The sequence below is a fragment of the Brienomyrus brachyistius genome, chromosome 10 (assembly GCF_023856365.1).
Source record: "Brienomyrus brachyistius isolate T26 chromosome 10, BBRACH_0.4, whole genome shotgun sequence".
Classification (NCBI taxonomy): domain Eukaryota; kingdom Metazoa; phylum Chordata; class Actinopteri; order Osteoglossiformes; family Mormyridae; genus Brienomyrus; species Brienomyrus brachyistius.
This window is the reverse complement of record NC_064542.1, coordinates 24,043,107-24,177,298: the sequence shown is the minus strand read 5'-3', so window position 1 is coordinate 24,177,298 and position 134,192 is coordinate 24,043,107. Positions and strand designations below refer to the sequence as shown.

At 43.3% G+C, this 134,192-nt stretch overlaps 1 protein-coding gene and 1 long non-coding RNA gene across 9 annotated transcripts; one reads left to right on the top strand and one right to left on the bottom strand.

Moving 5' to 3' along the window:
• Positions 1-16,324: 16,324 nt before the first annotated feature.
• Positions 16,325-114,134, bottom strand: gria3b (glutamate receptor, ionotropic, AMPA 3b). Of its 8 annotated transcripts, none has more exons than XM_049029056.1 (18): positions 113,686-114,134; positions 112,875-113,033; positions 80,138-80,377; positions 58,499-58,686; positions 46,882-46,935; positions 46,349-46,510; positions 43,905-44,072; positions 43,449-43,553; positions 42,139-42,243; positions 40,241-40,447; positions 37,249-37,622; positions 35,132-35,330; positions 25,861-26,108; positions 25,008-25,122; positions 20,856-20,923; positions 20,593-20,707; positions 18,723-18,971; positions 16,325-18,157 (listed from the first exon to the last, which is right to left on the bottom strand). In XM_049029056.1, exons 1-17 carry the CDS (start codon positions 113,762-113,764, stop codon positions 18,726-18,728), a joined length of 2,832 nt encoding a protein of 943 aa, XP_048885013.1. In that variant the 5' UTR covers positions 113,765-114,134; the 3' UTR covers positions 16,325-18,157; positions 18,723-18,725. The 8 variants fall into 8 exon arrangements, 5 of the variants coding, with proteins under 5 accessions (XP_048885013.1, XP_048885015.1, XP_048885016.1 ...); XM_049029058.1 differs by having other exon boundaries at positions 16,325-18,152; XM_049029059.1 differs by lacking the exons at positions 20,593-20,707; positions 20,856-20,923 and having other exon boundaries at positions 113,686-114,133.
• LOC125750801 (uncharacterized) lies at positions 52,460-54,692 on the top strand. Its single transcript, XR_007400427.1, has 3 exons — positions 52,460-52,549; positions 52,774-52,998; positions 53,457-54,692. It is a non-coding gene; the product is annotated as an uncharacterized LOC125750801 (long non-coding RNA).
• Positions 114,135-134,192: the final 20,058 nt, after the last annotated feature.

Here is a 134,192-nt window from a genome sequence, read left to right as displayed (position 1 = left end):
CTGGCAGGCCCAAGCATATAGTGAGGGTCTGCTGGGAACGTCTGGTGGAATCCCCTGTCAGGAGGAGTTTCAACTCCTACCTCCGGCAGAACTTCTCCCATATCCCGGGAGAGGCGGGGGACATTGAGTCTGAATGGGTCATGTTCCGCGCCTCCATTGTGGAGGCGGCTGACCGGAGCTGCGGCCATAAGGTGGTCGGTGACTGCCGCGGTGGCAATCCCCGAACCCGCTGGTGGACACCAGTGGTGAGGGATGCCATCAAGCTGAAGAAGGAGTCCTATAGGGCCTTTTTGGCCTGTGGGACTCCAGACGCAGCTGACGGCTACCGGCAGGCCAAGCGGGATGCGGCTTTGGCGGTTGCTGAGGCAAAAACTCGGGTGTGGGAGGAGTTTGGCGAGGCCATGGAAAATGACTTCCGGACGGCTTCGAGGAGGTTCTGGTCCACCATCCGGCGTCTCAGGGTGGGAAAGTGGTGCAGCATCAACACTGCTTATGGTGAGGATGGTGCGCTGCTGACCTCAACTCGGGACATTCTGGGTCAGTGGAGGGAATACTTCGAAGACCTCCTCAATCTCACCGACTGATATGGAAGCAGAGTGTGGGGACTTGGGGGTGGACTCACCTATCTCTGGGGCAGAGGTTGCTGAGGTGGTTAAAAAGCTCCTCGGTGGCCGGGCCCCAGGGGTGGATGAGATTTGCCCGGAGTTCCTCAAGGCTCTGGATGTTGCGGGGCTGTCCTGGTTGACACGCATCTACGGCATCGTGTGGACATCGGGCGCAGTGCCTCTGGACTGGCAGACCGGGGTGGTGGTCCCCCTCTTTAAGAAGGGGGACCAGAGGGTGTGCTCCAACTACAGGGGGATCACACTCCTCAGCCTCCCTGGTAAGGTCTTTTCGGGGGTCCTGGAGAGGAGGGTCCGCCGGATTGTCGAACCTCGGATTCAGGAGGAGCAGTGTGGTTTTCGCCCTGGCCGTGGAATAGTGCACCAGCTCTATACTCACAGCAGGGTTTTGGAGGGCTCATGGGAGTTTGCCCGACCGGAGAAGGCATTCGACCGTGTCCCTCGGGGAGTCCTGTGGGGGGTGCTCCGTGAGTATGGGGTACCGGGCTTCCCTTTAAGGGTGGTTCGGTCCCTGTATGACCGTTACCAGACCCTGGTCCGCATGGGAGGCAATAAGTCCGGTGAGGGTTGGACTCCGCCAGGGCTGCCCTTTGTCACCGATTCTGTTCATAGTTTTTATGGACAGAATTTCTAGGCGCAGCCAGGGCGTTGAGGGTGTCCGGTTCGGTGACCTCAGGATTGGGTCCCTGCTTTTTGCAGATGGTTCTGTTGGCTTCATTGGATCGTGACCTTTGACTCTCACTGGGACAGTTCGCAGCCGAGTGTGAAGCGGCTGGGATGAGGATCAGCACCTCCAAATCTGAGACCATGGTTCTCAGCCGGAAAAGGGTAGAATGCTCTATCCGGGTTGGGGATGAGGTCCTCCCCCAAGTGGAGGAGTTTAAGTATCTCGGGGTCTTGTTCACGAGTGGGGGAACAATGGAGCGGGAGGTCGACAGGCGGATCGGTGCGGCATCAGTAGTGATGTGGGCGCTGCATCAGTCTGTCATGGTGAAGAGAGAGCTGAGCTAAAAGGCAAAGCTCTCAATTTACCAGTCGATCTACGTTCCTACCCTCACCTATGGTCATGAGCTATGGGTAGTGACCGAAAGAACGAGATCGCGGGTGCAAGCGGCTGAAATGAGTTTCCTCCGCAGGGTGGCTGGGCTCCCCCTTAGAGATATAGTGAGGAGCTCAGTCATTCGGGAGGGACTCAGAGTAAAGCCGCTGCTCCTCTGCATCGAGATGGCTCGGGCATCTGATTAGGATGCCTCCTGGATGCCTCCCTGGTGAGGTATTCCGGGCATGTCCCACTGGGAGGAGACCCTGGGGAAGACCCAGGACACGCTGGAGAGACTTTGTCTCTCGGCTGGCCTGGGAACGCCTCGGGATCCCCCCAGAGGAGCTGGATGAAGTGGCCGGGGAGAGGGAAGACAGGGCCTCCCTGCTGAGACTGCTGCCCCTGCGACCCGACCCCGGATTAAGTGGAAGATGATGGATGGATGGATGGATGGATGGACCTGTCCTATTCAGGGTCTTGGGGGGTCTGAAACCTATCCCAGAGGCTACAGGCACAAGACAGGGAACAACCGAGGATGGGGCATCAACTCATCGCAGGGCAAAATGTTTAGATTATTTTCATTAAATGAAATTTAATTTTTAAATTTATTTATTTATTTGAAAATAAAGGATTTTTCTTCCTCTTCTTGCAAACCAATGCCTTGTCATTATTTCTTCCAAAGACTGCACGGAAATTGACATGCACATTTCTGTCAGACGCCTACTAAAACTCCACTAAGATAGGAACTAAAGTGAAGCTTGAAAAAAAGTTTATCAGTTGACTCATAGCATGATGTCACAATCGACGGTAGAAAGTTGCACTGAAAATGAGTGAGATCTCTGTTCAAGAGGTCAGACGATACCCAACAGCCATATCGCAAAACGTGAAAGATAAGTGATTTGAAATATTTCTCTTTATTGGGTATGAAAATAAAACATTCTAACCTGTACCAATTTTCAAATTTTACCGTTCTCTACCTATTTATGGTCTGGGTTACAGGGGTTTAGAGTTTATACCAGCCAGCATAAGGTACGGGGCTGGGTACACCCTGGATGGGATGCCAGTCCATCACAGGGTACGGGGCTGGGTACACCCTGGATGCGATGCCAGTCCATCACAGGGTACGGGACTGGGTACACCCTGGATGGGATGCCGGTCCATCACAGGGCACGGGGCTGGGTACACCCTAGATGGGATGCCGGTCCATCACAGGGTACGGGGCTGGGGTACACCCTGGATGGGATGCCGGTCCATCACAGGGCATGGGGCTGGGTACACCCTGGATGGGATGCCGGTCCATCACAGGGCACGGGGCTGGGGTACACCCTGGATGGGATGCCGGTCCATCACAGGGCACGGGGCTGGGTGTACCCCATCATAGGGCACGGGGCTGGGGTATATCCGGGATGGGATTCCGGTCCATCACAGGGTACGGGGCTGGGGTACACCCTGGATGGGATGCCGGTCCATCACAGGGCACGGGGATGGGTACACCCTGGATGGGATGCCGGTCCATCACAGGGCACGGGGCTGGGGTACACCCTGGATGGGATGCCGGTCCATCACATGGCACGGGGCTGGGGTACACCCTGGATGGGATGCCGGTCCATCACAGGGCACGGGGCTGGGTACAACCTGGATGGGATTCCGGTCCATCACAGGGTACGGGGCTGGGGTACACCCTGGATGGGATGCCGGTCCATCACAGGGTACGGGGCTGGTGTACACCCTGAATGAGATGCCGGTCCATCACAGGGCACGGGGCTGGGGTACACCCTGGATGGGATGCCGGTCCATCACAGGGCACGGGGCTGGGGTACACCCTGGATGGGATGCCGGTCCATCACAGGGCACGGGGCTGGGGTACACCCTGGATGGGATGCCGGTCCATCACAGGGCACGGGGCTGGGGTACACCCTGGATGGGATGCCGGTCCATCACAGGGCACGGGGCTGGGGTACACCCTGGATGGGATGCCGGTTCATCACAGGGCACGGGGCTGGGGTACACCCTGGATGGGATGCCGGTCCATCACAGGGCACGGGGCTGGGGTACACCCTGGATGGGATGCCGGTCCATCACAGGGCATGGGGCTGGGGTATACCCTGGATGGGATTCCGGTCCATCACAGGGCACGGGGCTGGGGTACATCTGGGATGGGATTCCGGTCCATCACAGGGTACGGGGCTGGGGTACACCCTGGATGGGATGCCGGTCCATCACAGGGCACGGGGCTGGGGTACACCCTGGATGGGATGCCGGTCCATCACAGGGCACGGGGCTGGGGTACACCCTGGATGGGATGCCGGTCCATCACAGGGCACGGGGCTGGGGTACACCCTGGATGGGATGCCGGTCCATCACAGGGCACGGGGCTGGGGTACACCCTGGATGGGATGCCGGTCCATCACAGGGCACGGGGCTGGGGTACACCCTGGATGGGATGCCGGTCCATCACAGGGCACGGGGCTGGGGTACACCCTGGATGGGATGCCGGTCCATCACAGGGCACGGGGCTGGGGTACACCCTGGATGGGATGCCGGTCCATCACAGGGCACGGGGCTGGGGTATACCCTGGATGGGATTCCGGTCCATCACAGGGCACGGGGCTGGGGTACATCTGGGATGGGATTCCGGTCCATCACAGGGTACGGGGCTGGGGTACACCCTGGATGGGATGCCGGTCCATCACAGGGCACGGGGCTGGGGTACACCCTGGATGGGATGCCGGTCCATCACAGGGCACGGGGCTGGGGTACACCCTGGATGGGATGCCGGTCCATCACAGGGTACGGGGCTGGGGTACACCCGGGATGGGATTCCGGTCCATCACAGGGCACGGGGCTGGAGTACATCCGGGATGGGATTCCGGTCCATCACAGGGTACGGGGCTGGGGTACACCCTGGATGGGATGCCGGTCCATCACAGGGTACGGGGCTGGGGTACACCCTGGATGGGATGCCGGTCCATCACAGGGTACGGGGCTGGGGTACACCCGGGATGGGATTCCGGTCCATCACAGGGCACGGGGCTGGAGTACATCCGGGATGGGATTCCGGTCCATCACAGGGTACGGGGCTGGGGTACACCCTGGATGGGATGCCGGTCCATCACAGGGTACGGGGCTGGGGTACACCCTGGATGGGATGCCGGTCCATCACAGGGCATGGGGCTGGGGTACACCCTGGATGGGATGCCGGTCCATCACAGGGCACGGGGCTGGGGTACACCCTGGATGGGATGCCGGTCCATCACAGGGTACGGGGCTGGGGTACACCCTGGATGGGATTCCGGTCCATCACAGGGCACGGGGCTGGGGTACACCCTGGATAGGATACACTATGGGCATATGAAATTCCCATTTGCCTGACTGCATGTCTTTGGAATGCAGGAAGAAACATGGATGACGCAGATAGAACATGCTACTCCACACACACAAAGGGCAGAGATGGGATTTGAACCTCCAACTGTGGTAGCTAATTTGTGAGGGGGATATGAAATGCGATTTACTTTAGGTAATTGGTTTGTGATGCCAGCCCTGAACTGATTTCTGCTGTCTGATTAAGATAATCACTTCGTATTAATGCGAATACAGATGGAAAGGAGTTTAAGAAGTGGTTAATGAAAGGAACCTTACGGCCGTTTCTGGCTTTGTCTGGGTACCGGAATTCTACCTGTGAGGTCCTACAATCTGGCAGGCGAAGTGACTGAGATACTGACAACCTTCTAAATTTCACATTGCAAAGCAAATAGCTACATCATACTGTTAGCAAGTTTGAACCGGTACATGAAACCAATGGCGGTGTTGGCGCGATGACATTTCATGTTCAATATTCAACCCAGGGTTAACTGCTGAGCTGAACAACGTGACCTTTGAGGACACAAGCTTTCGCTTGGCTGACAAAGATACACAGGCTGTGGAAACTGAATGCTCTCTGCATGCAAAACAGCCTTTCTTCAGAAAAATATCAGAATATGAACCATTATAACCAATTTTTCCCTGTTTTGAATTAATGAAGTAAAACAAATGTACATAAAATGATTTCAGACAAGTGAATAATGCTTTAAGGTATTACATACAGGCAGTTATAGACTGAGGTAAGTTATCCATTCCACAAACCCTTAAGGTAAGTCTAGATTTTACATTTGTTGGATCTACTTTACCATACCACTTAGGTCACCTTATAGCAAAAGAACACCTAAGTCAAAATATAGTACTGATACATACTAATGGACACATATTATATATATATATATATATATATATATATAATGATGAATATAAATGAAAGGATAAAGTGTGAATTTACTTTCAGGCATATATTGCTTTTCTGTATCTATGTATATCTGATATTTTATGAGTAAGACTGGATTTACTTAAGTCAGTTTTACAGAAATGAAGAGTTTCTCTCTTCTCTCTATATAAATGTACACTTACATACAGTTAAATGCCTGCGTGACATGTGCCTGTAGTCAACACTTCTACAAGAAGCAGAAAGTGATGACATTTACATCACAGCATCAACAACCCCAGAATGCTTCATGAAATGTATTTAAAACACCATTGAAAATGCCTGTGTTCCTAGCTCAGGTTATATGGTTAGAAGATGGATGGATGGAGGGCTGGATGCTTGGATAGATAACTGTGTTCCTTCGGACAAATATAATCCACAAGCATGTTCCTGTTCAGGGCCCAGCTGCCCTTTTCCGTATATGTTCCCAGTGCTACCTAGTTTTTTTTAATTTTCAGTGAGGAAGCCAAAATAAAAAATTCTAAATAATAAACTTGATGCATCTGCATATTACATTTCAGCCCACATAGTATATCTGCTTATAGAAAAGAGTAATCTATTCCTGCATTTTCTAACCACTCATCATGGTCAGGACCACGGGGAACCTGACGCCTGTGACAGGCAGCACAGGCTACAAGGCTGAGGAACACCCTGGATGGGTGAAAGGATGAAAGAATTAAAATTAATTATGCTATACAATTACAACAAGCTTTATATATAGAAGGAACCTTACGTTAGCTGCCATTACTTAACTGTCGGTTGATTCACAGCAGCTAATTAACATCGGAAATTACTGAAGGGAATGTAACCAGGGTTACCACGTCTGCTTTTTGAGGAGCAATCGTGAGGCATTGAACGACCACAATGGATCACGTTTTAGCTGCCGGAAAAGGTAAGAAAACAACCTTTTAACACAACACTAAAGCACAGAGCTTCCTGTTGGTCAGGGGGGTCAACCAGTGTCGTTCCAGCTGAGGCTTTCATTTTACCCCCCCCCCATTAATCAGACTCCCTACACATTGTGTCTTGCAGAATGTTCTCTCTAATATCTTGGAGGAACACACTAGAAGGAAGATAATTAGGTATGGCTTTCAAATGAAACAAATAGCATTGATACGGAACAAACAGCACAGCACAATAAACAAAACATATTATTAAGACCAAAGCACTACAAGGCAATATAAAATAAAATAATGGACGACTTCCTTACAAGTAAAACGATATTTCAAATCAAACTGTAATTTGTCAAATTAAATAAAAAATAAAGACGTGATGGACAACCTTAGATTATTTTGCTGAACAGTAAACAGGAATTAGCATAAATTAAACATATTATTATTTTCTGTTAATAAAAATATATTTTATGCTAATTTGCATGAAGCTATTAATACAAAAAAAAAATCAGTTTTCCAATTCCAGCTGTATGATTTTTTTTCCTTAGGAAAAATGAAGCATATTTGAAAAACACATTTCCCCATATAGGGGTGGCATGGTGGTTGCCCATAGGTGTGAGTGTGTGCATGTGTGAGTGTGTGCATGTGGGTAAATTGCCCATAGGTGTGCATGTGTGAGTGTGTGCATGTGTGAGTGTGTGCATGTGGGTAAATTGCCCATAGGTGTGCATGTGTGAGTGTGTGCATGTGTGAGTGTGTGCATGTGTGAGTGTGTGCATGTGGGTAAATTGCCCATAGGTGTGCATGTGTGAGTGAATGGTGTGTGAGTGTGCCCTGTGATGGGCTGGCCCCCATCCTGGGTTGTTCCCTGCCTCATGCCCATTGCTTCCGGGATAGGCTCCGGACCCCCCGCAACCCAGTAGGGTAAGCGGTTTGGAAAATGGATGGATGGATGGATTTCCCCATATCCTTTGCAGTAGTAGAAAATAATTATGAAATTTTATTTCATGTGACTAAGATTATCTATTAAAGACGTGTTGCATCGGTCCCCACTAGGAACAATTAGAACTGGTGACGGGTTGATTGACTGATGTAACTGTGTCCATCTTTTAGCATTGTGGGTGTAACAGTCTGCAGTCTGAAGTGTCAGATATGGATACCGTCTAATTCACACATCATATGCTGACATAAGCAGTGCTGATTCTGTATAAGAATTTTCAGTTTTCACCTTCAACAGTTAATCCTTCTGTTCTTCCTTTGAAAAATACACAGCACTGAAGGAATATACATTCAGTGGCAGGTTTAATATGTGCATCTGCTTGTTACAGGTTACAAACAGGCTGTTTCTCCAAACAACAAATCATGCGGCTGCAGCTCAACACATGCTGCACACAGACAGGGCGAAGAGGCACAGGCGCTGTTTAGCCAGGCATCGGAATGGCTAGGATATGAGATCTCGGCAATTTTGTACGTGGTGTGATTGTTGATTGTTGATGTCATACATTGTGACTTAGGTACTACAGTGTCTAAATTTTACAGAGAATGGTGTGATGAACAAAAAAAACACGTAGTTTTCTGAGACTGAATTAAGTTAATGTGAGAGGTCAGAGGAAAATGGAACTAACTAGAAAAACACAAGTGCAAGAAATAACAGCCCAATACAACAGTGGCATGCAGAATAGCTTCTCTTTTCAACACTTGAAGCAGCTCAGGCCAAAGGACATCCTACAATGTACCTAATAATAGTTGTACCTAATAATATGGCCACTTAGAGTAACACGCGTAATATATCAACTATTGCATTTACATTACAAATAACGCAATGTTTTCAATGTCTTCAAGGGAATATTCAAGGAAAATACAAGGCAAGATAGTATGTTACAGTAAAGAAAACACTTGTACTGTATAATTCCTTTCAAAGGATAAAGCTAATCAAAATTCTGCTGCCTATTGCTGGCTGAGTAAGAACCGCAAACCCAACGGCAAATGCTGAGCGTATGGATAGGTATAGTCACCACATGGACAGTCACCACATGGACAATACCTACCCTTTGCAATTATGACTTAGCTAATTTACATTTGCTAATTGGCCTAAAATTGGCATATTTCCCTAAATACTACTTGTATTACTCTTACTGTATGGTACTCAAATTTTTTATGTCTAAATTCAATTAAGTATGGGCAGTATGGTTATTATTTATTTATTATGTATTTATTTGTCGCGATCGAGCGGGTAGGAAACAGGCAAACAGCCGATAGTCGGGGAAAACGGGGATTTAATAATAATACTTGGAGCAGGAAACATCGGACGATAACTAACATAAATGACGGACAAGGAACCAGGCCAAGACGCGGACTGAAATACACAAGACGGAGCAAAATAACTAGACACAGCTGGGTACGATCAGGGAAGCACACGTGGATATTCAGGGGGGCGTGGCACACATGAGGATCGTACGAGCTGGGCGTGACATCTATTTATCACGTATTCTATTTATTACGTATTCTATTTGTTACGTATTCTATTTATTACGTATTCTATTTATCACGTATTTATTTATTATGTATTCTCAGAAAGTTCACACTGTTTGTGGTCCGTTTCTTTTCTTCAAAACTGCAAGTGTCTAATGAGAATGTTACTGAGAATGATAGCGATTGGTTGTTCTTATCCATCTTAATTTGTGAACTCCGCCACCCCCCCCCCCTGCCCATTTTCCACCCCCCAGTAACCGTTATCTGTCAACACCATATATCCGTCACAGAGGTCATCTCCAAGCTGCATTCAGGTTTCTTCCGTGCTCCTAGGCTTGTGCCTAAGCCATACCACTCGTCTCCTTTTCATTCCTCCGCGGCAGGCTCATCGATTAGTATCAGGTGGAAACATAACACATAGTGCTATGGAGATGGGGGCTCTGATGGGGGTAGGCAAGGCTCAGATTGCCAGTGAGGATGTCAATGGGATCATCCATCACCAGGCACCAGACTGGGATACATACGGTGATGGCAATTGATCTGATGCTTGGACCATTAAACACATGAATAAACAGTCTATTTATCTGTCATTCTTTATGGATGGATCCCAACTGAAGAGCAATAGAAAGAAAGTAGTAGTTAGAAAGGACTTCAACCGTATAAAAACCATATTTATCCTGTTGTATTAGCTAACATGCAATGTAAAACATTTTTAATTTCAAGCTTGGCAATTCTGTAGGTCCTCAGGCACAGTGTACATCATATCCCATAATAAACAGAAAGGGATTGTCCCTATGCAGCAAGATCAATGCAGCTCTCCCCAGTGTTCTACTTCCCACCAATTAAAATCAAAGCTAAATCTGAAATAAAGGTGTGGGAAATGATACAGCAAACATGACTCATGTTGAATGTGCTTTTCAGTGCATCCCAGTGCCACGCGGTCAGTACAGCAGCTACACAGCATTAGCAAACGCAGCTAGTCCTGCTGTTTTTTTAATATGTAACAGCACTTCCCAGGTGAACCATTTTCGTTATTTTCACAGTAAACTTCATTCTAAACGGTTCCATTTCGAATATTAAACTGAATGAATACATAAAATGGAACTGCCAGTTTAACACAAAGTTCTTGGGTGTCGTGCATTTTATTTACCAAACTGTATCACGCTACTGAGCTATTGCAGTTACCTACTAATTGCAGCTGGCAGGTTACATTTGTTAAAGAAGATCAAAAGTGCATCTTTTTCTGTTGGTATCAAACTTTTTGACTGTGAGGAAATGCAGAATTTCAGGAATGCACAGTCTGCATATACGTACGTGTGATTCTGAAATATGAAGGTTTAAAACAAGGCAAACGTAATAACCCACGAAGGCCACCGCTTTGCCAGGTGTCCAAAGGTGTCAAAGCACAACAAACAAAAGTGAAAAGAGGCGTTTTTTAAAAATGGCCAGGAGTCCCGTGCTTTGATATTCATCATTATGATTTGTAGGCATATTTTGCCAATTTTCAAAGGTCTCTTTCTGGCTGTCATGACAGATGATCTTTACAGTCATATAATAGCCGAGGCATCCAGTTAGTAAACCGGGGGCCTCATTATTTTTGCTGCTCTTGTGTACATCTGAGCTCGACTTGCACATAATGTGTGCAACACGATTACTATTACAAGCTTTTCTCAGCATACAGCACCATCAGTGAAACTTTTCCTGAACTTCCAACCCAAACCATATGTGTTAGTGCTATGCATAGCCACCTGAAGATTTAAATATAAAACGACTGCTATAAATGAATACAGAATTTACACTTTACGGCCCTTTCTCCATGAAGGTATATTTAATAATGTCATACATTCATCCTTTTCTGGTAAAGGGCAGATAAATAAGTCATGGAGGCATCAGGCAGGACCTGGGGGCTGACAACTTGTCAGATTTGAGGTAATCTAGTCTAAATGGCAGTGAATGAAGACAAGGTCCATTTGAACTGGGGGAATCTGACAAGTTATCCAGCTAAGCAGGAAATCCAGCTTCATTATGCAGGCCCCAGGTAAGCTGGATCAGTTTTGAGCTGGGAATAGTCTGTGATAAAATATACCCTAGATCCCTTAAAATTCTGCGGATTGCATCACTCCTCTACAGTATTATCTGTGTGGCAGGAACTTAAGCTGTCAAATCACACCACGTGTCAGTGACTATCAGCATCTGTGTAGGTGTAAGCAAATTGCGGATTTATTTTTTATTTAGTCAAACATGCACTTCAGATGCATCTATCTTTTCACTAGTTTCACTGCGACTCCTGCTGTTGTGGTGGGGGGTTAGGGGGAATAAATGTATGTATGTAATAGGCAGACCGAAATAAAAAAAAAAAAAAACGTACTTTTCATTTTTAGGTTTCGGGTTTGAATCATATTCATAAGATTGCCAGCCTGCTGCATTCAGAGTTCTGGCCAGTATGGAGACTCGTTCAGTAGACTGGCCAGTATGGAGACTCGTTCAGTAGACTGGCCAGTATGGAGACTCGTTCAGCAGACTGGCCAGTATGGAGACTCGTTCAGCAGACTGGCCAGTATGGAGACTCGTTCAGTAGACTGGCCAGTATGATTTGACCATGTTCCCTAACACTATATGATTTATATCATCTGTCAATGCATTTGTAAAGACACTGTATTTAAATTAAAGTATTTTAAACAAGAGAAGTGGATTCTCTGGTCTGACCTTTGGGAATTGGTGCAGTGGCCTGTATGAAGATCAATACTGAAATATTGATTCTTTTGATCTGAATGTTTTCAATTTGAGAATCGATTCTAATGTTAAAATATTGAATTGTTGTTTTACTTGGTAATTTAAATTGTATTATTAACGGGAGCAGAACGTGAACTAATGCTGGACAGAGCCTCCGATTGGCAGATTTCAGCGTCACCATCCTGCTCAGCGAATTTTACCTTCTGGGTTGGGCACTGAATATCGGTACGGGGACTGATATCGGCAATATCAGCAATCGGTGTATTTCAGAAAATGTGAGTACTGTTATGGGATAGACATTTTTTTCTGTTATCTTTAGGAATCTGATGAATATTTTTGCTTTTCACATTTAGAGTATAAATTCACAGTGGTGTAGATACAAACAAAAATATGGTTGAAAAGGAGCAGAAAACAAGTAAATATCTAGTTAAATATCTGAATGTTTCTAACACCATTAATCTCAACTTCTTGACTGGCTTTGCATATGAAAACAGCTTAATTCAATTGCTCTTGATAATGATTTCTAATTTGTTCTCATGCTTAGTTATTAATTCCCAGATATTTCTTGTGGACACATTTGATTTACATTCAATGTCCAGATATCTATCAAGCCTTTCGCTCACACCACACATCACAGTTAGATTTATCTTCATGATTGTCGATAAACTGTCCCCTGACTTGTAGATGATACATTGCAATTGAAGATACATACCCCATCTCTGATTTAACATTGGCCATTTGGACCTCCATTCATCCATCTGTAACCATTTGTCCTAGTCAGAATCATGGGGGGGTCAAGAGCCATCTCAAAGACTGCAGGCAGAAGGCAGGGAATAACCCTGGATGGGGTGCCGACCCATCACAGGGCAGACTCACACACCATTCACACCTATAGATAATTTAACCTCAAATAGTCAAAATTATTCACTGCACAATTATTCGCTCATCAGTGTATACTTCTTCCTATAAAATGGATTCTCTTTACTTTCTTACTACATGTTTATTTTCATTAAAAAGGGTATACTAGGGTATACTAGGGGTGTACAGATGCATTGAAATGAATGGATTATTAAGGTGGTGATTCAATATATTGATCTTTTTACATCAGAGATGATTTTTGGCAGAAAAATAAAGATACTGCTGCTTCTGGTTTGTACGCTTCTATCTTCACGTGTTTCTGAAATGTTAGATGGCAAAGGAAAATTCATTAATATTCATGAAGGAAGTGCTATGGTGATTAGTTCCCTGCACTGGCTTCCTGTTAGGTTCAGGACTGACTTCAAAGTTCTCCTACTTACATACAGTATTAAACGTCTAGCTCCTGCCTACCTGACAGAATTACTTCAAGTTCACAAGCCGCATTGCCCACTCAGCCTATGATCGGGATGCCGATTCGTTCTCAGTCTTTAAATCATAACTGAAGACCTATTACTTCAGTTTAGCTTACACCCAACCTAGCACATAATGCACCGTAACTATGGCTGCTGGTGCTGCTGTACATGCCATTTTTTATTTACTATGCTTGTCTATTAATATGTCAATGCATGTTCTAACCACTGATGTTCTCTGCCTTCCCACATCTGATCTGGAGTCCTGGTTCGGTCCCTAGCATCACAAATAGGACCTATGAACTGCACCATCGTGGGTGCAGCCTTCAATGCCACCCTACACCCTATAGCATGGAAAGCAGACTGATTGATGGACTTTGGCCACCCTACACAGGCCGACATGGATAACAGACGATGGACAGCCAGTTGACCTTGGACCTCCAGAGCTTATTCGCCCTACTTGTGAGTTTTTGCTTCCTCTCTTTTTAATTTAATTGCTTTCCTTCCTTTTCCCCTCTATTATCACTCTCTCTATTGATTTTGCAATGTATCACAGCACATCCATGTAAAGTACCTTGGGACGACTCTGTCATGAAAGGTGCTATATAAAAATAAATTGAATTATCTTTGCATTGTGATACTTTTGGGAAACTTGCCTGTTTTATAGTGGAAAATGCTCTCTTATAGTGGTTGTAAATTTCTTATGTTCTAAGATATTTGAGCTACAATGCTTTTGGTAAATGCTTGCCTTTTGTAATGCAAAAAGATATTCTTTTTGCTAGCTATAGAAGGAATAGTCAAGACTCTAAGTAATTTTAGACTTAGAGATGCAAAACATATCGGTTAACATATCGATATTGCCCTTTAAAACAAAGTCCATCCCTCCATTTTCCAAACTGCTTATCCTACTGGGTTGCGGGGGGTCCGGAGCCTATCCCGGAAGCAATGGGCACGAGGCAGGGAACAACCCAGGATGGGGGGCCAGCCCATCGCAGGGCACACTCACACACCATTCACTCACACATGCACACCTACGGGCAATTTAGCAACTCCAATCAGCCTCAGCATGTTTTTGGACTGTGGGGGGAAACCGGAGTACCCGGAGGAAACCCCACGACGACATGGGGAGAACATGCAAACTCTGCACCACCATGCCGCCCCTTACAGTGCTAACCACTGCACCACCATGCCGCCCCTTACAGTGCTAACCACTGCACCACCATGCCGCCCCTTACAGTGCTAACCACTGCACCACCATGCCGCCCCCCAAAACAAAGTCTTGTTGTATATTTACAATGACAATTAAGTCTTATTTGTTAAAAAATAAGATACCACATGAGTCTTGGCCAATATTGTTGATCGAGATTAAAACTTTAACAATGTTCTAAGTTAATTGCACCTGAGCTAAAGACAGAACTACTAAAATAACAGAAATGATGGCACTGGACGATCAGCCATTTTCTGCAGTGGAGGATTTTCCCAGGTCATTCATCACATATAAAAAGTCGTAAAGTACTGGCCCACAACGTATTTATAATCCATTATTAAATGTCGACTATATCTCTATCTTTCATTTTCCACAGAATAACAGTGTAATTTCACTCTGCTAATCAGGAAACTTGGCAAGTCTTTTACTATCAATAACTACCCTCATTCAGGTAATTCTTCCTTTAATGTTTGTTTTTTTTTCTGTAGTTCAGTAATTGCCCTTCTGACTAGCTTGTTCAAAACTTTTCGAGATTCTTATTCTTTTCTTTCTATTCCATTGATAGTATTTAAGTTCCCATGGTAATATTTCGTCACTGTCCAGTGGAAAACATCCACTTTTCGACAATTCAATTATTTTTTTTTTTTACTATACATAGAACACTCTCCGGCATGGTGGTGCAGTGGTTAGCACTGTCGCCTCACACCTCTGGGACCCGGGTTCGAGTCTCCGCCTGGGTCACGTGTGCGGAGTTTGCATGTTCTCCCCATGTCGTCGTGGGGTTTCCTCCGGGTACTCCGGTTTCCCCCCCAAAGTCCAAAAACATGCTGAGGCTAATTGGAGTTGCTAAATTGCCCATAGGTGTGAGTGAATGGTGTGTGAGTGTGCCCAGCGATGGACTGGCCCCCCATCCTGGGTTGTTCCCTGCCTCGTGCCCATTGCTTCCGGGATAGGCTCCGGACCCCCCGCGACCCAGTAGGATAAGCGGTTTGGAAAATGGATGGATGGATGGATAGAACACTCTCTACTGTATCGACTGAGTACATCTAAATGACCAATGAAAAGATTATGAAGATTATGAACTCATCTATTTAAGTAGACTTTATGTTTGTACTATTTAATATTTGTATTTATGATGGTTGTTTGTATGGATTACTTTATTTCACTCATTTTAACAAACATCGCTGATAATTGTGAATATAACGTGAGATTAGTCTAGCGGACAGCTACATATTGGCCTCACTGACAATCCGCAGAAATACATTAAAGACAGTCACCGATGGCCACAGTATGTAAAGACAGGTCTCTGTTTGTGGTACTAAGGGTGTCGCATTATGTTGTTTTATTTTACAAAATAGTTTCTAGAAAATTTGTTGTTTTTTTGCCACTCCAGAAATAATGGATTTTTGGAGAAACACGTTTTTTATTCAACAGTGACGATTCATGAATTTCTTTCAGTGGAGTTCAAAAGGTTTGAATTTAGGTTCCAAATAATCAACAAAGGCACACATAATAATTTAAAAAGTGTGGCGCTTGGCAACAGTATTTATAAGGTGGGTTAAAAGAAGCAATTTTTGTCTTTCTGTTTTTCCCCTTCAGTGCTGCTTCTAATCCCTATATTACCGGCTTCATTCTGAATTGGCCCTGAACAGAAAATGGCTCCAAAAGCACAACAGATTCCTCAGAAACAACTTGTTACACTTTGTCGTGAAATTAATCATAACACATGAGACAATAATTTCTATACAGTTTTATTTACAAAATGTATTAAAATTCTTTGTACAGCGCCTCACTATTGAGGTTCGGTAAATTACACCCACACATGCAGTTCTTATCCTTGTAATTGGTAGGTCGCTTGGCAATTTTTGAAGGGGGGGTCAAATAATAGAAAGAGAAGTTACGCTTCTACCACTGACCTCCTACCGTCTGAGCAAAGTCTCAGGCCTTGTTAGGCAGTTACCAATTTTACATGCAGTCTGAAAAATTGAAAAACCAAAATTTTTGTGAAGCCTCTTTGCATTCATAAATTGACTTTAAATAAATGTACAGGTTTCTTTACAGTTTTTTTTTACAGTTTTATTTTATATAAAACTATTGTAATCTTTTGCTTTTTCAATGAAATCCTTCTTGGCATGTCTCAAATACTACATAATCACATTTCTTAGAGAAAGTAAAAGAATTGTAACAGCATTAAATGGACGTTTGCTAAGCTTTAGTTTAAAAATTGCCCCTATACCGACCATAGGGTAACATATACAGTACTTTCCATTTTAATTTACTATTTTTTTTTCATTTCTTAAGTTATCCACAAAACAGAATGCCTACAAAGTAAAACAAAACCAAAATTAAACCACAGCTTGATTGAAAATGTGCTATCATTTCACAAAATATTGAAGGTAATCCAAAATACCATTTTCAAAGCTGTTACCCTAAGTCTTTTTAAATAATTGCAGTGTATCTACAATTGAGTGATTTTGTTTTCGCTCTTCAGGCCATATACTTGGACAAATCATTTTAAAAAAGCCACCAATGTGTCAGATGTTACCCTAAAATCCAGGTTGTAATGGTGTATTAAGCAGAAGTGTATACATATACAGTATATCTGTGTATCTCTTCCAGGTATCTAGAAATATCTTGTACCATATGCTTGTGACTTGTGTTAGTGTATGTTCAATTCACAGTTAATATAAGCTTCAACCTGACTCCATATATGATTTGCAAATTGCTCGTATCTGAGAGAGAGAGAGAGAGAGAGATCGGCTGGCAGTAAATTTTGTCACATGCGGCCTTTCATCTTACTGTATGCTGAATGGTGCTTTTATCATTGACCTTGGATGGTTCACAGGCCGTCAATCTATGATAAAGTACCGAGTCCCCAACAGCACCAGGATTCAGAAGATGCCAACACAGCCACCCAATGGAGGACTCGTGATGAGAAAAATGTCCATTAATTCGCTTCAATGGGGAACAAAACTTCTCTGCCCTTATAATCAAACCAAAATGAGTCAACAATCCATTTCTTGTAAATGCTAGCATCAGGGCTACTTTAAATGAATTGATAATGAATTGATTACATGGATTTGTAAGACATTTAAATTATACCCAACCATTACAATCTGGCTGTAAATCAATCACAACATTTAAAATAATATTTCTTTATATATGACTATAGTACCATCCATTGCCTGGTGAATTCTGCTATGTCAGGGTCTTCCGTATGTGCTAGGGTTGTGACTGATGGCTGTTTCTTTAGTGAGAGTATCTACCGAAGACTCATTTGTTAGATTATACCATTGCTCCATTTTTTTTTCTTTTGTATTTCAAGCAAAGCAATATTACTATGACGAGTTGCATTGTTGTGACGTTCTGAATGTTCTATAAGGCACTGAAGGAAACAAATTCAGTTCTTTAAATGACAGGTCCTTTTCACTCATTATGCCCTCCGCTATGGAGCTAGCGCTTGCTGAGCCCAGCGGGATTTCCAGGCCTGTGACTTATTCATCGCGTCAAACTTTCCGGTCATCAGTGTCAGGTTCACTCCGAGCTCTTCTGACTCCTTCCAGCTGTGCTAGATGAAAAGAGCAAAATCTGTCAATAATCAAGATATCAGCGTAGCGGTTCTGGGCAGAAACGTCTAGGGCAGGGTACAGCTGGTCTCTGCCTCAGGGGCAGACCTGCAAAGCTAAATTATCTGTAGATAATCTAAAATTCATGTTCACACTAGATAGAGTGTATAATATATACTGACTGAAGCAGCATTTGTAATCCCCAGTGGCTCAGGCAACAGCATGCACTTTGTCTTGAGGACTGGGATTAATAACCTCTCATTTAATAAAATGAAAATATCATGTCAAAATGTTACATTTGTCACAATTTCTCCAAAATAAATCCCTTGTTGTACTGAATACTGGGAATACATTATACTATGTATAATGTGCCTCACATGTTTTTGCAATCAGTCTTAAAACATTCAAAATCTTAGTGTTAAATTTCATTTTATGCATGACCATACTGGAGTGACAGGGCGAGATCAAATTACAAAACGAAGACAGACAAGATTTAAATCAATAAGAATTTTGTACATCTGAAAATGCTGGATAATTCACAGAGTTGGTCATGTCTCCGAGTCCTACCCTTTAGATTTTAACACTCTCGGTTCCATACACATTGTAGCCTTCTCGATATGTGGCAAAATTCTGCGTGTTTGCCGGGGGAGCTGGCTTAAAATTTTGGGCGTTCTTGGCTAGTTTCAGTCTTTTGGTTTCTGCACGAGACTTGTAGCAGAATTCTATCAAAGCCACCATCATGGCCAGCCCCAGACCTCCGACCAGAATATAGAAGACTCCTGCTACATTACTCAGACTCAGAGCACTTGTCTTGTCCTAAGAAGAGTGAAAGACACAGTTAGAGGTTTTGCAGTGAAACTTGCTTTTTGAGGACAATGAACTTATCACAACTGCGCTAATGTCTAACAAGCTCAACTTCCTAGCTGCTCTCCAAAGGCTTCTGATTCAAATCCCAGCCAAGACTGGCACTCAAATGCAGACACCTCATCTTGCTGTTGGTTCCTGCTTTATCAAATAGTCTCAAACCCTCCCTGAACCAGTGTTTCTGGTGCTACCAGTGGTATATTCCATGTTACAGTGGCACCAAAGGGTTAAGCAACAGAACATGTGCAGGAATTAGTTTTAAAAAGGGTTTGGAAGTACAAATTACACAAGTGGCTTTGTAAATACTGCCACTATGTGCCTTTCCTACACGTGTCAAAAGTTTGGAGAAACTTAAGACCAATGTAGTCGGGCCACTCTTCAGATAGATTGGTGAATGTAGAGGATGCATTAAATCTCTTCTGTTTTGTGGCTCAGTTAAATATGCCACTTTGAGGAAGATGGTCAGTAACTTACAGGTCAAAACTCTGACAAGCTCTGACTTAACAACTATTGCAATTTAGCACTTGCAGAACTATCTGGGTTATGCAAAAATCTAATTAAGCTTTAATTCAGGAAAAAGCAAGCTTAAAATTGTTTTTGTAAAAAAAAACCATTTTGCTGCTGCTACCTCCCAAACTTCTTTATTAAAAATTTGTTTATAAGAATTTTACCATTTGCACTTTAACCCTATGAGTGCTGAGGTCTTATATGTGTTACTCCAGGGCTTGGTGATGATGGCAGAAAGCCCTTAATTTATACCTGTGTGATCCATTGGATATCTATGAATCTCAGAGGGTTAAGTTATAGGTTTATTACATTGCTTGGCTTCATATAGTGTGCAAACAACGTTTCATTTTGACAGTGCTTGTTCAAGTCCGACTTCTCAGCATCACCGATTGCTCCGGCTGTGTTGGGAAGTGAGCTTGAAATAGCTTGTCAGAAGAAGAAACTTTGTTTGCTATCCACACTGCATGATGCTAAATAATCTAATATACCCAGTTTTCCCATGCAAACAAGTAAAACGCCCGTAAATGAAATTTTAATAAAAAGTTTGGTAAATAGAAACAGCAGCATAATGGTTAGATTAGAATAAGCTTAAAATAAGCAAAAAATAGTATATAATCTACTAATATAACTATAAAAAGTAAAAATGCATCTTGTGCTTAATATAAATTCCCCACTCATGCTTATGTTAGCATAACATTCTATGTGTGATCTATTTCACATTTACTGTGGGGGATAATAAGATAATGTTATTTATAGTAATTAAACAATCAAAAATATGTCTAGTGCAATTTGTATTCTATATAAAAATTCTGCACATTTGTCGCAAAAAAAAACAATCATTAAGCAACTATAGGTTTAGCTTTTCTAGAAAAAAACAATCATTAAGCAACTATAGGTTTAGCTTTTCTTAAAAAAAAACAATCATTAAGCAACTATAGGTTTAGCTTTTCTTAGAAAAAAAACAATCAAATAACAGGTAAGAAAAACTGAATAGTTTTTCCTTTGCATATGAACAATAGGTCAAAATGCAATTTGGAATCAGTACAAAAGACCTGCAGCGACTGACCTTACTTCCCGAGTCCTTGGTTCCACATTCACCCTTATCGTACCACCATTTGTTTTTCAGCTTGTCTAAGATGCCTTGTTCACTGAGTTTCAATACTGCAAGGTTTACAGGAGTTCTTCACGTGGGAAATAACATAAATAACATTATATTATGTTATTTTATGTTATTCAAGCTTTTACTACTACTTCATACTTAACAAAGCGATAAAGCAGGGCTCCTGGCCAATGTAAACATCATAGAGTGCAGACATACTACGTTTTTACCTCTGTTCCACCATGGCTAGGCTATAGTGCCAGGGCCTACCCATATCGCTTTGAGTAATCGGCATACACTGTAAAAACATTATAAAAAAAGGTTGGCTGTTGGAATAGAAGCTGTGAAACTATAAACAAAACAAAGGGAATGCAGTTGTTTACGGTACAGTTAACTTCTCAAATCAGAACTTAGCAAGTTCGATCTAACTGGAACCCTTTCTTGACTAATAGAAAAGCAAAAGTCACCAGTTGGATTTTATACTAGCTGAGGAGAACGGCAGCCACTGTCTCGAGAAGGAAACCCTGCAGAAGATGTGCGACTCCTGTTTTCCGTGTAACATCCTGGGCTCAGATTATCTGGTTACCTTGACTTGCATCAGATAACTTTTTCATCCAAGATATGAAAGCAAGGAAATTGTACCGCAAGTATGTCACAGTGCAGACAACTTGGGGGACTGATCTTCGCTGTCCTGTGGGGAAGCAGGGGATTTTACCATTCAGGGAGTGATTACTGTCTTTTGATTCTCTCCTCGGCTCTGCTTTTTTTTTGTTTTTTCGTAATGTGCTGAATGCAGACGGGGCACATGAGTGCCCTTCAGCAGAGGCAAGGCTTGGAACTCCCTGTCTGGCCGGCTGTATGCAGGCAGGCTCACTTGCATTGCAGGAAAAGACCCAGCTCAACTCCAGGTTGCCCTGGAAGTCTTTTGACCTGTAAAATATTATGCTACCATTGAGACTGCTAAATTTCTCTTCATTTTTCATAGAATGGAAAACATCTGCAGTTCTGCTTTGGTGAGACATGCTCAGTTGCACCAGAATGAATGGCTAAAGAGATTAGTGATCTCACAAGTGTCACCGGTGAGCTGCATTATGTTTTTTTTTTTTGCTACCCGGTGATGCGGTCCAGGGAAATAACTGTCACCGTGTCACTGGGTGACAGCTGATAGGCCCAGCTTGTTCACATCTGACAGCTGATAGGCCCAGCTTGTTCACATCTGACAGCTGCCCGGTGTTGTGTTCTGCTGATGAATGGAGGACGTCTGGCAGCTTTTTAAAAATAGGGTGGGACCAGAGCGGGGGGTGTTCCTGAAGTGTGCCGACGGTGATGGACGCAGGTCCATTCCGCGTTTGGCCGGTACATGTTAAGGACGTGACCCATCTGACCAATAAGAGTCATTGTAGAAAGCACAGTGTTACTGGCACTGTGACCAGGGTCAATGAATTCCAGTTTACTGTGGGAAATTTCAAGCTAAGGTCAGAATCTGCGGAAACTTTTACTTTTAATATAATTTTACAATAATATAACTATTTTATTGTTTTTCATGCATTGGTATTTTATGAATACATAAATGACAGCTTATTAAATGATTAATTCAGAATGTTGGACTGTAAAGGATTTTATAGATTGATTTTAATGTATTCTGTCAGCGTGTTAAAAGACAATTGCTATGTATTGCGATTGCCAGTGGCTTTAAAAGGTTGTCCCCATTTATAATACATGACTATCCTTAAAAAGCACTAGCTAGCATTCCAGCTTAAATTAAGAAACCCTGGTCTCACATTGTGTGATTGACTAACCTGTAAAAATGTCAGGAACAACTGATTAAAATGCTCCAGTGAAAAATCTATTATGTACCTTATTGAAGAGGTTGTGTTTAGGAAACTCTATAATTTTGTACTTCTGCATTTAAATTAAAAAATTTCAACCATTAATTTCCATAGAAATTTTACCAATTAACATACCAACAAACACTCCCTTGGCAATCCTAAGCACACTACATCAATGCCTTGGATAAAGGGAGCAGCTAGAATGACATTTGAAATAATAAAATTATGGTGAGCTGATAGTAATGGTGGTAGACAGTGGGCTGAAAGATAGCGTCAGACGCCGTAATCTCTTGTTTTGAAACGTTGAAGCAGGATATCTCCACAGCTAGTTCGTCCACAACAGTGCTGTGAATGAAAACAGCTCTGGAAAACAAACTTGTTAAAGCAGAAGGACTCCTGGAATACCGCTGAAAACAGACCTGGAAAAAAAATGTTTTTTTCCATCTATTTTTGTTTTTACAAAATGGAAATACTGGGGTCATGGGGGTTAATAATTAACTAGTATCCTTCTGGGTACACCCATTGTAGCTAATTTTAAGTTATAATCCATACATAATTCTACTTAGATTGCAACTCTAATTGGTCTTATTAATATTCTCTTTCATGTTATATTTTTCATGACTTTTTTTACCTCACGGTTGCATCTATCGAACATGCTAAATTTGTGAATTTTCATTTGTTTCAGACACCAAAAATTGGCCTTTGGAATTTGATGGATATTAAGCCTTGACTTTTAGAAACGGCGTATAAATGACTTGAATCTATTCCTCAGAAACAGATATAAACTTTGGGCTTTACTGTTTTTACAGAAGTGGTATAATTTTCACATTTTCTTGCATTTTCTTTTTGGTATTCAATTTCAATGCTACTTTAACATTATTATGCTTAACTGACCACATTAATGATCATGATAATAATAATAATAATTCCTGCATATCAAATATTTACTCAAGGAAAAAATAATTTTCGAGAAAGCAATTTCCCAAGGAAAAAATCTGCAGTTGGTTGAAAATTTTTGATTAGATAATTTTTGGCTAAATGGGGTATATTCGTGATACTCATAATTTTTTTCTATTGATAAAGTAGATCGCATGCTAATGTAAAAATGTTAAGTCTTTTCGTTGATAGTAATTGCCTTCATTGTGATAATCTTCTAATTTGAATGGAACAAAGAATCTGCCTCAAGAGAAGGAACACCATTTTTTTTTTCAATTTCCACGTAAGATTTTCACTAGCTGTCGACTAATAGAATGTTCTTCCTCTTAAGATTTGCATACGTTAAAAAAAAAAAGAAATTTAGCAGTCAAGGCATGATACCATAATATCGCAAGCTTGTCCCTTCGTTCTGCTCAAAAATCCTTGGCAGATTATTGAGAAACAAGGTAACTGTTCTGTATTCCTTTCCTACCAGCATTCATCTCCTGCTTACTGTCAGGATTGAATGACTTTAGACAGGAATGGCAAAACCAGTTGCCTTGTCTTTTGTCGAATGTTAAGTGCAGTTTGTGAGTCAAAAAGGAAAGATGCCGGACGTTATAGCTGCAGCTGAAAGCTGGCCTTGGGAACGACGTTGTCTCTGAAATAAAAAAATCAAGTGAGGTTTTTCACCAAAGACCAACCAGGAGGCCTGGATCAGTGGTGGGTGTAGTTTTTTTTGGTAGATTAGAATTCTCACGTATTCCTGCAATGTTTCGTCCCCTCAAGACTCCGCTGCTTGCCTCGCTTTCCTACACCTAAACTTCTCCGGTGGCACTTTAGCGTCTTCTCCGCAAAGACCAATCACGTTTCCAAACATCAAATCTCTCCTCTGTATAAGATAACAAAGTAATCTGCAACTCATCTACATTTTATTTTTTTTCATTTTTTTTTGGGGGGGGGGGGTTATCTATAATACAACATTCAGAATTATTTCTAGGTCTTTCTGTAGTGCCTTTCGGCTATTTTTCACTTGTAATTGAATGTCTATGATCTATCACATAACGTTTTCCCTCCTAGGCAATCTGCTAGGCGAGACTTTGAGAAGGACGGCAGAACATGGCACTCTGCTACCTTTTGCAAGATAAACAGAGAGTGAAAATTACGAAAATACGACTGGGCCCTAAATGATCGTTGCCCTGCAGATGATAAAGGTTCAACCAAACTCAGCTGCTGCCTTCCACACCTGCAGGACAGCTTTATTTGCCACAGGCGTCCTGCAGCACTAGCCGATAAAAGTAACATTTCTATCCGCTTGAAAGACATGATGACTTGCTGGATCAATAACGGCAATATGTACTCTAGCCTTAATCAGCCCCTGCCATGCTTTAGTTACCGTGGATAATGGTGGCAAACTTTTCTCGTCAGTAAGTCTAAAATGTTACTGGTTCTGAATTTCTCCTCCCTTAACCAAGTAAGGGTTCCTGGTTTGATCTCTTTGCTCAATTCCCCGGGAAGGCCACTAGAAAATACTGTGCTGGATTGTAGAGGGTGGACTTTTCCATTGGGTTCAGGTAATGACAGCCTTGCCGATTACTCTGCTCTAAAGTACCCGATTTTGGTGACATTGAGGCTGACCTTGGAGTCACCTCCCCCGCTGCCGCATTCTCCCTTGTCGTACCACCATTTGTTTTTCAATTTGTCCAAGAGGCCCTGCTCGTTCAGTTTTAACACTGCCAGGTTAACAGCATTTCTTGAAACGATAAAACATAACTTGTAAGAAAAAATGCACAGGTCCGTGAGAAATCTAATATAGTATGTAGTAATAATGAATAATCATAGTGATAAAATATTAATAATATCAGAATGATCATTAAAAAGAGCACGAAAGGACAAATTGGTAAAGATTGTACGGATATGAGAGATAGGAGACGCTCGTACAGCAAAGAAAGCGTTAAATATTGGAAAGGTGGCATGGAGGGATACACTGTTTATAAGTGAATTGTGCGGGATGGGGACACTCGTCATTGAGAAGAAAGTAACAACAAACACCATGCAATTAACATTCGTCACAACTGACAGCGCAGCTTTTACAAGTTAAATTGAAAAACCGTTGAGCTGTTAAATTAAAAGTGACAACAGAGAATCAGGAAGGACGGCACACAGGACGGGGGAGGGGGAGACACAGGGAAGTGGAGGACAAGGAGGAGAGACGCACATGGAATGGCCGTAAATCTACCTCTAGTTTACGAGATCTGAGCTTCTAAATTTAGAAATGTATCAAAATTAAATAATGAGAGAAATCGGCCTGGGTTTCCAGGCACAGTCAGAGACACACATATATATATATATTACCTCTTGGAATCCACTCCACAAAAAAACAAAAATAAAAACCATAAAAAAGTGGAAGAAGAGAAATGACAACACAGGACATCAGGGTAGGTGGAATACTATAACAACATAGAGAATATTGTTATTTTATTCCACCCACCTTAATGCCGAGCCTTTGGGAGTCGCCACACCATAGCCCTTAGAGTCGAGATTGCCGCCCACTTTCATCGTATCACATGGCTTCCGCTGCTCAATGTACTCGTTCATGGTCGATTCGAGGAGGAAGGCGAACTTGCCCTTCGACTTTCGTACCCGGGCAACCCCATCGGGCGTTGTCTTGGCAAAGACAGAGGGTTCTGCTGATTTCATATATGACCACATTTTTTCATAAACGGCTATTTTTGAGCGCTGCGTTGGGGGAGGAAGAGAGAGAGAGAGAGAGAGAGAGAGCACAGGTTACCGGATGCGATATTATAGTACCTGTAGACCAGATATTTTTTGTTAACTTGCACTACACAATATATTTATTAGGAAACTTAAAATTTACTGTTCTCAAACATATCTTGAAATATTTATAGATATCTTCAATGCAACAGATACCTTCAAATAGTTCAAGAAATACGCACTTTTTCTGGGCCTTCAGAGGTTTGTGTAGTGCTGTGGTACAAAAAATCCTGGTGCTAATATGCATGTAGAAAGTTAGTTGTCCTATATTGTTTTAAAACAGTAAAAAAAAATGCAGCCTTATCACTGTCATTTGAAACAGTTATGTAAGTAAATTAGCTTGCAAGAGGAGGTGTGTCCAAGCAACTGGAAGAAGTCTGATTGGTTGGTACCATCTATTCTAGGTGCTTGGACCCACCTCCTCTACAATCTGATTGGTTCTCTCTCTAAACCGGTCATGTTTCCTTCTGCCCTCAGAACAGGTTTGTGTAAGTAACTCCCATGAGCACATATTCATGCAGCCAGTGGAAACCCGCATGCAAAATCCATGCACACACAGGGGAAAGATTAAGACCTTGACCCTGCAGGTGTGAAGCTGAAATACCGTCACCTCTCACATACTGCCTGGCAGATCATTCAATGCCTAAGCAAGTCAAGAAAAAAAGTAAGACGAACCGGACAGAGTTTACTGCAAAAGAACTGGCTTACAGTTAAAAGGAAATTAAAAGCAATTGTACAAGAAGGGCATGACAGAATTGCTGCAAGGGCATGATGTGTCACTCAAGTAGCTGAGCAGGTTAATGAATGAGCATTAGGCAGCGAAACAATTCAAGGGCAGTTCTGAGGTCAGTGTTTCCGTTAAAAACTGACATCAAGTCAATATTTATTGACTTAAAAAAAAATGAATTAATAACCAGCTTTGTGATGGATTAATCAGACGCATTACATTGAGCTGTGACGTTCCAATAAGGTACTGAATGGTCCCAGTTGTGGTCCCACCCATGAGCATCTTTTCCTCGAAGAGCGAAATAAACATGTACACAACCGTGCATAGAAATTACATCTCGTAAGCAAGAGTGATGCGGCCAGGGGCAATTGCTCTTTGCATGAGTGGCCTGATTTTGAAATACCCAACAGGAGGTACTTGTGAATGTTGAGTACAAAGTGCAGTTATGGTTTCTGAAGGGGTCAGAGCTTAGCATCCCCTGGGAGGTTAACAGAAACAAATAATGGATTTACTTTTTCTTATTGTAGAAGGATATGCCTCAGACGCTAAGCTGTATAAACCACAACTGCCACAATACAACCCCATCAGACCACTTGCGGTCGGATTATCAGTTCAGGTACTGCATGGTAAATGATCAATAGGAAATGAACATCTGTGATGTATCTTTTTAAACACACTTTTTTGAAAGTTTATGCTAATGTGTTTCCAATGTAATTATTCATGTTCAGCAAAAACCATCACAAAATGCTCTTATTCTATTAAGAAACAAAAAATTTTTTTTTTTTAAGTTTCAATGAGTTGACTAGTTATCCCAGTTTTCTATAAAATACTCAGGCAAAGTATCTAGAAATATATGGGCAGAATATACTCTATTCCACACTGTGGCTCTTCCAGTTTCCCAAACTTCTGTAAATTCACACAGTTAAATATGACCTGTTCAGTATCACCTCAGTGTTTTCAATATATACTCAATTGCCACTTTATTAGGTACCCCTCAGTGGTACCAGGTAGAACCTCCTCTTGTCTCCCAAGCAGACCAACGGTAGATGAGTCGTGTGCTCAGAGAAGCGATTCTGCACACAGCTATTGCACTGAGCTGTTAGCTTTAATGAGTCTAGCCTGTTTCTCCCCTGATCTCCCTCATTAACAAGGTGTTTTCAGGAACAGAAGCTACACTGATTGGATGTTTCTGCTTATTGCTTTATTCTCTGTAAACGCTAGAGATGAGTACTTGAAAATCCCAGGAGGGTGGCTATTTCTGCCATGTAGAAATTACATGGCATTTGGTACCAAATCAAACCACACGATTTGGCTGTTTTTGTTAACAGGGGTGTACCTGAAAAAGTACTCACCGAGTATACAATGAAATTATTACTCACACTTTTTAGATAGCTTAGTCTGCGTACAAAAGGGCATACAGAGTATTTGTAACAGTTCACCCAACTTATTAGCTGAGATTCAAACTACCTGGGATGAGTGAGTAGTCAAATTCAATTAAATTATTTTAGGAATAAATTGGCATGTTCATGAATCATTACATATACAGAGACTTTATAATCTGTATATTCTGTTAGACATCTACAAACACAGTGAAACTGCTGAAATGCTAAATCTCAGCTAAGTCCTTGAAATGTATAACAAATACTTTGTTCCCCCTCCATAGGCAGAACATGCAGATAAAGTGTTACCCTGTTTTCACAGAAATTTCTAAAATGAACACTGGTCATGGGAAGAATGCAGTATTAAGACTCTGACATGCCTCAAAATTCTCCATCAATAAATCCATTCACAATGTATTGATATATGTACCACAATACCTCCACATACAATAGTCATACTGGATATTACTGGGAGTTTGCATATAATCTATTGTAGAGTAAGATTTCAGCTTTATTTACTTCAATAGCCCGAAAGTCTATTAATAACCGCCTGTCTTAATCCTCTAGGACCTTCAGAAATACATCAAAAAATGCTGACAAAAATCTCAGTGCATTACCAAGTGTAGTAATTCTTAAATTTATACTGATTTTCTTTAATGCTACTTGCGTCAAAAAATATAGCTCATGCTTAAGAATGAAAAAAGCTCTTATGTTCACTACTTAGTGCTTTGCTTTCTGCTGGATTAAAGAAACATTACATTCAATTTCTTGTCTTTGACCGATTCGAATCAGTAGAAACAAAGTGGATTTGTGTGCGCCGGCGGTAAAAGCGACTAGCACGCAGGTAAGGCTTTTCATTTGCGTGCATCAAAGTTTTCTGAAAGGACACGTGTTTAAATTGCAATCCTTTGGAGGTGCAGGATTCATGGGGGCCCTGAACGGTGAGCGCCTTAAGATGCCATTGCTAAATGAGCACAAATGGATGGACTTTGGAATCGATTACTGCAGACGCTGCAGTGCTTTATGTAGTCAATCAGTCAATACTGGAGTTGGGCGGGAACGGTACCATAAAGCAAACAGGCTGATTCTGCGGCCGTCCTGGACAACGAACATCGAGGGAAACAGGTGGCAATAAATGCATTACCAGAATCCTTCAGCATGCTTTGGAATTACCCCGGCTGTCCATCACGCACCTTCTCTTCAGCTCCTGGTCCTACAGTATTTCAATTAAACATAACGAATAAAAACACCTACAACTAGCATATCACTAGTGTCAGCCTGTGTGTAAGTAGCTTAATAGAACAAGCCTGTTTTTGACTGTCACTGATGATTTTACCCACTTGAACAGACTCCATATTGTGGGTCTCGCTCTGTTCACTGTACAGCTCACAATGCAGTGAATCCTGTACTGATGTATTCTGAAGGGAGGAAGAGGGGCTTTATTACACGCAGCGAGTCGACGTTGCTGTCAGGGCATGTCGACGTGTCACATTCTGCTCTCGAAGAGGAGGATAGTAAGGAGACCTTGTGGGAGCGACGATGAGCAGATACAGCGCCTCCTTCAGACCTCATGGTAACAGCAGAAGCTCTGGAGACAGAGTCCTGCCATCCTGCTGCTCCTTCTGTCAGGCAGGAGTGGGGGTGGTAGTAAGGTTTTTTGGGAAGGGTGGGGGATTTCTCCTTTTGTTCAAAAACATGCTGTTCTATAACTTTAAGGTTTCACCTTTCGGGAAAGAAAAAAAAAAAAGAAAGATTCTACAGAAATTCCACGGCACTAAATACGACGCAGGGTGTAAAAGCGGAGGTAATTAGCAGCGGACGGTTTTCGTGAAGCTCACATATACAGGATTCGTATCACATTTCTAATGTGGAGCAGCTCCAGGAGAAATGGCTGAATGTCTGCGGAGTGAAACTTTCGGCTGCCCACACTCCTCACGGAGAGTTTCATTCCTCGTTTATTTGTATGTTGAAACCCAGGGCGCCATCCTACTCTCCCATAGCTGTGAGCCAGCCACACAGCACGAGTGGGTTAAGGTGCTCTTCACACATTGACACGCTGGAACAGACTTCTCTGCCTCTCAGTGGTTGCAGCCCTACCAATGCCTTAGCAATCCTGAACATGCAGAGATCACAGGGGCTTGTATGGCTGGAGGGCTGACGGCCTGCTTTTCAGCTATGTTGATCTCAATCGCTCAAAAACAGGCTAAGAGACCCAAACAGAATGTTTTTCCTCTGCATATAACTAAAAATCTGCTACATATTTGTATCAATGATCCAAATAAGAGCTTTTCAGATTTCTTTTTGAGTATTGTTACTTCTTTAAAAATACTTGCCTATTGTTGTGTAATTCTGCCTGGGCATTGTGCTATAATGAAATCTCCAAGCAAATGTTTTTTTTTAACCAAAACTTGAAATTGCGACAGATATAGATCCAGCTCTTCATATAAGACCAGTAATACAGTAACTTTAGGCTGCCCTAATACTGCTTGCGATATACCGGCTGTTTTCCCACTGTACACACTGTAAGCCGGAAGACTTTGAGAAGGGCTGTTAATTAAATCAGATCAAGGGCGGCATGACATGCTCTCTTCTGTCACATGGTCTACGTTAGACTTCCTTTGGAGTTCTACTGGAACAAAAGACACGGAACACAAGGTTCTTTACCGCTCCACAGACGCTCCGCATTTGTGTTTTATAGTGCTGTCCTGCATAGGTAGTAATAGATTTATGTTTGGTCTCAAAGGTCACCTCGGTTCATTCTTTTTATCCTGCCTGAATGTGCTTTGGTGATATACACGTCTAGGGACTTATATGGTACAGGCCAGCTTCAATACCCTCTATCTGGAGCTTCTCACTGTAAGGGAGTGGGACCTCTGCAACAGCCTGGGGCTTGCTATGCTGCCATGCCCGTGATCCGAATACCACACCAACCCACATTTCTGAATTTGCTGCCCCATTTTGTCTCTGTCCTCCTGTCATTTTGCTTCAGTCGAAGGTTGAATGAAACAGTTGGAGGAGAAGAATATCCCTCGTTGGGGCATCTCTTTTTTGAATGGGCCTGTCATTGGTTTGGTCACACGCTGTTCTCATTTCCAAAATCTGTTTATCAAAGAACTACGCTTCGCTTTTTATGATGATGCCAGAACTGACCACCGCAGCTTTAACGGGAGGCCTGGAAGTCCATATTTTGGTTTGCAAGGAACTTCCCTCTATCATTATTCCTCATGAAGGACACAATCAAGTCACAGCAAAACCATTAATTTCACATAATGTAAGTGTCCAGGCTGCAATTGTTCAATTATGAGATTCTTAGGTTTTGCAAAGAGTGATTGAAGCTGCTTCAGAGGTAATTAATGATGGTGTTGTTTCCACAAAATAATGGTGAGGTTCTTTTGATTTGGTAAGATGTACTTCCTTGAAGCAATTACAACGTTGCCAAGACAATTAAATCTTTAATACAATTGGATTACCATGTATGGGGAAAAGTAAAAAAAACAAAAAAACCCCAAAAAAACGAAGTCACTTCGGCTGAATGACTCTCCAATGGATTTACCTTCCCGTTAGTTTAATAGAAACTGTAATTGAAAATTAAAATGCGCGAATGGAGGCGAGATGTAAACACCCGTTATCCCTTTGAAGGAGGGTTGCTGAACATTAGAATTAAAGCTTCGGAAAGTCTAAGGGAAAAGTGTAGCCAATCAGAAAGACTCCGCTTGGGTTCTGTGACGTGTCTCTAACGTCTTTAGGTCACTTGTCAATCATGACAGGCACTTAGTGGGCAGCCGAACCTGAATGCCCCATACACAGTGCCCGGGGGGGCCTCTGCGATGTCTGGTTAGGGGTGCATGGCTACATGTACCAGCCGCATGAGCTGCAGAGTGATGTGGTACAGGGGGGTCCGGGGGGGGCTTCTGACAGCCTGTCGCCATGCCATCAATAATGCACAGTTTTGTAACAATGGCAAATTGCCCTGGGTATCGGCTCAGTTGGCCATTACCTCCTAGGTACTGAGACATGGTAGCAGCATCGCACTGCGCATAGAGTGAACGGCAGCTGGCCCACATGGAGACTCCCAGCCTGGGCAAAAGGATAGTGGCCTGGTTGACGAGGGCGAGTCATTAGCACAACAGAAATGGCCTTTGTGGACGGGGACTCGTCGGGGTTCCGTGTGAAATGCCACGGCAGGTGCTTTAAATGTCACGGGTTTGGCCCATCCAGCAAACACGTGTCGGAGATTATAAAGCAGGCGTCAATCGGGACATTGTAACCGGGCCCTGCAGTCAATCAAGTCAACGAAACAGAATCTAAGAGAGAGAATCAGCGCATCATGTCTGTCCGCTGTTTCACCTTCAGCATAGCGTTTCCACTGCTTCAAAATTACTTTAATACAATATGACAGCTACCTGCTCTGTGTAAATTGAATTTATACACTGGGTCATATTAGATTTGCTCGTTTTTATAATATTATTTTGAACTGTGGCAGACATTTCGAGTTTCCCTGCTAGGCGTTTTTAAATGCCTCCAATTCTCTGTCTCATATCCATCCTTTATACTGTGGCCATAAGCCTCAGTCAAATTAAGTGTTCCACTGTCACTAATGTATTAATTTGACGGTGTTGCACGGTAGATTAAATAATGAGATCAAAGCAGTCAGGAAATAAGGATATTCTGGGTTGTACCTTTCAACCTCTGAGAAATTTCTGGGCTTGCAGAGATTCAGATGCAATTGAGGCGCTGGAGTAGCAGAGGTGGGAATGTCTGCTCATTCTCCTGCGCTGCTTTTACGCCAGAGAGACCAGAGGTGCTTACAGCCGTCCGCCTTACTTCTGAAGTTCAACACTTTGAACATCATATTCCGGAGCCCTTCACACCTTGAGAAGTACTGTCTAATGGGTAAACTAAATGTGTAGTTACAACCACCGCAGTGTTGTAAAATTTAACAAATACACAATCAACATAGTGTCAAAGCCACTCACACAATACAGTGTAAAACACAAAATACGTGACTGATCAGTTTGATAGTCTCGAGACCCAATGAAGGGACCCATCGACCCTGAACCCTACTGCCATGACTTAGCCAGATATGCCCGGAACGCTAGCCGGTTCTGTCTTAGAACGTGTGTTCTGTTCGGCTTACGACAACTGTCCGTGTTTACACCTGACTTCAGTTAATGGCAAACAAAACTGAACGCACTATCGCAGTGATTTAGACTTCAGGCTGACTGCCCTTTCGAGCACAACACATTAGTCATCGGCAGCGTAATTTCGTTTATGCTGTCGGAAGAGCTCAGGCTTACTGGAAATAATGTCCTGGGCGCAATCAGTAATTGCATAAATGGGAGAGCAGAAAGTACCAACGGGTTTTTCTCTGAACAGCATAAGAACCATACAGAAAGTCATATTTGTGTGTCTATCTATAAACTGCAGTTTTTATTTTTCTGAGAAGTCTGACAGTTTTAGACACAGGACAACTAAAATAAGAATGTTTATTCTGATATATTTTTTTTTTATTGCAATTAACTTGAAGATCAACCGACACCTGTGAGGATATTTAAAAGTGAGATGAATATGTAAAAGATGAAGACAAATTTCATATCAGAGGCAAGGGCTGTGTTTGATTTTAAAATTTCCAGCTGCTTTGTGCTGTATGGGTCTAATTAAGCCAGAATGTCTTTCCTGAAGAACAGATTTAAAATAGAACTTGAACCCCTATTAATCAGTATTTCTTTTCCTCGTCAGCCATCTACAGCGTTAATTAAAACTCCCCTGGAATAGCAACTTGCACATGTCATTCCCAATTTGAAGGCTGAGAGTATAACTAGGACACTCATTATGTAGTATATGTGAAATGTGTGAGTCTCTAACCATCTTTCAATTACCTCTGCTGCAAACCTTTGGCTACACGATGAAACAGCACATGTCAATCAGGGAAACATTAACTGACTTTGCGAAAGTAAAGAGTCTTTCTGCAGAGCACATAATACACAGCACTTCCCCACCACGCTGCAGTTTACTACAAGTTCCTGCTGTCCATCATCTGTCCATTCTAATAGGAAAGATGATGCAGGCAATAAATCTTTAATAAGTTGCAGTGTCATCTCCCACGTACCAAGCAGCATCATCCTTAATTCATCCGGCATGCTTTTCAGATTTAGTATTTCGCCGTCAGGGGTCCTGTTTATTAGACCTCGTTTTAATTATATTTTGAATCAGTTGGGGTGTTAAGAAGCATGAGCCTTTTGATCACCACTTATCTTCTTTAACGTGCACTTCAAATTTTTTAAATAAACACTAAAAAAATAAATAATGATATACAAAGGCTAAATAAATAGCTTGGCTTTTATATTGCCTACATCACGGGAGTACATAATACTTATGTGCCATACATTAGACTTCCAGTAGGACTGGAAACGTAATAAATACGTTTTTCTCTAATCTTTGTAGATTTCGTTCACTTCTGTTAGGGCATTTTTTGACAACAGTTGAATATTTCATGACAGACATAGATGTTTCTTTGGTATGATTATATATTAGCACCTAAGTCATTGTTCTTCTTTCTCTTTAGAAGCCTCTCATCATTTTTTCTCATGTTGCTTTCCTAGTATGTGGGTAGTTCAAGTCCAGAAAGTAAAAATCCAGACCAAGATTTTGTTTCAACCAGCCAGTTGACTACAATGTGACTCTTTATGCTAGTTGGTTGAAACAAAATCTTGGTCTGGGTTTTTACTTTCTGGACCTGAACTCTCCACTTCTGAGTTTGCTCTGCCTTTATCTAGCATGTTATTTCCATTCAAGCGAATGGCAGCATAACTGTGACTCTTAATAAGTAAGATATTCTACTGATTTTGTCAACACTTAAAGTGATGGTGTTTGAAACTCACTCTAAAGAACTCTTTGGTGGAGCCTGAGTCCAGGGTTCCGTATGCAATCTCCGTTTGTTTGGCAAGATCCTCTGCGCTTTCGATGGGGGAGACCATCCTCTCCACCGTGAGGAAGGCGGCCAGGTTGGCCGTATAGGACGAAATGATGATGAGGGTGAAGAACCACCAGACTCCACCCACTATCCTCCCCGATAAAGACCTGAGACAGATGGACAGAGAGAAGAAAAGGACGGATCATTAGTGGGGATGTCTTCCAGCACTGCACAAAAAAACCCAGTTAGATCCAGCCTTCCACACTGATTTGACTTCAGTGTGTTTAATAATTGTGGGATACTTCCATCATTCTGTACATGTTGTTCAAGTTCTGTCTATAATCCTCATTAACCCTCTGGAGTATAAGTGCTGGGGCTGTAGCTTAATGTCATTAACTTGCTAAATTTGCAAGACGAACTTGTTTGTGCTTTTCATTCCAAAAAACCGCAAGTCCAGCCTGTCACCTCAAAACACTTCCAAATTGAAGGTCTCAGGGTCAAACTCGTTGCTTTGAGGCAGCAATGACGGAGAAAAACATTACTTACCTTTTGGGTAAATAGTTTACATACAGTGTACTAGTAACATTTTATGTGTCTTAAGGTATGTTTTTGGCATATATGCTTTATTGGCGAAAATATTGCGTTGTAAAAAAAACACCATATTTGTTGGACTACGAAATATTAGCTCAATATATCCTATTGATAGAACATATTCAAATGTATTGATTAAATTTTGTTCATTGCTGAGACTAAACATACTTATTTACATAAAGTCTAACCACCAGAGACCAATTTATGCTTTAGAATCCAATTACTTGCTCACTTAGTTTATTTTTATATAGCGCCCCTCCCCAGACAGAACCCCCAGAGGGCTTAGCAAAGAATTAGCAACAACATTAGAAGTTGATTTTGAAACGAATTAAGAACAGCATTGTGTGCTTGTGTACACACTCGACTGCTAATAGAACTTCGAACAGGGGAAAAGTTGATGGAAATGGCAACTAACCGCAGTGTTTACTTCTGTATTACGTTGCAAAAAAACGCAACTAAAACAGCATGATGTAAATAAGGTAATTACACTCTAACAGATATTATTAGAGGACTCTGGAAAATGACACTGATCGCACATGTTTAAATTTGTTGTTCCTTGTGTTCTTGGAAGATCTTTGTGAGACAAGCATGAACTTATTATGACAATGATTGCGATAGCGAGCTTCCCTCTTAGAGACTGCAGTTGTTTGGCATGTCTCGTGTGATGTTTGCTAACCTGCGAGCTGTGGAAAGCCCATCCCATAATCTCTAACCTATCAGAATGGAACACAGGCTCCCCCCACTTTTGGACAAAATCGAACGGAAAAGTTATGTAAGAACGTACTTCTTCTCAGTGACTTTAATCCAGATGAGCAATTTACTTAGTGAGCCTGTATAATGTGTGAAGTCGGTCAGTTCCAGTTTTCCACTGGACAGAATAAATAGTCTGAACATCTTACTTTAATTAAAAGAATGGTTCTGTTGTCCATTGTCACCCCTTAAGTCAAACATGGCAAATGACATTATCGAGCCATTATTCACTTTCACCGTCGTGCTCATCAGCATATTCATCAACCTTTCATCCGCACTGAGACGTCCCATGGACTGGCTGTGATCACTTCCACACAGGAACATAGGATACTTGCAGTAAGTAATCTATGACGACCAGGGCTATGGAGGGACCCAAATTGTTTGGCATCCTGCCTCAATGTGGCCCCGATAACCTAAACAATAAGCCGTCTTTTCCCGTACTGACTGATTAATGAATAGATGGACCAAGGGATGAAACAGGCATAATATCAAAGACAGAAGGTTGAAGATAATCAGCGCCATAAACACAGTGTAGACGTCTCACAGTCACAAGGGCTTCATCCGTTAGGCCAATTTCCAGGAAAAAGAAGGAGCGATGAAGTAAACAATTGTGCCATCTTCAGCACTGAGGATGGAGGTTCCTTCATAGACAGTAGTTCACAGCACCGGACATTAAGCACATTGGATAATGATGGCATTAGTGTGACCACACAGTGCCCGACGCGCACCGGCGACATAACTCACCTTGGTGAAATATCACATCCTTGCTGCATAAAGGCTCCCAGGGAGAACCAGAGACTATTAAATATCCCAAAGTCATTTGGTGGGTCCGGAGGGGTCTGTGGGTCTTTGGCCTCGTCGTTTTCATCCAGATGCCACTCATAAGGGCTGAAGCGGCTGACCAGGAAAAGGACCACACTGACGCCGATATAGGCAAACACTATACACATCCAAATTTCGTAGGCCAAGGGGTCGAGGAAGGAAAATACTCCAGGTTTGGACTTTTGGGGCTTCTTAATCATAATGGAGATCCCCAAGCTCATAAAAGGCTTAGAAAAGTCAATGACTTCTTCTCGAACCAGCGTTATAGTTAGTGGTGCAACAGCTATATCTGCTCTCTGGAAATGGGAACATGGCACATGTTAGTTATCAAATTCAGCAGATTTCATCAATCCCTCTGAATTCTTTTCCCCTCTTGCCTCCTGAACTGTCTTAATTTTACACTGGACATGAGACATTAGATCTTGAATTAATATGGTTAAAATCTCAGTTCAAGGGAAAAAAATCTCTTTTTTATGAACAAAGCACACTGATTATTCCAGAGAGTCTGGTTCCCACTAATCATTCACATGAAAATGAAAGTTCAAGACAAGGTTTTCAAAACATAATCAATAACAATAAGATCGAGACAGCTAGACATGGTTTCCCGAGACATAACCTTTTTTTTTTTTACCTCATTCAAAGTCATTTTTAGACAGGCAGACCAACAAGATCAACGGCGCAGTTTCAAGGCAACAATGTTGTACTTTTTCTAAGTCAGTTGACCACATCTTTGGTGGTAAAAACCCTAAGCAACATCTGTCATATTACGCTTGTGATACTAGATTTCTGTGTAATTTCACCTAAAAAATATTATTGTTAAATATAAATTTAACCTCATCTTTTAAAATGTTGTCCACATACGGACGTGTCAGGCACACTGAAATGGGCACTGGGTCATCCTTGTATGAAAAGAAAATCAGCCTAACAGAACCCTGAGGCATTTCATTAAGATGGGAGTCAAATTTATGTTCTTTGTAACGTGCAGAAGACATATAACCTCATTGTCAAAATCCATTGCGTATGTTTAATATCAGATTACTAAAAACATCACTTCAGTGGTGATGTTTATTTGAGGAAAAAGATCTCCGTGAATGCTACTACAGAGAGAGTAGATGCCAGTGAAATGGGAACTGGACGAATCATCAACCACCCACTGTGATCCACACAAAAGGACAGAAATGCTACTTTGTTCTGATTTTCACAAAGGGGAAACTGCAAATGCAAAACCATCCTTTGGTGGTGGCCCCTATCTATTGGATCTTGTAACGATCACATTATTATCCGATCATTCAGTGAGAAATACTGCGGAAAGAGAACGCTATGATGGAAAAGGAGAAACAGCTTAGGGCTTATTTTTTCTTGTTTTTGATGCGACTCTCACTGGCGTCATGTCAATATATCACTGAATCATTTGCATATAAATAGCTAATTAGTGATCTAAGTGATTTATTGGTAAAGCAGAAATGTCTCTTGCAGCTCATAGCGGGATTATGAATAGTATTGTATGATCATCTTTCTTTATTTGTTGTGTCGCTGTAACAGCAGCCCACTTGAAACGCCTACATCACCATTCTCTCCGCTTTTTATCAGTCAAGACATTTTTGCCAAAATGGAACTTGTGGGAGACGAAAGATTTTTCTTGTCCTCCGCATTTTGAGCTTTTCGTGAGCCTCACTGGACAGGAAAATGCAGGAAAATGCACAAAACGTGCCTACAGCTAGCAGGTAAAGCTGGAATTTATCAAAATGCTTCCTACAGACACATGCACACGAGCACAGGAACATGATAACGGGTACAGAAGCGAAGGCCACCAATAAGTATTTTTCTCTTATAACGGAACTGACAACAAGATTGTTGTGTTGTTACGGCCATTTAAATGTAATGAGGGGCTTGGAAAATGATTAATCAATACAGGCATAAATAGTGCACTAAAGGGCATTTTTTGGACACTTAAATTAAATATCAGACCTTTAAGAGATTACTAAAATCCAATTAATGCACTGGTCAAAAGGTCAGAATCCCGGAGAATAATTTGGGCTTTCTGTCTATTGTGCAAAAAATATGGATGGATGTCGTCATTTCAGACACTGTCTGGATGGTTGATGAGGAGATTTTTTCCTCTTTATCTGCGTGGAGTGGAGTTTTCCAATTTATAGGATAATTTTCTAAGGTTAGCAAATCAAACTGGCCAATCTTTGTGGGTGATGGTTAGGAAATTGAACAGATGAGGAGGCCCAGTGCTCATACATTTTGTATATGTTCCTGCTCCGCTATTCGGAGCACGAAAAAGAGGAAATAAATCCCAGAATTCATACTTAGTGTTTCTGAAAATCTGCTCTTCCTGCAGTCGGATGCTGTTTTTCTAACCTGCCTTAAAACACAGAGCCCCTTCATTAATAGCATACGCTGTGACATCATCAAATCATGCAAACTGTCTAAGTCTGCATCTGACCCTACTGGCTTGTGCAGATTGCACTTCAGAGGAAAACACACCCTTCCAAGGGCCAGAAACAGATGGGATTCAGCAGGCATTCTCTGAGGAACGTAGTATATTTCAGTGTAGTGCTGTGTACTGCATGCGCAAATTGGCAATTTGTTGTTTGAGTTTTACATACATTTGTAGCCTGATCTCCTTCCATGACCAATTTCCCGTAAACTAGTGTTTCTCAAACCGGTCCTCCCCCCCCCCCCCCCAATAGTCCCACCCAGCTCCCAGCCAGACAGTCCCAGCCCCAGTAGAGAGCTGGGAGGGAGCAAAAACGTGGACTGTCTGGGGGTCGCCGGGGACCAGGTTGGGAACCAGCGTACTAATCTTTTACATAAACCATCATTTCACATTCTTAGCTAAGCTTGTTCCTTTGTGGCTGAGGGATCAGAGGTGTTACAGGTTAGCAGATTCCTGCTCATTACTTACCCCATACACAAGTTCACCCACCATCCCGTTCCATGTTTTGGTCTCAGGATCCCTTGCACCATACTTTCCATCCATTACAATGGACAGTTTGTACTTTATCCCCACGTGTTTTGCAATTTCGGAAGCTAAATCGACACAGTAGCCTTCATACTTGTCATTCCCTTCCAGATGCATGTGGTTTTTCTTGAACATCACGTACGGCGCTTCCTGTTAATTAAACACATTCCAAGTCACGGTCACACATGCTCAGGCACACACGCATACAGCACAGTCAAAGCATCAGAGCCCTCCGGCCTTGGGCTGCATGCTCGCATGCTCTGACCACTGCAGACAACAACAGAGCCCACAGGGGGTGTCACAGGAGAGACGGTATAGCTCACAAACGGAGAACCCTGCCATGGGGACTTGGGGGTGGGAGGTTAGAGGTGGTGGTGGTGGTTGGGGGAGGGGTCCGATTCACAAGCAAATGCATGGACTTTCCCCATTTCAGCCGCACAGCCAGATGAGTAATCACGTGGCCTCCCATAATCCCTCAAGCCAGCCCTTCGAAACTGCATTTGCTGTGCGTCGGTTTCGGGATACTTTCCAGTTCATAAAGTAAATGGCAGTGACTGGAGAGGGATCAGACAGTGCTGCTAGCATCTGAACATTGCCAGGCACGTTGCACAAATGCGCAAGGAGGCTGCCACATTCCCAGTAAAGAAAAGAAAATAAACTCACCATAGTCCAAAACGCAAATGTCTCACATACAGAATATGCCAGGATTTTACGTGCTTTTTTTATTTATTTTTTTCTTTTCAACATCATGACCATACAAAAGATCTGCTCACAGAGAAAACACATCCCTGTAAGAACCAGGGACAATGGGATGCTAGTGGGTTTTCAATGGTTTATTTGTTCTGTGCTGAATGTATCCTTTTACCTCCATTGAAATGAAAAACGCTCCCTCGTGAGTTCACTGGTGTTTATTTGCCATTGGAGTGACTACGAAATGCTTTTTAATCATCACCTGCACTCCAAAGGTAAACCGCTTTGAGATCATGTGGAAAAGTACATAAACAATTGTGTCTGCACTCGAGGCTCCGTTACTCCGGCCTCAAACGCATTTGACAAATTTCATAAATTTATACTGTGAATTTTTAGTTGCTTGAATCTGCCGAAAATGAGGTCATTTTAGGCAGAGTCAGAAAAGCAAATATTTAGGGGCCAGTATATTAAAGGTAAGATAAAGGATACCTTTATTTTACATTTAAAAATGACCCATATTATTTGCCCAAGTTTACGATTTTCCCCCACATATTTAACGAGGAACAATTATTTCTGACACACCAGCCGGTATCCGTGGAGATGGTCATACTTGAGCACAGAACCCTTCCCCAGAGTAATGCAAAGCAACGCTGAGTAAGAGCATAAATACTAAAAACCCCGAAGGTCTTAAGTAATTTATACCCTCGCCGGATATTTTGCATTGCGAGAAGGAAACCATTGGATGTATATATAAATATATATATATATATTTTAGGTTTTTTTTCCTTGCAAATTTACCCCAAGTGTCATTGACCATTTACTTAATGAGAAAAGAAGGTTTACTTACGTATGAACTCTGTCTATTTGATGGAGTACACCCTACCATTACATTACCAAAAGCCGTTATTGTGATGTCACTGCTACAACAGGCCACTGAGGTATGGAGAATCAAAATGCTTTGTCACCCACACTGGTACAGTTGAAACACTCTTTGTGGCGACTGTTTCAAAATGTAGTGAGTGGGTGGAAAGCAACATATAAAAAGACATTTTTCTACCCGCCCCAGGACAGAATGCATCCATCTTGGAATCAACACCTTGACCTTGAGTGGCAGAATTAGTGAAACATTTAAAACAGCGTGGAAAGTGTACCATAATAGTAGTGACCACAATTGTTCGGTTTTCCACAGAAGACTCGTTGGTGACCTGCTGATCCATAATATTTACAAATCTTTCATACTCGTTCCAGTACCCGATCTGAAAGTGACAAACATAATTGTTATTATCGGCGAGTTTCATTTTTCTTCTTTTCTATGACTGTCAGCAGAGTGGAGGCACGAATAATGATGTCATAGTTATAGGAGCGGCTCTAGCTTTGTCATGGTTACCGGCTGGAAAGCACAGATACGTCTGGGAGGAGTATAAGGCATGGAGCTACAGGGTCAGCTGACCTCATATTTATTTTTAAATAGGAGGCGCGCTGTTTCCTGCGCTGCATCCGAATCACTGCTAATGGGCGTTTTCGTCTTCCTGCCTCCTGATGTCTACCTGGGGACGACTCGCGGCACGATGGGATAATGACGGTGTTTGTAACACTGCCCCATGCCTGCCGGACTCCCTTTTCTGCAGAGGAGCAGATGACACCATTTACGAGCCGCGAGAGTGCAATATCAGCCAGCAGCGGAGCCTGTGCCCATGTAGGAAATCTACCAATAATTAATGTACATGGGAATATGTTACTTTTCCCTGCTCTAATTCAGCAGTGACTGAGCTCTTATAGTACAGATTGCTGTATAAATGGCTATCAGCACGGCTTCCTTTGTAGCAGCACGATCCCTGTAATGGGATGGGTGCTGATAATAGTCCTGCCACAGGGTAAGGGAGGGGGTTACGCATTAGCCTCTCTAGGGCATGGGGGGGGCCTCACGCACCCCCCCTGTGTCCCCCCTGCGAGCCAGGCTCGACGAGGCGCTGACTCTGATTGGCTGGCTCTCCCGGGAAAGGGTGCTAATTGGTGGGGAATGGCTCTGCTGTGCAGACGGCTGCGTTCTGCCTTACAAATGGCCCCAAACTTCCCCGTCTCCTGTGAGCCATTGAGAATATGGCCTCAGGTGTCATAGTACTCGTACAAAGGAACCCAAGCAGACTGCCTACGCACAGTTCCTCTCTTTAAAGATTTAATTCATGGAAAACAGTCCCAAAAATAAATTTTACATTTGTACGCAGGTACTCAGCGCTTCTCTGCAATGAAATCAAGGCCAATACGAGGTTTTATTCTAGAAGCTGATTAAGGCGGAGCAGAAAGTGCTCCTCTGTTCGGATTTTCATACATGTTCCAGTCTGTGTTCTCAAGGCTCTCTGCTGAAGCGGCTCATGCATTGAGCCTTTTTTTATGCCGATGATGTTCTGCGTCTAATTCAAGTGCCCCCCCCCCCCCACGCAGAGGTATGGGGGCCGCTTACCTTTCGCGGCCCACCTGTTTTCATCTCGTAAACATCGATGGTGTAATTCGATCGCCGGCCGAAGCTGTCAAACTGGATGTTTCCAGTCATGCCTTGAACTTGGACCTGCCGGGTGGTAACAGAGAAAAACGCTGAGGACAGCTCAGGCACCTGCGCTCTCGCCCACTGCAAACTGGCAAACACTGTTAGTAGTAAGTGGGAAAGGGGCTTTATGCAAGAGCTAAAATTATTATTTTTTATGTGCTTGACTAAGACAGCCAGCAAGAAAAGTTGGGAATCTGTATCTATTTGAATAATGTTTCTCAAACCGGTCCTTGGTTTTTGGGAGGGAGCAAAAACATGGACCGCAGGGGGTCCTGGAGGACTGGACTGAGAAAAACTGCATTAGATCTTCCATCCATCCAATTCTGGAAGTCGAGATGGCCAGAAAATGCGGACACGGAACAGAGCCCTTACCATCTTGAGGGCCCGTTCGATATCGATGCCCTGGCTCCAGGGCACCGCAGGGTTAGCCAGGCAGTCCCCGGCGCTACCCCTCCGGGACACGTCCACCCGCTGGCGTCGCAGGTACCGGAAGGCCTCGGCGATCACCAGCACGGCATCGTGGGTCAGCGCCGACGTGTACTGCGACATGCACGGCACGGCGCATCAGAGGCTGCGCGCTCTCCATGCGGAACAGCCTCCCTCTACTCGGCATTTCAGTTTCTTTCATCAGAAAGCGGGACACGCTTTTTCATTTAATTTTTTTCCCCTCTCAGTATTTATTCTATGGTCTGTTTTATCAGAGGCAGCCAAATTGCACAGATTAGTCACTGGATAAAGCAGGAAATTAGTCACTGGATAAAACAAAAAACAAGCCTTTATGAAAAATTAAATTAAGTATAAAATTCCATAAATCAACTAAGTTCTAGAGTATTTTAAATTGTTTTAGGTGCTGTTTAGCTTATATTGAAGTCTGTCTGAGGGAATATTTACACATAAAAGGAAGGAATATTGCAGATGCCCAGTGACGAAAGCAGGGAATGATTCTGCATCACAGTAGTGGATATGGCTGTACAATAGCACTGACTCAGTGGGTGATAGAATAAAAATTCTGCTGACGGCCTCAGCAGTTCAGAATCATTTCCAGCATTCGGAGCGAAGCTCGAGGAGGTTTCATTTTGTAGGAGGAAACACATCTTGCTGTCTTGCGTCGGTCTCTTAAAATGGTAAATCTAAGGGCCATGAAACAGTGACAGCAGCTGAAGACAGATTAATTGCTCCGCTTGGGAAAAATTACATGAAAAATAAAGCCGGCTATCAGAGGAAGCTCCTCACACATTTCACTGGAGAGGAAGAGCAGTGGTAGACGTTATCTTCGCCTGTTAAAATTCCATTCATCCATTCAGGAGAAATGCTAATTTCACCCTCAGAAGTCCAGCTGATGCAGACCAGACCTTCAGCATGTATTTCTGGTTGCACGCTGCATGTTTACGTCTACAGAGCAACTTCTAGAGGAGTTACAGGAGTTTCTGCCTACATTTTCCGTTTCTCTTGATGGGTCTGCTTCGTTTCAAGTCAGTCAAATTTGCATAACATTAGTCAAGTTTTTAAAGAGGGTAACATCTGTCGCGGAGTTTTTTATGTTCGTAAAGGTATCCTTATGATGCTTGTACAGAAGGAGACATTCATTTAAAATCCTTTAATGTTTTTTGAGGATAAACACTATGGCTCAAGGATGATTATTTTCTTTGTGAAACAGGGAGTACAATGGCATTTTATAGATCCCCAGAGGGCAATTTCTACCTACGTTTAGCAGTTTTTGTACAGCTAGGCCCATAAACATTGTTATAGTAGAACTAAAGTACTAAAATTATGAAATGTTTTTCATTCAGACATGCTACAGCTAGGGTCACAGTGCCGATACCTATGCGCTGTACGATAGGGGTTGGCAGCCCTTTGGTGTCTGCAGACTGGTGTCCATCACATAAAAAAAAATTACAAATTTTTTATATATTTTTTTAAGCTAGTGGGGGCATAGGGGGTGCCGGCAGATCAATCGCTGATTTCATAAGTTTAACCATTTACATTTTTTTAGATGTGAACATAATGTTGTGAATGTGTGAATGTAGAAAGTATATAGTTTATTTTTGAAAATGAACCAACCCCTGCTCAAAAGCCAGAATGTTCTGTGGGCTGGTGGAATACTGTCCACAGAAATGCTCGGACACTTATTCTACAATGACCAGCGAAATTCGACTCTCCATGGACTGTGCATTCTTAGGGTGCAATGCAAAGGCACCCCAACATTTTCAAAATAACTAAAGCTGTAGAAGTGTGGCAGGACATACTTGTAAACATCAGGTTGTGAAAAAGTGTGAGATTTTGCTGAGTGCTGTGTGTGTGTGTGGGGGGGGGGGGGGGGGGGGGGGGGAGGGGAGGTGCCCAGAAAATCTGTAATTTATCAGGAGATTTAGCAAAGCGACTGCTCTGTTCCTATGTAAGTAATCAAGACATATTTCTGCTTTCTAACTACTGAAGTCCTTGTTCACAAAATCCATTTACGGTTATGGATTCAGAGCCAGTCAATTGCTAGCTGCTAATTTTTATGAGCCATATCAAGGTTCTGGGAACCACAGACAACTGGATCTTTATCTGTTTTGTATGTTATTAATCATTTGCTTATAGCTGTGTGACACTAAAAGGTGCTATAAATGTGAGAATAGCAACATCTGAAATACTGTGGGAAAATGAATAATGGCGTTTACTTTAATTAATGGAATGTCGCTGACTTGTTTTTTTGAATACCTCGTAATTAGGCATGTGGTTAAGCTCCAGAATGAGCTCCATGTAATAATCTCCTTATTGATAGGGAGACTCCATGGGAGTCACCCAGGCTTGCATGGCCATCAAAGACTCACCTTCAGGGGTGTGTTCCTGGCTTCGGGGAATTCCCTCTCATCCAGCCGGTCCCAGCGCTGGAGAAACTGCTGCACAATGGGATTTTCGGGGTTTATTATCTGAAAGCCAGTGATGTTCGCCCCGCCGAGGAAGACCTTGTCCAGACTGATGTTGGAAAAACCCTGGAACCCAAGAAAAAGAGGAAATTCAGAGATGTCTAGGTAGAGGACTGTTTTTTAGGGATGCTTCTTTTTACAGTACATTCACTGATATTTTTATACTGTATTGTATGACACACATATCACTTGCTGAACTTGCTTATCAGTACAAATCCTCGGGTACAATTCTATGCTGCAAACAAGGGCAAAATGTGGTGAGATCGTTCATGTTTTCCCCCCTAATTTCCAGAAATATACCGAAGACACCCTTGCAGAATAAGGGTGTTACATCACAAGGCTACGACTGACTCAAAAAATCAATACCATTAAAAAACGGAGTAATGCTGCTTTAAAAAGATGTCCTCAGGTGGGAGTACGGAAAGTATGTTACTCACCAAGTTGGCCAGAATGTAGTGGTAACCACGGCTGTTCTTCCCGAGAGCCACAACCTGTAGGGTAGAACTGAGGTGAGTGTCTCCGGGCTGACACCACTGGGGTGAATACCACACCACTAGTTTAACTGTCGTGTGTCTATGCTGTAAAGTAGTGTATCCCAATCTGGTCCTTGGGGAGCCGCAGACAGTCCATGTTTTTGTTCCCAGTAGGGAGCTGGGAGGAAACAAGAATGTGGATTGTCTGGTCGGGAGTTGGGAGGGAGCAAAAATGTGTACTGTCTGGCAGGGAGCTGGGAGGGAGCAAAAACGTGGACTGTCTGGCAGGGAGCTGGGAGGGAGCAAAAACGTGGACTGTCTGGCAGGGAGCTGGGAGGGAGCACAAATGTGGACTGTCTGGCAGAGCTGGGAGGGAGCAAAAACGTGGACTGTCTGGCAGGGAGCTGGGAGGGAGCAAAAACTTGGACTGTCTGGCAGGGAGCTGGGAGGGAGCAAAAACGTGGACTGTCTATGGGTCCCCGAGAACCAGGTTGGGAAACATTGGTGAGTCCTGTTTCATCCTTCTGTTTCAGTTTTTTATGGGATGGACAAACAAGGAACATTCAAACTCCCTTTGAGCTAAGAGTTCTTTCACGAAGGATTTTATTAAAAGGAAAACTTCAGAATGTTATCTTTTAGAGGACAAAAGGAAGCATATGTTTTTTGCTGATTGAATACATTTGAATTATGAGGAAAGAACCTTTTTAAAATTCTACAAACAGTCAAGTCTTTGAAGCCTTGCTCTCCTCTAATTTTCTTTCTTAATTGACACAAGAACAAGCGAACAGAAACATTTTTGCATATAAAAGGAATTTTAGGTAACACAGAAGGACTGCCTACAGGTACTGCAGCTGACAGCATTTGAAATATACAGACACATTTGTCCAGAGAATACTGCTTGGTCACTGACCAGCAGCATCCTGCAAAGAACTTTAAATTATACACACCTCACCAGTTTCACTAATTTTCTTGCCTGTCTGCCTGCGTCGGCATCCCCCTTACACATTCGCTGTTATTTATTATGCCATCTGCATGTTGTGCTTTAAAGTTTCACCTGCTTTGTTCCCAGCAAACCTGCCACTTACATTAAATACATTTATCCTATAAAAGCGTAAGTATAGCGCTTCACACTACGCTTAAACTGCAAACATGTTGGACAATTTATGGATATCGGAACACGCGCAAGTACAATATAAGTCACCAAATGGGCCTGAGGATCAAAATGCAATTCTTAAGTCTTTAAAAACGTGTCCAAATTCAGGGGCTGCATCCTTCGGACATGATCTATGTTGTCAAGTGGGACGGTCTGGCCTACGGCTAATTTCCTATTTGCATCACCAGCTATTCCCGCCTTCATCCTGGAGTCGCAAAACGCTGCTCCTATCACCCAGCCGGGACTCACCACGTTTATCTCTGCGCAATAAATCTTGGGATATGTTGGGCTGCAAAGGATCCATCTGCCGCATCCTTAGCGGATCCGGGAAAGAAGGACGTATCTGCAGACGCATTTGACAGAGCCTTGGAGATGGGACAGCCGTAATTCAGCCTTAGAAGGATGCAGCCGCTGAATTCAGACTCAGCCCTTGTCTTCTTTGCTCAGTCTAAATGTTTTGCTATGGACATGGAACAGTCTTGCAGCGGAATATTTGTCCATGTATGGACAGGTTGGCAAACCCTGACTGGAATGATTCTCTAAAGACTGGGGCACAGCATAAAAGCTTTATCCACATTAAATACCTTTTCCCTCAAAAGCAGAAAGCTAAAGCACTGAAAGCCTTTGGTGTCCTCGGGCAACGGCCAGACGCAACAAACATCCAAGACAAAAGCTTCAGGCGCCTTTTTATTTATTTTTTTCCGCTTTGAATTGTTTACCTGGATTTTTGCCGTCGGCTCTAAGAGGCAGCGAGCATTTGAATTACTTACTTTTCGCCAGAACTTCTCCACAGTGCTTGCATTTACTGCTATGATTTGGTTAATATCAAGTTTAAGGGCAATTTGTCTTGCTGGGGTTTCTCCATGCTGTGGTCATTATGATTCACATTAATCAGTGTAAAACAAACCTCTTGCCCTACTTATCTTCATTTAATTGTCTTCTATGATAGACACTAAGGAGTTATAAAAGCAGAGGAAATACATGGGATTCCTCATCATGTAGACTTCTCTGAATTAGATGGTGACCCTTTTGGTAAAGCTTCATAATATAACGCAGCACCTTCATAACTGCTTTACACTGCATTCGCAAACATCGACTGCATCATCATAACGCATGTCTGTAAGTATACCATAACATTCAAACAGTTTTAGCAGCTTTAATATACACTAGTAACAAACATTATATGATAACAAACATTATAATTGTATAATAATATGATATTTGTTAATGTATATTAAAACTCATAAGGTATATTAGGATATAAGATATACATACATGCTGTTTATGAATGTCTTCCGAATGCACTGAATGTTCTATGAATGCATTATAAAGGCATTATGAAGGTGCACTGAATGTTCTATGAATTCATTATAAAGGCAATATGAAGGTGCAGTTAATATAAAGCATTACTGAATTTTTGAGATATTCTGAAGATACTGTGTTTATAATTGTATCATAAGTCATCAGAAAAGTCTACCTCATTCCATCTCACAAGAGCCACCTGCTTGCATAAAAATGCATAAATGTGTTAATAATGAAACTCTCCAAAAAAGTGCACTCATGCGTAAAATCTTTTAATGCAATCTACCTTTTCAGGTACTTAGGAGAAACCCTGAAAATCAGAAACAAGGCAAACAAGTGCATCCAGTGAGATCACTGCGTGAGAAGTGTCTCCTAGTGGCATCAGCATGTCTTCACTGCACCATGACACACTCTCCCAACCTAGTATTAATTAACCAGTTAAATGTTCCATTCCCAGTGGCAGTTTTGTGGCTTTCCACTTGTGGGGCAGTGCTCTGCTAGTCAGGAGTGCCCGTCCCTCTTCACGTGAAGCACACCTTAAATAACTGCGCTGCTTTGAGGAGAATGCATGCCCAGAGCGTCTCTATTACGGAAAACCCACACAATGTTGTGCTTTATGTGGGTGTTTATATCTCATGAATCACTGCAGTATGATATGTTAAAAAAATATTGACACTTGCTTATGTATTGTAGTTCCATGTACAGGAAACTGCATGTGGAACTGCCACAGAGACTGTTTATCGTGGCCCTCTTCAGGCTACTTAGTTTTGTGAGTTACATGACTCATGCCTGGCTCGAGTAACGTCATTAAAATCTGAAATTTGCCTCATGCCAGGATATTACAGGAACAGGGCAGTGAAAGGCTGAGAAGTAACTGTTAAGTTCTGTCATTCCTCAGTCGAGAAGCTTGGCTGTCATGTTAGGGCTCCATTTGTTCAGCAAGCCAACCTTGCTTGTGTCCCGCTAGTTCACAGGCATCTTCACAACGTGCGACACACATTCTGTAGAAATTCTGGTCAAACATGCCACAGATATGAATACATACAACCACACTCCAGCTTTCAAATCAGACTTGCTGTGCCTCTGATGCTCGCGATTACAGTACACCGGTTACTCTAGTTTTAAGACGTTCTGATTGCCTCTGGAGAGAACGTGTCCTTAATCCATCAAGGTGACTGTCAAGGTGACCGTCAAGGTGACCGTCAAGGTGACCGTCAAGGTGACTGTCAAGGTGACTGCTCTGCCATACACCCTGGGCTCTTTCCCATTAGGAATCCCTGGATTCCTCAGTAGAAATTGGTGCAGTCAGTGAAAATGCAGGAGCATTAGCCACACAAATACAGTGTGATGCAAATACATTTCTACTCAAGATGCAAATGGAGCTTTAAATGAAAAGAGATACCGCAGGGACATTGTAATGATATTATTTTCAGAACAGATTGGTTAAAAATAATATGTAATAGCTTCTTTCAAGAATGTTAGGACCATCTGGGATGTGGGTTCCCAAACTTTTTAGCCTGCAACCCTAAAAATAATTGCGTCAGAGACACACGACCCCCACTAAGTGGTTGAAAAAAGCAAACATTAGCACTTGTGTACATTTGTATTGTTTTATCCTGGTTTCATCTTTTAAGATAAAAAAAGTTTTAAAACAATTATAAACATATTCAAATATTCACAAATCAGGGCTATTCAAATCACAGTCCTACGGTCTGAGCCCTGCTGGTTTCCCAGCCTGTCTTTACCTGTGACCCAGGTATGAAGCCTCTGTGGCCAATCAGAATCAATCATTATTAAACTAATTAGCTGCGAGAACGGAAAACAAGGCCGGGATTCGGCATCGAGGTCCAGATTTGAGGAGCCCCGCTCGCAACCCCCACTTTGAGAAGCACTGATGTAGAACGTCGGAGAGGCCAACACCAGGACATCGTGAATGTTGGTCACTCGACAGGCAGGAGAGGCATGGCAGGGTTGCCGTTCCAGCCCTTCTAGCGAGCGGAGGGGTCTCAGCATGAGGGCGACAGCACACTAAGGGCTTAATGAAGCAACTAGGCCCCGTGGTGCAGCCTGCCAGTCTCCTCGGAGCCAAAGGTCTGCTCCGCTAAAGGGCGCCGCTCATTTCCATAGGACCACTCCGGCCGAGCATCATTCCGCTGGTATTACACAGTACACCTTCATTCCCTGCCCTTCGGATCACATTCCCAGGGCGGCTACTAAATACTGCCAGTGGCAGGGGAGCTGAGGCGTAGCGGCGGAGATGCACACTCAGAGACCTGTGGTGGTGCTAATGTGATTTGGGTAATCAGCTTTGCCCTAAATGGATATGGGATATTTATACTATAAAGCAAATTCCTAGATTTTGCGCGCGTGACGAACTGAACAGTTTCCTATTTCGCCAGTGTCAGGCTGCGATTCCCTGGCATGAAAGGAAATTCGGTCAAGGTTTCCCCAATGCTGTTTGGAAGTTTTGCGCCATAAAGCTTATAATCGACTTATCACTTCCGCTGCTTTGCTTTTTTCCACATTGACTGTTGGCTGCTTGTAATGTTAACCAAGTAGAAAATCTGTTTTGCATTTTCAAATGTGGTACTGCCAAATTCAGACTGTTTAAAGATATAAAAAATAAAACAAGGTATATGTACCTCCAGGCTCAGCGTGAGATTTCAGTGGGTGACATCACCGCACCCAAACGGTACCATTCAGCTGCCCTAAGGAACAGCTACCTTGAGGAAGAGCACTGCAGAAACACACTGTGTCTGCTTGACTCAGCAGGCAGCTCGTTCTTCTCTCAGGGAAACACTGACCCCTTAGCTGCCCCTCTGCCACCTTCTGTTCTCCTTTGAGAAAGAGGACACCCAACACAGAGAGGACTTTTCATTAAGTCTTGAAGGACAAATACAAGCTGAATGACCCAGGGATGCTGTACTCAGAGTCAATTCAAAAACCAAGACAAAACACCAGGAATCGCCTGCAGCTTGGATAGGAGGCTGAAATAATATATGTATTAACTTAGGGTTGTCACACCTGCCCCTGATTTACTAACAAGGCAATTTAACCTGCTCTAGGCTGATGGTAATTACAGCTTAACCTTACTTAAGCTGAGCAGTAAGTAATTTTCAATGCTCTACCATCACCAGTGCTCTTGGAGCACTGGGCTCAGCTGTCAGTCAGTCAAAGGTTTGTTTCCTGGCGTAGGTCTGTTTCCTTTGTTCCTGTCACCTGCCAGCAGGTCCTGGCTTGATGGCGTGGAGGTCTTGGTTCTTGTTGACTAGAATCTTGCTTTGGGTTTCTGGTTTGCCAGTTTTCTGGTTTATGGATTCAGGATCCCAAGTGCTGTCACTGGTACCCTGTCTTTGGGGTGAGGTTACACACGTGTGTCCTGTGGTCTTTTGACATTTTAGATTCCTGGTCTGGGTTCTTCAGTCCTCTGCACTCAAGTTGACCTTCTGGTTCACCTCATCCTGGGGTCTGTGCATCCAGTCAGTGGCCCAAGTCTCATTGGTTCCATATTTCCAGTCGTGTTGGGAGTCTTGATCTCTGGAGCCCGAAACCTGGTGTAATGGATAGCCGTTTGGGCTGTTTCTTCATAGACCTCTTTGAAGAAGGTTAATAAATGCTTTTAACTGGTAAGCACTGAGTCAAAGCATACCCTTTTCTCCTGTCTGGGTCACTGTTACTCAAGGATATCATTCATAAAATATTATACAGTAGTGAACCAAATGTAAAAGGTCGTGTCCACAGTCAGATCAATGCTTTTGAATCTCTTAGTATTTCCAGTATCATGAGGCATCATTCTGTTGTTGGTGAAGGGAATAGTGTTCAAAGGTTTAATATCCAGTTCAGTAAACTGTAAATATTAACTTTATGGACAGTTTTGAAGGTGTTTAACTGGTCAGTTACTTGAGCAAAGAGACCCTGTCAGACACCATGTATCTCATGGTACTGTGGTCTGTAGGGTCTGCACTGTTGTTGCATATACTTTAGAAATTGCATATGAATAATTATTACTTGCAACCAGAGACAGGAGGCCACAACACATCCAGAAACCTCCTGAGGCTAAAGAACATCATTTCCTTTCCTTCAGGCCCAGTTCATGCTCCGAGGCCAAGAATCCTGAGGATTCCTGGAGAAATATTTCCTAATTAACTGGCTGAAGTGTCTACGGACAGCCTCTCTGCTTGGCGAGACCTGGGCTCTCGCTTCTACGACTTAAACAGATTTGGCTACCCTCCAGAAAAGAAGAACTTTGCATTAATATCCAAAGCATCAATGAAGTGTGACAGTTATTTCTCCAGGATTTCTCCTTTATAGGGGCTAAGATGTCCATATTTACAATGTTAATTTACGCCCATTCTTGTCATGGAAAAAGGTTTTACATCCAGGAACGTGACCCTCCTGCAAGGGTGTCATTTACCGAAATGGGGATCTCTGGATGCTTAAAATGTTGGGAAATTTTGTTCCTCAGTTGTTCTAATGGCCTTTGATATGGCATATAATCTAATGATCAAGTCTAACGTTTAGAGCATCGTGCATTAGCAGGTCATACAGTTAAACTAATTGGAACTATGTACTTTGTGACCAGGAGACCCAATTAGAGGATCTTCAAGGTATTGTGTGATTATGGTGTCTCATGATATCCCTCGTTCTTCCTTATGGGTCTTTTATTCATAGATTAATGTGTAGAAAAGAATCACAGACTATCTTTCACTCCGTCCCAGAACACACTCTGTCTTCTGCAAATCAACAGACATCCTCTGTCTCCCCCCCCACTCTCCTCGCTATAACATTCCTGGAAGTGAGTAGTTGTCAACGAGTTGGCTGTTGCCACACGCGAGCTGAAGGGGTTGGAGGACGGCGCCGCTGTAGGCGTGTGCCTGCCATTTTGGCCGCATCTATGAGAAGCAACAACGCGGCATCTGTGCTCCAAGGCCGCGACCGTGCAGCTGCAGGCCGGCGTCGGCGCCAATGCAGGGGACGACCTGCCGAGATGCGTTTACAGAGCGAGGCTCGATAGGGAGCCGACCTCAAGGGAAAATATATAATACAAAATAATAAATAAAAAGTGTCTGCCTGCCCAAATCTCAAAAGCAGGCGTTCTTTGAATAGCAGGAAAAAAGATGTGAATGAGTAGCGCTTTTTCACTGAGTCCCAGAGATGGTGAGGTAGAAGTATTTATAGGCCACTGTCAGTGAAACCAAAGCGATAATCCCATTGAGTCAGTAGAAGCCGTGAACGTTCCATAGCTACACTGATAGTGCTGAAAGGGGCTCGTCTCCTGTGACGCCCCGCACACGCTGTCCCTGTCCCTGTCCCTGTCCCTGTCCCTGTCCCTGTCCCTTCCTCTTCCCATCGCCCCGGTGACAATAAGCAGGGCCGGGATCCGTGGCCTCTCTGATAAAGGCAGTAATGCCACCGTTCTGTCTGTCCTCTCTCTGAAATTGAGGCGACGTGCCTGACCAAAGTGAAGGTGGATCGCTCGGCTGTGAGCTGACATTACCGACCTATTGTGAAAATGCTGCTGGATCTTGTGTAGGGAGCCAAGACATTTACAGTGAGGCTGTACTCAGATGAATCTGTGGGCTTTTGGGTCACATATTTGCAGATCTAATGCTAAATTTTTGCAGTCTAAATGAGGATATTGTTGTAGTACATTGTGAGACAATATAAATGTATATGTGTAGATGCACTCAAATGCTACCATCCAGATAAACAGTAAGTATAGTGTAAATCACAATGTATAATGTATATGATTTGTACTTTGCAGAACACCAGACAAAGTAATACAAAGTCTTTATTATTTAAAAAAAATTCCCAGGGAGGAGGACAAAACCATAATCCGAGACGGCTAATTTCTACCATAGATTAAAAATGCATATATTAAAAAACTTTCGCAACATTTGACAGTTAAACAAAGTAGTTAATAACTCCCTACTCCTGAAAAAATACCAGTCATGGCGAGAAATCGGTCTGCTGGCTATGAGCAGGTTAGGCTATGAATCCGCCCATGGCCACAAAAGTGACCGGCTTAGATGCCTGACACATCCACCATCAAAGGCTGACATGAGTTTAAGGAGGAGACCATGAACTCTCCTTTGTAGCTGTACCAGTTACATCAAGCTCAGGTCCTGCCACAGGTTACAGCTGTACTTATATTAAGAAAAGATTCTCTGTCTTGGACAAGAGACTGCCTCACTAGTCATCTCTGGACGCCTAAAGCAGTCTAGCGTTTCATTGCCTGCCGCTAACTCTTCCGTCGAATCGACGGCACGCTGCTCCCTTTGAGTAGCCAACGGGCCCTAGACCTCTCCAAGGAGCCGTTACTTGTTCGGCATCTACGCCTCCCTCTTCCATACTGACGACATGCATGGCTGGTGCCTTCAAGCCTCCCAACTCCACCAGTAATAATATTTATTACTCTCCTCCTAAGCATGATTGGCTTCCTGGGGGGCCTGTTGTACGTATAGAGGAGCTCGTCAAGGCGGCTGCGGGGGCTGGAGGTGGGTACGTTTTCTGGACCTTTCCGTGGGGCACTAGCTAATAAATGGCAATTAATGTAATTGCCACCTGACCCGGCTCTTTGTGGTAACAAACAATAAAGATCTTCAAATAAATGTTCTGCTGAATTTATCAGCTTGAGGCTGATCTAAAACAGTTTCACTCTGTTATATACATTCGCAAAACGAGGCTGTGCATTTGCCTACATTGGGATGGACACAAAATAAAACTGCTGACTGTATGCATGTTAACTTAATATTAGCTGGAAGGATTCACCCTTAAATTAATTTAAATGAGGAAGAAATGACTCATCCCCTGACCGGCATACTGGATAAGTGCTTGAGAGATGAAAAAATGCTATGATATTTTCAGGATGAACTTCAGTATTGATCAGTATTGTATGGATCCCTGGAGCAAAGAAATAAGTAAAAAGTAGAGTATAGCTGTTACTAAACAATCACAATGTCTGTATGTCTATCACAGATTTAAACATAATTATATTTTTCTAAAGAATACAGTATACAACCATTGTTTTCCAGGTGTAATAAAATCTTGTACTGCTCTATTATGTCTGATTTCAAGTTCAAATGTACAACAAATAGCTGCTGATACAACAAAATATTGCTGCTTCAGGCCTAAAAAGAAAAAGGTTCCACCAAACTATACGCGACAATGGATTGTCCACTATATTCCATCTCATTTAAGTTTGGAATCCGTGGTTAACAAAGGGCTATGAAGTTAAGGACATGAATCAGGTGGGAAGGACAGTCATCCACTGATACTGCTCAGTGATGTGAAAATCATGGAAATTAATTTTTTTTCCAGTGGTTAATTATCATACTTGGAGTCCTTCCAATCTGTGGGTGGACCAAAAGTTATTTAAAGAAACAAACAAACAAATAAATAAATAGATAAATAAAATAAAGATCCAATTCCGACATGCTGTCCGGAAGCGGCACAGAGTTTTAGTGGAGTTGCTGCTTTTTATTAAAAAAAAATATGTCATGCAAAGCTGTAGGTCATCATTTTTCTAGCTTGGCTCTGAAGTGGGCTGGCTGTTCTCACTCTGCCGTTCTGACAGCACTAGAGTAGCTGGTATTAGAGTATTTCTGACACTGAGTAATGTGGGTCACAAATGCAGTCTCCTTGAGAAATGTGCCACAGACAACCGGCGCATCAATACCAGGTCATGGAAACTGGGCGTTTTCTCTTTCGTTTTCTTTTTACCTACTTTCCCCAGCGCCTTAAAATTAGCTCAGCAAGTCTGGAAGCCGATGCAAATGGAGTATTTCGTTATAGGCACAGTGTTACTGGGCTAATACCATTAGCTGACACACATTGTAATCTGTATCATATTATTTCAGTCTCCTTGTGCTTTATGAACGTAGCCGAGGTTATTTAAAGCTTCGTCTGGGCTCCCGCACGCTTTAAATTGAAGAAAAAGGCCATGAAAACAGAGGCTGGATAGGAAGCTCAGTGGGTGAGATTAGAAGGAGTGCTCATCTTTAACTTACCTGAGCAAGGCTGCTCCCTCGAAACACCGCTTCTCCGTCGGTGCCTACGTCTAATCTGAGACGGACCGTGCCGTGTATGTGTCCCCACAGCACATCCCTCCGCGACGGCACCCCTCCTACACATGAGCACCAATCCAGCCCCTGGACTGAAACCGCCAGAAATGCCAGAGGCACTGATATCTGTCCAATTATGTCCAATTTATCCAATGTGAGCTCAGGCGGAACAGGACCTGAAAACAGCTGTGTCCCTTTTAGGACTAGACCCCAGGACACGCCGGTGCTGTCTAATTAACTGCTACTCCTGGTTTTCACAGATGGACCGCGGAGTGTGACATGGGTAGGTGAGGTCCTGCTTCTGATGCGTAAGGAGCAATGGCGCTACATTTCTGTGCTGTACCAGAAACTCACAAGGACCTGCAATATTATATAATCTGGATTTCTTGTCCACGTGGGGGGCGGAATAAGACGTCAAAAACAGGCTCATTATCATATCTAACACGTAATTTGTAATGGATATTTCTCACACTCCCAAAAGCAGACAATATCCGTAGGAAAAAAAAATAAAGGAATTGTGCTTAATGTAATTTAACGGAGACCCTCTGAGCACAAGAATTTGCATCACAAGAATTAAATTAGATGCAGTAAATTAATACTAAAAGGCATTTTGTATTAAATGATGACTGTGGGAATTAAATTCATGAACAGAGCTAACCTCAAACTCATTCAGAATTATTGTGCAGTGGAACAAAACAATATGTCTAAATGAATGCAGAGTTAGGCTGTTTAACCGAGTAGCTGATTGCCTCGGCTGCAACACCGAGGGCCTTTATTACAACATTAGCTACTTCAGGGAGGAGGGAAGAAGTCGAGATGCTCATCTGCTTTCGTCAGCACGCATGCTCTTTGTCTAAATTTAATTTTGTTTCCTTCAACTCTCCCCAGTGTCGGTTTTCTAGCCAGTTCTTACCAAACACCGAGCTGAACCCAGTGTCTAAAGGTTCTGGCTCGCTGCGGGGGATTAAACGGGCCATTGGCCGGTCATCAGCTTGCCGGTGTCACCCCGAACGGGAATTGGGAAGCCAACGGAGCAGGCGGGCGACTCCCCGGCCGCACGTACCTGCTCCAGGATGTCGTTAATCCTGTCCACCTCACAGTCTATCAGGTAGCGCTTCTCCTGTCGCCTGTCCATCTCCTCGATGATGCGCCTGTACTCCTGAGGGTCTGTGACGCTCCCCACTGAGCGCGCCGTCACTTGCCAGTTGCTGGCGACCGCCGACTCCATGATGGCTTGTAGTATTGAGAACCCTGAAGGAAAGGAGTACACCATTACGACTGTGACTGTGGCTGTCAATGTGACTGTGACTGTGGATGTGAATGGCTGTGACTGTCAATGTGACTGTGACTGTGGCTGTCAATGTGCATGTGGCTGTGACTGTGGCTGTAACTGTGACTGTGGCTGTCAATGTGACTGTGACTGGCTGTGACTGTGGATGTGACTGTGGATGTTACTGTGGCTGAGGCGGTGATTGTGGCTGTGACTAGATGTGGCTGTGGATATTACTGTGGCTGTGACTGCGGCTGTGTTTGTGACTGTGATTGTGGCTGTGATTGTAGCTGTGACTGTGGATGTGGCTGTGATTATGGATATTACTGTGGCTGAGGCTGTGACTGTGGATGTTACTATGGCTGTGACTGTGATTGTGGCTGTGACTGTGATTGTTACTGTGATTGTGACTGTGGGTGTGATTTTGACTGTGATTGTGGCTGTGATTGTGACTGTGATTGTGACTGTGGATGTGACTGTGGCTGTGACTGTGATTGTGGCTGTGACTGTGATTGTGGCTGTGGATGTGATTGTGACTGTGATTCTGACTGTGGCTATGGCTGTGACTGTGATTGTGGCTGTGACTGTGATTGTGGCTGTGACTGTGGCTGTGGCTGTGACACTCCCGGACTTTAATGTCTGATGCCTTCACCATACAGGTCAGTGGGCTAAGCCTCCATGCTTATGATCAGTAGGCATCAAGGTCCGGCCTTGGCAGAATAATCACGTGCCTGTGGACCCTTGAGCAAGACTCTTAACCCCCAGGCAACGGGAGGTGGCCCTAGTTCACCTGGCACTGTGACCCCCTTTGCATTGTGACCCCCCCTGCACTGTGACCCCCAAGTTCGCTCTCCATCTATCTCAGAATGAGCAAGAACGCCCCCGCAGAGATTGGAAGTATCACTATTCTAAAACTAAAAATTCCAGACCCCCCGACAAAATATCACTCTGAACACCCCCCCCCACACCGAAATTATTATGTAACATTTTATATATTCAAGGGCCCCTGTAAACCGCTGGGCCCCCTGAATCTGCCAAGGGTACCCATGCCCCTACTGCACTCCAGATCATGTGAAGACCGTATTAGTTGACTCAATGGTATTCAGGAGTGACTTATAGTCTACAATGGTTCTGCATAGTCAGCCTCGGCCTTGCATTTTAGTGGGAAGAGAGAATAGCTGTTTTGTTGGGTGAAATATTTAGTCACATTCATTTGAAATGGATCAATGTCCAGGAAAAAATGCTTTGTTTTGAATTTTGTTGCAAACTGAAATGGCCAAACCGCACTGTCATTAAGCAAAAGAAATTTCATTTTCAGTTTGGGGATTTATTTAAATTTTGGTCTCAGTTCAAGGGATTAAAACTAAATCTGCAGTTTACATTTGTCTGGGGTCTCCTGTTACACGCCGCCAGCCTGGTGCACATCACAGCGGCTCGCTGATGATTTTACCAGCCGGGTGCGTCTTGCAGATAGAGCCAGGGTGCAGCAGTCACCTGCAGCCTTTTACCGGCATGTGAATGACCATTTGCTAGGAGACGAACTCGTGCGGATTGCAAACTGTAACAACAGCTCGGTATTACGGACCCGAATTGTCACCCTCGTTGTAAACACAAACAATTGAGTCCTTTTAGTCTTATCAGGGGATGATTCAGCGCAGTGAGAAGCTGTCAAAGAACAAAAGCAAAATGTGGGAGACACCAGCAAAGGTGTAAATTGCTTTTATGTGATAGAAAATGGACTTGGTGACAGCAGGCATTGCTGTACGCATAACTTCAAGTGTCATTGATTGTACATAATATCCCCTAAAACAGCCTTAAAGAGCACATTTTCCCCAAATGATACCGGATCCAAGAACTAATCTGTCAGCTTCAGAAATAAAGCACAAAAGTAAAAGATGCACGAACAATCACCCACTTAAAATCACTCTGCTGGTGGAGCATGAAATATCTTTGTGACGCACTGACTTTTTCCAACATTAAAGTTACTTGTTTTACAGAAAAATGTGAGTTGCTTGTACTCATGAATCACGGTATTACGTCAGGTTGAATATTTAGATTACGCTAATGAACTGCCCCATCTCCAGATTGTAATGCGCTATAAACTTGTGTGTGGGCCCCAGGGGTGGCTGTTTATTTTGGGAGAGTGGAACGGAAATGCCTAGACTGCACGCAGGGTATTGTTTCGTTAAGCATTAGTGGATAATAATGGATGTGAAAAAGGGTCTTTTTTTAACACTGATCCATTCTCTGGGCTTGACGAGCTTCCACCTCTGCTGTGCAGCTGCTGATCCTGGTAAAATCCCTGACGTCAAACAGCGTCGAGCTCTTCAGTGGCCTGGTGTCTTGCTAATGTGACACTACTCATTTGGTCAAATTCCAAAAAGCTAGATCTACACCCACGTCTGTCAGTTGGGGGGCATTTCGGTCAGTTTAAAAGCAGTGATTGTCCTATATGGGCTTGGTGGTCTGTAGCTGTAATATAAAATACTTTTGCCAGTTTTTTATTTTAATTTTTCTTATGCAGAAAATGCATGCATATTTATTTAAAATGGCGACTACTGTCTTCCTTTGTCATCTTAATAACAAAGGGCTACTTAATGAACAAAACACCCTTCCATTAGTAAGCTATCTAATATAACGTCTATTGACTGCTGTGACAACAATGCTGGATGGTTTAGCTTCAGCAAATTATACACCAATATACATACACTATGATACTGTAGTCAGACTGAACTTCCCTATCCTCAGTTATCATCATTGGCCTTCAATTTGACTCTCAAACTTCAGCCAGATTAGCAAAATAAGTCCAATGGTACACAGCTGCCTGTATCCAGTGTTTACAGAACTACACGGGCAAGAGGGATACACAGTGTGGCTCATATATCCTTTTGTTAGGCCAGTGTTCCCCCAGCTGGAAGGGAGCAAAAATGGGGACTGTCTGGCAGGGTGCTGGGAGGGAGCAAAAACGTGGACTGTCTGGCAGGGTGCTGGGAGGGAGCAAAAATGTGGACTGTCTGTCAGGGAGCTCAGAGGGAGCAAAACATGGACTGTCTGGCAGGGAGCTGGGAGGGAGCAAAAACATGGACTGTCTGGCAGGGAGCTCAGAGGGAGCAAAAACATGGACTGTCTGTCAGGGAGCTCAGAGGGAGCAAAAACATGGACTGTCTGTCAGGGAGCTCAGAGCGAGCAAAAACATGGACTGTCTGTCAGGGAGCTCAGAGGGAGCAAAAACATTGACTGTCTGGCAGGGAGCTCAGAGGGAGCAAAAACATGGACTGTCTGTCAGGGAGCTCAGAGGGAGCAAAAACATGGACTGTCTGTAGGTCTCCATGGGCTGGATTGGGAAACACTGACTATAACTATAACACTGACTGTCAGTGCTCTTCACCAACCAAAGCCGTGCAACATTATATAAATGCACAATTTAAAAATACCAGATTACATTCCTCATTAGAACTGTATACCATGACGGTTTTTTTTTTGCAAAAATGAATTCATACTTTTAGTGACATTCATGCGATACTTTCTGTTGCTCATTAGCTAGCCATATGGGGAAGTTTACATGTTATGTAGTTTGTTGCATAATTTTTTGATTCACCTAAACAATTACATTTTCTTTTTAATGACTTTGACATGTGCCTCCTGAAACTGCCTTATTCTAGAGCTGGCCTGCATCCTGATATTGAACTAAGTCTTGAGACTTAAGTGCTGAATTAAATCTTAGTAATGCTTGACATTTTTATACATGCTACCAGCTACTTAGGCCAAAAAGATTTAGCAGGATTTAGAGATTAATCCTTTGCGTAATTTCCGTCAGTTACCTTTTAGATGGTCTATTTAAATTCTTGCATTATACAGTATATGTAGTTTCATGCTAATATTCTCTTCGACAAAGAAATAATAGTGTTATTTATATAAATGCCAAAATACATCTGAACATACTAAAATTCACACCTGAAATACAGATTATGTAACCATGAAAAAAATGTATATGATTGCCTATTAATAACCTTTAATACCCCTTGCAATCACAGCACCATCTGCGTAGTCAAATCGCAAACCTTGCAGAGAAAGTCAAGTCGAGGTGAAATGAAGGCAGCTGAACTCCTGGGAGAATTTCACAGGACACAAAGTACAGCGAATGTCCTGTTCAGTCCTTCGGTCTGTTTTGCAAAAACACAGCCGCTGGCTTTGCTCAGTCACTCCAGGGAGCACGGCATGGCACACGCCCTGTTCCAGGTGTACCGAGCACGCTTCGCCCACCCAAACCCTCTCGACAAGGAGCGGTTCCAAAACCGCGGCGCCGTTCGCTTTCCGAAGCACTCCGCCCACTCTGACCTTGCGTGCTCTGGCCTAGATGACTGAAATGGAGTTTTGTCTGAGGTACACTGTGACGTATGTAACTGGGTCAAAATGGCCTCTGTAGGCACTGTGGGTGGGGAAGTCATGCCAGTGAACATCTCGTGTCCAGTACCGGTGGGTTCCGCTTATGGTTTATGCTGTTAAATTTCATTGGGCTTCAATCAGAAATAAGGCAAAGAAAATAAGGTGATGGTCTGAATAGCAAGCTTAACAGAACAGAACCTTACACATTTTTCAATGCATTTTACAGAATAAAACAGCTGTATGTGGCTTACATTGTGATGCTGTGAGTAGTGTAACTTGATAGCAATTTAAAATGTCCTGAATAAGCAGAAGCTGAAATTTGACATCCTGAAACGTGCCACGTTTGCATTTTTCACCGATAATCCCAGAATGCCGTGCTTCTGCACAGGAAGCAGGCCACGAAGGTTATTCAGGAAGATCTCCTGCCTTTCATTCACTCACTCCAGGCCCTTTGAATCTCTGTGACTCAGCAGTTTTTCAGGATTAGCCTTTTTTTTCCCCTCTGCGGAATGAATAAAATGTACAGCGTGTGCAACTTGTCATGCGTACCAAAAAAAATAATAATTTCACCATGGTATAAAGCTGCATCTGTGGGTGGTAAATGCTCTTTTCACAGACACTTCTGAAGAAGAGCCCAACTCATTTACTATATGAGACCTTCAATGATGAACCTCGTGATCGATAATCTCAAATATTTGTTCAGCTCACCTGAATGGGTCCAGTCCTGCCAAAGGTAGATATGAATGAATGTTCACTTGGCACGTGGTGACTCGGCCCTCCAAGCCATTATCCACACGGTCAGTGTCACGCTGGACTGATGACAGCGTCCCTCCGGATTCTCCCAGAATGTTTCCGATTCAAACGGCAAAATGACGAAAACATTTCCTTCCATCTCATCATATAACCTATATAAAAAATAAACTCTGATTCATCTGATGAATCATTTCAGCGCATGAAAACTGATGCTCCTGATCCGATTTGAATGCATCTGTCAGACCGATCCTTTGAAGACCCCAGGCAAAGGTAGATTTGTAAAAGTAATAGAGCTTTTTTAAACCATTTTCCATGATTTAATTATGTTTAAAATCCATTCCTTAAATAATTCCTCTTACTGCAGAAGGAGGCAGTGTTTTCGATTGTTAATTAGTGAATCACACTCTCTCCATCTTCTCACTGTGATACCATAAGACAGATCAGAGGGGAGAGAATAAAATCCTGTTAAGATCTGAAAAAGATTTCCACACGCTCCCGTTTCTACATTTATATGGAAATTAGAAGATGACTCTCTGCATGGTAAAGATTCCTCTCCAAAGTAAATTAATTTAGTCAGCATGAAACTTTCAAAGTAAGTGTGAAAATCTGAAAAGATGAATGGGACGTTTTGTGAAAGGGGCTAATTAAACTGACAACTACAGTCCGCTGCCTACATTCAATGGGACCAGGTACCGATAGTGATAATACTGGCAGCTGGTCGGGTTTAATGTGTTGCGAGTTTTCCAGGCTTGAGTTGTACAGCAAGCGGTGCATCGTCACACCGCTGTGTTTGCTGAATGTAGGTACATTCAAGGCTAAACGTGGTGACAAAGAAACTGGTTTTGCAGGAAATGTTTTACGGCTTCATTTTGGCCCAGCTTGACCCAGAGCCATTTGGGGTATTAACTGATCAAAACGTGTAATCTGCTCATAGGGGTGCCTCAAATCGCCTCGGAACCCGACCGTGGATCTGCACTATATTGATAATGTGGAGACATGGGGTAAATTTCACAGGCATCCTCAAGCAAGACGGCGGATGCTACCGCTGTCTGACTCCGTAATCGGCTCATGGCAGATGTCTCTGCGTCGTGGTTCTTCCTTACGGACGCGTGTGGGATTTCGGAATGTGTTGGCTGGGCTGGTTTTCCCTGGCCCGCCACCGAAAACGTGCAGGAAGTGAGGAATCTGTCGCAGCCTGCGTTCCTACCACCCGTAGGTCTGTACCTCCCTGGTGTTTCCCTCATCCTTCACTAGGGGCTCTGTGTTTGGCATCTGATGCACCCGCATCACTGAAAACATGCAGGAAGTGAGGAATCTGTCGCAGCCTGCGTTCCTACCACCCGTAGGTCTGCACCTCCCTCGCATTTCCCTCATCCTTCACTAGGAACTCTGTGTTTGGCATCTGATGCCCTCTCATCTCTTTGCATGTCAGTCTGACAAAATAGGAGGAACAGGTTTTGCATCCAACATGTTATTTTTTTCCTGTCTCTCTCATAACGCTGCTTGTTCAGAGCCCAAGCCCCACGGCTGCCGTGCTCCGCCGTGTTGGATCTGCTCCGCCGTCCCCTTAAATTGGCTGCTATGACTCTCCCTTCCATCAGACGCTGGTGGCGAGAGGAGCCTGCCGCGTCTGGTGGGTGCAGCCCTCGCCTTCGCCTTGCACGCTTCTCTCTGGAAGGGCGATGCTCACACCGGAGCCCCAGATTAGCAGGAATCCAAAACGCTGGATCCATTAAATGGAAGCGAGGAAAATCAAGCCAAAAGAAAAAGGTCTGGGGTCTCTGTGAATGAGGCCATAAAGGCAGCAGCCTGAAATCTTCATGCCTAGTCGGAGGGGGGGGGGAGTGCATTTCAAGGGTATGAAGACTTTTTTGGTTGCCCCCCCCCCAAACTTCTAATATTAATGACATTCCCCAGACCTGCTTCTGTGCCAGTTTCCGCACATATTATGCTGACAGTCAGGGACGGTTCCGTTTTTCTTTTATGTAACTCAAAAATATTTACTGTTATCCTGTTTCTGGACGTATTTACAGGCCCAAAAGATGAATGAGCTCATTAACATCGCATCTGCTTTTGCACCTTGCTATTCGTTTCTTCTTGGGGGACACTTCCACATCCCATCGAATGGCCAGCACTGGAAATTGTTGTAGCATCCCTGCATTTTGAGTAACTCCACTGCAGTTGCAGTGTGGACACGAGGGATGATGGCCAGTTGTGGTTAAGAGTGACTTCTTAGATTTCAGTGTTTGAGACCTGCTCAGTGATCTCCCTGGTATATGTCCGTCTGTCTGCTTCCTGTCCTGAACCATCTACTCCTTATGTCTAACATTGTACCAACAAAGCAGTTATCTGTTTAAATACTTTATTTGCGGACAGGGTAGGGTACATTTAGAGACAGTAATGAGTATAATTTTGTCAGCTTCGTCTACCTAACTTCTCGTTTCTGACTGTTGTGCAGCGACTGAACTGTGCTGTTGAAATGGAAAAAGCTAAATAAGAACAGGCATTGGCCTGTGGTTAGGCAGGGGGTGGCAAATGTCTGACACCACGTAAACCGTCGCTTTGACAACACGTTAACCCCCCCCTCCCACCCACACAATTCACAGCATGTCGCATCATTGCTTATCAAGACACAACTTTCTGGAGTTTAAGACGTCTGCTACTATACTATTTGCACAGAGAAGGCAACAGGCGTGAGATGTTCATAAGACGACTGAACGTCTGGGAATCCGTACCTCTGAGTCCCTGGGATCCTTTAAAGGAGATTGAGCGGGATTACAGGTTGTCAACAGTGCATTAAGTAAACAGCACGGCTAGACAATCCCTCAAAAAATGATTTGGTTTATTCATGGGGTTTCAAAGAGCATTGTAAAATTAGGCTTTGATGGAACACACTATGCATCAGTAGACTTAGAGGGAGTTGTTTTTGGGGCGGAAAAAGACATGTGCCCCCCCCAGTTCAAATTTCCTCGCTCTGATTCCATGGCCAATGATATTAACTGAGGAACTGCTATTTCTCAACTTTCAAACTCAGAACACTGCAGTGAGATGTGGAAACACGATGACTGAGACACTGTTCATCTCCTTTCACTGGTTTACTGGCTTCTTGCGTCAGTAATGCAGCTATGTTACTCTCTTTGTCCCATTCTTGTTTTTCAAGTTGCTGAACCATAAAGATCTACATGTTTCTCCAGGTTACAAATATTATAAATTCTTTGCATATATTGAAAATGCAATTACAGTCGGCTTCAAAAAGGGAAATTGAAGGTCAATACAGGAGATGGGGAGGTATTGTGCTGTAAGATTATCTGCTGTAAGATAATGTGTAGCCCATATTTTCATTATTCTTTTTTCAGGTTTCAGAACAGAGAACCTTCCCAGCAATGACAGCAGATTCAGGGGCCAGTAACTTCCTACTGCTGTTTAAGCTGCACATCATTGTATCCAAAATTCCACCCTCATAGACATCAGTGTCTCAATCTGTAATTTATACCCAAATTTTCCAAATATGTCTTTGCTGTCAATTGAGTGTGAAAATTTGTACTTTTTAGTAGTACTTAAGTTCATTGCTGTTTGACAGTATGGTTGCATTAACACTGATGTGGACAGTTGACAGTATGGTTGCATTAACGCTGATGTGGACAGTTGACAGTATGGAGTGTACAGTGAGTGTACAGTGCACTACAGTGCTGTGCACCCTGTATGTACCTTGTGAGCCATGTTTCCTTGTATTGGCTATGGGTCACAGCAACTCAGCTGGTATAACTTACTATCGACCAAGGATGGGAAAATATTATTACTGAATATTGTGCAGAATATATCATACTTTCATTTATTGTGGAAATATTGAGGGGAAGAATTGCAGCAAGCTGGGTTCAAAAGTAGTATATCAGGTACTATGTATGTGTAAGAAGAGGAATCCAACGTGAATTCTGTAAAAACAAAAAATAGCAATAACAATGACATTTATAATTTTTTTGTGAATCCCTGCAAATGGACGTTATAAGAGTAACATACTGTATAAAATATTCGCACAATGTATTTTATGTGTTAAAGGATATTAAAGATTTTTAAAATATGGCAAATTGACAAAATTTCTCATACGTTGGATCCCAGATCTCATCTTAGATTTGCCTCAGAATTATTCTTACTGAATTACCTTAGCAATAAGCCGAAATAGCCCAAACCTCTGTACTAGTTTCCCCCAATCAACAAAAGCTAATTATGTTTCTGCAAATGCCTAAAAGGACTTTCTAAAGTTGTGTCTGTACTCTAAATAGTACTGGCAATCCATTCCTCGGCAAGTAACTCAAAGACGACAAAAACAAACAAAAAAAAGCAAACAAAAGAAAAAGTTACAGAAAATAACATATGATTTGGCACAGCAGGGCTAACTTCATTATTCTTTGCTCCAGTCTTCCTGTCATGTGACGTACATCAGCTATGTCACATCCTGTTTGAGACATCTCTGCCTATATTCTAAAAAAAAAAAAATGTGCAATGGCAGTTTAGGTGTGTGCATGTTTCTGTATAAATCCTGCAAATGTAGACTAGCTCTGTATCACTGTCTCAGGTACTTCATCCTCACTAGAGCAGCAACCTTAAAAATACTTGCTTGCAGCAGCACTCGGAGACGTGGAGCTGTCCAGAGTGCTGAATCCATACAAAATGATCAAATTCTCTCCTTGGAGCACAAATAACTTGGAACCACCGTTGGCATTACAGTATGGCCCTATCATTTGTCTGGCTGTTTATGGACCTTATTTTTTGAAAAGGAATACCAAGAGTGCCTCAGGAAGGTGTTCATAGTTGGGGATACCCTGTTGTAAATGAAATATCACTTTTTAGTTTGTTCAAATACTTTTGTGTTTTTGTTTTACTGTATAATCCTCACAGTTTTTCTGCTACACTCACTGAATCGTAACTTAGATTAACGTGTCAGCTGCAATGTCATTACGGTAAAAAGCAGCAGCCCTTGTATAAACAACATCTGTGCTTCGAGGATAAAGCGAGGATCCTCGATTGAGCATTTTCTTATTGAATTTCTCACTGACAGAGTGTTGCACTAACATGTGCGTAATGGTGTGTTAATGCGTTATTAACGTTTACCTGTGGGCTAGCCTCTATGCCGGCAGCACTTTGTGAATATGAAGGGAATCTCTATACCTTCTGGTGAACGAGAATCCAGAAGTTTCCAATTTACAGTGATGCCAGAGAAAAACCTGAATGCTGGATGATTTCAGGGAGGCCAATTTAGATGAAACTTTACAAAAAAAAAATGCACAGCAGAACTAAAGGCTGGAAGTAATGAAGCAGCCCTTTGATATGGTGCTCGCGTCAATTAAAACCATCGTCGGCTGGCCACGGTTCTGATTGCACACCTCCCCTAAGGCAGCCGAGGCTTAATCAAAGGGAAAAGGCATGTAAATCCTATCTTAAAGGCTGCACAAGAGCTAGAGACGCACACATCTTTCCATATCTTTTAATTTTCCTACCCCACAGACACGGAAAGGCAACCGTTGGATCATACAGTGCTGCAATTATCTGTTGAATCAGCCACGTGAATCATAACTGCCATACAAACAGAATTTCTGTCACCGGATAGCTAGTCATTATCTATTACCAAGAAAAGTGTATTTGCATTTTTCTGATAGCATCAGTGAAACTGTAATGAAATTATTTGGGGGCTACAGTAGATGCATTAATGAAGGGATGAGAATATTAAATCAGCTTTATGGTCTCTGAAAAACGTTCTGCAGAATTTATGTGCAAGTTTATATTGTTACAATTTAATAAACCAAAAGTTGTTTTGGTTTTAGATGATAAAAAAAACAGACTAGCACATTCAGTTAGTGCTGATTGGTCGAGAGTAATTTTAATATTGAAATGTAGCACGTTCTGAGCATTGCTGTGTTGAGTGAACAAATAAAGGAGTAACATTTGTACATGTGAGAGAGAGAATGTAGGGACGGTACGTTATAAAAGATCCTAACATCTGAGAATTGTAGCGCGTCACGTGCATGTATGCAGCCCTGATCATGTCGAAACCTGTAGAGCTATGAAGTCAGAGTGGTGCATCTACTTGGAAACAGCTTGGAGCACAGAGAAGGGCGGTCAGTTTATCTTGTACATTAGCAAAATGAAATAAGTGGAAGCTTCAAGCTACAATTTCATGGTTTCTGCAAATGGCAGCTGGAAAAGTGACTCCATTCCAAAATCTCGTCGCTGGCCCAGGACTCACCCATGTCTCGCGTTCCCTTTTTGCTAGATGATCCTGCTTCAAATGGACACCTTTACTTCACTGTAAGTCTTATTCTTGTGAGAACAAGGACGGTACGGCGTGGTATTTTAGATTTTGTCCTATTTATGAATACTTGACATATGAATTTTAAAAAGGACAGTGTTTCCCATTCATTTGACTACTTACTCTTTATCATCATCATCCTGTGCAAAGCAATTATTCTCTTAAATATTGCGTTGGTTTTCATTTTTCATATTTAGTCAGAATGTACTCTCAGGAACGCTGACAGACAAAATAGCAAGTTTTTAAAGCTGACCAAAGATTTCCCTTTTGCTTAATTTGTACGGCTTTCATTAAGTTTTAAAAAAAAAAAATGAAATAAAGACCAAAGAGAAGAAAAACCATTTAATAAAGATAGTGCCCGGTGGGCCTTCATGCATAGTTCTATGCTGAGGACCTTTATGTTCACACACTGCGTGGGGAGCTGTCGCTCCAGGCTTGGCTAACACTGACTAGCAGTGCTTTCTCTGAATAAGAAGGGTGTGGGGCAAGTGGAGAGGTGCTGGGGGCCACAGCCCTCCTTTGGGGCCCCACACAGCGAGACGTTGTGCTGGGCGGCCGTACGACTCTCTGCAGTGGAGTGTTCGCCATCTGTTCCGGTCGCGTGCCGCCCGCTGCGGTACAGTTCCCCTGCTAATGAGGTTCTCCAGCGTCTCACCTGAAGCCCACACTGCAAAACAAGGAGTCTTTCCAGGTAGAGTCCCTCACCCTGCCCTGAAGCCAAGACAAACTTAGTTTTTAGACTTTAGACCAATTTGCTTTGCTTAGCATTATTAATGTTGAGCCTCAAAATATAAACTTAAAACCTGTGCTTAAATTTATGCTTAATTGTTTTAAAGATTTCAGGGCTTTTCGGATTTTGACTATGGTGACCTAAATGTGGAATCTGTTGCTGTAGCGTCTATGTCCAGGTCAGATTTACTTTTACCTCCTTTGGTAATTTATTAATTTTCTTTTAAAGATTGTGGTTAATTGGTCAATAATTCTGCACATATTCTTAGCAGAGGAATGCATGTCTGAGCATGCTGTGGGACATAGCAGCAATATAAGGATGATAAAAAAAGAAAATTCTACCCTTAATTATCCCATTCACAGGAATACTGGCCTCATTCCTGCCATCTTCTGTCTTGTGATGCTAACAGAACCTGCCAGTAGCTTTTTTGGCTCCGAAAGGGAATAAACAAGGTCATTGTTGTTAATTTACTAGGTTTAGCACTGAGCCAAAGCCCCGGTCTTCAGGCAGTGTTGGGTCATTCAGAATCACTCTCACACCCACACCTTGCCGGAAGCCTGACCCATGGAAAGGAAGGGCATTGGACCTTTGAGGGACATGACAAAAAAGAGAGAAAGTGCAACCAGTGTGAAAAATTATTGTGACGCAAGAAGGGACATCATTGATAATCTCAAGCTTTTAATTGATTAGCCTGAACCCAGTTCAGTCCAGTGAAGATGTACGTTAAATGAGGCAAAAGTATTGTGTTGGGCCTCTCTCCCACGCTATGTTAATTAGCCTTTTGGCTGTTGCACAGAACACTCATTTAACACTGTTTGATTAATCTAGACTTTTTGGCACAGAGCACTCATTTACTACTGTTTGATTAGTCTTGTCTGGTGAGGAGGAACCACAAAGATATCTAGTAGTCATTTCCTTCACTTCAAACCAGTCAAAATGTAAACAGGGGGATATATCTATTGTAACTGAACTTCCATAGCATACAAGATGATGGATGTAAAACAATTTATTAACTTACCACTTATCCGAAGTGTAATCAAAGCCTGGTACTACTGCATAACATATTCAGGGTTATGCTTATTGATCATCACTGACAAAAATGTTAGAAATTCATATTTTAAATATATGCAAACTTAAGCCAAATTAACTTTCAACGCATATGCTTGCCAACTTCAGATAATATGAATTAGGAAATATGGTATTTTGGGCAAAATATGCTTCCAAAAAATGTAAATAAATTTTGAAAGATTGGTATTGAGCTTCTTGGTTTCTTAAACAGTGTTATGCATGTTTTTAAATGGTGAGTCTGACTGTAGCATTGTGCTTCAATGTCTTGTTGGTAACGTTTGTTATCGAATGTCCCCAGTTTTAAACGTTAGCTGATGCAGCCTGCAGCCCTGGCTGACGGAGAGGCCATCATAGGAGGTTTTTGCTGGATCTGATCGAGCCTGACTTGGCATGGCCACTTTGCATTGTGCACTGAGACGGGACCATCCTGCTTAGCTCTCACCCACGTATTGCCTGAACCATCTTAATTACACAACATCAAATCACACCATCCTGTAGGGATTTCTTTGTAGACGATGCCTTGTAATAAAATACAGAAATAGTTCCTGAAAATATGGAGACATTTATTTTACATTCTGACAAGTGCTGCAGCTCAAACGGTAATTCGGACGGTTTTCACGCCTGGGGGAATTTGACCTCTGTCGCGTTCTTTGCGCTAATGAAAAGCTTTTAGGGCACCATGTAAGCGGACTGTTTACTGCAGGCAGTAAGCTTAAAATTCACCTGTCTGTCTTTAATGCACAGGCAGGCGGCACTGAGTGTTGTGGTGTAAACCGGTGCATGCTTCGTGGCAATGGGATAATGCATTACTGTACATGGGAGCAAAATATTTGCTGTCAAAAGGCAACAAAGAGTAAAATGCCGAAAATTCTAAACTTTAACATGCTCATAAAACACATACGTTCAAAATTTGTTAAAAGGCAGAGGTGTGTGCTGGAATTGTAAAAAATGCAGAAAACGATTCACTTTCTAATTATAATATATAAATAAATATATAAGAACCAAATTAGTTAGTAGTTAATGCAACGGTAGTAATACACAGCAAAAATCCCAGCTTTTAGACTTCCAAATATGCTTTATCTACTAAAATAATGAGCACAGTAAGTTTGTAATATACAAGCTGAATTCATTATATCAGGAAATACACAAATGGTGTAAGCTGAAGAACAATAAAAACACACTGAAATGTAAAATGTCAAACCTTAAAATATGATTAATTTGACCGTAAATTCCTTTTTAAACCAGGACATTCTCCAGTCAACAAAATAAGTAAATGATTTCAGAAAATATTTCGATTCCAGTCTATTAGAGACGAGGTGGCCATTCAGCTTGAAGCAACAACAGTCAAAATGTTAACAGTAAGAGCAACTGACCTTTAACCTTCCGCCAAAATGGCAAAAGCTCTTCTGGAATGTCTAAATGTCACTCATGTTCTGTACATAAACATTTTGTTTGTAGTGACAGGAATACTGATTAGCTACTGTGGCTTTATACTCTTATACTGAGCGCATGAGGCCCAAATCCAAGGACCCTTGGAATGGATACAAACCCCCATGTGTGTGCGTGACTAAACACACCTGTTCATTAGTGATCGTTAAGCATGCCATTTAATTTGCACACTGAAAACTGCAGGATCCAGTTGGTGCGTTACCAACACGTCATCACTACCTCCACTTCTTGATGAGTTAATATGAAGGAAAGGCGATAAACATTAATTAATAGCTAGTGAGGGGTGACCCCCAAGTTTGTGTTCAGGTGCTAAAAATATTACCTCAGCCCTCTGGTGGCTTCAGAGGTGTACTGCCAAAACAGGTAGGTTGGTAAAGATGGCAGGTCAGTACAGTTACAACTGGCTATTAAAATAAAACTGCGGTATATTCATAGGAATACTATTGTGTAACCATATGTACTGTTTTAACAGCAACACATTAAAACAGACATATAATACGTACTACATAGGAAGCAGAGAAACCGACGCTTCGTATCCCAGAAAACTGCAAAAGTAATTTGAATATTCATGCGTCATTGGAGAGGATGAGCAGTAACATAAGGCTGGAAGCATTTTGACTCTTTCTCCGCCCACACTGGGCAGTATGCTGTGCGTATAAATGCATATCACCACCCTTGAGACTTGGGCAAACTGACACCTGTGTGTTGTGAGCAGAGCATAGCTGTTCCTGAGTGAGATTTAAACATTTGCATTACCTCCATGGCCTGTATTGCTTACTGCCTGTGAGTCATCCACTAATGAACACTGTCAGCTTGATGGTGAGGGTGGCAAGGGTATTGCAGAGAGGGGCAGGTGAATGATGCATTGCTTTGCGTGTCAGCAGGTGCAGCCCAAGCAGTACGCCATCATTAGGTACGACCAGGGCAGTGTGACATCATTAGGCACAGCCCAGGCAGAGTGACATCACTGGTGCAGCCCGAGCAGTGACATCACCAGGCGTAGCCAGCATAGTCCCACAGTAAAGAGGTCATCCCTTAACCTCAATGCATACCGTCCAGGACAGAGAACGTCACCACTACTTCACCTAAAATGTCAATCACAGGTATTGAACGCCAAGGTGCTTTTACGTCGTCAGGCAGCCAGCGAGGTGATTATTATTTATTTTTTTTACTTAAATGCGGGTGTGCCGTGCAGGCACGCAGCCATAAATACAGCGTGTGGGGGGGGGCACATAAATCAAGTGGGGGTGAGAGTGCTGAATCAGAGACATGCTAAGGTTGATTGTGCCTCGGAGAGACAATAAAGGCCGTAATCATCCCTCGGTACTGCGGCAGCCTGCAGCTATCAGGGCCAACCTGACTGCAGAGAAGGTGCATCAGGGGCGGGGGTTAAGCACCTTCACTTTCCCACCTCCTTTGCCCTTTACTTTCCCTTCACATACATCTGACAAGTGTTACGCTCCTGAAGATCAGTAAAGCCCCTTTTTCCCTGTCGACTTGAAAAGGACAAATACCAAAAAACCCAAAACAAGCTGGACAGCAGAAAGTCATGCTGTAACTAGGAAAGGAAGCTCTATAGAGGAAGATGAAAGGCAGTCCAGCGGTACAGAGAACCTTAATGAGCAAAATAACAAAGCATTCTTCTATTTGCTGTGTGCAGTGCCTTCATAATTAGCGGCCAGCTCTCTGTCTCCGGCTGGCCTGGAATGCATGGGACAATTGTGGCTTTTTCCCCCTAACCCACTTTTATTCCCCATTTCTTTACTTCCCCAGTATGCGGTTCCTGGGTAACACTTTTCGGAAGGGTCAGAGTTCTGTTGCTGGGGGCAACTGTTCCCCCCCCCCCAGTGCAGTAAATGGTGCCATGTGCCAGTCATTAATGAAACGTGTCTGAAAAATGTCCTGCGTAAAAATCCGATCAGGATGCATCATGTTGGGATGCGATATTCTGTCTCAGGCATTTGGACCACATTAAGGCCGATCTGCGAGTACGCAGCGCGATCCGACAGCCCGAGATGTGAAAGCACTGCGTAGGTGTAAAAGCACTCCTTATGAAATCACTGCACAGCCCTTAATAGAATTATAGTGTAGGAAACCAGCAAATCATGTTGTTTTCCATGTCTTTGGCATTGCATAGGCCCCCTCCCCCCCAAGCACCATGCAGGGCTGGATAAATGATGTCACATTAGCCTAGAGCATGGCTGACCTCTCGCTATGAGCAGAACGCGTTGGTTAAGCAGAGTACTCATGGGAAAGCTAACACACCCCAGTAAGGAACACGCGAGCACTCGATCACACAGCCCCCGCAAAAAGACAGGCCGCTGTTTACCAACTTGCCACAGCAGAGCATCAGAATATATGGTCAAAAACTCCAAGCCCCTAGCAATTTCATAGTGATTTGGGCCATTTTTTAAACTGCTAAAAAGCTATTATGCTCCCTGGTCCACTGTCACATTCATTTTTGTGATGGAATAAAAACCTATTTTCCTCCAAGTTAGATGAAGAGCATAGTTGTTATTCCTGGCAGATAGAAGACCATCCATCGAAAGCCTGATATGTAATCCATTGTTACCAATTAGTTTCCCTGCTTGCAAGCGATTTTTTTCCTCTCCTAAATATATTAGCTAAATTAAACCACAGGAAGATAATATACTAATGTTAGCACAAAAAATCCATTAACATAATAAATATTCTGTAAGATTTGTTTAGATATTATACATTTTCTAAACTATAAAGGAATTAAAAATGTAATTTAAAGAGATTTGGGTGCTTTAGTCAAAATAGTTGTTTCTTGCTTTAGATCAGTAGAATAATCAACATAACATTTGGCTGTAAAATTAGTTTTATCTTTAAAATGACGATTGTGATATTAACCAAGTGACGCTGCCTACAGGATGGTAGTAAGGCATCTGACCTCTTCAACACAACCTAAATTAATTGGCTATATTTAAACATGTAATGCCATATTAGGGTCACTCTAAAAGTAACACGACATGCTTTTCCCTCCCTGCACTATTTATTTCTGACCCAAAGGCGTTTCTCATCTCAACCTGAGCTGAGTGCTTCGCTGGAATCTGCAGCAGCGGTCGCCGGCGGTGGCAGAACCCCGACAGGTGCCTCCAGCGGCACGAAGATTTGGCTTATCGAGACGACGATTCAGAGGCCAGCTGTGGTTATGGAGACAGTGTGGCTGTTCGGAGAGCCTGTAGTTCACTGTCAGGACACTAACTCAAGGATCAGTTGTGAACAAAATCAAGGGAAGATTTCCTTCGGCTATTCTGGTTTCCTCCAGACACATACACTTAGGTTTGGTGTTGGGCATTTCAGGGCCAGAAGATACAGATCCAGACCGAGATTTTGTTTCTGCCAACCAATTGAGTATAAAGTCACAGTGACAGAGTGACTCAACCGGTTGGCAGTAACAAAACCTTGGTCTGGATCTGTAGCTTCTGGCCCTGAAATGTTCTACATTGGTTAGGTCAGAAGTTCTCCGTCCTGTTCCTGCCAGAATGTTTTCATTCCAACCTACACTGCTTCTAACCTGCCACATTCATTATGAGCTTATTAAGGACCACATAAGCCTGATTAAAGCAGGGTTGGAATGAAAACATTCTGGCAGGGGGGGGGGGCACCAGGGACAGGACTAAGAACCACTGGCATCTGTAAACTGGCCAGAGTATGATTGTGTGTGTGTCCTATGATGGGCTGGCCTCCCATCCAGGGTCGTCCCCTGCCTTTGATGGCTGTCCCTGCCATCCTGGAGAGATTAAGCAGTTTGGAAGATGGATGGACCAACCAAACAGCAACCAGGGCCATAAACAAGCAGGCGAAAACAAAAAGAGCCGCAAGCAGCCACAGAAGTCAGCGGTCAGCGCCGGGGCCTCCGTACGACACAGACTTCCTGATCCCACGCGCAGCACAGGCATCACCGTCAGCCCCGCGGCCTCCGTACGACACAGACTTCCTGATCCCACGCCCAGCACAGGCGTCACCGTCAGCCCCGCGGCCTCCGTACGGCACAGACTTCCTGATCCCACGCGCAGCACAGGCGTCACCGTCAGCCCCGCGGCCTCCGTACGGCACGGACTTCCTGACCTCACGCCCAGCACAGGCGTCACCGTCAGCCCCGCGGCCTCCGTACGACACGGACTTCCTGATCCCACGCGCAGCACAGTCATTATTTCTGTCCAGCAGAGGATGCTGAACAGCAGCGGCATTTTCGAAAGAACGAAAACGTGAAGCTGGCTCTTTGTGGACAAAGTAATGACAGCACACCCACAGCAACCTGGTGGTGGGCGCCGTGGAACATGGACGCGATATTCACACTTATTGTGAAGTATTACTATGCACTCGTGCTCAATTTGATAGATCATTTGGCCAGTGGGGGGATAAAACAGGCTGTTATTTCAGAGAAGGTACTTGCGGAGCGAGCAGTGCTCCAGCGATGCCTCCCTTCCTCCTGTTTATTGCCGACTTGCTGACTGCACATCCTGGGTGGGCAGATTCAGCTTTCTGATAAGCTGGGACTTTGTCATACATTAAGTCAGCCGTCCAGGAAAAGCCGCCACTGCTTCTGACCTGCTCTTTTCTGGGACTGGTGTTCTTGCTAATATGACATCCAGCATCCAGGGTGTGGCTGGCGGAAAACGTGGTTCTATTATAAAACATACGGTAAAAAAAACACAGCTGCCTTCTGCACACCTAACCCAGCCCTTTGAGACCCATAGATAGTCCATGTTTTTGCTACTTCCCAGCTCTCTGCCAGACAGTCCACATTTCTGCTCCCTCCCAGTTCTCTGGCAGACAGTCCACGTTTTTGCTCCCTCCCAGCACCATGCCAGACAGTCCCTATTTTTGCTCCCTCCCAGCTCTCCGCAAGACAGTCCACATTTCTGCTCCCTCCCAGCTCCCTGCCAGACAGTCCACATTTCTGCTCCCTCCCAGCTCCCTGCCAGACAGTCCACATTTCTGCTCCCTCCCAGCCCCTTGCCAGCCCTGGTAGGGAGCAATAATGTGGACTGTCTGCAGGTCCTTGAGCATTGGATTGGGAAACACTGCTATACATGATTCAGAAACCTGGCTGCCCCCCCCCTCCCTCCCCTTCTCCTTGGTCAGGAGCTGGACAGATCCCATGCTTGTGCCCCAGTCGCCTGAAGGACACGCAGCCGTGAAAGTCACGGGAAGGCAAGCTGCCGCCTCCTCCCTTTTGTCTAATCCAATTAGCCGCAGACGTTTTCCAAGAACCGCTGAGGATTAAACACTGGTGTCGCACAGGGTCTCTCTGGGGCCCGGCACCCCGATGCGTGCATTCGGCTCATTTGGCATGACGGGGGAAGAGTGGAAGAGTCAGCCTGTCCTCGGAGCAGAGTGCAGGTCAGGGCATTGACAGGAATGACATGTATATAGGAGGGGACTTTTTCTGTCAGGAATAAAGCCTACAATGGCAAAGGCTGTGGGCTGTATCCCTGCAGCGTTTCTACACGAAGACGAGTTTACGCAGAGAGCTCAGTGGTGATGAGGATGACATAGAGAAGATGCAAAATCCCCTGGATGCAGAAGAGACTCTGGTGCTTGCAGAGTGACGGACATGACACCCGTAAAACATGCAACGCAGACGCAGCGAGTCGGTATTGATCCACAGGGTCTGGCCCTGAATCATTGTGCCGTTTGGTCGGCCGGTGAGAAAATGACCTCTGCACCCCTTCAAAGGCCAGATAAGAGCAGTAAAACAGAGACAAGAATAACAATGCAGTTGAAAAGCGTTGACACTCTTGAAGGATTGAAAACTGTATCCCTTTTTTGTTAATATTATGACCCAGAGAAACCTCAGCGTTAGAGAAATCCCACTGCGTGACGATAACGATGATAGGCACCCAAGGGGCGGCTCTGAAGAGGAACACTGTGTGTCAGTTTCAGTCCTTCTTTTGATCCTCATAATATCAGCTAACACTTGATTATAAAGAATGCGAGATTAGAGGGGCAGCGACAGTCAGTGGTTACCAGATTCCTGCTAGAAAATTCAAACTTCCGTCTCTACTTTGATGTCACTAGTAGCTGGAAAAGTCTTCAAAGACATTTTACATCCTATATGACAAGAAAATATTATAAAAGGATAAGCATCTGCCTCCCCTTATACCATACACAAAATATTATATGTATATCTACAGTACACGTGTATTAATCTATATTTTAATCAGGATTTCAAAATTTGACTTTATATGTGACTGATGTGACTGACTATAAATTACCAATCACACCTGCGGTGATATTTTTTCATTTTCCTGCCTCATTAACTAGATAATTAAGTTTTTTTTGCATTTAATCCTGAAGATAATTCAGCATAACAAACAAAATCTGAAGCAATACAAACTGTGTGTCTTTGCTGCCCTGTTCCTTATTACCTGATTCCCTTCCCTTCCCTGCATCTCTCTGTCCATTTATCTCAGTTGATGGTCATATTGCATATTCTGTTGAGCACAATTCATCTCCAAATATTTTCCTTTCTTAAAGTCTCCTTCATCGCTTCTCAGGGGAGTAGGAACCTACCAATATTTAATTGCTGTTGTTTGACCCCCCCCATAAAAATAGCATTTAAATAATTAATTTGTGTCCTTGCCCCAATATCAAACTGCGTCCTACGTCCTTGACTCGCTTTGTGATGCACAGGTGGTCGTCAGTGTGTCAGGCAGTACGCTGGACGGCTTCTGAAGCTATGAGAGCCCCAAGCGGGCTGGTCACTCACCTCTCTCTGTGTCATACAGGTAGACGAATTTCTCCCACTTGTAGTGGGACAGCATGCTGAGAATGGCACCTCGCAGGGCAGGACGCATCTGAATGACGAACTGCACGTCCGCGTCTGTGGGATAGCTCGGCGTGACGAAGGAGGTGTGCAGGGCACCGCAGAAGGAGGTCAGAGTATTCATGGACTTCTTGTCGTAGAAGCCGAAGATGGCATAAACGCCTCTGGAGAACTGTGAGCAGACTGGAATAAAAATGAAGCAGAAGATAGAAGGTCATTTAAGAAGTGTATGGTATCAAAGCGGCTATACATCTCTCTCTACGCCCACCCATTAAAAAAAAATGTTTTCCAATCAGGCGTGCAGAGATCTGGGGATCTGCTCTGAGATCCGTGCTGCATCAGGTTGAACATGGTGAACATTCACATGCAGACTTCTCTCAAAAGAAGAACTTTGGCACTACAGATGAAAACTGGGCCGTTGGATAACTTGAACGTGGGCATATTTACAGGAATGTTGCTAATATGCACAGTCCCTGTTAAACCAGCAAACAAAACAAAACAAACGCTAACAAGAAGTCCACACAAACACAACAGACAATATGCAACTGCAGACTCAAACCAACACACACACAACACAAAACTATGTAATTATGAATGCAGCAATCATTAAAAACATTAATTTCACTTCACTCACTTTAATAACAAAGGAAAACGAAGTTACATAGTTGGTCAGAAAGGAGCAGGCAAACGGCTTTCACTGCTGGATACCACTCAACAGCAGAAACTGTAAACCAGCAATTTATGACGTTGGCAAAATGACTCAGGTAAACAAAAACAAATGAAGGTTCTAATCAACTGAGCAAGTATTTCTGACTGACCTTCAGTTGTCCTTGAACTAAATCTGCATGGTCAGTTGCCCATTTCTGAAGGCCAATGTCCATTATTTGACAAATAAGTTGATCATCTCCAGATGCTATTGTGCACTAATTCACACACAGGCTTGTGCTTCCCTCATGTTTCTGCATCCCAGTCTGGCTTCGCCTTTGAGGACATAGATGGGCTCTCAGACTTTGACGACTCTCCCTTCAATGGAGAAACTGATTGCTTTTGATCAGAGGCAGCCTTTGAAGTGCACAGTCAAAACGCTCCCCCTTATCGGATGCTCACTTAAAAAAATGACCCCCCCCCCCCCCGATTGTTCTACTGTGTCCCATTTTCTGGCAGAGTGCCGCATTATCCCTCGTCATGGCATGGACGCATCCCCTGGCTCCATAGCAGCTGCAGAGGAAACCACACCGTTTGCATGAAGCCCCCCCCCCCAGCAGCTCGGAGTTTGTCGCACTGCATTCTCTGCCAGGGCTCAGGATCCGTGGAAACCGTGCCTCTTCTCACCGGCCCATATTCCGAGCTTCGCAGCGTTCCTGCCTGCATCTCTGTAAGTGTTACCTCCCCATTGGAACGCCTCTTCATTGCCACACCCCCTGGTCCATTGACCATCTGCATGTAACCATCATCTCAAGCTCCCTGAAAACACTCCACTTGTCTCACTTAAGATTTAATCTTCCCCCCTCCCCCACCATTTCACAGCACGTGTGGGGGAATAATGGAAGCTCATAGCTCCTCTGTCCCTTTTCTGCTATGTAATTAAATGAAAGCATCGCCGGCTGAATGGCACTGGATATAAACAAGGGCCATTTTACGGTTTGGGGTGGGCTGGGGGGGGTGGAGGCCAAGCTCATCATCAATTTTCATAATCCAGACACAATCCTCATGTGTCACGGTGGATTTATAGAAGACATATTTACTCACAAGTGCACAAACAACCCCTTCGGTAGGCACAGCGACAGTTTGCCCAGAGACGGACAAAGACGTCTGCCTTCTTTCTGAACGTCCGCCGGCGTCCCACTGGAAATCTGTGCCACACTGAGGTGCTTCCTACTTTTCGGTCTGTGTTGGTTACCGTTTTTAACGTTCGGTTAATGAAAATCAAAAACCGCAGCTGCCCTAAACGGGGCATTTAATTTCCGATGCGGAAGGTGAATCTATTGTGCAGCAGCTAGAGCTCAAATTATAGAAAAAAAATGATGTAAATGATTTGCCCTCTAGTCTTGTTTTCACCCCACGGTAAAGTAATTATGGGATTTCGGTATCTTCACCTCCCATACTTGTGCTAAACGTTTTTCTTTTTTTTTTTGAGTTAAGTAGGAACACACATCGCCCCAGTGGAGATGGTTCGCAGAAAAAAGAAAAGTCAGTTCGCTCGGCTCTTCTTCATCCTCATCCCTCGCCTCTATCCCTCCTCCCACTCGTCCCCTTTCTGTTCTTTTCTTAATGTCCCCCCCCCCGTTGCTGTTGCTCCAGGCTTGCTTCAGCCTCGTCCTCCTCAGAAGCTCAGCCACAGTGACACAACAGATAATCGCTGTGGGGGATTACATCAGCGCTCCTCATTTAGCAATCTGTAGTGCTGCAAAGCGCTTGTTTCAGTGCTGCAGCGGAATTTAACAGCCTCCCCAAGTGGAAAACAGCAGAAGGGCTGCATGCATTTTGCCATTCTGCACATCGCAACCTGTTTTAATAACGATATCCATCTATCCATCCATCCATCCATCCATCCATCTTCCAACAGCTAATCCACTCCCAGTTGGCAGGGAGCCTGAAGCCTTTACCCTGTGGAGCCCTGGACATGTAGCAGGGGAATAAGCTGGATGGGATGCAGGTCCATCAGCACAATCACTGTATGTATGAACATTACAAGACCGGCGATGTTAATAAAGGAATAATTTTAACTTATTCTTGACAGATCTTACAAAGATTTACAGCACCCATCAAAAGTCTGGACTCACCTGCTATTAACACATTTGTCTCAATTGTAGCTATGTTATTCACCTTAGTATAATGCCTAAAGGTAATGAAATTACACAAATCAAATACTGCAACAAACAGGAGGAGTGTTCAACATCTCAACATTTTTGACTCCTCAAAATAGACCCTTTTTGTTTCAATGACGGCATTGCAGACTCTCTGCGTTCTTTCATCCAGCTTCCAGACGTAGCCACCTGGGATGCTTCTCCATCAGTCCTGAAGGAGATTCTGTAAGTTCTGGGCACAAGTTGGCCACCTCGCTCTTACTCTTCGATCCAACTCATCCCAAATCAGGTCTATAGGGTTTAGGTGGGGGGATTGTGGGGGCCAGGTCATCTGTCACAGTGCTCCATCTCTTTCCATCTTTCATAACCTTGAAGTGTGTTTAGAGGTATCATCTTGTTAAAAAAAACATTACTTTCAACAGGTGTGTCCAGACTTTTGAGTGTTTCTGTACAAACCGTTACTGTGCTTACATGCGACTGATTACACGGGAAATGTCCACACTTTCATCATTCTTAATTATACTTAATTGCCATAATTATTCACTATTCAGGAGCACTCCTCCCGGGTTCATCGCTGCTACTCCATGAGTTACGACACCTCGCTGCGAGTCCAGCACTAGGTCGAGTGTCACATGAGTCAAAGGAGCTTTGAGAAACTGATGGCATTTATCTAAATTTTAGTTTTAACCCACAGTTTTTCGTTCCATAAATAGATTTCTCAGGGCCCTTCTGCTAATTGCCCACCTGCTTGATCCTGATCCATAAGTTATACTTGTAGATTTTTTACATCCTTCTTCTCCATCCATGCAATGATGATGTTTAAATTTCTAACAGTTTACAGTTTGTTTTGAATTGATTAGAAATGGGGCGTCAGTCTGGGTGAGTCCATGACCTATCAGTTTTGGCGAGGGTCACATGACGTGACTCACTCATTATTATAGGCTGTTATTATCGCAGACTGCTATGCAGTGTCAGCCATGTTTACAGCCCCTGTGCCAGCAGATTATGGAGATCATATCACAGTGTAAGCGAGACGTGCCGTCATTCAAGCGGCAGCCTACGTTTTCTGTATCGAACGTCAGTTTGCACAAACCGAGTACATGGCGTTGAACTGGACGATCCCCGGAACTCAGTGTTTTAAAAGAAGCAGCACTTACTTAATGACCGTGAGTCTCACTCATTTCTGCCCCAGTGATGAACAGCTTGGCACTGCTGCAGATGTCTGCCCCTATTCAACCGGCCGGAGTCTATCCCCTGCCCCCCCCTCGCACGGGCCTGGAGTTCTGGCTGGCTGTCTGCATCCCACTGACGTAGACATGCCACCCAGAGCTTAGCGGCTCCCCCTCCCCCCTTTGCTCCCTTTTCTGAAACCTCCTGTTCATACAGTGACTTACCAATGCCAGGCACACCCTGCTACACATCCCCCCCCACCCCCCCACAGGCACCGGCGTTTGCCTCGGGGAGCCGACAGGGAGACTGCAGACTTCTCAGAGTGACACGTCTTGCCCTGGAGATTAAGAGCCTCGTCTGTGCCAGTGTGCGGTGCGGTGTCCCACACGGTGTGCGGTGCGGTGTCCCACACAGTGTGTGCGGTGCGGTGTCCCACACAGTGTGTGCGGTGCGGTGTCCCACGCGGCGCGCGGTGCGGTGTCCCACGCGGCGAGCGGTGCGGTGTCCCACGCGGCGAGCGGTGCGGTGTCCCACGCGGTGTGTGCGGTGCGGTGTCCCACACGGTGTGTGCGGTGCGGTGTCCCACACAGTGTGTGCGGTGCGGTGTCCCACACAGTGTGTGCGGTGCGGTGTCCCACACAGTGTGTGCGGTGCGGTGTCCCACACAGTGTGTGCGGTGCGGTGTCCCACACAGTGTGTGCGGTGCGGTGTCCCACACGGTGTGCGGTGCGGTGTCCCACACAGTGTGTGCGGTGCGGTGTCCCACACAGTGTGTGCGGTGCGGTGTCCCACACAGTGTGTGCGGTGCGGTGTCCCACACAGTGTGTGCGGTGCGGTGTCCCACACGGTGTGCGGTGCGGTGTCCCACACAGTGTGTGCGGTGCGGTGTCCCACACGGTGTGCGGTGCGGTGTCCCACACAGTGTGTGCGGTGCGGTGTCCCACACAGTGTGTGCGGTGCGGTGTCCCACACGGTGTGCGGTGCGGTGTCCCACACAGTGTGTGCGGTGCGGTGTCCCACACAGTGTGTGCGGTGCGGTGTCCCACACAGTGTGTGCGGTGCGGTGTCCCACACAGTGTGTGCGGTGCGGTGTCCCACACAGTGTGTGCTAGGAATAGCACGACATTCTCCAGCCCAAGAATGTGGATATGCATCACAGAATTAGCTGAGCTTAAATGTGTATGAGTATCACGGTGCACTGTAAACAGCCTATATAACGTACAATGTGTGTGTGTGTGTGTGTCCACAATGTGATACAAACCCCACAAGGGCAAATTCAATCATAAAAATCTGTGACTGCAATCAAAAAAGTAAAAATGCTAAAAGATTTGTATTTTGTTAGAGCTGGGTAGCAGTTAAGGTTATTATTATTGGCACTAGGGTTTCGTCTATAAAAATGAATGGACAGTCCCCACAAAGACATGAGTACAGGACTATGTGTGTGTGTGTGTGTGTGTGAGTGTGTCTCCCATCAGTCATCGGTCATAAATTATGGTGGGAAACCGAGGAGTAACTTGGCAAAATTTCTTGTTAAAACCAGTTCCCCTTATCACATAGTCACAGCTGGTTTGAACATGTCTGAATAAATTATCAGATACTAAGTGGTGTAGTACTGCTACAATTTCTCAACCAATCCAATAAAAACCTTCAGCTGCCCATACACCCATCCAAACCTGAAAATTCTAACAGAATTACATTAGAAAGTCTTGGGTGAACTTCCACTCTTGTTATAATTAGAGCGTCAAGGTTTTCACAATGCATTTCAAAGCACTCCGGATCAGAACAAAACCCGGAGCCAAAGTACAAATACTACGCTGTCGGGTAAAAGGTTCAGCAGAAGATGTTCAGCTGATCTGCAAACTGATTTTTGCAGGATGTAACACACTGACATTAATCACCCGTAGATCTGTTAGTCGTGGATGGAAAAAGTGGCTGTGGTAGTAGATCTGTTAGTCGTGGATTGTAAAGCGGCTGTGGTAGTAGATCTGTTAGTCATGGATGGTAAAAGCGGCTGTGGTAGTAGATCTGTTAGTCGTGGATTGTAAAGCGGCTGTGGTAGTAGATCTGTTAGTCATGGATGGTAAAAGCGGCTGTGGTAGTAGATCTGTTAGTCGTGTATGGTAAAAGTGGCTGTGGTAGTAGATCTGTTGGTCGTGGATGGCAAAAGTGGCTGTGGTAGTAGATCTGTTAGTCGTGGATGGTAAAAGCGGCTGTGGTAGTAGATCTGTTAGTCGTGGATGGTAAAAGCGGCTGTGGTAGTAGATCTGTTGGTCGTGGATGGCAAAAGTGGCTGTGGTAGTAGATCTGTTAGTCGTGGATGGTAAAAGGGCTCTGGTAGTAGATCTGTTAGCAGTGGATGGTAAAAGCGGCTGTGGTAGTAGATCTGTTAGTCGTGTATGTTAAAAGGGCTCTGGTAGTAGATCTGTTAGCAGTGGATGGTAAAAGCGGCTGTGGGAGCAGATCTGTTAGCAGTGGATGGTAAAAGCGGCTGTGGGAGCAGATCTGTTAGCCGTGGATTGTAAAGCGGCTGTGGTAGATCTGTTAGTCGTGGATGGTAAAAGCGGCTCTGGTAGTAGATCTGTTAGTCGTGTATGGTAAAAGCGGCTCTGGTAGTAGATCTGTTAGTCGTGTATGGTAAAAGCGGCTCTGGTAGTAGATCTGTTAGGCGTGGATGGTAAAAGCGGCTCTGGCAGTAGATCTGTTAGCCGTGGATGGTAAAAGCGGGTGTGGTAGATCTGTTAGCCGTGGATGGTAAAAGCGGCTCTGGCAGTAGATCTGTTAGCCGTGGATGGTAAAAGCGGGTGTGGTAGAAGATCTGTTAGTTGTGGATGGTAAAAGCGGCTGTGGTAGTAGATCTGTTGGGCGTGGATTGTAAAGCGGATGTGGGAGCAGATCTGTTTGTGAGGAATGCAGACCAGGCCAGGCCAACTGTCCAAAAACCCATTTGAAATTGGCTGATAAGGTCTGCTGGTTTTATCTGGAATTTCCTCTGGAACTTCCAGTGCTTCGCATATTAACCTCGGTAAAGCCGTATAAATAAGAACCGAGTAACAGATAGACAAAATTAATTACACGCTTTAGCCAGTGAAAGAACTCATAAGAAAATATTTAAATGAAAGGGCTACTGCAGACATTTTCTAAAAACAATTACTGTTCTGCAGACTTTAAAAAAAATCACACGTAAAGTGCGGCATTGATAACCAGCTGATCGCTTTTGGCTGCATGCAGGAAGAAGTCGCTCCTGTACCTGAGTTTTGTAGCTGCTCTGCATAAGAATCTCATCTGACTGGTCTTAATTAAGACATACAGGACAGACAATCAGTGAAAGCTGCACCTGACATTATCTGAGAGCAGAGACTCCAAGGAGAAAAGCAGAACGATATCCATGCAATTAAATGTTATCATCATGCTTCTTTTTTCTCCTCTACACTCGCCTTTTAGTGTCGGAGGTGTTACAGAACGATCCTAATGCCCCCAATGCTAATCCCTGCAATTACCGAACACTGGTGAAGTGTAGTCATTCAGTTAAAATTTGGTGCAAATGAAATTTGCGGTTTTTACGATAGTCTTCATGAGTTTTATAGAGGTAGTTGTTGCTGGATATGAATCTCTAGGGGTATCTTAGACATTAAAGGCGTGCTGGGTGCACGATATTCTGTAATTGGATTTTTGGGGATCTGTTGAGCAGGTCTTGCACCAGCAACTAATCCCCAATCAGCACCACAGGGGTGTAAGTGTGCTTCTTGACGACGGATTGGGAGGAAGCGTGTCGCGAGGAAAGAGGTGTTACGGTGCCGCTGTGGGACACGACAGAAAACGTGTCCGCGCGCCTCAGCAGGACTGTAGGCTAATTCAACCCCAGGGTACAATTTGTGATAGTTCAGAAAGTGTGGTGATCTACCAGGTGTTGGTGTGTGAGTGGGTTACGTTTGGGATCATTCTCAGGTTCTTCTTACTGAGAGGTGTGATGGCAAGAGGGCAGCGTGGTCTGGTGCAGAATAATATTTCAGTATTACAATCCAACACATGATAGGGGCTGATCATAGGAGTACTGAAGGAACTACAAGACATATAACCAGTGTAGTGTAAACGGACAGCTCTGATGAACCTGCCCTGTTCAATTACATTAGGCCGTAAAGCCAAGGAGATATGAGGAGAATGAGTCGTTTCGGAGCAGCCTTATGTCGGGTGGTACACCCTGGCCCAGAGTGGGATGGAACGTCACAACTATTCTGGCAACCTCTTCTAAAAGAGGGATGAGATTCACAACTGGTCTGGCAACCTATTCTAAGAGAGGGATGAGACACCACAATGGGTTTGGCAACCCTGGCTGAAAAAAAGATGGGATGCCGCAACTGTTCTGGCAACCCTGGCTAAAAGAAAGATGGGATGCCGCAACTGATCTAGCAATTCTAGATAAGAAATGGATGAAATTTCACATGTGGTCTAGGAACCTTGACTGAAAGAGGTATAGGAGGTAACAGCTGGTCTGGCAATCCTGGCTAAGAGAAAAACAGAACACCATAACTGGTCCGGCAACCCAGGTTATGAAAGAAATGGCATGCCACAACTGATCTGGCAATCCTGGCTATGAGAGGGATGGGACACCATAACTGATCTGGCAACCCAGAGATGGGACAGCACAGCTGGTAAGGCTGTCAGTCACAGCCTCCCACACAGTGGTCACGACAACTTGCCTGCAGGCCAGACTTTGGTGCCGCCTCCCTGTGGAGATATTGCAGTATCCTTTGAGTACCATCACCCACGAAAGGGAGGCTTGCTGTCTGCACAAACGTAGGACTGCAGCCCTTGTAAATGAAACCACCTGCATTTCCAAGTAATGTGAGTCTTTGAACCCTCTGGGGGTGCCCACCGAGAAAGCCAGGGGCTACTGCTTTTCCACTGCCAGTGGACAGAGCTCAATCCTGACTTGTTGCTATTGTCCTTTGAGACAGTTCCTGTCTCCTTTCACTGCCAGGCTACAAGGGCTGAGCCCTGCGGGAGAGATAGATGTGTCACACAGCGGATTCGGTTCCATGGCTGAAGGTTGACACTGGACCTCTGTTCCAATCTGCACTAGTCCAGTTTTGTGGCTCAATTCATGACCAGCTCCAGTGGAGAGTGAAAGCCCTGAATCAAGCCTGTACAGAACATTCAGTTTGTTGGCTGATTGTGGGCATGAATAGCAATTGAAACTCTCTTTATTGAGTTATGGAGCCCCTTGTGCAACTACTCAGAATAATAAATGAAGGAATCAGGCGAACAGTGTTTAATACAATAATTTCCACTCACAGTCAGACTGTAAAATTTTTATCACATCATCAAGGCTGATATCAGTAGTAGGAGTGAAAAAGTTCACGGGAGAGATTTTTTGATTAGTATATTATTAACCTTATATACATTATTATGATTATTAACTTTGATTGCTAGTCTAATTTATTCAAACATGGAGTGAATTATTTTTCTTCTGACTGGCACAAAGAGGTCTGCCTCAGCTAACAATCAGTACTGGGGATTTAAACAATAACATCATATAAAACTCCTCATAACAGGTCAAGCTGTTCCTGATTGTCAAATTCAAGAGTTTTTAAGTTTTCTCCGGGACATCTTGCGGTGCAGTGAATACTCAGCAAGAAATGATGTAGACTTACACAGACTATTTACTTAATTGAAGTGGGTTAATTCCTTTTAAGGAAATTGTTTAACTTGGGACACAAAGCCCTGATCTTTTCCCTGAAATAATGAATCCTGTCCTGTTTATATAATTGACTGCGGTTTTATAAATCCTTCAGTTTAATAGGTAATGCTTTACATTCAAAATGCATCTATAGAAGATCTTTAAGCAGCATGTAAGTATAGAAGTGCTATGAATGCATTCTAAAGGCATTATGAAGGTACACTGAATGTTCTATCAATGCATTACGAATGCATTATGAAGGTGCACTTAATGTATAGTCTTAACATACTATATACTATATCTACTTCTGTTTGGATACTCTTAAAATCAATTCGCTTCTCACTGAGATACATTAATGGAATCTTGAGTTTATCCTGTTTGCTAATGCAGTTGTCACACCCTCTTCTCTTCATTTACGCTTGTGCTCCCATCTGAAACATGTACGTGCTACACCCATGTGCTGCAGAACATCCCAGAGATCCAGGATAGACCAGGACTCTTCCATCTAGGCAGCTCATGGATGTAGCTCTCACTAATAGCCTGCTGAGACAAGGAGGGGGTTGGCAGGAAGGACTCCAGGATCTAGTGCCAAGAAGACCAATGTGTACCAGAAGCAGCACCATCAGAGCTCTCCCACTGCTGCCTGGAGGCCTTGTTGAGGCAGCCACAACTGATCCATCGCCCTGTACCTTCTTATTGGTTAAGAATCGGTAGACTGGGCTTTGACCCCTGCATGTGTTGTTTTGGGTGAGGTACCATGATAAGGGCAAAGAGGGGGCAGACATGGATGCTGTGCTGCTGGCAGGCTTTCGGACCACGAGGATGGTGGCAGTCATTGGTGTGAGCAGGGCGGTCGGACAAACGAATGGAGGCAGACGCCACATGTGCTTCTGCCATTGCCTCAGGTGCCTCGGGTGACAGGCCAATTGAAGGCAGAGTTGTGAGGCCGCGGGGGGGGGGGGGGGTCATCCAGCAGTGTCATCTTGATTGTCATCCCTCTGCAGCTCCTTTGCTCGCCACTGACACGGTCGGCCTCTCTCTCTCGTTACTCATATCCTAGCAGGGCAGCCATTCGTCTTCCTTTCTTTGCCATTTCTGAGGACCTCTGATGCCCCGCAGGGGGTGAGAACATCTGAGGGAAGCTTTCCATTGGAGGGATCACGCGTGGAAGTGTTCCAGAACGTCTTTTCAGCCTGCAGCTGTGGAGGATTAGTTATCATCCCGGCCCAGGATTCACTTCCTGCTCTGCAGCGCAACCCCACAAATAAGATGTCACGATCAAGCGAGGAACATGATCCCAGGGAGCAGGGCGTGACGGAGCTATGGGCTGCCGTACAGCAGCTCACGCATGGAGAGTACACCAGCCTCTGCCAGCTCGCCATCCTCCTCCAAATTCTGCTATGCCTAGTATTTAACGGACTGTATCAGATACCCTAAGCCCATAGTATGCAAATCAAAGCCTTTTTATCGATGTCTAAGTGGAACTCTTTGATGTCATAGGCTGTTATTGTGATTATTAATGCTTTTGATGAAATTAATTCATGTAAAATGTCTACTCAACACGCAGCAGAAGTCTGGCCTCAATGAACCATGTAAGTCTTGCTTCTCATAAGTGTGCCTTAATACAACATATCAACTTATCGTCATATAAAATTTAAACTATAAGAAAATGAGAGACTTTGATAAACAGTCGATAAGGAACTTTGCTTGACAGCACACAACAGTCTATCAGATCACAGAAGCAAACACAATTTCAACCAATCATATGGCAGGCTTTTAAGAACGGACAACCTATGTCAAAAGTGGCCAATCTTATCTGCAAAGGGCCGGTGTGTATGTAGGTTTTTGGGGTAACTGCTAGGTCAGCTGTTCAAACCCAGGTGTGAGGACTCTTCAACCAATCATTCTTCTAATTAGTAATCTAATTTGGGAGTTGCAGCGAAAATCTACACACACAGCGGCCCTTTCTGGTTAAGATCGGCCACCCTTGACCTGTACCCAACAAAAACACGTCAAGGTCGTTTGAGCCAGCAGAGCACACCATGCTATGTTATAATATTACGGAAGAGAAACTCCCACTCAGAGCCAACATCAAGTGTCGGTGAAGAAAACTACAGGGCAGCAGCCACAACATCTTCTTAAAAAAAGAGTTTTTTATTATATTTTAATATTGTGGATAGACAAGGTAAATTGTATTAAATTGTATAAAATCCGACACACAACAAACTGACAACTTTACCAGCAATGTTGTACCCAACCCCTGGAATGAGACGGAGAGGCAGAGAAACCCAGCAACAAACCATACTGTCGGTGTTTTCTAGTGCTAAGGCCAACAAAAAAAAAAGTTTTTTTAATATAATTTATTTATGAAACGTCATTTTCACGTCCTCTTTTTCATTAATTGATTTAAGAGAAACCCCAAGATGAGGAACCTAGAGCCTAGAAATAAAGAAATAATGATTTGTATTATAGCCCAATAGTCCGATAACCATCGATGTTGACTGATAAGAAAACACTACCATGGTAAAATGTTTTATCATATCATCCAGCCCTACTCCCAAGGAACATTCTGGATTGTTGGTGGACTCCAAAAGATGTTAATTCTCATAAGTACAGCATGCCAGAATTCGGTAGGTAGTTGGGATTCCAATGACTATTATTCCTTGGAATGTTGTCCAAACTAGTAATGACCTTTAAATTGTGTTAATATTGCTTCTCAGTGGCTTAAGTCCCCAGCTGGGGCTGTAAAGGACACAGTACAGCTTCAGCAATTTGTGCCAGTAAAGCAACAGTTTGAGGGAGACACACGTAAGAAGCAGACTGCTGATGAGAACAGATGTTGGGCTCATCAATCTGAACGCACCACTGAACCTTGTTAAAAAAATTCAGCCATAGGACAGTGTTAGCAAAACCGCGTCAAAATAAAAGCTCAGTGTCCGTCGTGCTCAACTGATTGTTGTACCACAGACCCAATGTGGAGACAAAACAAGACATGACATTGTCTTGGCTGCAAATCTGATCAGAATGCAGAGTAAGAGCTTATGAAACTCATTCCTCAGGAGTAAAACCATGAGTGTAATCAAAGGAGAAGAAATCATCTACAAATTGTTCGGAATGATATCCTCCTCCATGCACAAAAAAAGGTCAGTTAGACTATTTGCTATCCCTCAAGCGTGAGATCCCTCTGTGTAATTTCTTCAGATTTAATCTTAAAAGGAGCTAGATGTGTAACGAAAATCAATAGACATTTTGAATAAACTTGATGGGGTGCCTGTGACTGAGGTGTGGGAAGTACAATAGGAATAAAGAGTCAATATGGGCCAGGCCTTTGGCGATCCACTTAACGGCAGAATACAGGAAATGAAGCCATTTACCACAGAACACACAGAAATGAGCATGAGATAATCATGCACTGCCTCCTGTTCCTTGTGGGAACACACACACACACACACACACACACACACACACACACACATTTCCTCAACGAGAAATATCTCATCCTGTAGCTATGACCTGATCACCACGTACGGCGTTCCTTCATAAATTAACCAGCAGTGCTGAGACATACAGTATATGAAGTGGAGGACATTCATTGTAAAATATTTTTCTACTGACGATATTGTGGAGGGTTTGCTCAGACAGTTTGTGCAGCTGGATCGAAGTCAACTGCTCCAAAAATGGTTAATCTTCTCTGCCTTGGGAGGACAAAGATGTACACATTATTTAAAGCCCACAATTAACGTAAGAGGCATGTAATTTAAGTGTAAGCAAAGGATGAAAGTGCTGGCAAATACCCATTGATAATGCAGAAAATGTTATAAGAACATGCTACGAATATCATATAGAGGCATAATGATCTAGGGTTGGTCAGGTATCTGCATGTGTGTGTAATAAAAGTAATGAAATACATAAGGGTAACAGAGCATGTTGAAATGCACTGTGTGCACTTTGCAGCCATAAAAATGAAGCTCCATCCCTTGAACTGGAAGCCTTAAAACGAACATTGAACATTATTCCTTAAATTCTGATTCATAGCTTCTGCCTTCTACTCAACGGAATGTGCTGATATGTGTCCCCCCCCGGTACGGCGACGTGGGGGGTAGCACACGAAGCACAGAGGCCATGTGCTGTGACTTTTGATTGGTCACGGAGCTACCGCTGTCCCCCGCCGTCCCCCGCGCCGCCCCGCCGTCCCCCGCGCCGCCCCGCTGTCCCCCGTTGTCCTCCGCGCCGCCCCGCTGTCCCCCGCCCCGCCGTCGCCCCTGTCCCCAACACCGCCCCGCCGTCCCCCGCCCCGCCGTCGCCCCTGTCCCCAACACCGCCCCGCCGTCCCCCGCCCCGCCGTCGCCCCTGTCCCCAACACCGCCCCGCCGTCCCCCGCGCCGCCCCGCCGTCCCCCGCCGTCCCCCGCGCCGCCCCGCCGTCCCCCGCCCCGCCGTCGCCCCTGTCCCCAACACCGCCCCGCTGTCCCCCGCCCCGCCGTCGCCCCTGTCCCCAACACCGCCCCGCCGTCCCCCGCGCCGCCCCGCCATCCCCCGCCGTCCCCCGCGCCGCCCCGCCGTCCCCCGCCGTCCCCCGCGCCGCCCCGCCGTCCCCCGCCCCGCCGTCGCCCCTGTCCCCAACACCGCCCCGCTGTCCCCCGCCCCGCCGTCGCCCCTGTCCCCAACACCGCCCCGCCGTCCCCCGCGCCGCCCCGCCGTCCCCCGCCGTCCCCCGCGCCGCCCCGCTGTCCCCCGCCCCGCCGTCGCCCCTGTCCCCGCCGTCGCCCCTGTCCCCAACGCCGCCCCGCCGTCCCCCGCCGTCCCCCCGCGCCGCCCCGCTGTCCCCCGCCCCGCCGTCGCCCCTGTCCCCGCCGTCGCCCCTGTCCCCAACGCCGCCCCGCCGTCCCCCGCGCCGCCCCGCCGTCCCCCGCGCCGCCCCGCTGTCCCCCGTTGTCCCCCGCGCCGCCCCGCCGTCCCCCGCCCCGCCGTCGCCCCTGTCCCCAACACCGCCCCGCCGTCCTCCGCCCCGCCGTCGCCCCTGTCCCCAACACCGCCCCGCCGTCCCCCGCCCCGCCGTCGCCCCTGTCCCCAACACCGCCCCGCCGTCCCCCGCGCCGCCCCGCCGTCCCCCGCCGTCCCCCGCGCCGCCCCGCCGTCCCCCGCCCCGCCGTCGCCCCTGTCCCCAACACCGCCCCGCTGTCCCCCGCCCCGCCGTCGCCCCTGTCCCCAACACCGCCCCGCCGTCCCCCGCGCCGCCCCGCCGTCCCCCGCCGTCCCCCGCCGTCCCTTGCGCCGCCCCGCTGTCCCCCGCCCCGCCGTCGCCCCTGTCCCCGCCGTCGCCCCTGTCCCCAACGCCGCCCCGCCGTCCCCCGCCGTCCCCCGCGCCGCAGGTGAGGGGATGTGTGTGATTGCGGCAGCGTCCGTCAGCGTCTCCCTCAGCCACTCCGGAACAGGACAGATCCTGATTTAGGGTGCCAATACTGAGCAGGGGGGCGCGGTAGGAGCAGCGTATTCATACTACCGCTGTTCTGCGTTAATTTCCCCTGTGTTTTCCTCCGCTACTCTTCACCAGCCTGTACTCTCACCTCCTCACGGGCAGTGGAGGAGGGACTGAGTATCGTTAACTGGCTACAGCACGATGAAGCGGAATATAAAGCGTCTGTCACAGGCTCCCCTCACACGCATGGCGGATGAGGGACCCGCCGGAGTCGGACCAGGCTGCGCAGAGGCTCCTCAGCACCGTGATTCATCTGACCTTGCTCATGGGGGTGGGATCAGGAGGCACTGGGAGTGCCAAGGGCGGGCAGCGGCAGGGCAGGTCCGGAGGGGGAGTGGATTGTATGGGACAGTGCTCCCCGACGTGTCGTAACGGAGCCAGATAATGGTGTAGGATTATTCATAAAGCAATAATGTGGAGTAGAAGGATGCTAGACTGATGTATAGCCTGCTGAATTATCATGGGGGGGCAGGGCTGTGGAAAAAAAAGGCTTGAATCGAGTCCTGGAAAAGGAAAAAAAAATTCTGCTGACTGCTGCTGCGATGAAGATCTTTTTAAAGCGACACAGATCTAATACTGAGCATCGCTTTTTCTCCAATGCCTCCCCAGACAAGGGGGGCAAAAAAAACACTGAGGCTAATAAAGGGATCTGCCCCCCCAAATGACTGTGCTCCCTCAGCCTCAAAGAAAACACACCATTTTTGTTTAAAAAGGGGGGATTTAATCTGGGCCCACCGAAGATGTTTAACGGCAATCAGACGCGGGCAGGCTGCAGAGCTGGTGATGGATGGCCCGCAATGACAGAGGAGAGCCGTTTGTTCCCCCTCTCTGTGCGAACAAAGAGCAGGACGTTGTTTTATAATAAACTGTTTATTGCTCGGCACGCAGCCTGGCCTCCATGTGCTCAGTGTTGCATGGCGGCTTCCCGCGTCCCTGGGCCCCCCGGCTCCCTTTCCTGCTTCATTGTTGCATATTTTTTTCTTTTTTTTTGTTTTTTTCGCTCGGCTGAACCTACATCTGTATGCGCCTCCATCACCGCTACGTGTTGATATCATCTCCAGTGCTGTACGTTCCTGTAGAGGAGGCCGCGGGACCACCGTCACTCCGCATTCTGGTAGAAGAGACCGCGGGACCACCGTCACTCTGAGTTCCGGTAGAAGAGACCGCGGGACCACCGTCACTCTGCATTCTGGTAGAAGAGACCGCGGGACCACCGTCACTCTGCATTCTGGTAGAAGAGACCGCGGGACCACCGTCACTCTGAGTTCCGGTAGAAGAGACCGCGGGACCACCGTCACTCTGCATTCCGGTAGAGGAGGCCGCGGGACCACCGTCACTCTGCATTCCGGTAGAGGAGGCCGCGGGACCACCGTCACTCTGCATTCTGGTAGAAGAGACCGCGGGACCTCCGTCACTCTGCATTCCGGTAGAAGAGACCGCGGGACCACCGTCACTCTGCATTCTGGTAGAAGAGACCGCGGGACCTCCGTCACTCTGCATTCCGGTAAAAGAGACCGCGGGACCTCCGTCACTCTGCATTCCGGTAGAAGAGACCGCGGGACCACCGTCACTCTGCATTCCGGTAGAAGAGACCGCGGGACCTCCGTCACTCTGCATTCCGGTAGAAGAGACCGCGGGACCTCCGTCACTCTGCATTCCGGTAGAAGAGACCACGGGACCACCGTCGCTCTACATTCCGGTAGAGGAGGCCACAGGACGACTGTTGCTCTGCATTCCGGTAGAGGAGGCCACGGGACCACCGTCACTCTGCATTCCGGTAGAAGAGACCGCGGGACCTCCGTCACTCTGCATTCCGGTAGAGGAGGCCACGGGACCACCGTCACTCTGCATTCTGGTAGAAGAGACCGCGGGACCTCCGTCACTCTGCATTCCGGTAGAAGAGACCGTGGGACCACCGTCACTCTGCATTCCGGTAGAAGAGACCGCGGGACCACCGTCACTCTGCATTCCGGTAGAGGAGGCCACGGGACCACCGTCACTCTGCATTCCGGTAGAGGAGGCCACGGGACCACCGTTGCTCTGAGTTCCGGTAGAGGAGGCCACAGGACGACTGTTGCTCTGCATTCCGGTAGAGGAGGCCGCGGGACCACCGTCACTCTGCATTCCGGTAGAGGAGGCCGCGGGACCTCCGTCACTCTGCATTCCGGTAGAGGAGGCCGCGGGACCACCGTTGCTCTGAGTTCCGGTAGAGGAGGCCACAGGACGACTGTTGCTCTGCATTCCGGTAGAGGAGGCCGCGGGACCACCGTCACTCTGCATTCCGGTAGAGGAGGCCACGGGACCACCGTCACTCTGCATTCCGGTAGAGGAGGCCACGGGACCACCGTTGCTCTGAGTTCCGGTAGAGGAGGCCACAGGACGACTGTTGCTCTGCATTCCGGTAGAGGAGGCCGCGGGACCACCGTCACTCTGCATTCCGGTAGAGGAGGCCACGGGACCACCGTCACTCTGCATTCCGGTAGAGGAGGCCACGGGACCACCGTCACTCTGCATTCCGGTAGAGGAGGCCGCGGGACCACCGTCACTCTGAGTTCGGGTAGAGGAGGCCACAGGACGACTGTTGCTCTGCATTCCGGTAGAGGAGGCCGGAGCGGGCTGGGCTTTGCCGGAGAGCCTCATTAACAAGGAGGACCTTCTCTCATCTGCCTGCCTGCCTGACTTCCTTCTGCAGTGGTTTTCTATGAAATTCAGCACTTCTGTGGACTGCGACAGCATTTAAAGAAGCCATTTGGCCTCAGAAAATAGCAGACTGGGCTGAACTGTGCCAAAACAAAAAAAGGAACCACTACTGAGGTGTGAGGAGCAGACAAATGTAGGATTGAGCGACGTATCAGCTCTACTAGGGAAATGCTTGTTTTCTCCTGCGCTGACTATGAAGATCGCCTTAAAATCATGCCTGATCTCCACTGAGAGCCGGTGATAGCTGAGGCTAGGGGCCCATCGCGAACTGATGACATCACAGAAGTGCTTCCAGCAACTCCTGCTCTTCCGGCAACTTGACTCATGCACTTTGCCGTAAGAAGTTGATTTGACGCCTCTGCTAAGGTACTTTGAACTGAACTGCAGCCTTCAGTGTTCAAAAGTGGCCCCTGTGATCCGTTATATATATTTAAGGGTGTGGCGGAAATGCCGAATGTCGCATGTACAAATACTATTTCCTAGTGGAAAATGTAACAGAAAAGACAGATCCGCAGTTCACTGCGAAAGCGGAACAAAAAAAATTCATAGTGGCTACAACAGAAGCAACACTTCTGTCACTTTTCACGCAAAGAATTATTTAGGCTGAATAAATGACCCACTTAAACACCTAGCACTGTATGCCTGAATTAGCTGTACCAGGCTTAAAATAATTACACTTGCATAGGTAACTTTAAAGATAGTATAGTGTGGCCGTATGGGACAATTGCCACGGTTTAAACAGCCAGAGAGAAATGGGCTCCTCTACAGAAGCTCTAAGCAAAGCGAAGGCTGTATTTAATCTGGGGACAATCTAGATATAGTTGTCGAAAAAAAACAAATCAAAACCAGAGGACGACTAAAACCAAAGACACATATTTTCAAGGTTAAATTAAATAATTTTGCTCTAATGATACTAAGCAATCTTTTTGAACACAACCCTTAGGAGTTCAATACAATGTTTGATTGACCTTTATCATGTTTGTTTTTATATTTGGAACAAGGCAAAACTAATTTTCAGACATCAAAGGCAATTATTAAATCATAAATATTAAAGCTAATATGACTGAAACCCAGGCAAAAAAGATCTGGGAGACTGAGGATTCTGTATTCATGTAACCAGGTAAAAACTACGTCAGCATTGGTTGATATTTGTATGACTTCCGCAAGATATCTGCTTTGATTTCATAGGTACATTAATACAGTTGCATAGTTAAATATACTTATTTTTATGTATGCCCGTTTAATAATATATTCCTACAACATAATCCACTGCCATTACCTAGGTATAAAGTATAAAGAATGTTTATTTTTCTTGGGGAAAATGAGTAATGACAATGACCAATCAATGGGATTGCCTGCATTACAGTGGAATGTGCAATAGGCTCATCTCAGCATCTGCCACAGACTATCCTATTGCTGTGGCCCTTGCATGTTGTTTTTCTCTGACACTGCAAGCTAATTAGGGTCTAGATGCCCCCCCCCCCCCCATCGTGCTTGGAGAGGAGTACGATCATTTAGCTGTGCTCAGAGAAACACTGCCCTTTTGATAGGCTTAGTGTGTTACATGTTCGGGAAATCACACAAGGGACTAATCTCTTGTAGAATCCACTCTCTACTGTATTGACTGACAGATAAATTAATGCTATTAATATTTCCCAACAGACTTGAATTTACAGCAGGTAATTTCAGCCTTGTCTGATTCATTAGCATGGACCTGTCGCATTTTTGTTGTGTTATTAGAATTCGCAAGAACCAGATAATGAAAAGGTGCAGTGATTAGTTTGTGTTTTCTGATATTTACACTAATTGCAAGACATTTACAGTCACTTTAAGACAAAAATGGAGTGAGATTAAGTAACTTGTCATCATCATCATTTGATCATAAGCAAGTGTGAATAATGAACAAGTTTTTTTTCCTGTGTATTTAAATCTCAATTTCCTGCTCACTTTTTGTTTTGGGTTAATAATGGGTCACAGAATTTCAGACTGATTTTTGTGGTAACATTTTATGTGAATGCTATGTCTATAAGAAACTATGAACACATCCATAACACATTATAATGCATTCATAAAGCATTATGAACATGGCTATAGATATTTATAAAAAGGCTCAACACATCATAGCCATGTTCATTATGCATTACTTATGCTTTATGAAGCTCTCATCTATAATGCACTTTAGATACCTTCATAATGCAGTACAAAACATCCTTAATTCTTATACTGATCATTATAATGCATTATGAAGGTATCTGTCATACATTACAGATGACAGCTTTAAGTAGTGTTAGCATTTTTGTTTCTGCTGCAGTGCTTCAGCTTATCTAAGGATGGTTTCCTGCAAAAATACCAAGATATTCTATGAGGATTAAGGTCTTTCCACAGGATGGGCTTCATCTTGTAAGTCAGAAATGAGTAATAATAACCCTTCAGCATTTTCTTAAGTCATGTTTTCCCTACTTTCCTTAATTCAACTTTCCTTGAATCTTTTTAACCCTAAAGAGACAGGGCTATGTCAGTTTCAAGAGAAACAATGAAAACAAAATTAACTAGTTAAACGGACAGTCAATCTCTTAAAGCTACACTTGGAATTACGACACGATGTCACGCAGTGCTCTGCCTTGCCACACCGTTAACTCCACAGTTTCTCTGCGTCATCTAGACCTCTCCGGTCCCACATGTCAGCAAATGCCTGGTCGCCGCGGCGACCGCTGAGCTCCCCTTCTCCCCCCCCCCCCCCCCCCTTCTCTATGAATGGAGACGCCCACATCTGAGATGTGACCGAGCGGATGTGCACGCCCTCGTGTCTTAAAGGACAGCGTTCATGCCAAGGCTGAAAAACACGAGGGAGAGCAGGATATAAGTGCTTCCTCGACGAGTGTAACTCCACGCTAACGCGGCTGAACTTGCGTGGAGCCCCCTGGGCTCCTTTGTTCTGAAGGGTGCCTATTGGAGCATGAGAGTGGTGATAAATGGGAGGATCATTTCGCTGAAGCACAGACATCGATCACACGAGACCCCAAAGACGGCATGAGCCACGCCGCAGCGTTATACGCTCACGCTCCAAACACCACTCTTGCATTTCATTCCGAGTTGTTCACGTTCATCAACGGTTAACCTTCTCTCTCCATGCCATGTTAATGTTTAATAAAGTCAGCAAGTGCTTTGTGCGTCAGTGTTTCTTTGGCAGTGGCCTTGTGCTGTATTATAAGAGCTGATGACATACTGTATGTAGTATTTTATTACTCCTGCTAACTGGAAAATACCATGAGCTAGATGATGTCAGATCCATCCAGTGACGTAATCTGGTTTGGCTCTCCTTTAGCGAGCCCGCTACATGACCGGGACACATTTCAGAGCTGCTTGAAGAATTTATATAGAGAGAAACTTGCTTTTTATCCCCTAAATACCCTTCCCTTTTATTCCCTGTTCTAATATACCGGCTACAAAAAGTAATTACACCCCAACCACTCATTTCTTAATGCAGAAAAGAGGCATTATTTACATGTTAATATACTGAACAAATAGTAACTGAACAAATAGTTCTTACAATTGACCCAGAATCTGCAGTATTATTTTCCAAAATCCAGTGATTTTATCAGTTTTTCTTTGGCTGCCAATATAAAGGCAGATTGGTGGATCCTTTCAGCCCACAGGAAGGCGGAAAGTGGAACTGGATTTGGGTATCTGGCAGGATGGGGATAGTATCTGGATTCCATACCAAGTGATGCAGCTCCAAGAAGGATTGAGGAGCCCCTGGCTATTTCTAACATACATCTTTTGCTTCTCCTGTCTGACGCTTCAGTACAGCCTTTCAGTACAAGAGTCCACCTTAGACACTAAGACAGACAAGTCTGCAGATGCTGACGCTCTTCCCATGACCCTGTGTGTGGTCTCCAAGAGGTCTTGGTACATTGTAGGACTTGTATGCCAGCCCACAATCTACATATTCACCTGAGCTCACCAGTGGGCCACCCAAATTTCACAGAGCTGCTTACCCTTACTATCTGAAAGGACCTGGTCTGGTGGAAGCTGTCTGTGACTTGCTAACCACAAAGTCCTACGTCTTGCCAACCCACACTGGCGGGCGGTCAATTCCACTGATTGGTTGAGATAACAAGGAACCTCATGGACTTCAGTCACAGGTGTCCTTTGGATGACACTGCCAAAAGGAGCACAGGCCTGTAAAGACGGCTTCTCTGATCTTCTTGAGGGGGTGGCATTCTATAGACACCTTGGGTCGGGCCTGCCCACAGCCATGGAGGCCAATCTTGTTGTGTATGGATGAAGCGACATCGCTTCTGCTGTAATGACAGCAAAGGTTGTCCAGTGAGAGCAGACAAGGGCTGAGTATGTTACGATAGAAACGTGCGGCTCATTACATTCCCATGACTTCTTTGTCTTTCTTTCTAAAATGTGGAAATGAAAGCAGGGAAAATGTCCAGTGTTTACTGACCACTTTAGCTGTTGGTTGAGTAAAAGAGATCAGCCGGAAACAGCAGCCCCACGTAACCAAAGTGACGATGGCAGCGGCTGGTAACAGGCCAGCACTGTTTGTTTGCTAGGAAAACAGGTGCATGAAAGCAGTGGGCCACACTGTTTACTGACTCGTGTTTCAGCTCATTTCCTGGTGCTCCGACAATCAAATTAGCTTGATGTATTGAATCCCCTTCAATCGATACCTAAACTGCATCGTCGGCAAGCTGCATTCTCAACGAGTGGCATTTTTTTAAAATGCCGAACGCGTACGAATCCGTAGCTAATGTTTAAAAGTACCCAACTGAATGAGAGGCTTATTAAGACTACGGTCGATATAATCCGCCTGATGACTGTCCTATACTTTGATTGCTGAAAGCGTGTTTTGCGAGTCCCGAGAGATTGTTGAAATTTTAAAAAGAACATGACAGCATTCTGTTACTGCCAACCAAGCATCTACTGACACCTGCATTCGAAATTGTGTTGTTTTATTGCTGGAAGTCTTAGACGGTGCATGTTCAGGAGACGCCACATGACGTGACAAACATTTTGGATTGTTCAGCTATTAGTAAAAAACGCTTGAGAGATTTGATACATCTTAGTTTTTGCTACTTTTGTTTTGAAAAGAAATAAAATAAAAAGACATTTAGATGCACGCATAGTATATAGTCTTGGGTCACCCTGAATACCCTGAACTATAAGTTCTCATGCACTTATGTTTTACACAGTTTAATGCATAAATCTTTTACTATTAACTAGGTCTGAGCTAAAACCATGGTGCTCTGCACTACAGACAAAATGCTATAAATATCTGTATATAAGCTTACTGGGTTAGTAATATGTTGATGAAATATAGAATGCATATAATTCTAGATGGAGTCTGACCATAAAATTTTAAGGTTTGAAATTATCTTTCAGCAAACACTGCGATTTAAAGGGCTACATGCCCTGTGGGGGAGCTACTAAAAGTTAGCATTTTTGTATAAAGAATGCTAGATGTTTGGACGTCTCTTTTATTAATAAAACCATATAAATAGTACGCTAATTTAAATGTTTTATATGGATGGGACAGGGGGCTGTCACAGGTTGTCAAATTTATGACTAACAGAAGCCTACGTGCAAAAGCAGATTAAAATGAAAATGTGTTGAAAAGGAGACATTTAGTGTAGCTATTAAATATTAACCAAGGAAAACACTTTAAAAAAGTGCCTTTAACTGCAACCTGTAAGGAAATGTCCCTCTGGCCCCACTGTTGGCTGTTATTTCTGTACTGCAGCCCTTCCTCTTACCTTTGATGGCCCTGGTCATTCTCCTCCGACTTCCGTCATTAAGAAGGGCTGCAGAAATGCCACTGACTGGCATCTTTTTTGTTTATCACACCATTCTTTGTAAACTCTAAGTACCAGGTCTAACTCCACCAACCACACCAATTTTAAAATTGCCTCGGTCATGTATCACAGCCACTCTAATTAGGGTGACGACCTAATCCATGTCGGGGGGGGATTCTATGAGCTACTTCAGGTTTTACAAACTATTTTAAAACTGAAGGGCTCCTGTGTTTGGCTAATTAGTTCAATTCTTGTGCTTTTCCTGGTTTGTTTCAATTATTGAAAGACTCATCAAGCTGTTTCACATTAACATTACTGACACATGCATGATTACAGGAGACGGACAAATCAGCACACAGCCAGAACTCAGTGCTACTGTAAATCCAGGTCTTTTTTATTGAAATGATAGTTTGCAAACCCTTTCCTAGCTCATAGAGTCATAAGAACATAAGAAATTTACAAACGAGAGGCCATTCGGCCCATCAAGCTCATTTGCTCAGAGTTGTTCAAATCTTATCTACCCCTGGGGCCTGTACTATGAGGTGGGGTTACTGACTTATCGGTGTAACTTGTCAGATTTAAGGTAGTCTGGGTAAAATGAGTGGGGTAAGTGAGCAAAATGAGGTCCATTTAAACTGTGGTACCTTAAATCCGACAAGTTACCCCGATAAGCCAGTAACTCCGCTTCGTAGTTCAGGCCACGGATTTAAAGGAACCCAGGGTTTCAGCTTGCGTTACACTAACAGGAAGACTATTCCATACTCTAACTACTCGCTGTGTAAAGAAGTGCTTCCTCAAATTCATTTTTAAATGTTCTCCCGCTAATTTCCACTAATGGCCACAACTTCTAGTATTTAAACTAATATTGAAGCAGCCATTTGGCTGAACGGCTTCCAGACCTGTTAGAATCTTATATACCTGGATCATGTCCCCCCTTAGTCTCCTTTGCTTGGGGCTAAACAGATTCAGTTCAGCTAACCTCTCCTCCTAAGACGTTCCTTTAAGACCAGGCGTCCCCACAGACATGGATGAGGTGGTCACTCTCACTGTAATGCTTAGCCAAACAGTAACTGCACTTTTTGACCCTGTCTGCATGCAGCATGTATTCAGTTGTAGCCACGTGATTTGCTGGTTCCGTCTTCCTAATGGCCACTCAGTCTATATCCACACAAATCAGACCTACATGCTGCTCTATAGAAGACACTTTCACCCCACTGGAACTTATTTCTAGAACCAGAACCTTTTTAAAGAACCCTGAACTTTTGTCATGTTTGTACTGAAGGAACTCGGCCCAATTGTAGTTCCTCTGAGGCAGGTCCACAGCCAATTTTTAGTACCTAGTCCAAGGTAAGTACGTACATTAAGTTCTAAGACGTACTGTACTACAGGGGTGGTGCTTACAGCGGTAGTGTGATGATTGGTTGACCACAGGCAGTTGCATTAACTTGGATTTACGCGGAAGTGCATAAAAAGAGATACAGTACAGCAAAAATTGAACAGATGGAATAATTTTTGTATCCCAATTACATTTAATGCATCAATTAATGATTTTTTTTGCTTGCATCTCCATATTTCTGCAAGTTTCGCTGGTACTGGCCATCAATCCCCCCAATAAATAACAAACAGAACGTTATTCATCCTACATTGTTTCTGTGTGGTGGTACAGTTTCTTATGAAGTTATGTGCAATGTTTCACCTATGAACTTTCATGCTTATTTAACAGGTCCCAGTTCCTGTTGTGCTGTGCGAAAGCAACACATGAAAGTGGCCAGGAGCTACAAAAGTTCCATGTAGAGACAGCCCAGGGACTTGTAAACCGGGGCCAGGTTCCGGAACTGCAGTGTGAATGCGCCCATGCAAAAAGTTACACACGTACAAAGTCACCTCCATCCAAGGATCAGGAGAGAAACATCAGGCCGGATTTTACAAGAAGAACTTCCTTCATTAACACCTTCTCTCTTCCTCAGGGTGGCCCAGTCCACCGTTCAGCTACGGTGAAATCCACCACAAGAGACTCAGGATGCTTACTCGTGCGGCGGAGCCAAATTTTATTTTTTTGTTGTTTGCCTTTGTTCTTTTTTTTTAGCATAAACAGCAGACTGCAGAATGTTGCAGCCAAATAACCATCTGCCATGCGGGTGTTTAAAAACCTGGAGGATCCAGTAACGCGGGGCGGGCGCATGTAAAAAGCCGGGAGAGGGGACACACACCATTAGCTAAGTGACAGGATGACCGATGGCAGAACTGCACAGGGACACGAGAGGGAAAGATTAAAGGACCCAACACTGCAGATTTGTCTTTAATAGAAATTGGGGGAGAGAAAAAAGATCATAAATGGTAGAAAAATATAAATAAAAAAACACTAACTGGCTCAACCTTCCTGCTGTTGGTTTAAAAAAATAACAAAATAAAACTGGGATTGGAAGAACTGAGCTGTTACCTGTAATTCATACGCAGCCATCAGCAGTGACCTGGTGACTCCCTGGGGGGGTTTCTGCCTCCGTTTCCTTTGAACTGATCTTCCTGCCCCTGCCAAACACACCTGCAATACTATTTATCACCTCAAAGGAGTAAATGGTGTATATTTAATTCTGAAGTCCTCTTCAAAGCAGCAAAGCCCCTTCCTCTCCCATTACTCGCTGCTCCAGCTCAGCAGAACGTCACATGAAGGTTTACTGAAGCTGCGGAGCATTTTCCCGTTGGACAGTAATTTTATTAATTGCGAGGCAAAAAATGACAAAGGGAGATGACTTCGATGCCTACCTCTCTGCCTGATGTACCGTGGGACATTTGATTTGTTTGGCGTAAGCATTCCCAAGAATTTTATAGCAACTTTCAATTATTTTTGACATTAATTACACTGTAAGGCTTTTCCCTCCAAATATGCACTGCATTGTACAAATTCAATATTGACAGGCAGAAAGCAAAGTAGTATCTTGCATTATATTTTTATATATCCTGCAGTCACTTGAAAGTCAGGCTTACTATGTATGCTATGCATATAATACAATTATATTATACTCCACATTTAGCTGGAAAACTCTCATGGTAAGATATGGCATGAATAAAACATAAGGCCTTTTTACATTATTAAAGCGTTATTTGTGCACCTTTCCTGAAAAACAGCTCTTCCAGCCATTACGTGTTACTGACACATTCCGAGTCTCTGACTCTGTAAAAAGATGCTGTATGACACATACGAAGGTCTTTGATTCTCATGCTTCAGTAACCTGCGCCATTAGCTACATTTCAGACAAATCCAAGTAAGAGTTGAAGACCATAATGTAAACAATCAATGAATCCACCCCTGACTATGAAAACCAGGCCAGTTTTGACTCTGATGGGAATTTCTCTCCCTTTCACCTTCTTTGTGTTCCCTTAAATTATGCCAAAATTCGATTTTTGGGTACTTGACTGTTAATCAAATTGACATGGAACCTGTGGTTCACCGACAACAGACGTTTACTCCACGGTGAATGTCTCCGGTGGTAGTTATGCGGGGTGTTAGATGGGTATCACAGTGGTAAACACACGCTAAGCATTTACCCCTCAGAAGAGCTTATTCTCGGTCAGTAGTTTGCCCAGTAGCACCTCAGTGGCGAGGTGCTCGACCTGAAAACATGCACACCACTTGCTGAGTCGAGCTGTGCGAGTCCATCACCCTTCCTGACCACACTCATAGTGTCCAGGAAATGAAATGCAACCAGAAGGCGTAGCTCTGCACTGCACCATCATGACCCCCGGGGGCTAATCTGTCGGCCCCCAGGGGCCACACTCTTGGCCCCAGCCTTCCTAAGTTCCCCATCATTACTACCTCAAATGAAAACCCCTGCATCTCACTTATGGTTTTGGTTTCCGACAAGCCCCAGTGGAACAAAGAAGCAATCTGGGATGCTGCCAGCACCCAACATATTTTATTTTTTTGTGGGGGGGGGGAGGGGGGAGTGATTCCCTCCCAGTACTCTGGAAGAGCTTAGCTTGAGATATAGAGTCCCAGCCCATGTGGATGGCTTCGATCACGCATCAGATGCGGTTTGGTAGCATCCCCACGCAAAGACGTAGCATGACAGCACATCTAAAAAGCCAAGAAACTGCCATCTGGATCATGATGCATTTCAACCAACTTCTTTATATCTGATTGTAGTTTGTGCTCCAAAGAATCACTTATGCAGGGAATACACACTGTTGGCAGCCAGTAGCAGGTCTTTTCCTTTATGACAAAGCTGTGCAAAATGTTGGCTGACAGTCAGAATAATATTGTTTTATTTGAAAATGATCACTTTTTTTTCCTTCCAATTGAAACCGTCTCTCAGTTCACCTCTGTACCTATTCTAGATATTATATAATACATAGAATTCAGGGAATAACGCACAGTAAGCAAAACGGATGGGTGCTGCTCCTTGATTATGTTTAGCAACAGCAATTCACCTTATCAGAGAGCACCTAAATGTGTCATTTTGGTCTGAATAGCCTGGCATGATGGAAAGAAATTCCTTACACTGCGGAACTGCCACCTTTGCACATTTAATTTTTTTAAACAAATTTTGTTTCAATCCTGAGTATGACCGTTAAATCTAAATAAAAGCCGATGCACATTTAAACTCGAATGAAATTAAAGGTAAGCCAACGCGTCCCACGTTTATATGTGATATACATGTAAAGATGTGGACTTCTCATTGGCAGGAATGATTTTGCCGCAACAGTAAGCAATTTACCCCCCAGTACCGCAGTCTTTGTAGTGTTCCGTCCCCCGGCACGCTTGACAAACCCTTAACGTCAGCTTTCTGCGTTGTGTTTGTGCAAAAAAAAGAAAAATGTTAATGGACCTATCAGCGTGTCTGACTGTGTGTGCGTGCGAGCGGGAGATAAAATCAATAATGCCACTATTACATATGCAAGGCCATAATATCTCCATATCATCCTCACATAATGTAATGTATGTATATGTCGTCAAATTTTTAATACAAGTATGCAAATGTTGGTGCCTTCTGCTCTTAGCAGGTGATTCGAATTCATAAAAAAAACACACAGCAATGCTGGTTTACAATAATAAAACCTCAGCAAATCGTTCCTCAGTTAGTCTTAGGCTACTATGTGTCTTGGACTAGATACGCAGGGTATTGGGGGGGGGGGGGGGGGCTTAATTGTAATGCGTGACCTTTCCCATTTAGGGCTATTTTAAGTGAAGACAAAACTGCCTGGAGGCGTGCAAAATTAAATCACGTTACGCCTCGCCTTGGACTGCATCGCTTTCAATATCAGATTAAAATACCCCCCATCTATTTTGTTCCTTAGATGACACTTGAGTCACACTCCTGTCTATCCATTCTGAGAAGGAAATGATCCAGGCCGGACCGGGGAAAAGCTCCCCGGATTTCAGAGAGCTGTGTTCGCCCCGCGGATATCATATGCAGTCGTCTGGCTTCGGTAGTGTTAACATCCAGAGCACATCCATTGGAAACCGTCAGACGGCGCGTGTCCTTAAATACTTCTCACCTATCAGTTTCTGTCAGTGCACATCCAAATTAGGCGTGCAGATGCCACACAGAATGGTAAGCACCACTAAGCAGCATTATGGCCAGATTATTATTATTCTTAACTAATTAGTAATAACACACCTGATGATATCTGAATTTGTATTTTAAGCTAGTGATATTTAAAGGATATTTTATCTATATTTTAATAGGCAAATTAAGCATAGCTAGAACAGACTGTTTATTATTTTTTTTATTTGTAATCTGCCAATAGTCAGAATTAAATTCAAGTCCAGATGTGCACCTTTTGGCTGCTTTTTGTTATGATAATACCACAGGGTAATTTTGACCAAAGTAGCTTACAGGATTGTTTCTGTGAAACAGCTCATTTTATTTCTGTTTTCAGTAGACTTTGAAGGCATCAGCTCCATACTGTTTGCTTAGTGTAACTGGTACGTTCAGGGGGGGGCAGTGAAGTGAGTGAGAAGCTAAAGAAAAGGCTTCAGAATCTAGGCCCTGGTGGAGGCTGGAAGCCTGTTATTAATATTTACAAGGCATTTTCAGCAATAATGCCTCTGTTTGATGTCAATCTGCACACGAATTTACCCGCTGAGTCCATACGAAACACACAACTGTAGGATGAGAAGTTTACAATCCGCTTCAAAGGTGGTTAAAAAAATATATCAGCGGCTGTTGCCAGCCTCCATGATGAGGAACCCTGAATGGCATCAGATATCTGCATGTAGCTGATACGAAACGTGCCCCTAGTGGAGCTGCTGAGGTACTGCATGAAGAAAAGCGAAATGGGGCAGCGGTCCTCGTGGGACTGCGCGCGTCGCACAAACAGTCTGTCCTCGGATTCACCAGACTCCAGAAACAAAACCACGCCCTGCTCTTCCTCGACACCTCTTCATCGCGAGTTAAGCCACAGCATGCAGGGTGTCGCTCGTCGCTTCGCTGCTTACGTTCCATCGCCGCCGTCCTCTCATAAGGACGGACGGATACCGACAGCATCGAGAGGATGCCTTTACCACCCGCTGCCCCCCCCCCACTCCGTTGAGCCTGCTGATCTTCATGCATGTTCATGCCTTGACTATGGTGCCTTTCTTGAGGTTTTTTTTTTTTTGTTCTTCTTGCAGTGACAGTGCAGTGAGGCAATATGAGAGCTGTGTGCTAATGAGACGACACTGCAGAGGCACAGGAGAACAGACTTAAATGGAGGGGAGGCCAAACCAGGCCAAGCCAAGCTGAGCAAGGCTGAGCCCAGATAACTAGGGTGGAGCAATACAGCGCAACCTTGGCTCACTGTGTATGGACCTCACTGCAGAAACAGTGTCAATCTTCTAGAAACAATCTAATGACACAGCACATCCAAGAAATTCACCCTGTCAAAAAGCCGAGACTCCAAATATAGTCACTGCAAAGAAATATAAAATATTTTGCGAATTTGAATGTTTTCATACTCTGTCAAAACTTTGGTATGTAACACTAATGAGATCCATACCAAATCTGAATCCAGACAAAACTTTATTTTTACCTTTAATACCACTTGGTTTCTGCCAGAAATAATGGCGTGATGCAAAGCAGAAGGGAACAGGGGAAGAAACATCACAGGATAAGTGCTATATCAAGCTGTTATGTTCATTTAATAAATCACTGCAGAATGGTTCGTTATGTTCCACCAAAAGCATGCCGTATCTCAGAAATGGATGCCATAAATAAAACAGAACAGGCAACTTCTCCTACACATTTCCAGAGGACATGGAGCGTGTGGCAGTGGAAGCTAACAGACACAATGCAGTATAGAAAATCCAGCAGCAATCAGAATCCTTCTCCCATGCCTTGAAGATCTGAACAATGTGACTACAGCCATCCAGATGACACACAATGAATCTTCCGACACACTAAATCCTTAAGTATCAGCTCCACAAAATGTGGGCTAATATCCTTTCACGCTAACACTGTCCAGCGTTTCTCAGTAATACTGGAGACCAAGTTGCATGAGGTAACTCTTTATTCCAGTGCATGTTTTGAATTAACCTGCGGCTGCCATTTTTTCACGCTACAGTGTCCCAGCTTTGTCATCACAAACAAACTGAAATAAGTATCACAGTTGTATTATGTTCATTGTCAAGATAACTCAGATTTTTACACTTTCGTTGTCCTCCATATGCCTGCAAAGTTCTGGAAGTGTCAATTGAAGGGTGCATTTCCACCGCACCAGGTACCGTACTTTTGGTACTTCGAGAAAGTAGCACAAGTACAGTACTTCAAGGTGTTGGTTTTCCACTGGCCTAACAACTGGTACGAATGACATCACAGTGCGGGGGGTATTTTGTACTGAATTGGAGTTTCCTGCCTGAAATTACTCTGAATATCCTTGAAAGATTGATCAGCAGCTTAACAGAAATGTAAGTTTATCAAACGTGTGGAAATGTAAGATGTTACATCATGCAAGATGTTTGCTTTCACTGTTTTAGTAAAGGAGCATTTTTAAAAAAAGGCAAAATATGGAATGGGATTAAGAATGCGAGGTATGGCAAACCCATTTCCGAAGTTTACCAGAGGGCGGACATGGCCAGTCTTCCATGGTTACATTAGTATGAAGGCCGTGCAGTGACTATAAAAAGGTCGATATGGGGGCTTTGCCAGATAAACGATCAATTTTACGGGACAAGTTAGGTGACTTTTGTAAAATGCTGAAGCAGACAAAGTGCTGTGTTCCACATGCTAACATGGCTGCCTTGTTTAAGCTCAAATGGTACCAAAATGGTGCAGCAATCATCCGTCAGTAGCTCTAATGAAGCTGACATTGACATAGATTGCAACCAACTCCCACACTTTTACCCCATCTTTTCTGTTGTCATCAGACCACTACTACTATATTTATCCTGTGTAAATATCCATTAAGGTTGATCGGCGAACCAACCATAATAAGCATTTGAAGTGTAAAGTGATACTCTGAACAATATGCTATCAAATAAACATGGGAATTACACATTCCAGCTGACAGACACATTACGTAAAACCTAAATATATGCAATATCCTACACATCCTTGCTTTTCAGATATACTCTCCTTTATATTGAACTTAGCTGTGACATACGAACAAATAATGCAAAAAGTTAAAATCTATTCCATTCTAAACACTATTCAATGAAAACAAAATTAATACTTGTTATAATGTAATATTATAGGCCAGTTTCCATTTATAATTAAAAACAAGCAGCGCGACAATAGGGTAATGCACCGTAATGCTATAATACGAACAAAAAAACTCACTGAACTCTATATAGTACATTTGAACTGTATTTCGAAGTTCAAGAACAGTAAAAAAAAAAAAACAGTTACGTAATGTCGAACTGACAATTTGCAGTGTATCCAGTGACAGAGTTTTTATGTAATTGTGGAGTTATTTAACTAATCAGCTTTATGCGCAATAGTCCCCATGGTCTAGCTATGCGACGAGACCGAAGTGAGGAAATGTTAAGTCATAGAGGAGAGGACTGCGTTTCCAAAGAAAAAAGGCAAAATGCAGTGATCTGTGTTTATATGAAACGGGATACTCACATGCGTGGGTGACCGAGAAGCTGTTGGATGATTCGAGGTTATCTACGTTATAATTCAGATGGAAAGGTTTTTCGGTCACATTTTGGTTGGTGTTGTAGAGCTGAACTGCGAATCTAAAGGCGCTGTGTTCCTGCACCGTTGATCGCATGAAGAGTCCCCCTAGAGAGAGAAAAGATTTTTTTCCATCTATCTAGAAATTTAAGCTTCCTTCTTTCTCCATTCTAATGCCCACGAAACAATAATATATCTCCATGTTGTTTCGGTGAGCAAACGGAAAACAAACGCAATCAGCCAACCAGCCAAATCTGACCTAAAATCCAGACTTATTCCTGCATACAGTTTACATTCAAGTGATCAAATAATTGAAATTACGACACGCTTCGTCCAATCACCTTTTAATAATGCAGGTATTTTATAATCGTGAAAATAAGCCTTAAACACCAAGGGTGATCACTTTTGCGCGTCGTGTTCTGTTCATTTAATGTATGCTCTTCTGCATTTAGCATATTGTAGGTTCTTCACAATTTTATTATGAACCTGATTCACATATGGGTTTTATTTGTAGTCCATAAACAAAACAGCTATTATAATTATGAAGGACTAATGATTACACGGATATTATTCAGCTGCAGTGCTCTGCTCTGAATCAAGTTCATCATCTGCCAACTTAACCACTTGGTACTTCTGCTACAAATCAGCATTAGTTTATTGTCTAGAAAACTGTCGTGTGAGGATTAATAGAATGTACCACACAAGGAAAAAACAAGGCATCTAATCGAGCGACACGTATTAAGAATAAAAAGCAACTTACCTATATTTATCTGGTTAGGGAAGCCTGCCAGAGATGTGCGGAAAAACCACAATAAGAAAAGCACCGCACTGTGTGCCATTTTCTCCAACCTTTAAATTCAACTCCTAAAAGGAATCTGATAAGGCAAAATCATGTACACAACCGCGGACTTAAAGGAAATCCTCCAGATTTATGCGCTTCCACTCTGCACCAATTAGGTTCATTGAGGTACAAACCGGGTTGCAGAGCAAATTTTCTGCCACTGGAAAAAAAGCAGGGACTTATCCCAAAGATGGTGGTGGCGAGAGTAGCGGATCTGATTGTGAATAAGGCTCCTCCAATTGGGCCAGCAGGGGGATATTGATCAAACTTGATCTGACGTTGAATTAAAGCACCATCTCTCGCATCCCCGGCTGCACAGCGCAAGTGGCGCGTTTGTCGGCTCTTCGGGGTGATCAATAGAAGCACAGAAGCCCTCACGTGGACTGTCATTCGGTTTAAAGCTGAAGCGGCCGAATTATTTAAAATAAAGCCAGCTCAAAGCATGCTCTTTCTTATTCATATGTATTTACAATGTATTTACGCAGTATCGTTTATTCTAAAGAGCATATATGAAGGTCATATTAACTCATCATAAACGTTTTTTTTATTATCTGAAATATAACCGTAATGTTGAACAGTAAAAGTGACGCGCTTGTTTTTTTCCTCAATTAAATAGCGTATTTGTAGCAGTTGCAAGACTTATTGCTGGAACTGCCCTTTTCTACTACAAATGTGCTCGGTTTAAGTAAAAGATTAATTTAATTTATATTTGGTATTCGCAACTTCTTACGTTCTGTCAATCACATGAATATATACGATACTTGTAATTTCTGAGTCGTACTTTCATGTCGTGCTGTTTGGATTGGAATTAACTGGAACGTGCATCGCAAGTCCACCCCGGACCGGTGATGCGTTATAAAGATTCCCGTTTGAAGGGGTCAGCCATTTCACTGATATAGTCATCTCACACCATTTGCCCACATCCTGAGAAAGAATGGAGCGATTGCATTGATCAGCTGGGCTTGTCATCTGAGTCCAACATGTAACCACAGTAACTGGATAGTGGAGTCAGAGGCGCTGTACAGGCAGGACTAAAGATCAAAGAAAAACTTCAGCTTCTACGGAAAGCCTGCAATGGCGATACAGGATTACCGAGCCTACACAGAGTCCATCTGCATTATAAACAGTTAAATAAACACACTGCAAAGGCTATCTTTTCCTGGGAGGTATGACTCTGTGATGGTTTATTGTCTGTATTCTGATTTTCTATCGTGTTCCTGAGCCATAATTATTTTGGCCAGGTTAGGGCGTTTAGTACAATACTCATCTGTGCTGTTTGAGCAATGATACGGAAATGCCCCAGAAAGCAATGTTAATTTCAGCTGTCATAATTCAGTTGTAATTTAGTTTTTTGTGATTGAATAAAAGTTATTGACATTTTCGTTGCATCACTCTAGACTCTGTTAAGAGCTCCTGTCAGTGTTACAATGCCTTCATGTCCCTCATCATTCTCAAGCACCGAAATCTGGCACAAGACAGTATTTCAATGAGTTTAATCATTTCATATAGTGAATCCTAAACTGGATAAGTTATGTTGACTTCAGACAAGGGAGGAGAGCTACATTACCATGGTAAGCCATACTGCGTAGTGGGCATTAATTATACAGGTTGCATCTGTTATTTTAAATTAGGTTGATTTGGCCTAAATAGCATATTTGTGACTTCCTGCTTTTAAATAGAGCCCGTAATGAGCCACTAGGTCATTTCACAGATACTCTTTCAGACATTTTGTGGTCATTTTACTTTAAGCTTTATAGAAAGGAAGTAATACTTAGAAAAATACAAACAAAATCTTGTCTGCGGTAGAATCTTTTGACCTTATTTTAATTGCTGTGAAATTGACTCGGTCGCCATGCGCCCATGCACCCATGCACCCATGTGCACATGCGCCCATGCCCCCATGCGCACATGCCCCCATGCGGCCATGCACCCATGCGCACATGCACCCATGCGCACATGCAGGGTGGCCATTCAGATACAACAGTGTGATTTCACTGTGGACCCCTTGCTACATCATTGCTAAGCTAAAGCATTTTGATTAAAACACGTCACTTGTTTCCAGTGTGACTCCCAGGAAGCCCGACAGCTTAGGTCCATGTTTATGAAAGGGTCATGTCACAATTCCTCATCTGCATGAGACAATGGTGCCTTATTATTACAACAGTGTATCAGAGCTAGCAAAGGCATATCAGAGATAGTAACGTGTGTGCTTCTGCACTGAAAGCTATAGCAAATACTAATTTCAATGTAAATACCAATTATGTCTCTATATTGTCACAGTATGCTCTTTATACAGAGGGTTAGATGTGACCTTCCAAAAATATAAATCATTCCTTTCTGCAATCTTGCCCTCCTAGGTTCTGTAGTTTATTTTCTCTTTTCTTAATCCCAGTTTTAGCTCTGTTAACCAAGCTGAAAAGAGCACATATTTGTAGACATTATATTAGTTGTCATATTAACGTTTTCAACATTGACACTTAAATAAGAATTTTGCATTTAATTGCTCACTAGAGTTGCAGTCATTAAATTTCATTCACAAATAGCAGTCTGAAATGGTTTCCTATTTACCGGATGTAGATTTTAATTGCACATTGATGGCTGCAATTTAGCAGAATATCTGAACATTTAATTGGATAATGTCATAATAGAATTTTAAAGATAATTTAATTTGCCTTACAGATTGTTTTGTGCATGTGAACATTAAAAAATAATCTTCTAAATTCCTAAAATTCTGATATTTGTTCTTCATTTTTCAATATAATTACTGTATGCAAACTTGTCAGCTAACTGTGCACTCTGTCTGCCTCATTGTTTATTGTTGCCATCCACATTATTTCACTATTAGTTCAGGAGATTATATGCTGCGATTCTGTTAATCTGCTGCTGATGGTTTATAACGATGATGGGAGTGAGTGAGAGGAGTAGAAGGGAGGCAGTGATTGCTTTTCGTGAATGGCCATGATTGCTCCTGCTGCAGTGCTCAGGGCCAGTGACCTGGCCAAACCCCATCTTCGCCATCGTGCATGTGCGGCTTGCATTGCCCCATCAGTAACAGGGAGCTGGTAGCAAATGGAAACAGCTGGAAACAGCCATCATTGGGAACAGAATCCGGAGTGCAGGTACAAGCGGCAGCTTTAGCAATACAGATCCGAATGTCATTGTGCTGCACTGCAGTGCAACTACAACAGTGGATGTGTGACAGTGGTTTTGTCATTTGATGGCACAGCCTGACATGCGTGCCTTCAGGAGAGGTCTTATCAGGGACCGTGGGAGTGCCAGTCCTGGCAAAATGGGGGGGGGGCTGTAAGCAGCAGGTGATCTGTGCTGAGAGGGACTCCCGTTGCTCTCTTAAGGGCTTCAGCTTGACTAATAAACTTATGACGGCGCACTGACAGGTTGGACCGACACCCCTACGTCTCTCCCTGTATATGTACACCGCATCACTGACTCCCTGTGGCAAGGCTCAGCCAATGAGGTCTTGTTGATAGGCAAAGTTACATGGGAGGGATTGTTAGCGCTATGCTAGGCCCCCATAAGCTTTGGCATTGGGGCGATGGGTCACTTATTATTTATAGATTATATAGAGATGGTGAGTCGGGAGAAATTCGCACAGCAACAAGCTTCTGTTAAGTCAACACAACTTAGATATTTCTCATTTTGTTTCACAATGAAACCATCGATTCTTATATTCACGTAAGCTGTTCACTTTATTCCATTCAAAATCTATTTATTCTGTTCAAAATCTATTTTCCTTCAGGCTAAGGAAAAACTATTTCCAAAAACAGTGACGGCAAGTGCAGAAGCTCAAGCACAGAGATTTTCTTGAGTTTAGTAAAGGTTTGCAATGTACAATGGAAATACTTTCTCTGCCCTAGATTAATGGAGAATAAAGGCCATCTTGATGCAAACTTGATCAATTGTGTGCAAAAGTACATCACCCAAGGCAGTGCCAACAATTTAAAAGCTTTTCAGCTTTTTGCATGAAAGTATGAATAACTCAGGCACAAACAAAGCCAGTTGCAGGCAAGCATGTCCTATGGACTGTTGTTTCCTCCTGTAATCTCCTGCTCCTCCCTGTTCATCACACTGAAATGACATGTTACTGCTGGCTGAAGTCAGACAAGGTGGGATGATGCGGCTATGCTTAAAAGTCATTGTGTATGTGATATTTGAAATGCCCTTTCTGTGAGAGCTATACACACACATAGATAGATAGATAGATAGATAGATAGATAGATAGATAGATAGATAGATAGATAGATAGATAGATAGATAGATAGATAGATAGATAGATAGATAGATAGATAGATAGATAGATAGATAGATAGATAGATAGATAAACATTGTACACAGCATGTACTGTATGCCCAGAGTAAGGGGACTCTTGCTTAATTCCACAGAAATGTTGCAAATTTATTGGCTTCATAACAAAAGTACTGTACTTTGACTTAGCAATAGTAATATCTGCATTTATCCTCCACATACAGTACACATTTTCTTTTTATTAAGTGTCATCATTTTTTGACGAACTGGTTCAGTTCTGTTCTTGTCATTAATTGCAGTTATAGTCACTGGCTCCCAAAGGGCTACAACCACAATTGTTTGGTGTTCTATGTTATTGCAAATGTTACAAATTGAAAAGTACCCAGTGAAACTGCTTTTCAGTGAACATTTTAATTCAGAACAGGTCTTTTATAACTACACTTTGGGTTTTAATTTATTGTTACTTGAAATGAATTTTTTACTTAAAACAACTGGTTGTTTGTAATTTTTGTACATAATTGAATAAGTAATGTTTTTTGTTATGAAACCTGTACATTTGAAATGTTTTCACTGAATTCACAAGACGTTCTGTGAGCCCTGTATGTATATCTGTGAGAGAAATTCTGAAATGATGTTACTGGAGCAAAACATTTACCTCTATGAACCCTTATCTATGCAGAACAGCACAGTGGGACCTGATAGAGTGAATGTGTGAGAATGAGGGTTATTGGCTCTAATTCTAAACACATCAGTTTATTTTTGTAGAGCTCTTCCATCTTGTTAATGCAGATGTAACAATGTGAAAACTTTACCTCACAGCAACAATACCTGGGATCAATGTCCTCAGAGTTCAATATACTGGCGAGAAGTATCTCCCAGTCACGTACACTGGTTTCGCTTCTGGAGGTTTCTCTTTCCTTTTGCCTAATAAAATCAATTGGACTCCAGATGATTTTGCTGCAGTCGCTCAGCATCCGTGCTCTTAGAACCTCAGGTATCTGTCCACTGCTCCGAGCTGAGCAGAGCTTCAGAACGGTCTTTAAATCTCCCGTCTAGTGAAATCTAAAGGAAAAACCCAGCAGCCCTGCGTCAAACTGCTGATTCTTTAAGGCCACTCATTATATTTGGCTGTGGCACAATGGCTTTCAGATCAGTGAGGCTCCTGGTTCGCAACGGCAGAAGCAATGAAGAACAAAGCACATTTCAGGTGAAACAGGATGCCAGATTTGAAAAGCCAACAGAGACATGCTCTGCCGCATCTCCATCCACAATCTGACATTCATGGGCTTCTTAGCAAGGCTGACTAATTGATAGGAAAGCACACATCAAAAAAGCCCCGGCCAATGAGAGCTGTGTGGCTGAACATCATTTACAGGGAACCTCTCTAATTTATTCAGATGTCTTACTGCTCTCCCTCTCCCCACCCTATTGATTCCTTAGATTAAGTAAAATACCATGCTTTCCCTAAGAAGCATCTGTGAGCGTTTTGATCAGGTGTTTTTGTGTTTGTGTGAGTGTGTGCGTCTTTGTGCGTGTGCGTGCGTGTGTGTGCACGAGTACGATTTTGCATAATTTCATAAAAACCGACAAAAAAACAATGTAAAACAAAAACTAATTATCACGGCACACAGAAAACACCGTGCACCCGAAACTGCAAATCCTGAAAAATAATTAATTGTCCAGTCTTATGTTGTTGGGTAATATATCAGTCTGCCTGTATATGGCATTACATTGATTGTACAGAGGAGCATTTTTTGTGTGGGTAGGTGAGAATATGTGTTTATGGCTACTGCATATTGCAAGCATACTGCAGCTTGTTCTTCTTCATTGTGAAACCATTACGATTGATGGCACATCTACGGGCTGTAAGAATCCACTGCAATGCTGCATTTAGGGGACAGTGGACGCAGTGTGCGGAGCAGTCAGTCAGCACACTGCATATTTTATAAGTAAAAACAAGTATGGTCCTTCCAGTAGCTCAGCCTGTCTCTGAATTGTCTCCATGCAAGCAGGTCCCTTTGTTATGTGGATTTTCACAGTTTTGGTATTTTGTGGAAGTCCATGATGTCTTCTTGCAAAGGAGCCCTGTGATATAATTTGGGCAGAAATCAAACGACTCAAAATTTGCATATTCTTTTGGGCAGTGGATCTTTGCCATGAAGCTAAATTAGCCTTGGGTGTGACATTAATTGATAAAATGGTAATTTAACTATTGCAGTGGATCACTAAACCCTGAAAAATCATTTTGAAAGTAGAGCCCCCAACATCAAGCTCATCTGTAAGGCAGAGACCTTTCGCATATTTACATTCGGTTATTGCCATGATTCAGTTCATCCTTTGCTTCCTGCAGGCGGAACTGCAGAAATTGAACCTAGCGAATATAAACACTTGCTTAGTTGCACTGCCAACTTACACACTTAGGAGGTCTGTGTTTGGAAATGCTCCAATTCAGCAGTTCTTACCTAATTCTTGCAGTTTTCACATTAAACTTAACTTCTTAAAGTTGTTTTCAGGGTTTTTATACAAAAGGAAGCTAATAGCATCTTCTGGAGGATTCTGATAATGTAGGAGTTACTTAAGTACAACAGTTTGGATTCCAATGCTACAGGCTGAAGGGAAAAGCATGGAAAAGGCCCTGGCGTGATGCACAGAGTACATTTGTCTTTCATTTTTATGTATTTCTAATATACTTTGCACTTCTACTGTAGATAGTTTGAGGTATAAAGTGTTGGCGTAAGGATTATATAGTCAAGCTCTGACACTTATATTTCCCATTTAATTTAATTCTTCATTTTTCCATTTTCTAAAACATTGCAGGGAATTTTGAGCTTTGAATTTAATGTGACCATTGTTTCATTCTTTGAAAAACACATTCAGGAAATAAAGCGACTCTTGAGCCATTCTATATACTGAGTTTAAATTTACCGTAAAATACCATTTCGGAGAACTTGATGCATTTTTATTGGTCAACCAAGGCCCTGCCAACCTTAAACATCCATAGCTAGAGAAATTCCAGGTACTCCGATGGTTGATTTGGGCTGGATGTTCCGCAAACAATGTGAGCGGATGTGTGAGGATGTGACCTGTAAATGCTAAACAAACCATTATTGCAATAAAACATCACCAATGCTCTGTTTCTTGAAATATTTAAAGTCAGTTATCTTTATGAAAAACCATTACATGTTTCCCAATAAAAACAATATTGTTGTTAGTCTGTTGTAAGATAAAATTGACATGAATCAGTATAAACATTTTAACAACCTATATGACAAAATCGTAACATTTTAATTGAGTAGGATGGGATGTCAGGCTCTGCTTTTCAGCAATACAGAATCAGCCAATTAGACTGTTTTTCACTAAGTGATCAACATTACAAAGACCTTTTTCACAGATACCTACCACACAAAACATGTTACATTATGGATTTAAATGATCTTCGTAAGGTGATATAATTTCTCAGACTTTGTAAATAGGTTGTAAATAGTGTACAGGCAGTCTCCTGGTTAAGTTGTCCGACTGACGGATAACTTGTACTTACGAGAGGCCACAAAGCATGTCATATAAAATATTCGGGTTAAATACAATGGTTGATAATAATGAATGGATTCTCTGCTTTGTGTCATTCTTGAGAACATTGCAGTTGGTCGACTCAAGGTGCAGTACAGTACGTATGGTGGCTGTGTAGTAATAATGATAATGATAAAAAAAGTTATTTTATTGTTATTATTATTATTATTATTAGTGTTATTATTATTATTATTAGTGTTATTATGTAATGTATTGTTATTTTTCCTACTTACCTACAAATCAGACTTAAAGACCGACTTCGGGAATAGATCTCATCCATAACCTTAGGACTGCTTATATAATAGCAATTGGTTAAACATATCAAACATATGAAGTAGTTTTGTAAACTGATCCCAAAGAGAGCAAAGCTGCAGTTTATTGGAAATTCTGCGTCGCATTATTTGTTGAGCACAAATGGAGTAAAGCTGCAAGTGAGGCATAGGTTCATTCACAGACAATGCCTCCCTTGTGGTGTCTGGCTGCAGATCAATCCCCCATGTTTACGGGGACGTGTGCTGGAGGAAGAGGCCCTGAGCCATGACACTGCACAGTAATGTCATAGGTGCACATGGGACCAATAGCGTACAGAGCACTGCAGCTGCCAGACCTTCGCAAACAGCAACGCTCCTTTTCAGGGGAAGGTGACAGGGAAGAGACACTGTGCACATGAAAATCAAACGGTGCTTGCGGATGATCGTGGGACATACGATATGTTAATTCTTGCACTTAGCATTAAGGGGAGGTTTCTTTTGTTTAATTTTTAAATTAGTCTTTTGTTACCCAATTAAATTGAATTTTCCTTATCAGTCCTTTCCCATAGCACGAATACTCGCATTAAAATGCTTTTTGTTTCTCTTTTTCATTATAAATGTGGAATTATAATAAATTAGAATAAAGCATAATAACATAAAACTATAGTAACATCAGTGCTAAATGAATAATAAGATAAAAACAGAATATGTACATGTGTAGATGTGCGTCTGCTGACGGACTTTCACAGGCTTATGTAGAAGCGTCATTGTTCCTGTCTTCATGTTGTCGGTCACACTACAAAGACACCTGAAGGTCATACATGACAGTGAGCACGCCACACGCCACACGCCACACGCCAGACACTGTGCTGCTCTGTGCTTCCATGCGCATGCGGGGACTCGTTAAGGACTGAAATGTGAACGACAGTCATCTGCTGCATCATCAGCTGAAAGTCACCACTTATCGAATCAATGTCAGTGTTACTCTTCCTTTGAAGAAATATTCCAAACAATAAGAGACACACAAAGGGAGATGGAAGAGCTATTGTATTAATATCTGCGATCATTACCCATCAGGGAGTGCCATGTGCGTGAAAAAACATTATATTTCTCAAAATTACTTCTTGCAGATGACATTATCCAGAGCCAGTAAATCTGCTGTAGGCTATATATATATATATATATATATATATATATATATATATATATATATATATATATATATATATACACACACACACACACACACACACACACACACACACAAATATATATATATATATATATATATATAGAGAGAGAGAGAGAGAGAGAGAGAGAATGTGTGTGTATATATACAGTATATATATTTATACATCCCCTGTATGTATAATTCTGTATGTGTGCATTGTGATCAGTATGTGACAGAAAGGAGACCGTCTCCCCTGCAGATGATCCAGTGATCAGTATGTGACAGAAAGGAGACCGTCTCCCCTGCAGATGATCCAGTGATCAGTATGTGACAGAAAGGAGACCGTCTCCCCTGCAGATGATCCAGTGATCAGTATGTGACAGAAAGGAGACCGTCTCCCATGCAGATGATCCAGTGATCAGTATGTGACAGAAAGGAGACCGTCTCCCCTGCAGATGATCCAGTGAGAAGATCCCTGACTGGCCCCGATTCATAAAGAAAAAGTCTCCCTCTTGCTCTGCATTATAAGAAATGCTGAATATGCAAATGTCATTCTTGGAGCAAAGCTGCTGACAGGAGATTTATGTCGCCCTATATAAGGTCCTGGGTTGTTACACATGGCCCTGTGGGACTTCTGCTTCAGATTTTACTCAATCAATTCTTGCGGAAGTGGCCCTACGATGAATTCAATGCACTGAAAAAATCAGCAAAAACGTATTAATAAACTGTGTGTATAGATTCTTATGCACACATCTGTCTTTTTGTGACAGTGCCATACATCATAAGTGAGATTATAAGCCCGTTTACATGTTGCTCTCTGTACTAATGCTGTGGTATAGATCAACGCCCGGTTTGAGGCCAAAGTGAAGAATGGGCCCAAACAGAGAAGAAAACTCGCACACAAATATTATTGCCCACATGTACCACCCATGCAATCATGCCAAACTTCACTTATTGTAGTCACATAAATAAATGCAATTTGTGAGCAGTTTACAATGGCGTGCAGCTCAAACTGATGACATCCTGGGGAAGTGTTGTACATTTTATGTACAAACGTGATTTTATTCTAGCCTGAAAAGAATGTAGCAGAGGGCTACCCTCTCCTATGGGGTCCTAAGGAGTTCTACACAGTGTGGTCCTGAAAAGAATGTAGCAGAGGGCCACCCTCTCCTATGGGGTCCTAAGGAGTTCTACACAGTGTGGTCTCACTCCAGCACCGTGTCCTTCCTGCTAAAGCTCTGCTCAGCGACTTCCTTCTGGTCTTGTCTGGGATTCACGGTGCCCTGGCGTGTCCCCTATAATCAGGCCACTGCACTCATATCTGGTTAGCTTTCAGGTGGAAGTTGTTTGCTGTTGTGACGTTAATAGAGAATAGCCGGTGACAGACTTGCTCAAGATCATATTTAAGAAATGCTGGATCCTTGCAGTATGTCACAGAGGGCATCACACCAAAAAAGAAATATTGTCATTGTTTCTTTAGTTCGGCGTGTTCACTACACCAGTGCTAGAATTGTGTTGCTTTTAACCTCAGCAGGCTTCGTGGCCTCAGTACTTTTTTTCTGCAGAGACTTTCTCATTCATCAGATAAACATCGCTCTACTTTTATTTATTTGATATACTTTTATATGAAGATCAGAATTGGAAAAAAGTGATTAAAAATGCTTCTGTGATTGCCTGAACACTTCTAGGATTTAAGTACAAATGTCTTGATTTTGAACAAGTTTAAAATGACCAAAAACGCCCTAACTTATATTTGCCACTTGGTCACAGACCTACTGACTGATTATTTTCCGAGGGATGTGTGTTTTTAATGAGAACATATGCTCCATCCAGAAATGTCTCTTGTGATATTTCAGGTATCACAAAAAAAAAACCTTGAGATACAAATGGTCAAGACCCATATGCCTGTCTATTAAGCTGCAATGATACAATCAGAGAGAAGAGAATAGGATGAATCTGACCTTTTCCAAAAAAGGTAACCTTTCAAAATGGCATTACACGAACTTGGAATCAGTGGATGGACCTTGGTGTTAATGCCAGATCCTTAGAAAAGTCTTATATGTTCCTTCCAGCATGACCTATACAAACACCACCATTTACACACAGCGAAAGGAGAGGCTGACAACAATAACAGCTGGCCTTCTTTCTGAATAGGCTGGATAGGTTAGAAACCGATGAATGGATTTTTGTTGCCAGATTGAAGATTGCATTAAGATCAAATCACAGATAGTACTCTTTTTCTAATTAAAAAATATGGCAAACTTCCCTTAAAGCAGTCATCCTAATGCATTATAGATACCTTCATAATGCATTATAAAGCATTCATAAATTTATAAACATGGCTATAAATATTTATAAAAAGGCATAACACATTATAGGCATGCTTATTTTGCATTATAAAGTTCAGTATAAGCATTATAATGCATTATGAAGGTTTTTATAGTGCATTATAGTTGAAAGCTTCATACAGCATTCATAATGCATAATAAACATGCCTATAATGCGTCATGCCTTTTTATAAATCATTACAATTTATAAATGTTTATAATAATTAATGAATGAATTATAATGCATTATAAGGTATCTATAATGTGTTGTACATGAATATTTCAAGTAAAATGTCACGAATAACTCAGGATGTACAGCATGTCTTTTAAAACATAAATCTTACAGAAAATCATGAGAATGCTTAATCTCTAAGGTAATTAATTTCACAAAATGAGACACATGGAGCACTGGTCAGCCAATGGTCCAGCCTAGCTTCTGTTCCATACATCCAGCCCACTGTTGATCCTCTGTCACTGGTGTTAATGGCCATGGGGTTAAGAAGGCCAAGTCGTCTGCAACATACTGTAGATTGAGTTGGGCCTTTGCTGAATACGTCTAACAGCAAAGTCTGACTTTCTAAACAATTATGTTTACAAGAGCAATAGAAAAGGGTGATAATTGCTTTTATAAAATTAAATTCATACTGTTTTGAATTTTATATAACAAATGATGCATCAGGCCAACCCTGCTTGATGAAAATATTAAAATGGATCATTTACCAATGTGTTATAACATTTGCTTTTATCAACAATAAATACTTGTGATGTGCATGTTTGTTTGTTTTTTCCTGCCGTCCTCATTTTCTGACGGATAGGCATTTTATTTAGGTTGTCCCTAAGTGTGACGGTGAACGTAAATTCAAATATGCATCCATCCATTTTCCAAACTGCTTATCCATCAGGGGGTCCGGAGCCTCTCCTGGAAGCTATGGGAATGAGGCAGGGAACAACCCAGGATGGGGGTGCAAACTCCATACACATGTAACCCCGGCAGAGACTCAAACGCGCATCCCAGAGATGTGAGGCAACAGTGCTAACCACTACACCACCATGCCGCCCCTTCAAATATGCAACGGAGTTTAATTCTTAACACAGTTTTTTAAATGAGTTTTCAAAATAAAATTAATAACTAACGAATATGCAACCAGTAATCTTTATACACGTGGCACACATTTGCATTGCATAAGCACAGTTTAACGTGAGCACATGTTATATGTAAGAAGCATAATCCATCACCTTCCCCTTGATATCACCACTGCTCTTTGACGTATTTAGGATACACATGGTTCTATGGTATTGGTCCCATATGTTCCCGTGATGCTGTGCTGCACCATCATCCTTTGGTGTCTTCCTTTCCAACATGCACCCCTGTAGAAATCAGGCATTGATTTGTTGCCAAACACCACAGGGGAACCCAAGCTTTGCTTTGCTTGTATTCAGTGGTTAATAAGCCAAACCAAAGCAGACTTCTTAGCCATTTTTGGCAAATAAAGAGATACAATCACCTTAAAATGTAATTTCGATCCCTCATGTAAAATGTTTAGTGTGGCAGTCATCTGTGAAATTGCAAATGATTAAAAACATAGCAGAATAGATATTTATCAGTGGAATAATATAATTAATAATATAATGGTATCACATTTTTGTTGCTGCTTGTTTTAATAAAGCAAATTTATAAAAATCATCTCTATAGACAGTGAGAGAAGCTTGAGGCTATAAGTTTGTGAATTTACCTGAGAATGTCCTGCACTAGTAGCTAAAATTACATTTTAAAGATTAAGACATGAATATTAGCGGTAATGTTTATAAACAATCAAAGAATTTTACAAATATCATACATTGGATGATAAAATAAGTAACTGGAGCAAGAATTTAATAAAGTTTTGCGATCTCTATAAATTCGCAGTGGTTCCACATTTTTGGGCACTAGTGTAGTTCATTATCAGGAGCGGGATGTTTTAGAAAGGTATAACTGACCAGTAAAATCTGATTTGCAAATTAAACAATGTTTCTTTTACCTTGCAATGAACAACAGCTAAAACAGTCTGCTTGTTTGGTTTAATTTGGAGAAAGAGCTTTGAAGAGCTGAAGCTCTGTATACTACAGTCAGTCCAGCAAACCTTCCTGAATTATGAGGATTAGCTTCACCTGCAGCAGAACTAAAAATCCTGAATGTGATAATTAGTCCTTTGACTTTGCACCAGATACAATCTGGAAAATAGGCACATTTTTGGCAAATAGGTCATTTTTATTATGAAGTATTGTGCGTAGCACTTACGATTGTCCTTGAGGCAGCCATAGGCCAGTATAATATGAAAAATGGTGTCTCCGGAATAAACATACTTCCTGTAAGTGAGTCACCTTAGACACAGGTGCCCACTTTCCAGCAGTATAGCAGAACTGAGAGTAGCGAGATTTCATCAAACTTTTGATGGGAGGTGCCATAATAATTACATTATGATGCTGCACCCCTTTGATCTTCACAGAGAACTCAGTACCCCAGGGCATGTATTTATGTAAACGTGACCTTTTAAAACATAATACTTACAGAAAATCATGACAATGCTTAATCTTTGACATAGTTAATTTCAGTTTATAATGATATATTATGCAACAATGGAAAGCTGAAAAGCTGGTCAAAGTTACCTGTTTTTGACGAATACATATTTGCGTTTTCTAGAAACTTGTCACTAATCAACAGTATTAGCTTTTTAGTCTCTTTTGTTAAAGAGTGACTTTGAAGTTAAACCTGAAAATTTTGCACTTTTGTAAGCAGAGTACATTAATCACCGTCCTAGCTCAGCCCTGGACGCCTTTGCTCTAACAGAGCACAAACTAGCCCTTGGCTGAGGGTTAGACCTCATTTGTCTTTTCTGGGGAGCCGCTGAGCAGTTCTCCGTTATGTGACTGCATAAGGAAGAGGGAGGAGAACTGGTCACTCGGACAAGGTGGCCAGGTAAGCTAAGGACACTGCAGTCAGAAGGACAAAAAGAGTCCAGATGGTTAGATTGATCAGGAACTGAGGTGTCTGAAAATTCCGCAGCATGAGATATAGTGAGCTTAGCTTCACATATCTGCACATGCACTCTGCTAAACAATGCTGTTAACTGGCAAATTCATGGCGTGCAACAGAATGCATATTGAATCAGAAATATATCTCATAGGGAATTAAGTAGGAAAAAGAACCACCTCTTTGCGACTTTGAGTATATTGGGCAAAGCATAGTAATTAAAGAGTAATTTATTTATTAAACCAATGCAATCAGGCTGTAAATAAAACAGCAGCATTGCTGGTGGCTCTTAAGTATATTATGTACTAGAAAGTTTCACAAATGTTCACTAAATATATTTTCTTGTAATGCCTGTTCTGTAGCTCTCCTGACATTATTTAGTGATTGTGTAGTGAAGCTATTGAATTTTTGTTCCTATTTAGATGGAGTAATGATGATTGTTATACTCACTGTTATTAAGTGATCTTGATTCAGGTGTTTTGGGGCCATGTGACAAATGTAAGAAATGAGAGGTGGTCGCTTTGCAGCGTTTGGGAGCGTTTGGGTGCATTTAGTGGCGTTTGGGAGCGTTTGGGTGCGTTTAGGAGTGTTTGGGAGCGTTTGGGTCTGTTCAGGAGCCTTTGGAAACGTTTGGGAGCGTTTGGGTGTGTTTGGGAGCGTTTGGGTGTGTTTAGGAGTGTTTGGGTCTGTTCAGGAGCGTTTGAGTGTGTTTGGGAGCGTTTGGGAGGATTTGGGTGTGTTTGGGAGCGTTTGGGAGTGTTTGGGAGCATTTGGGTGCGTTTGGGTGCGTTTGGGAGCATTTGGGAGCGTTTGGGTGTGTTTGGGAGCGTTTGGGTGCATTTGAGAGTGTTTGGGAGCGTTTGGGTGCGTTTGGGAGCGTTTGGGTGTGTTCGGGTGCGTTTGGGAGTGTTCGGGTGCGTTCAGGTGCTATGTCTGTGATGGGAAGGTCACCCTCCCGGGGTCAGCAGTGTGATTTCACGGTTGAGTCCTGGAATGAGGCTCTTAACCCCCAATTGCTCCAGGAACTGTCACCCTCCTTTCACAAAATGATGCTTTGGATAAAGGTGTCTTCCCATTCAATAAAATGCAATTTATTACAGGCTACTGATGTGGGCTACAGATGTAGCCATGTGAAGGACATTGGCTAGACCACAACATATTTAATGCTGGCAATGTAGTGATTTCAGGTTCCATAATCATAAAATTATGATCTCTCAACTGCACTTTCTATTTTGGTATCTGCGTCTGGCTGACACAAAAACAACATTTATATCTGCAGCACAGCAATTTGTTTAAATTGAGGCATTTTTGCAATTTTTTGTATTTTCTAGTGTCTTTACACCTGGACATTTTTACTTTATTAAAGTCCACCATACACACACCATACACCCACCATACACACACCATACAAAAACCATACACACACCATACACCCACCATACACACACCATACAAACACCATACACACACCATAAAAACACCATACACACACCATACAAACACCATACACACACTGTACACACACTGTACAAACATCATACAAACACCATACACACACTGTACACACACTGTACAAACACCATACACACACCATACACCCACCATACACACACCATACACACACTGTACAAACACCATACACATACCATACGCCCACCATACACACACCGTACAAACACTGTACAAACACCATACGCCCACCGTACAAACACTGTACAAACACTGTACAAACACCATACACTTCACCATACAAACACCATACACACACCATACACACCCTCCATACACACACTGTACAAACACCATACACCCAATGTACAAACACCATACAAACCCACCATACACACATCATACAAACACCACACACCCACCATACACACACCATACAAACCCACCATACACCCACCATACACACACCATACACACACCATACAAACACCACACACCCACCATACAAACACCATACACACACCATACAAACACCATACGCACACCATACAAACACCATACACACACCATACACCCACCATACACACACCGTACAAACACCATACACACACCATACACACACCATACACCCACCATACACACCCACCATACACACACCGTACAAACACCATACACACACCATACAAACACCATGCACGTAACGTTGCTTGTATACCTACAAGTAGTGCACAGTGCTGTTATCACCACCAAGTGCCAGGGGAGAAGTAAAGTTTGCATTAATGACATTCATGCATTTTAATTAATGCAATATTTCTCAGTTTATTTTTAAAGCCTTGGTCTGCAGTCTTCTGCCTTCCATGTTTTTATGCAGGTTGCAGTTTCGCTGTGTGTGATTTTTACTTACTTAATACTTACTGAATATAATCTATACCTAAAAGTAGCAAATTCACTTTATTGTAGCATAAAATGTATGCATAAGTTTGAAGGACTGGCATATTTGCTAGGTATCATTTCTGTGAGCATATTTGTGTTTTATTTTATTATTTCGCAATGGCTTGTGAAACTGATACTGTATAGTTCATTCGCTACCATTTTAGACTTATTCTGCATGATAGATAGATAGATAGATAGATAGATAGATCATTTCCCCACAGAATACAGTGTATGTTTGCATTGAATGTAAACTAGTATTTTATTTCATAAAATACTCAATAGCTTAATGCTACTTTAAACAAATTTTCCTAATATATATACAGTGAGTCACAAAGACACGCATAAAGAAATACTTTAAATTCAGATCTCAAAGGTACTGCTATTTGTTTCCAAACGCTTGAAATGTTCTGGGTCTGCTTGGGTATACGATGCAGTTAACTATATTCCTTTACTTTCTCTTAAACCCTTGTCTCATCTCTCCTGTGGGAGAATATTAAGCTGATGTTAAAGAGGAGTGTGACTGCAGGACTGAATATTGGTTCCCCATTTCCATCTGATGCTTTACTCTGAAGACTGCCGGCCACGAGTGATATTCATCCAATTTAACAAAGTTCAAACAGTTCTACCAACAAGAATTGGCTAATTTTGCAGATGTGCAAATCTATCAGGATCAGCAAATCCACATCTCAGGAACTTGCCCCAGAAGACCCAAAGGTTCTTCTATTATTTGAGTTAGGGGACTGAATACTAATCAAGATATTTCACTTTTTGAAATGTTTTATTACCTTTTGTTCGATCCATCCATTTTTCACAAGCTCTTATCAAATGCAGGGCTGCAGAAAGCCTGGATCCAAGCCCAGGAAGCACAGGGCAGAATGTGGGAATGATGGGATGCCAGCATTACAATAACATTCTCTTATCTTATCAAAGGACTCTGCACTTTCTGAACATAAAATACATAGAAATAATTCACAATATTACTGGATTTACGAAGTTCAAAACGGTTAATTTTTATAGTTAGTATTATTTTTTAAGTATTGTATCTTTTGGTTGTATTTTAACCAGTCAGTTCTATAAAAAGAAGTTTATATGTATATTTAACATTGTGTGCTACATTCGCTGCACCTTTTGAGTTGTAATTTTAGCTACACTGTAACAAAAGGCATTACCATCAACCCCAGTTAGGCTGGACAATATTTATGGTGCTAAAATTCAAGGGGAACCCAAAACATGACCTTGATCTTTAGTTCTTCAGCTGTTGCCGATCCATTTCTTATCAAAGTCTTGCCTGTTTCCTGCTATCCTCAGCGCATTTCTAATTCCTGCAAGCCTTTCTCTTGTTTCTCCAAAAGCCCCTGTCAACGATAGAAAACTGCATCAGAATTAGAAATGTGCTGAATGCAGCATAAAACGACGGGATTCAGAAGATAAAGGATTCAAGAACAAAGTGGGCCTCTGTTTTGTTCCTGTCATTACAAAACCATTACAAGCTGACACACTTTCCCCTCATTCAACTCCTTGTCAAGGTGTTCAGAAGAGGAACTGAAGAAATATACAGGAGGTGTCATCTTAATGTAAACAGTGCAAGCAGAAGCATATAAAGTTTGACTCGGCCCATGGTGTCATCGTCAGCAGTAGAGAGAGACAGGAGGACTTGTCAGTCTCGTAGCACCAAATAAAGATTGACACTTCATTCCCTAGATCAGAAGTACTAATTAAATGTAGAGCACAGCAAACACTGCGTTGCTGCTATTCTGGATGTCGTTATTACAGTACTACAGCAGTCTGTATAGCTACTATTACCCATCCAGCTGCTACAGAAGGCAGTTACATATCCTTTAATTAATCTGCTCCATTTCCTGAGAGTAAAATGGCAGGCAGTTTTGTTTCTGAGCTTTACTTAAAAGCATTTCCTTAAGAAGACTTTATGTATAAATTACACTTTGTAATCCCCTCCATGGAGCACATTAACTTCGATACTTCTGGCTATTCCTATATCTCGTATTTATACTTCAAATAACACGAAGGGCTAGCTTGGAGGCCCGTGGTGGGGTGGGGGGGATTTTAAACATGGTGATCTATTTAGCATAAAACGCAGAGCACAATTATACATATTCTGGGGGATGGCTCATCTTATAGTGACGAACCACGTGGGCGACTAGCCAACCAGCACTCATACCATTATTTTCAGTGGCCTAATGATTTCCTTCACGAAACATGCAAATAAGTGAGCATTTGGCATTCGCCTGCAAGTAGCTGAGTGGAGTGAGAAGAGGAAGATTACTGTGTAATTGAAGCATGATGATAATTGTGGTCAATTCTGTCTCATATTCTCCCAAGCTGTTCTTCTGATGGGTCAGTTACACTCACCCCACTTATGGATTATTATTTAAGTAGAAGCACACACACACACACACACAGACACATTATATATATTATAAATATATATAATATATATATGTGTATATATATATATATAAATTTTTTAATTTTTTCAATTTACTTTTTTTTAAAGCACGTTTAAGAGTTAAAAATCTGTTGCATACAGAGTCATGGTATCAGCCCCATAAAAATATTCGTAGGTGAAAACATCTACCTACATTAAATTTATCAGTGTTTATTATTACCAAACCGATTAAACACAATAATCCAACGTCATACATTTTAAGATTTATTCAGGCAAAATGTTTAGTACAACCCAAGAGAAAAAGTTGGTGGTTTATTACTGAAAATACACTACAAGACCAGTTTTAACCCCCAATTTTGAGTGCAGTATGAATCAAATTTGGACAGTCAGTGCCCATCAAAATGAGAGAATATTCTGCCTTTGGGAGTGGTTGAGCATCCTTAAACAATGAACAGTAAAATCACTCTCTCCGTTTCACATATATACACCCATGACTTTCTGAAGTGAAATACCTGGTATCCCAAAATACCGTGATGCGATTTTGTCAGGTAACAGATCATCATCGACTCATTTCATTACTGATAAACATGTGATTAGACGACAATATGGCAGATAATGCAATATTTAAGTAGAGCGATCACTACACGTGTCTCCATAACTGTCATTTTCTCCCCCGAATAATAATTTCTTCTATCAGATCCTTTGATCTTACTCAGGATGTTTATGCATTTCATCAGTGGCTTTGTGTTTCAGAAATATGACTGCCTTGCAGGAAGCATCTTCTGCAGTTGCAAAGCCAGATTCGTATGGAAGGCTGTGAAGAGCACATGATTGGCTGTTGGGGTTACTTTTTGTACTAGTCAACAGGGATTTTTTTTAAATAATTTTTTCTGTCTGTATTCAGTGCAAACATCATGCACTAGTAGTAATGATCTTTTAAACCTCAGGAAGTTACAGATTTACTGTATCTTATCTTATATGTATCTTATATGTATTTACTTATACTGTAAGCTAGTTCCTCCAGATATTACAGGATTTGGAATTAACT

Coding starts and splice junctions, on each gene's coding strand:
- gria3b (XM_049029056.1), bottom strand. CDS start 113,764: ATGGCACACAGTGCGGTGCTTTTCTTATTGTGGTTTTTCCGCACATCT. Junction 46,511..46,881: donor ACTACATTCTGGCCAACTTG/GTGAGTAACATA, acceptor CTTGGGTTCCAG/GGTTTTTCCAACATCAGTCT. Junction 20,924..25,007: donor GCGGGGGAGGTGACTCCAAG/GTCAGCCTCAAT, acceptor ATGTTTTTACAG/TGTATGCCGATTACTCAAAG.